Source organism: Microcebus murinus, chromosome 1 (assembly GCF_040939455.1).
Source record: "Microcebus murinus isolate Inina chromosome 1, M.murinus_Inina_mat1.0, whole genome shotgun sequence".
NCBI lineage: Eukaryota > Metazoa > Chordata > Mammalia > Primates > Cheirogaleidae > Microcebus > Microcebus murinus.
In genome coordinates, this window is record NC_134104.1 from 1,776,937 (window position 1) to 1,912,048 (window position 135,112).

Sequence of the window (135,112 nt, forward strand, 5' to 3'; positions counted from 1 at the left end):
TCCCTGTGCCCGACAGCAAAGCGCTCGCTCTCCGAGTGCCATCAACGGCCCCCTCACACTCACCCGCCCCGGAGAGCCCCCTGGGTTCTCCCCGTCTAAGCAGGGCTCTCAGCGTGTGCCGGGCACTTTCTGGAAGTGCAGCTCTCAGCCCAGCCAGGCCTGCTGAGCAGAGAGCCCCAGGGAGGGGGGGCAGCACCCTGGTGACACCCCCAGGGGACTCTGAGGCACCAGGAAGCTTGGGAGGACCCCACCCTGGGTGGGGTCAGAACCATCCCGCCATCTCCAGCCCGTCCTCAGCCCCTCCTCAAATCACGTGCACAGCCCTGCCTGTGTCCCCTGCCCACCCACCCCACCTGGAAGGGAAAGATGTCAGATTCCAAGATCTGGACCTAAGACCGAGTCTGTGGTCTGGCCCGTCAGCGGGGAGCACACGGTCCTTCCACCAGTTCAAGGGGGGCGAGAGAAGACGACCCCACGGAACAAAGTGCAAGGAGACGTGGGAGGGAAACACAGGAGCCATCCACGCACACCGCGAGCACCACACGCCTGCTGATCGTCCGGTCGCGGCCAGCCGTGTCCCTGACGCTCTGGCCCGCCCGCTGCCCCACCACCCCCAGCCCGCCACGTACCGCCTCGCTCCTTCGTCTGCTCCGAGATGAACTTCTCCAGCTTGGTCCTCAGAGGAATCTCGACACCGTACTGGCCGTGGGTCCCGTCATCCACGAGGATGAAGTGGGAGTGGTTGCTGTCCAGGCAGGTCAGGCTGCCCTGGCCCTCCTCGTCCAGGCTGTACTCGGCGGGGAAGCCGCCCTGGGAGGGGGGCGGACACAGACAGCGGGAAGTCGGCGTCTGCAACGCCAGCTGGCTCAATGACGCCCCCACCCCCACCCCAGACACTGCTCCCTAATCTCTGGACCCTGTGGCTGGTGCCCTATCTGGACAAAGGGTTATTGCAGATGTGATTAAGTTAAGAATCTCAACATGAGAAGGTCATCCAAACAGGCCCCAAATATCCTCACCGGTGTCCTTACAAGAGAGAAGTAGTGGGAGAGACACGGGAGAGGCCACGTGACCACGGGGGCAGAGACCAGAGTGACGCAGCCACGAGCCAAAGACGGAACTAGAGGCGGGAGGAGACATGGCCTCTCTGCAGCGACACCCCGATTTTGGCTGGATGACTTGATTTCAGAGTGCCGCCCTCCAGGAATGTGACTTAGGGTTTGCGATCATTTGTCACAGCAGCCACGGGTGTCGGGAAGGCTGCCATGACAGAGGCCTAAATGTGTGGCAGTGGCTTTGAAACTGGGGAGAAGACGGAAGAATCTGGAGGCACAAGATAGAAACGTCTCCGTGACCTGGAACAGACCGCGGCAGAAATGCAGGTGCAAAGCCGCTGCCGGCGAGGGCTCGGAAGGAAAGAGAGACCCGTTCCTGGAAGCGGGAGGAAGGAGGCAGAAAGCGGAGCTGGGCCACGGTCATGGCTCTGCGGAAAGCAGAACTGCAAACGGCGAACATGTAGCTCGGGGACTCCCAGGCAATGTGCTGACGTTGCGGCCTGGTGTTTTCCTTGCTGCTTACAGTAAAACGCAAAAGGAACGTGGTGAGTCGAGGGAAGGACTGGTGGCAAAAAGCAACCAGGACTTGACCACGTGGGAAACGTCGAGCCCATCCAGATTGCACGGGACGCTACGAGCCGAGAGGTTGCTGTCGGAAGAGCTTGCGGCAGAGACAGGGCCCAGGGCCCGTCTGCCAGCGGGGGAGGCACTGGGCGTGTGACTGGGGGCTCACGCGACCGTCTCAGCGAAGCCAGGAGCGGAGGTGGCATCGCCCAGGAGAGACCTGCGGAGGCCTTCCCGTCCACCTACAGGGTCACGGCCCTGCAACGTGCACGGGAGACCCACAGGCTTTTGCAAATGCTATGCCAACGGCAACCTGCAAACTTGGACTGAACAGGACAGAGACGGGACAACATGAAAGAAGGCTGTCAGACTCCCACAATTCTTCAAGCAGAAAGGAGACCAAGACCCTTCAAAGGACAGGAAGGGTCATCCCAGGGCAGAGCCGTGGGTGCAGAGGCGGAGGCCCACGCTGAGGCCGCAGGGAGGATTGCTCCCTGCTGTGTGACCGAACTGATTGTCCTGCTGCGTTCTGAAGTCACCTGGGACTGGCGACCCCCGTGTCCCTTCCTCACTGCCCCTCTGGGGCTGAGAACACCCGTGACTGTCCCATTCCGCCTGCTCCTCCTCTGTATGTTGGAAGCAGATAACTGGGGCTCTGGTGTCACAGGTGCACAGGTGAGAAATGTGTCCCAGGATGGATCCTACTACCCAGTGTCTCAGCGACCCTGAGCCAGATGGTTGAGACGAGCTTTGGGCCCCTGATCGGATGGTATTGACGTGAGATTTTGCAGTTTGCATTTACACTGCCACGGGTTGATCACCTGGGGCTCTGGGGATGCAGGGCGGATGAATACACTTCGCACGTGGGATGGATGTGGATCTTTGGGGACCACAGGGTGGATAATCGCCACCCAAAGACACCAAGTCCTGACCCCTGGAACTTGTAACTGCTACCTCATTCGGAAACGCATCTCTGCAGACGTAAGTCAAGGACCGTGATAGGAGGGGCTCACTCTAGATTATCTGAGCGGGCCCTGAATGCCATTGCAAGTGTCCTTACAGAAGACGCAGAGGAAGATGTGACACACATACAGAGCAGCCAGTGTGACACAGACGCAGAGTCTGGAGCAAGGCGGCCACTAGCCAAGGAATGCCGGCAGCACCAAGGACCCTCCCTGGAGCCTCTGGGGGGAGCACAGCCCCCCAACACTCGACCGTGGCCGCATGACATCTGGCCTCCAGAACCAGGAGTGGATAAATTCCTGTTGCTTTAAGCCACCAGGTGTGTGACCACGAGTCACAGCAGCCACAGGAAACCGGGCTGCTGGAGCAGACACGCGTGCTCCGTGGTCCACAGAGGACAGGACGGTGGGATAACGGGACGTCTTCCGAACTCGGCATGGGGAGTGAAGCGAAGAGCGGTCTTGCACGTCTCCAGCCTCAGCCCTCCACAGAATGGGCCCCAAAACAGGGCGCCGCCCAGGCCTGCCCCGCGGTGCGTCTGTGGTTCCAACGCAAGGGGAAGGCCAGGAGCCCAGTGTGCCCCGAGGAGCATTGGTAAGTGACAAAGGGCATCTCGGAGTCCCCGAGAGGCTCTGCCCCGCCTGGCCTGCACGGGGAAGAGGAAGAGCTCTGTTCGCAAGTCACCCGGGGGCAGCTCAAGGGAACTTCCCCGCAGGTCACGGGGCAGTCTTCCCCGAATGTCCCGACCGCCAGTTGAGTGTGCTTGTCATGCCAGACGCACGGATCCGGCCAGCTTTCCCAGCGCAACGTCTGTGTGTGCAGCTGCCGCGGCCAGTCACCCAGCGACAGGAGCGCGCAGGGGGTGGGTGCTGACCGCGTCGGCTCCAAGGAACTCCGGGCTGGAGGAGACCTCAGAGTGCAGGGACTCCGTGCCCGGGGCTGGGCTTGACCCATCTCAGGTGTCCCCTGGCTGTGTGATCGTGGCCAAGTGACTTCCTCCCACTAAGTCCATTTCCGGACACTTCCCAGAGCAGGGGTGAGCACGCACCCTCACCAGCGGGGGCTCGAGCCTGCGCGTCCTGCATTCTCCGGCCACCTCCCCCCCAGCCCGGCCCGCCCGGGGCCCGCCTCCGTGCTGGCCGCGCTCACCGTGGGGTGGACCAGCCCCTCCCGGCGGTGGATGGTGCCCCAGGTGGCCACTCCGATGGTGATGACCTCGCCCTCCTTGTAGCTGCTGCTCAGGCTGAAGTCGCGCACGGCCTCGCCCACCTGCTTCATGACGCCGGTGTGGGACCCCCCGGTGATGATCCAGGCCCCTGGGGGAGGGGTGCAGACAGGCGGAGGGGTGCTGAGCCGTCCCGACGTGCGCCCACCACACAGAAGCCTGGTGCTGGAGCCCTCTGGGCCCGATGAAAGTCGCCGCCAGACAGCAGGGTGCCCTCACCCGGGGCCCTGGGACTCATGGCCGCACTGGCACCCGCCCAAACCGGGCAGGAGAGGGAGCCCGCATGCAGGCCCCGCCCTCACCCTCACCCCTGCCTGCCATGCTGGGCTCAGGGCACCTCATCCCAGCCATGTCTCGGTGCTGTCACCCCTGCGCCTCTGCCTAACCCTGGGACCCACGTGCAGCAGACAGAGCCCATCCTTGTCCCCAGCCACCCGGCCCTGCACCCTGGGCGGGATCACACACCCGCCCACTGCCCCTCCTGCCACCCACCGGCCGGCCCGCCAGGTGGCCTGCTTTGGTAATCGACGCCACGGAGCAGCAGGTGGGGTCAGCTCCTCTGTCCTGCCCCGGGGTTAGGCTGGGGCCACCCCCTTGACACGCACGCCCAGAGTCACGTTCGCTTATCTGGGACGTCTGCTCACTGCACATGCCAACCCCACTTCACCCCGCTGCCCAGACTCGGGCCGTGCTGCTGCCACAAAAGTGACACGCTAAACACGTGGCGCTGGCCTTAGGCCGGGAGGTGGGTGGCCAGGACACTGATGCTGACAGCTACAGAGAGGCAATGTCAAGGCAGGTGCTAAAACCATAGCCTGTGATTACCTGGGGGCAGGTGAGACCCCAACAAATCCACGGAGTTAGGTGAAGAGGTCGCACAGGTCACGTGCGTGCTGGTGGGAGGCAGGGGTCAGCTGCACTCAAACGAGCCCCCCGAGACCAGGCGAGAAAAGGTTTGGTGGATTTATAAGCAGGGAAGGGGGAGGGAAGCGCCCAGGAAACCTGGGGCTTGCAGGTGGGAAGGGCTAGGGGCTCCTGGTCGCCAACCGGGAGGTAAGATTGCAGGTGCGTGGAGCTCCACCGGCCAGTTGGGGCTCAGATGGAGACGGTCTCATGGCAAAGACCGAGTCAAGGGCGTGGCCCTCGCACTGTCTATTACAGCCAGATCTGGGGGGTGGGGACTGGGCGACTCCAGCCTCTGCCGCACCCCACCTGGCTGCTCCCCTGGGTCAGCCCGGCCCTCGTGGTCTACGCATCAGCTGTCCCTCTGAGGGAACCCTGAGGGGCCTGGAGGACAGGTGGCCCACCTGCCCGTGGAGCCCGGGGCATGGCAGGGCACCAGGTCACGGCACCGAGGGCCTCACGCGGTCAGCGTGGACCTGGGCCCCTGCTTTGCTCTCGCTGGTGGTCGACCCCGGGAAGTCACGTGACTCCGGCGAGGCAGGTGCCCCAAGTGACAAGATGGAAGGGGTAGTCCCCTCCCTGACGCTGGCAGAGAGACCGATGGCGCCGCTCACTGACGCCACGCCACGCCAGCCCAGCCACGCTGGCCGCCCCGGCCGCTGTGCCACGCCACAGAGGGAGCTCCGGCCTCAAGGCGGAGGCTTGGCCGAGGAAGGCACCGGGGCAGGGAGGGCTCCGGCCCGGACTTGGCGACCCGCGAGGGCCTCCCTGGTCCAGACCGCCCTGACTCCCGGGTGCCGCCCGCCCCCTCCCTGTGTGCAGGCCTTGCGTCCTCACCCGTGGTCTGCGCCACCTTGACCAGGCCTCTCCGGAAGATGCTCTTCAGCCGCGGCTTCATGTTGAAGTTCTTGGCCCCGCCGGTCACCGAGATCAGGAGGTTGGGGACGTCAAGGCCCCAGTGCTGGGTCATGAGGTGGTAGATCACGCTGGAGGGCGTGTCCTGGGAGACGCGGACGTACTGCGGGGGGACCAAAGCCAGCTGGGGGGACCCGTGTCACGGGCAGCAGTGCCCACGTGCCCCGGGCCGAGCCCCCATGGAGCGGCGAGAGGGGACCGGCGCCCACCCTGGAGAGCAGCACGTCCCCAGCATCCCCTCCTGCCCCGGCCCCGCCACGCCCCGCCCCGCTCCCCTCCATGTGGGGCGCCCCAGACACGCTGCGCCTCACGGGTCCCCTTCCTGCCTCAGCCGGGCGTTGTGTCATCTCCTGCGGGTGTGCCCAGTGCTGGCGCGGCTGCACTTCTGTCCTCGTGTGCCCAGCACACCTGCCTCTCCTGCCCCTCTGTCCCAGCCCCTCTGCCCCAGGTCCCTCTCTCCTGTATCCCTCTGTCCCGTGTCTCTCTGTCCCGTGTCCCTCTGTCCTGTGTCCCTCTGTCCTGTGTCCCTCTGTCCCGTGTCCCTCTGTCCCGTGTCCCTCTCTCCTGTGTCCCTCTGCCCCAGGTCCCTCTGTCCCGTGTCCCTCTGCCCCAGGTCCCTCTCTCCTGTGTCCCTCTGTCCCATGTCCCTGTGTCCCATGTCCCTCTCTCCTGTGTCCCTCTGTCCCATGTCCCTCTGCCCCAGGTCCATCTGCCCCAGGTCCCTCTCTCCTGTGTCCCTCTGTCCCATGTCCCTCTGTCCCATGTCCCTGTGTCCCATGTCCCTGTGTCCCATGTCCCTCTGTCCCATGTCCCTCTGTCCCATGTCCCTCTGTCCCATGTCCCTCTGTCCCAGGTCCCTCTGCCCCAGGTCCCTCTCTCCTGTGTCCCTCTGTCCCAGGTCCCTCTGTTCCATGTCCCTCTCTCCCATGTCCTACCCTGTGCCCCTCTGTCCCAGGTCCCTCTTCGTGGGTCCCTCTCTTCCATGCTTCTCTGCCTTGTGCCCCTCTGCTCTATGGCCTGTGCCTGGCCCGTCCCAGGGGCTCAGCCTCCTCTGCCTCTCGTGGACTCTGCGCTCGCAGGGCCTGTTGTGGCCCTGGGCCCCTCTTGCTCTTCCAGACCCTCGTGAGCCCTCAGACACTTTTCCCGGTCAGTGGAGTCGGCTGCTGCAGAAGAGCCCCCGCCTAGCCTGGACCTAACTCCCGAGACCGGCTCACCGGAGAAAGGGGTCCCCGGGACAGAGTCTGGGAGTGGCTGTGGGGCTCCCACACGTGCAGCACTGGAATTAAAGACCGAACTGTCAGCCGTCAGAGCAGGCAGGCCCAGCACAGAAGTGAGTGGCGCCCCCAGCCACGGGGGTGCGGGGCCCCCGCCTGCCAGCCTGCCCTCAGCGTGCGCTGGGCTCTGTGCCCTGTATCTCCTCCAGCCCCCACTCTTGCCCCCGGAAATCCCGGCCGCATGTGTCCCCGCTTGGCCACGTGGCTCCAGCCACAATTCAGGGCAGAGCCATGGAAACCAACCTTTCCCACCTTCTGGCCCAGCCCTGTGAAGACGATGTCACCAAACGCGTCCGTCGGCATCTCCTGGACATGCTTCTTGGGGTCCCACTCCGTGCCCTGGAAGACGTGGGGCTTGGTGGCCTCCTCCAAGTGCTGCTCACGCGTGTATCCGCACTCACACACCACCTTCCTGCGGAGACACGGCAGGGGCCGTGGGGAGTGAGGTGCCTCTCCTGCTCCCTGCGGGGCGGCAGGGACACCACCCAGCAGTAACGGGCGGCCCTCCCCCCACGGGGAAGGCCACGGAGGCCTCGTGGGGGCCGGGGCCCCTCCCCCCCAGCAGTGACAAGAAGCCCCTCCCCAGGAGCAGCAATCGGGCTGACGGGGGAGCCGGGACTTCTGCCCGGTGGGGCTCCTCTCCCCGCCACAGACACGCCTCGGGGCCGCTGAAACACAAGATCCAGGTCTCCTAACGTAAAGCCTAAACTGTCAAGTTTTCAATACGAAATCACCAATTATACCGAGAACCTGGGCAGTCTCCACCAGGGCGAGAAAAGACAACCCACAGCCACCAACGCGGGGATGGCACAGGGGTTGGGATGACCTGACAAGGATTTTAAAGCAGCCGCGGCAGAAGTGCTTCGACAAGCAATTACAAACAGGCTCAAAAACAAAGGAAAAAATACACAGTTTTAGCAAAGAAAGAGAAGATAACACCAAACGGAAAATTTGGAACCGAAACACTCCGTGGATGGACGTGACAGCAGCGCAGGGCAGGGAGGGAAGAGCCCGCAAATAGGGAGCAGAACGTGGAAACGACCCAACAGGAACCACAGAGAGAAAACACACCAGACAGACAGAGCCCCTGGGACCTGCAGGACTGTCACCGAGGATTGAACCCTCACGTCACCAGGGTTGCAGAAGAAAAAGAGAGAGCGAGCCCGCAAAGACCTGGGGAGAGATGGTGGCCGAACCTCCCCACGTCTGACAGAGAAGAGCCAGACCTTCAGCGTCGAGCAGCCCTGCGAACGCCACCCAGGAGAAGCTCAAAAGCGCATGCACCACCACGCAGAACAGCCAGCCTTCCAAAAGCTAGACACAAAGGGGAGAATCGTAAAAGCAGCAAGACAGAAACGACACCTCAGGACAGAGAGAGAACATTCAAACAACACCACGGAGGCCAGAAGGAAGTGGCACACGGTCTCACAAATGCAGAAAGACAAAAACCGCCAATCCAGACTTCTGCATCCAGCAAAAACACCAGTGGGGGGAGGGGCAGTCAGAGCTGCTCAGCTGAAGGGCGACCAGGGACTCTGTCGCCAGCAGGCCTGTCCTGAAAGAGCAGCTAACGACAGAGTTCTCCAAACAGGAAGGAGATAAGGAAACGAGAGGAGTTCTGGAATACCAGGAAGGGAGAAAAATCATGGAAACGGTAAAAATATGGACAAATACAGCTCCCTTCCAGCCGACACCCAGCTGCCCCCCGTCCTCTGCTCTCTGAACCAGCACCTGCGAGGAGCGAGGAGTGAGATCTCACACCTGCAGGGCGTTCCCAAGCGGACAGGTCATGAAACTACCCTGCCCTGGTCCCAGCCCCGAACCAGCTCAGCCGCTGGCGGGAAAGATGCACAGAACCACACACGTCCAGCGCAACGGACCCCGGGAGAAAAGAGGACCACGGCGTGGTGGAGGGGAGGTCACTTCCCGGTGTGTGGTCAGGGAGGGCTCCCTGGCAGAGGCAGCACCTGCAATAGGCCTTGAAGGATGAGTAGGAGTTCCCCAGAAGAGGGCATGAAAGAAGAGAGAGCGTGGCCCATTTGTGGAACAGCACGAAACGCGTGTGGCCGAGGAGAGAGAGTGAACATGAGCCGACGCTCTGTTCGCACCTCAAGGACACCGGCTGCCGCGAGCACTGCGGGGAGGCTCCACGGGAACGTGGACAGACTGGCATCCACGCCTCGCCACGTGGCAGCCCCATGATGACCCCACCTGTCCCTGTCCCTGGTAAAGCAGGGTGAGGGGCGACCTGTCCCCACAAGAGGCCCGGGGTACAACGGAAACGCTGTGAGGACGAGGGGTGTCTCTCTCGGACGCCCTGCCGGGGCCCCAGGCAGCCCTGGTCCGATCAGCCCCCCACACGGGGTCGGGAGAGAGAAGTTAGTCCCGAGACTCGGATCGTGTCACTCACCCAGCGTCGGACAGTTTGGAGCTTTCCACGAAATACACACACTCTTTCTTCTTGATGTTTTCAGGAATCCAGGAACTGAGGTTTTGGTGCTGAGGGGAGAGAGGGCACGCCGAGACGCTCGGGCCGCCCGGCCGGCGGCGTTTGGAGGAGCCCATCCCGCCCGCTCGGGACACGCCCGCGCCCCGCCACAGGGCCCCAGCGCGCTCTGGAGGAGGGAGTTGGTCGGCCGAGCGCACACCGCGCGGAAGGGGAGGGCCCCTTGCCCACGCTCCCAGGCGCAGGCCCGGGAGGGAGGAACACGCCTACGAAATCATCCCCTCTCGGGCCGACTGGAGTGTGCACAGCACTCTACAGCTACGCGTCGGCCACCGTCTGGGGAAGAACGCGGTGTGGTGGGGACACAGGGGCTGAGAACCCGTGACCTGCTTTGGCACCGTCGGAGGCAGGGCAGGCGCCACCCCGCCCGCCCGGCAAGGGCCCGCAGGGTTCAGTGGGCTTCCCACGCGTTTGTGCGGACGGCCTTGGGGGAGGCCGGCCCAGGGCCCCCAGCCGGATGAAGGATGCAAAGTCGCTGTGAGAGGCACGAGGAGGGCTGACGGCTTTCCACACGCCTAACACAGGACTGCTGTGTCCACGCAGCGACTTCCCGGTGGGACCGAGCGTGGGAAATGGCCGTGCAGCCACAGAATGCCAGGGAGCCAGCCACGCAGCACTCTCCCAGGTCGCCCCTCCCAAAGGGCCAGCGGACCCTCGCCCCGCCCCCACGAGGTCCCCGACTGTGCCCCACAAGGGCCGGCTGACCTGGCCAATGGTGACCTGTATCGCCAGGGCCCCGAGGCAGGCACGCCCACCCAACCTACCTTGTCACTGCTGCCAAAGGGCCCCTGCCGCCTGTGGCCCTTGCCCAGGCTGCTGTTGCTCCTCCGCAGGTTGGAGACCCTCCCCAGGCCGGCTGTCCTCCTGGGCGGCGCCCCGAAGCCCTCCTCCTGCTCGGAGCCCGCTCTCCTCAGGGCGGGGGGCTCCATCCCAACTGGCCCACCCAGCTTCAGCCGGGCCCCCCTTGCCGGGTGAGGGGTCTGGGAACAGGGGGCGGCTGCTGACACAGAAGGGAAAAGGAGACCGATGTTCTGAGAGGCCCCGGTCACGTGCTTCCTCTTGCAGAGCCCCCTTCTGTTCCTCATTTGTCAGTCCCCACGGTTGCCCGGCCGCCCGAGCTCTGTCCCCCTGGGGCCCTGGGCAGACTGGAAGCACGCACACGCTGAGGGCCCCGGCGCCCGTTCACGAGGGTGACAACCCCAGGTCCTTGTGCAGGGCCGGAGGGAGAGCCCCACCCCTCCCGGCGATGCCCAGAGCGCCAGGGCCACGGCGGGGACAAATGGCTCACACGCTCGCGCGCATGGTGGTTTCGCAACTGTGCAGCTCGCCACATCTCCTCTTTCCAAACCTCTGCTTGCTGTTGCCATTTTCGAAAGAGAAAAAAGAACACCCCCCCTCCCCAGGCCCACACAGGATGTTTGGGAGAGTGTCACATGTCTCCACGCCAAGAGACAAGGCCGCTAATTGGGACAAATCTTATTTTCTCAGACCCCCCGTGGCTCTGCCGTGGTCCTCGTTGCTGAAGCCACAGAAAACCACTGATGATTTTCGTTGTTTTACAGATGAGAAAAGTAAACGTCTGTGAGCCCTGCGGGGTTTCCCCGAGCCCATGGCCATCGCTGTGCAGCCCCCACGACGTCGTCCGTGGGGCACCCCCACCCCACCACCCAAAGGGCGTGAAGGGGAGGGCTGGGTGGGGGAAAAGAACCATCCACGAGTCTCACCTCGTCCCTGCCCTGAAACCCTTCCCCGGCCACGCTGCACAGTCACCGACAGGCCTTGCTCTGCGGTCCCCTGATCACGGTCGTGACCAAGCCCGTCTGCAGGGCCGGGCACCTGGGCTGGGCCCCCGGCTGCCGACCTGGGCAGGTGCTCTGGGGCCACCCTCACCTCTACCACCTGCGCTCCTCCCCGCTCCCATGGCCACACCCATGCCCGGACCCCCATCCCTGCCGGGAGGGAAGGGACCAGAGGTCACTCGCAGGATGGTAGGGCGCCTGCCCAGCCCAGAGGTTCTCAGAGCGGAGGTCACGCCCTACCCCTGTGGCCGTCCCGGGGCCTCAAGTCCTCTGCTGCCACAGCCTGGCCCTGCGTCTGAGGGAGGGGACCAGCGAGTGCCCCAGCGCCGGCAGAGGGACAGGAGGTGCCCGAGGGTTGGCAGTCACACTGCCCACTGCAGGGGACCTGCCCGGCAGGCAAGGCCCCCAGGACAGGCCCCGCACGGGGACGGACGGTGTGACATTAGAAGTGAGGGGCCGAGCGTCGGAACACTTGGCAGAGGGCTCCGTCTATCTCAGGAGCACCAAAGAGTCCTGGTCCACGTTCCCACTTCCCAGACGCTGCCCCCCCCCCCAGCGCCGCAGCACGGCCAGTGGGTCCCACGCAGTTTGCTCAAGTCCCAGCTGCAAAGAGGCCCCCGGGCCCCACCTCCCTGCCAGCCCCCAGACCTGCCAAGATAGAGCCGGAGCCCCCATAACCATGTGATGCCCCTGTGTGGGGGTGACAGGCTCGGCCCTCCTCTCCCCTCCCCCCTGCCCAACAGCAGGGGCTACCTCAGTCTAGGCGGAGGATGGGTGACCTGGCGAAGAGCCACCCCACCACCTCTGGCGTCCCTCCAGCCAGAGTTACTCGCTCAACCCCTTTCTCCACAGCTCACCTGAAAGCAGTCTGGGCCACCCTGATTGACAGCTAACATGCTCCACAGCAACTGGCATGGCTGTGCGTGTGGAGAACACGCTGGAAGTCAGCGAACTTCCAGGAAGACAGGTGGGCTAGGCCGGCCAGAGCAGCAGCAAGGCCGGGGACGGGTGAGTTTCCGAATCTGAGCCCTGCACTGGTGGCTCTGGCAGGAGAGGGGTGCTCTGGGGCCCACGGACGCCAGGAGGGGCATTCCCGCCCCCTTCCCTGTCGGCCACAGGGCAGGGCTCCCCACCCCGCCTCCCCTCCCGGTGGCAGGGCTGGCAGGCTGAGAGACCCTCACCCAAGAAGAGACGCCAGGGCCAGACGAGTCAGTCTCTTGGGCACAGCTTTTTACAGCGGCCACAGGTGCCCAGGCCCCACTCACAGGACCCAGGTGCACGGGCCGGCGCCCCACCACCCCAGCCCAGAAGGTTCACCGGAGATAGAGTGGACTTCACACGTGCGCCCAGCCTGGCCCACGCCGACCCCACGGCGCCCCTCCCTACTCTCCTGGGTAAACCCCTACGCCCCCACACTCCCTAGGCTGCAGGGCTCCCCCTGCAGACCCAATAACCCCATAGCCAGAGGCAAGCGAGGGGCCCAAGGAAGTAAGGGGAGGAGCCAGAGCACAAGAATGGCAGAGTCCCTCATCTGACCCCTCGCCCCAGCCCGACATGGTCGCCCAAACCGCAGGGCGCCCCAGGACAGACGGCGCCCCAGCATGGGCCCGCACCCCAGCCCACGCTGCTGCACATGGTGGCTGGCGCCCTGCATCTGCTGAGCCCGTGAGCCTGCCCACACCCGCGCCCTGAACACCGCTGCACCCTCCCCGCCCGCGCCCCTGCACCGGCGCCGGAGCTCGCCGCCTGGCTCCCCACACCCTGCTCAGGCTCCCTTCCGCCGGCCTGCGCCCCGCACCTGCTGGGAGCTGCCCCGCGCCCCGCAGTCACTCACACCGCCGCGCAGCTCCGCTGCCCGCCCTGGCACTGCCGGCAGCAGGACTGGCCGCGCGTGTGCGTGTGCTGCGTGGCCGGCGCAGCCCGAGTCCCGCAGCAGCGTGCTCTGCGTCACCGGTGATAGCGCCGCCCGCACTGTGGCGTTCCTTGCTCCGGGCAACCAAGGACAGCAGCATAGGAGTGGGGAGGGAGCCGGGCGGTGATGCTCCTAACAGGGTCCCCAGAGACCTGGGACCCCGCACTGAGGGGATGTGTGTGTGCCCCAAGGTTGGTGGCAAGTGTCAAACACGGAACCGCCAGGCCAGGGTGCAGGGAGGGCAGGAGTCCAGGGTAGACCAGGGCCTGGGGGGTCCCTCCCCTACGGGACTTGGGACCACCCCTGCTCAAAGACCTCTGCCCCAAGGCCACCCTCTCCCAGCACTCTGGAGGGCACCCAGGGCCAGAGCCCACTCCCAGTGAGCGAGGCAGGACCCCAGCGGGGCAGGCTCAGGACTGTTCTCCTGACCTGTCACACCAGAGAGGGACAGGGGGAGCCAGAGAGATCAAACCCAGGGGCACCCACCACACAGGCTCTGGCCCACCGGTGTCTCAACTCCACCCTGGTGGCACTGCCCATTCTCTGGCTCGGGAAATGAAAGCAACTGCGTTCTGGCTCCTGAGAAGGTGACTGCAACTTTCCCAAACCGTCCAGACCGCCGGCCACCCTTCTTTCACTCCACAAAGCCGCTCTGCCCTCTCCTTCCCTCTGCCTGCCAGCAATGCCACCCTGGGCCCGGCTGCCTTCCGGGTGCAGGGGAATGATGGGGTCCTGTGGCCTTGATCCCGGGGTGTGGAGCTGCCCCGACTCCCGCCCCAGCAGCCACCCCCTCCGCTCCCCTCTGGCTGCGCTGGCCTGTCCCCTGCCTGAGCTCACACTTCTGGGAGGTCCCACAGATGGGCCAGCAGCAGTGCAGGGGCCACAGGCAGGAGGACGGCCACCATCCCCCAGCCCGCTGGGGAGGGGCCAAGCCCCTTGTGCAGGGAAGCACTTCATCGTTTTTTTGAGACGCTTGGATGTACGCAAACGTGAGTGGTCAGCACGTGGCCTCACAGGCCAGCAGCAGTGCCAGGGACGGTCTATGCAGCGGCTCTGCGCTGTTGCATGCACCCTGCAGGGGGTGGCATGGCCCCTGGCTGGGCCACTGTGGTGTTCTCAGACCCCGGCAGCCAGGGAGCTCCGCTGCAGGAGTTATGTTCCACAACTGCTGCATCCCCAGAGAGATTTGTCTCCCACCCTTGGTGACAGGCAGAGGAAGCAGAGACACCTCACACACACACACATACACACACGTGAGCAGAGGGCCGCCTGGTGCTGCCTCCCTGGGCGCCTCTGGCCCAAGAGCCTCTCGTTAACCAAAAGCACACCGCAGCGCGGCTAGTATTTCATAAGACAGTGAATGTGCAGAGCCGTCCAGGGCGGGCTGGGCGTCTGTTGCCAAGTACCCCAGGGCCGCCTCGGGGGGGGGGGGGTGTCATTTAAGGTGAGGCAGTTACTGCGCTGGCCGTCTCTGACGACCGTCTGAGCCCACACCGCCCAGAGCGGCTCCTGCCTTCCTCGAGAAGAACCACAGGCCTCGCAAGAAGGCCACGTCCCGTCTGCCAGGACGCGCTGCGGCGGCGATTACGGAACGTCCTTCCCATAAACACACAGGGGCGTTTGGCTGTAAAACACGCACAGAGCCAGCGCTGACCTGGGGTGAGAGTCGTTTCGAGTTGAGATAAGGGAAATGTGGAGCACAAACAGTTTTTCACGGCACGGGCATCGTGCCCGAGACAAAAAGCCCCCACTCCGGCAGCTGGGAGGAAACCGCAGCGGGAGGGGAGGGCTGCGGTCTGACCGCCCTGCGCCTGGGCGCGCTCCGGTCACAAGCAACATGCAGGAGGAGTCCAGGCTCGGAGGGAAGGGCAGGTCTGAGGGCGCAGTGGGGCCAGCGACCTTTCTGCACGGGCGGTGGGCTCTGCCGTGGGCTCTGCCGCCACCACGCGGCTCCAGTCCCACTGCTTACTCTGCTGTCGCAGCGGGAAAGCAGCCGTGGGCAGCGGGTTTGAGCCACACAGGTCCGTTTCCACGCAGTTTCCTTCGGCCTCTGCCACCCCTGAGACAGCACACCAGCCCCTCCTCCTCCTCAGTCTGCTCAACATGAAGATGAGGAAGACGAAGACCTTTCTGGTGATCCACCTGCACTTTATGAATAATAAATATATTCTCTCTTCCTTATGCCTTTCTTTTTTTTTTTTTTTTGAGTCAGGGTCTTGGTGTCACCCAGGTTGGAGTGAAGTGGCATCATCACAGCTCACTGCAGCCTTGAACTCCCAGCTCAAGCGATCCTCCTGCCTCAGCCTGTCGAGTAGCTGGGGCTACAGGTGCACACCATGCTCAGCTAATTTTTCTGCTTTTTGTAGAGACAGGAGCTTGCTCTTGCTCAGGGTGGTCTCGAAGTCCTGGCCTCTAGCAATCCTCCTGCCTCAGCCTCCCAGAGTGCTAGGATTACGGGCATGCGCCACCTCACCCAGTATTTCTTGATCATGCCTTCTTTTCTCTAGATTACTTTATTGTAAGAATACAGTGCGAAATACACATACGAAATATGTGTTTATATTACTGGTAAGGCTTCAATCAACAGTAGGCTATTAGTAGTTAAGTTTTGGGGAAGTCAAAAGTTATACTTAGATTTTCAACTGCGCGGGGAATAGGCACCCCGAACCCCTGCTTTGCTTAAGGGTCAACTGTCCATAAATGGATGGATGTGATGTGTGCCAATAAAACTTTATTTACAAAAACAGGCAGCAAGCCAGATTTGGCCAGCGGTCTGTAGTTTGCTGAGCCCCTGTCTACAGAAGTGGGCTTTGGTCCAGGGTAACATCCTTGTTTTCCTTCATCTCTGGAGACAACAGATAATCTGCATTCCAGAAACATCCTTTCAAAAGGGACTGCCCTGTTGCCCTGGAAACTTAGAAGCAAAGCGGTAGCAATGGATGCCACATGAGTGGAAAGACTGCAGCTACCACAGCCACCAGGAGCTCTCCACCTACTACGAACTGACTTGCACTTCTTTAACTGGTGTCACCTCCTGTAGTGACAATGATGAGAACAGAGCTGAAATGACCCCAAGGCCTGAAAGATCTTTCAGGACACTATGAATAAAACACAAATCAATGCAAGCTGCTCTTGCCTTCGCTGGTCCTGTTTGATGACTCGCTGTGCAGCCCTGAAACACAGCTGCAGCTCCAGCCCGGCTCTCCCGTCGGCGAAGGAGGGCAGCAGGTTTCCCCACGTGCCGAGCTCAACCTCTGTGCTGAGCTCGCCATGCCCGTCTGTACTCCTCACATCCCCATGTGGCAGGAAGTCATCTCATCCCCCCCGGTTATGAACTGAGTGTTTGTTTCCCCCCAAATCCACAAGTGCAAACCCTAATTCCCGATGTGATGGCATCAGGAGCCTTGGCAATGGGACCAGTGGCCTCGTAGGAGACCAGAGAGCTCAGGTGTCCCTGCGCCATGTGAGGACACAGCCAGAGGTGGACCGGATACCAGATCTGCTCGAAGCTCGATCTTGTACTTCCAGCCTTTAGAACAGGGAGAAATCAACATCATTGTTCCGGCCCCCCAGGCTGCGGTCTAGTCATTCCTCGGTATCCTCAGGGATGGGCCCCAGCACCCCCCACGGACACCAGAATCCTGGGATACTCAAGTCCCTATAGCAGGGGTCCTCGAACTACAGCCTGTGGGCCACATGCGGTCTGCCAAGGACATTTATCTAGCCTGCCGGGTGTTTTTGCCACCGCTGCCTGTCCTGCTTAGCAGCCGAATCGTCCCGGGCCCACAGTGCGCATGTGTGGAATGTGCCCGCACTCTCCAACGGCCCTCCCACGGTCTGAGGGACAGTGAACTGGCCCTGTTTGAAAAGTTTGAGGACCCCTGCCCTATAGTATGTGTACACAAAGCTACCCACATCCTCCTATACACTTTATTTTTTATTATTTTTTAATTAAATTATATCTTTTTATTTTTATATTTACCACCAGCGAGCAGTAAGCCTGTAGCGGACTCCCATACGCTTTAAAGCATCTCTACTTGTAACACCTAATTCAGCATAAATGCTCTGTAAATAGCTGCTGTATTGTTTAGGGAATAATGACAAGGAAAAATTTTTTTTAAAAAATACTTTTGATCCGCAGTTGGTCGAATCCACGAAGCAGAACCCACGGATGCGAAGGGCCGCCACATTTTGTTATAGTGGGCTGAATGGACGACGGCACCCGCCTTGGTGGGACCTGCAGCTCAGAGAGATTACACACTCGCCCAGGCCCCGCTGGGAACCGCCCTGGCCAAGACCTGGAGGCAGCTTCGGACCCGCGATTGCCCCGACAGTCGGTCTGTCCACAGCGTTTCCAGAAGCCTTGCTGAGGCCACGCCCTGTCCTGGAGCCGCGGCTCTGGGAGAAGGAGGAGCCCAGGCCTTGCCCGGGGTCTACAGTCCAGGAGGGGGGAAAACAGTCAACAAGCACACGACAAAGTGCACGGCTCAGGCTTCCGCACACCGCCGCGAACCCGGCCCAGCAGCCAGAGCCGCAGGGCACAGCTGCAGCGGGCAGGGCCCCCTGGGCAGGGGTGCGGATGAGGCCACAGCGTGAGCCACCAGGGAGAATCTAAGGAAGGGCCTGGTGAGAGCACGTGGGTGCGGAGCTGCCAGGCAACACAGGCGTGACTCAGCTGGGGTAGGATCCGCTCAGCAGGTACTGACTGTAGAGACCCTGAAAAATTAAAAAAAAAAAAAAAGGTGGACGCTGTCCTATTTGGGCCAGGGCCACAACCACAGCCCCAGGGCAGTCACACAGGAACCCCGAGAGAGGCCCAGGGCACACCCAGGGTGGTGCTGACGCTGACCTGTGACCGCTCACGGGGGACCTGGGCTGGAGTAGAGGAGGGTTTGTGCGACGAAAACGAGCGAGCACAGGGAAGGGCGTTAGCTGTCGGTAGGGAACGGCATGGCGCAGCGCCGAGGCCACCACCCCGCCAGGCACCTATTTCCCTCCTGGAGAGGACACTGCTGGGGTCTGCCTCTGGGTCACCCTGGAGCCCAGCTCCAGAGAGGCATGCGACAGGCCTGCAGGCAGGTGGCGCAAGGCCAGGCCACACCAACGGGGACAGCCTGTGACTCGGACCTGAGTGACTGGGAGGAGGCATCTTCCCGCCCACCTGAAGCAGTTCACCAGGAGAGAGCACAGCGTGGTGGCGCGGCTGCGCAGAGAGGGCTGCTTAGGGACCAGGCCCCACAGATGCCGCCCTGGGCTCCTGAGAAATGTGAGCCAACGTCTCTGGTTTGAGCAAGTTTGGGTTGCGGCTGCATTTCTGCTTGTGTCAGGGTTCATTCTCGGAAGCAAGCCCCTGAGGAGTGCTAGGAAATGAGGAATTTATTACAGGAATTCAATTTACACTACTGCGAGGGGATGAGGGAAGCAGAAACCCAGGAGGGGCTGGAGATGGGGCAGGTCCCTCGGCAGCGCCCCCTGGTGGGGAGACAGAGACCCTGACACGTCCAGCTCTGGATACAAACCCAACACAGCTGCTGGACACTTTTGCCTTTGCCAGTTTGCAGCAGGGGAGCACAACGAGGAAGACCCTGCCCACGTCTGCGCCCCCTCCCCATCTCTAACTGATCCGCCCTCCTGTGTGGAGGCCGCTCCTCCTCCACCCTCCACCCTCCACATCTCAGGCCAGTTTTTCCCAGGCTCAAGTCTAGCCTGGAGCCACGTGGGGCAGGGAGCTCTGGGGAAACACAGCTTAGCCACGGTGACATCTTCCCAAACCACCACGCCTCTACTTCCCACCCAAAGAATCCTCACTTTACAACATCCCTTGAAGTTGCCAGGACCTTCGACCAGCCCACCTGCCAAGCACCCTCTCGAGCAGCCGCCTAGACGTGCAGGGCTCCAGAAGCACCCACGGCTGGGACACCATGTGGCCAAGTGCTCCTGCCTCCCACCCAGTCTGTCCGGGGCTGCCGGCTCTTGGGACCGGTCACTGCTCCGAAGTGATTGCTCAGAGCAGCAAGATCCACACACCTTGAAGTGCCAGGGCCTCCACCAGCTCTGGTCAGACCCTTGGGGTCTCTTTCCTCAGCCCCATCCCCTACAAACCCTCCAGGTATAGCCCTCCTGCAGGCGGAATCACCCACAGGGCCCTGTCACCAGGCTAGGGCCAGACACCACCTGGCATGGCTCACCCTCCACCTGGACCGGCCCTTCATCTTGGCCATGCAGTCTAAGCAGAAGCAGGAGGGGCCACCAAGGCCAGCTGGCTCAAACCCAGGAGGAACAGGACTGGCAACTCCAAAGCCCTCTCCCCAGCAGTCACCAGGCTGCAGTGTCTCTCGCAACCAATGATGCCCCTCCACAGGCTCGCCCATCCTCCTCCGAACAAAAAAGGGGGAGCTTGCCAAGGCTTGGCTCCCTTCCATGCACCCAAGGTGGCCTTACTCACCCTCGTGCAGTCTCTCTGTGGGGACTTCAGCACCCTCTTGGCTCTCAGGGCCTGCTGCCAGCCACAGCCTGCTCTGTGGTTCCTGGCAGCTCCTGACGTGGCCCCCCACCAGGATGGCCAGAGGCCCCTGTGAGCTCACACAGCCTGAGCCTGCCAGAGCTTTCTACCACTCTCGCTGGGTCCAAGCTCCGGTATCTGCATTTCCCTTACCTCAGGCCTCGTTAGTACCGACTGTTCTCTGCCTGCTTGGTGGCAAAGAGGTCAGGTGTGCTACGCTGAGGCCTCTATTCTCCCAAGGCTTACACTAACCCAACAACCCCCACGCCACCCTGAGCACAGCACCTTCCTCCTCTCCCCACCACTGGGCCACTCTATTCCTGGAATGTTTCCTCCGTGTGACTGGCCCAGAGTGCACCTGCAGGCCACCACCAAACACCTGCTTTCAGTGACCACGGGCTTCAACATGAGAGCCATCCTCTTCAGGCCTAAAACCCGGGACCCTAATAGGTACTGAGGTGGTGGCAACTAAAGCCAGTGTCTGCTTGAGGGCTCTGACCGGCTCTGCCACACCGCTTGCGAGCTGACCTTCCTTCTCCAAAGCAACTTTGAAAGTTCTCTGTTGCCCAGGGAGGCTCAGCATCATTTCTCCAGGGCTACCTCACTCAGGTGTCAATGAGAGGCTCAGGCTAAGAACCTGACAGATAAACGCCCACTGCACCCCACAACTCAGCCAAGTACAAGTGGGACAAAACACAGCAGTGGAATGTTTTACTTCTCTGAGAACTCCCCGTATTGTCCATGATTCCCCCGTGAGGAAGGTGAAGCTGTGCTCTGCCACTGGATCACAACCCCCGTCATGCCACAGGTCCCTCCTCCAGGCAGGTCCTCTACTGGTCTCAGGGACACTGGCCTTCAGATGTTGCTGTGACATCCAAGGAGAGCAGCCTTGGACCTACGTTACAGAAAAAAGTTATTCTGACACTTGTGATGTAAGGCAGACTTTATTCAAGACTATCGCAATAGGGGAGAAAGACTGGGCTCAACTCCGACTATACCCAGGACAGGTGGGGATATATAGCCAAAGAGCAGTGTGAGCAGGTCAGTGGATAGAAAATTACTAAGAAGAGACACCAAGGATAAGGAGATTCCTTCTAAACTACCTTAACAGGTGCTAAATAAAAATTATAGGCTACTAAACTCCTATACTAGGATATTCAGACCAGACTGAAAAACAAGATGAAGTCACTCATGCTAAAGATCTGGCCTTCCCAGAAATCAGGAGAAAAACAACCAAATTTCCCAGACAGGTCAGTTTCAATTGGCATGATGATGAAGTTCCCCCTGCCCTTAATCCCTACAACAAAAAGTAACCTGAAGTAACCTTATGTTAACTAGTTGTTATATTTTGCTATTGTTCTGTTTCCGTGTTTCCACCTTACAAGGAAAGTAACTTTGAAAGGACCAGTTCACTTCTGGTTCTTTTTTTAAGCCATTTTCTGTTCATAAAACCAACCTGCTCTGTTCACTCTGTATGACTGAATGCAGTGCTGCCTGATGCTAGAATCACAAATAAAGCCTATTATGATCCTCCAAGTATGAAAGTTGCAGATACCAGTATGAAATCACTTTCATCAGACCCAGACAAAACAGAGCTGGGAAGGCCTAAAGGACAGGAGACTCATGCTTGTATGTCTACGAACTATTTTCAATTACTTTCTAAAAACCCTACAAGAAACCCTTTCACACGATCACGCATCTCTTGCTTTGACAAGGTTTGTCACTAGTCACCCTTCAGGACTGCAGCAACTGAGATAAGATGCTCTTGGAAGAACATTTGCTCAGTAATGGTGTCTCCCCCAATAAACTCACAACTCTGACTTTGAGCCTCTGAAACTAACTTTTTCTAAGCAGCTTATGTGAACTTCTCCCTTTTGGCTAAGAAAAGCGTGCCTTTACCCTTCCCTGCCTGGATGCACTGGTGGCTTGCCATTCAGTGCTTTCCAGATTATAATCTGCACTTCTTACACCCAAGTAAACTCAACATATTTGGAGATAATTTAGTGTCTTTCTTTAGGTTGGCAAAACTTAATGCGCGGGGATTCTTGGTAAAGGCAGGCCAAGATGGTCAGAAACCAAGGATAGGACGATGAGAACTTCATCCGCGTGCGAGGTGATCAGGCATCCAGTATCCAGGGTGGGGACTTAGCAGGAGTCTTTGCTGAGACTGGGCTGGGCAGTCCTAGCGGAAAAGAGAGTTTAGGGGAGCCTTGCTAAAGCTGGGTCGAGGAGGGGGTTGGGTCTCGGGCCCCTCTAGGTCTGCGGGCCCCACTGGCCGCCTCAATGCAGCTTAGGCCAGGTAATGATAATTTCCGCGGTCACCTGAGCCCTAAAAGGCTGCGACACTTGTGAGGTCTCTGCTGGGCCTGTCCATGCCCTGGGCACCTGCGGCTCTTCGGTAGACGCCGGAGGGAGGCAGAGGACGACGACCTCACGGCCCCGGGCTACCCCGGAGAGAATCGCTGTGAGGCGGGCAGAGACGCACCCCTCCTCGTCCTCGCTCGGCCCGCGCTCACGCTCCCACACCAACAACAGCAGCTCGCCGCGCGCCCCCCGCGTCGCGCCAGAATCGCGTCAGAGCCGGGTACCCAAGCCACGCATGCGCAGGACTAGGTCCGAGGGGCTGGGCGGGAGGAGCGGTGCCCAGGAGGCAGCCCCAGCGCGCTCGCGCAGCCCCGCTTCCGCGTCCTGGGCCAATGGGCTCATAGGATCCGCCCTTGACGACGCAGGCCCCGCCCCTGGAGACGCGCGCGGCGCGGCGGTCCCCAGTGAAGGGAGCAGGGAGGCGGGGCCCGGCCCGGGGTCCGCGCGGCGCGGCCGCCATGAAGCTGACGCGGAAGATGGTCTTGGCCCGGGCCAAGGCCTCGGAGCTGCACAGAGTGCGCAAACTCAACTGCTGGTGAGCGCGGGGTCGGGGGAGCGGGGCTGCAGGGCGGGGCCCCGGAGAGCGGGGCTCCGGGGTCAGGCTTGGGGAGTCCTGGGGGGCCCGGGGAGAACTGGGGGCCTTCGGGGCTCAGGGGATAACGGGGCGCCGGGGCCGGGCTTGAGGGGGTCCAGGGAGAACTGGGGGCCTTCGGGGCTCAGGGGATAACGGGGCGTCGGGGCCGGGCTTGAGGGGGTCCAGGGAGAACTGGGGGCCTTCGGGGCTCAGGGGATAACGGGGCGCCGGGGCCGGGCTTGAGGGGGTAACCCCGGGAGATGGGGTGCGCCCAGGGCCAGCCTCTGGGGGTGTCGCTGCGGGCCCGGGCCCCCCTGCGCGCTCGCCCAGCGCAGCCGCGGTTCCCGGAGACTCGCGGGGGCGTGGCGCCGGCGCCGGCGGCGGGAGGCCGGGGAAGGACGGCTGAGCCCCGGGTGCCCGCGGGGCGTTAGTGCCCAATCGCGTCCCAGCCCGCAGGCGACGGAAAGGGCCTGGGTGCTGCGCCCCTGCGGGCGGGCGGTCGCGCCCCGAGGAAGACAGCTTCCAGAGGAGGCGGCCTGGAGTCCAGGTGTCCCCTGGGGGTCCGGGCCGAGGGGCCGAGGCGCCCTGTGAACTGCCACAGCGCGGGTGGCAGTGGGCAGCAGGGGCGGACCCTTCCTCCAGCCAGACAGGAGGGTGTCGCGCTCTGTGTTGGTTAAAGTCTTTCTCTTTGCCCTGGCACAGCTGGTGTTTTGGCCACATTTCCCCTGAGTCATTTGCTTTGAATAATGTATGTCTTTGTCTGGCATCGGATGGCTATTACTTCGCTAGGCAGAGAGAAACAACAGTCCTCTTTCAGGCTTCTAAAGTTTGGTTCATAAGTTGCATGTTTGGCCTTTGAACTTGGCCTCCTATAAGGACTCCCTTGTGTGCATCAGTGGCGGAAATTAACCTTCTGCTGAGAATGAGTAAATCATTCTGTGTCCTACAAATGGAGCAGCCCCTACTGCTCCTCAGTTCGAAAAGTACCCTCCAAGCATCAAACATGCAGTTTTGTTGAAAATCGACCAAAAAACAGTTTTTGACATTTTTGCCAGTTATCTGGGCAACCTTCCAAGGTTTGTAGATAGCCATAATTAATGTCTGGAATTTTTGTCTTTGGTATACAAAATTAAGGTGTGTGTGTGTCTTTTCTTTTCCCCAGGGGTAGCCGTCTCACAGATGTAAGTATCGCATTAATCTTCTCCAAATGGCCCCAATCCCAAAAGTTGTGACTTCTTCCCCCAGAGAACTGTAAAACCTACAAAACGGCACCCGTCAGCTCCATCCCTGCCTTGGCAGTTTTTGTAATGCAGAGCCGCTCGTGAAAAAATTCTGTGGTGCCCAAGTGTATTTTGAAGTTCCCGTAAACATTCCCGTAAAGGAAGCGCTGTTTGTCACTTGCTGGTCTCGCTCACAGAGGAGGGCAGCAGAGTCCAAGTTCTGACCTGGAGGGGGATCCCAGGAGGGTCGGTCTGTCTGGTCTGTCTTCCTTAAGGACAGCGTCCTCACTTCTCGGTCAGATCCAGCCGCCTGTCCCTGCCGTCTCCATGGCATGCAGAGACCGAGCCTCCTGGGGTGAGGGGACTTGCACACCTGCATCTGTAAAGAGATTTTTCTTTTTCTTTCTTTCTCAATCCTAGAACAATATCCCCAACTTACACAGGGATTTTGTGCTGGTCTTTTACTTTTTAATATACTTTTGTTTTCATATACTTTAATATACTTTTTAATATACTTTTGTTTTATAACTTGAACTCTCCTTACAACAAAACTAAATGTGGCTGAGTCACTGCTAGGCTAGTCCAGAAAAGCCTGGACCCAGGGCACCTGGACATATTTTTCCTCGTGCTCTGGCTGAAATGTTGCGTATTTAGCAGCAAAAATACAAAAGCACACGTGAAGCCTTCTGACCGTCCTGTGAGCTCGGTGAGGTCAGGGGCCTTGCCTGGCACCGGCCCTGGCTCCCTGCCCAGTAGGGCAGGCTCCCACACAGTTGGGGAATGTGCCGTTCAGCAAGCTTACCGGTCACCAAGGCTTTCTGGACCAACCCCAGCACCTAGCCGCTCGGTCCCGCTGAGTTAGTAGTATGAACGCGGTCTGAGATCCAGTTTCAGGCCATTTCCCTTTTGGCCCAGCTCTGTAGGCACAAAGGGGACTTCTGTCTTTTCCCTATGCCTCAGGGACAGCAAGAAGAAAGGCTATCTGTCCCAGCATGGGGGCGTTGAGGTCCCCTGCCTGGTGTCCTCTGAGGGCACCTGAAGTGAGTGCCGTCACGGCTGGCATCGGGTAGCGGTGGTGCCGTTTAAATTTTACGTGGCGTGAGAGCCACGGTGGGCACACGCTTCTCCTTCAGTCTGAGGGACCGCCTGGCCGCAGAGTGGCGTGTGGCGCAGAGCCCAGCGTTCTCACAGACGTCACCTGAGCCCTGGCTGAGCAGGGCCGCTGCCCTCGGCCCCTGGCATAGCGATGACCATGGCTCAGGCACAGTTCTCTGCCGGCCTGACGGAAGTCTCGTCTCGACACTGGGGCCGAGCGGCCTTTCCAGTCACGTTTTCTTCCCTCCTAGATTTCCATCTGCCGGGAGATGCCCAGCCTGGAGGTGGTCACTCTCAGGTACCCAGCTCACGTCTCTCCCTTGGGGCCCAGTGCCATGCAGTGACCTACAGGCTCCCCGTACAATCCAGGAGGATAGTCAGGGCCTGGCCGCCGTGGCCCCTGGGCTCTGACCTCCTCCTCGGGGTCTCCCTGGGTGTCCCTGATCGTCCTCAGTCATCCCTGCAGCGGCCAGGGCCCGCCTGAGGCTGAGCAGAGGCCAGCTCTGGGGTGGAGAAGGCCCTGGAGAACTGCCGCGTGAGGCCTGGGGCAGCCCTCCCTGATGATGGCAGGGGCGTTGGTCCTAGTGCCCGCGGGCGGGAGCGGGCAAAGAGCAGGGCTGGGGCCGGCTGCGGGTCTGGGCTATGCCTCACACTGAGGCCTGCGCCTCGGCGGGCTCCTCGTGGAAATGACCTTAGTTTGCTCTCGGATAAATGGTGCCGGCTTCATACCGAGACGCTCAGTGAAATGACCTGTGTGAGATGCTGAGCCCAGCATGTGGCACCAAGAACCGCGTTAACGAGTGAGTGTGGAGTGTGGTGGTGTGTCTCCAAGGGGAGAACTGGGACCTGCAAGGTGCATGGCAGACAGCGCAGCCCTCCTGAGGGACGCTGCAGGTGGACGGGCTCAGCACAGTGTCCCTGGGCCTTGGGAGCCGCCATTGAGCTGTGAGTGGCCCCGCCTGGCTGTGGCAGGGATGGGTCCCCGCAGCCTGCTGGTTTGACCTGAGGGCTCTGCCGCCTGCTCCTGCGCTTTGCTGCTCCTTTGATGTGTGTACATTTCTGTAGAACAGAAATTAGACCCAGGTCCTTTGTTTCTTCTTCAGTGTGGGATGTTGGAAGTTCAGCGCTCGGTCCTCTGTGACATGGAGCTTGCTCATAATTTTTGCCATGTGTTCTGGCCACTGCCTGCTTCAGGACAAAGTGTCCCTTGGGAGGCCTTAGTTTCCTCACCATCAGTGAGAGACGGGCAAGTGGGCACAGGCCCCGAGAGGCCTTTCTCTGGCACTTGTGCCTGAGACGAGACCTGGGAAGCGTGAGCCCCGCCCGCCGCCAACCATGCGGGTCTCCACACAGCGTCAACAGTGTGTCCAGCCTGGAGCCCATGAGCCGGTGCCAGCGCCTGAGCGAGCTGTACCTGCGGAGGAACTGCATCCACAGCCTGGCCGAGCTCTTCTACCTGAAGGACCTGCCGCGCCTCCGGGTGCTGTGGCTGGCTGAGAACCCGTGCTGCGGCGCCAACCCGCACCGCTACCGCATGACCGTGCTACGCAACCTGCCTAACCTCCAGAAGCTGGACAATCAAGGTGGGTGTCCCACAGGCTCACACAGGCCCTGACGGGAGGTTCCCTGTCCCTCTGTCTTCCTCCTCTGCAAATTCCTGGTCTTTCAAGAACAGCTGTCCCCTATATAGAGTCTCCTGGAGCAGCTGTTCCCAGGTTTGTGCTTCTTCTTCCGGAAGCGTGGATGCAGTGGGCGCCTGTGCGCAGTGCCCAGCGTGGGCGCGGTGTTGGGCTCCCTTCTGTGAGCAGCCGCGGCTCGGTGCTGTTTCCCTCCTGTCTCCCTCCTGTCGTCCTCTGAAGAGCAGAGCTGCTGTGAGCACCATGCGCGCTGGGTCCAGCGAGGACTGCGTGTCTGGCCTCACGCTGCGTCACGCTGGCTCACAGGGACCAGGCGGGCTCAGCTCCACAGGCCGCAAACCTGGGGCACCAGTGCCATCGCACAGTGATGCATGTTGCCGGCACGTGCTGAGGCCGCTCTGATGTCCTTTCCCTGTCCTTCCCCAAGCTGTGACGGAGGAGGAGCTGTCCCGCGCCTTGCTGGAGGGAGAGGAGATCACCGCCCCGGGCAGACAGGGTGTGGGCAACGGCTGCCCTGAGCAGCCGTCCTACGTGCTGAGCTCCATCAGCTCCGCCTCTGAGACCGGCCAGGACCTGCTGAGCTGCTGCGAGGAGGAGGCAGAGTGAGGCTTGGGGGAGCGGGGCCTCCTCCAGAGGGTCAAAGGGGACTTCCTGTGGCCTGCGTCTCTGGGAGTGGGGCAGAGGGTTATCCAGGATGGCTGTTGCTTCTCCTCTGTGCTCCCCGGGAGCCACCCCAGTGCCCCTGCAGTAGTGACCTCAGCAGCATTTCCGTGTCCCGTCAGCTGCAGGTGTGCAGGGGAGAGGCTGCCAACCAGCTCCTGTAGCCTGGGGGAGGGGGGCAGGGAGGGCCTCAGTGGGGGCCACAGCCTGGAGGCCATTCCCAGTCCGGTGGTTGGTGGGGTGTGAGAGAGCCTGCGTGTCCCCTTGGTGTGGCCACTGTGCTGCCGAGGCCCTGAGGGGCGGGGGGCTGTGGAGCCGTCCCACACGGCGCCTGCAGCGCGGCCGGGCACTCTGGGGTAGGTGGAACAGAAACAGCGTGGGGCGTGTTGTAGAGACAGTTCTTTGGAGCAGCCCCGGGCTGAGTTTGTCCCTGCAGTGTGGGGGCCTTGGGACGTGACCTCCAAGGTGGGCAGCTGCTGTCCAACGCACGGGCTTCAGCCCCATGGGCAGCACTCGAGTGGCACCTCCACATTGACCCACGCAGCCCGTGTGCAGGAGCGCCAGTGCCCACGTTTCAGGGGCTCTCGTTGTGTCTCGGTGCCCCTGCCCCCGAGACCTGGGCAGGAGGTGTTACAGTTAGTGGGGACCCCAAGGTGCAAGGAGGTTGCCCCCAGGGATGGCAGTTAAGTAAGTGCCTGGCCACCATCCCACGTGCTCAGGCTGCCCGAGCTGCCCAGGTGCCATCTGGAACGTCCCCACCCACTGGAGTCGGCCTCCCTGCACGTCCCCACGTGCTGGAGTGGGGACGCCCATTCGTGTGACTCGGAGTCTCCTCCCTGAGGGCTGTGAGCTGCAGAGGTCATCTGCAAAGGTGACTGGTCCCCAGCTCCTCTGACCCTCGCTGCCTTGTTGTCCCCCCTCACCAGCTGCATCCAGAGCCAGCTCGGCCTGAAGGCCCCTTCCCGGGACCGGTTTCCTTCCTTCTCCCAGAGGGACGTTTCCAGCAGTCACAGGAATAGGGTGAGTGGCAAGACCACCCTGGCCAGGTCCTGCTTGCCCCCTCTGCCCGGGACTTTCCTTCGTGTCCTGTCCGTGGCTCCTGTGCAGCTGGCTACCTGGAGCCCGTCCCTGAGGCCGCTCCCTCCCCGGCGGGGCCGGCCCCGTGGTGCGCAGCAGCCCTGTGCTGCCGGGGCTTAGCGGCGCTCTCTGCCCCCAGAACGTCCTGACCGCCATCCTGCTGCTGCTGCGGGAGCTGGACGTGGAGGGGCTGGAGGCCGTGCAGCAGACGGCGGGCAGCCGGCTGCGGGCCCTGCAGGAGCAGGAGCTGCCCGAGCAGGTGGAGTGACTGTCGCCAGGGCCCAGAGCTGCCGGGCGTCCTCCCCCAGCACCTGGGAGCTGGAGGGCCACGGCCTTCGCCCCGAGCAGGGAAGCCGCCCGCGGTTTGCCGGGGCCGAGGGCAGGAGGGTGGCGGGTGCTGGCTGGCGGACCCGGCCCTGTGCCCGTGGCTGAGACGGAGCCTGGGCCCGGGCCAGCAGAGACACCTGCCCACACAGGACATCCAGGACTCTCCTGTGGTCGGGAGGCTCAGGGCTCTTCTCCACGGGAGGGCTTTTCGGGACAGCCTCCCTAATAAAGTATTTCTGAGTCCGAGCTGGACGAAGCCGTTCCCCAAGCGACAGGCGGCCTCGACATTCTTCCTAAACGTAAGCGCCGTTTCTCGCAGGATGGGGGACCTGGCCGTGAGCGGTTTGGGTTTGCCGACCAGGGAGACCCGAGAACAACAAGCGGCCCTGGGTCCTCCTCAGCAGGCTGCGGCCCCACTGCCAGGGGAAGGATGTTTCCACGGCAGCAAGGGGACGCTGCAGCAGTGGGGCGGTCCCCCTGAGCAGGGGCGTGGTCCAGAAGCTTCCCTCTGGGCAGAGGATGCCAGGATGCAGGTGGTGCCCCGGAAACCAAGGGTGTGCTCCCGTGGAACAAGGGAGTCAGCCTCGCGCCTTTATGGAGAAGACCCAGCTCTGGCTGTGCTAGAAGGTGGGGACCGGGGCAGGACAGTGGTGACTTCCTCAGCCCTTCCCCCCCGTGTGGGGTTGGGGCCTGGGTCTCCAACACGTCCACACACAAGCTGAGAGCACGTCAAGAGTGTGCACTGCACAGACCACGGAGCCAGTGACGGAGTGACGGCGTTTGGAAGGCCACTCGCTCTCCTACGCTGCTGTTTGAAGATGAAGCTACGCTCGTGGTACAGGCCGTTTTTAAAATGTTGGTAGCCCTTGGAGCTGCTCCCTGGGCGAGCCCTGGGTGAAAGCGAGTGACCCACCTGCAGGGGTATTTCAGGTCAGTGGCGTGATCTCAGCGGTGGGAACCAAGGAGTTACCACGCTGGGGACGCCTAGATGGAAGTTCGCAGGCCAGAGTCTGTGCCTCGTCAATAAAGCGCTGTCTGTGAGAACGAGTGGGGTTGCTGTGCATTGGGGGCTGCCCTCCGCTCCCCCGGCATGGGCCCCGCAGGCCTGCGCTGGCCTCCGTCCCACCCCACACCTTCCCGCCGTAGTCGGGGACTGTTGTGTTGGGCCCGCAGGTGAGCAGCCTGCCCTCGGCTCTCGCCTCCCCTCACTGCCGCCTCCACCCAAATCAGCGCCCCGGCCGCTTCTGCTCAGCGCCCTTCTGACCCCCCCGGGCTGCATCGCGGACACGCGCCTGCCCACCCTCCCCGGGGTCCCCATCGTTCTGGCTTTGGTGCCCCTCCACAGTCCCCACCCTGACTCCTCTCCACCGAACCCCAGAGTGGGCGTGGGCCCCCGTGTGTGCCTGTCAGCCCCGTCCACAGGGGAGAGAGGACTGGGGCCCAGGACACGGCCCTCGGCCAGAAACGCTGGCCCTGTGCGGCCAGAAGTGGGCCTGACACGCCTGTCCTCCCAGGAAGGGGGCTGGCCAGTCTGTTCCTCAGGCATCACCTAGGGGTGCTGCCCTGGCATCACCAGGGCCAGTGGCTGATGGGCAGCGGGGTGGTTCCTGCACCGAAACTGGCAGGACAAGCCAACAGGGAGAGAACTGACCTTACCCGAGTGGTGCAGACCGAACCCGGCCACAGCCTGCTCACTTGGCCACCCCTGGCTGTGCGACCAGGGCCAGCGGGAGCTGGTGTCCCCCACCGCAGCCTCTCGGTCCAGTTTCTGTGGGCGGCACCCCGGTGTCCCAACTGCCATCTCTGGCCTCAGTGCCCTGCAGCCTGCGTTTGCGGAGCAGACCCACCTGCTTCCCATCACGTGTGCCGGGCTGCAGGGTGCTGGGGTAGGATGGTGCTGGAGTTGCTGGGGTGCTGGGTGCTGGGATGGTATGGTGCTGGAGCTGCTGGGGTGCTGAGGATGGTGGGATGCTAGGTGTTGGGGTGCAGGGTGCTGGGGTAGGATGGTGCTGGAGCTGCTGGGGTGCTGGGTGCTGAGGATGGTGGGATGCTAGGTGTTGGGGTGCAGGGTGCTGGGATGGTATGGTGCTGGAGCTGCTGGGGTGCTGGAAGAGTGGGTGCTGCGACTGCCGGGTGCTGGGGTGTAGGGTACTAGGTGCACGGTGCTGGGGCACTGGGTACCAGGTACTGGGTGCTGGGATGCTGAGTGCTGGGCTAGTTGGCCTGAGCCAGCTTGGAGGAGGGTCTGAGTGTGGACAAGTCAGGGAGAAACGGGGACATGTGGCTCTATAGGTGGATGAGGTTCCTGCCCCCCATCTCTGCGACACTTGACACTAGCCAGGGCCTCCCCCAAGGTATGTGCACACTTCTGAGTCCCACCTGTCCAGCACACATACATACCTACACACACATGCATACATGTGTTCACATGCACACATACCTGCACACACATGCTCGCATGGGCCTCTGGGCCTCATGGACCTGTCTCTGCAGTCTCTTAGGACAGAGGCTCAGATCTTCGGCATCTTCTCCTTGGATGACTGGCCTGTCCCAGGAATGTCCTGCTCGTGGCAGGCAGGACAGACCAGAAGGCCCCAGACTTGGGAAGGAGGTCCCAGCCCCGACTTGCTCCCTAGAGCCGCCCAACTGGCCCACCCACAGACCCCTGACCCAGGGGCCCCCAGCATGGCCTATGGGCCCCTCAAGGCCAGGGTCTCCCCCAAGAAGCCTCCTGGGTCCCCAAACCACAACCTGAGGCTCCACTGGAAGCTGAGGGACAGGGGGCTGCCCTCGTCTGTAAGCGCCCAGCTCCTCAGCGGCAGGAAGGGAGCGTGGACTGCGCAGCACGCAGAGCCCATGAACGTCAACCAGGGAAGGGGTCCTGAGGGCAGTCTGACTTGGGGCTGCAGGGGGAGCCGAGGTCTTGCATTCCCAGTGGGTGCACACTGCCCGGTGGAACTCGGCCTGCTACCCCAGTGGGGACGTTCTTCCTGGCTGCCTTCCTGCCCGCTCCCCACCTGCCCTCCCCAAGGGTCTCCTGGGCAGCCGGCTCAGGTCAGCACCAGCACACGGCTCTGAGACCCCCGGGCCGTGTCTGGGAGCATCTGGGGCCAGACAGGGCCTGGGGACCAGGCTCAGAACCCCCGAGGTCTGGAGGACTGAGGCTGCAACCTCCTCCCCATGGGGCAGGGCCAGGGAGGGCTCAGGCCACCCTGGTGACCCTACAGAGGGTCACCCTCTGGCTAGTCCTGGAGAGTGGCCCAAAGGGCTCGTGTCCCTGGGGCCCAGCTAGCCCTGGGGGCAGAGGATGCCACAACCTGGGAGCTCCTGCCCGCCCTCCCACCCTGGTCCCGCAGCCATGCTTCCAGGGGCTATTGAGCTCCACGGTCAGGGTGTTTATTCTAGAAAAGGTGACAAACGCTGCTCAGCCACGGGGGCAGTGGTGGCAGGAGCAGGTCACAGTGAGGACTGGGGGACACGGCCCCTTCTCAGCGTGGAGACCTGGGCACTGGCAGCCCGTGGGCCAGTGAGGGTGGGGCCCCTGGTGTGGGGGAGGCTGAGGGCCCCACGGGGTCAGCGGGGGCAGCGGCGTCCGAGCACCGCCAGCCCCCGTCCCTGGGCAGGAAGGTGGGTGCCACAGGGGCTCTGTCCTGGAGGAGCAGCAGGCTGGCCTCACAGCAGGCGGTCCGGCAGGCCTGGCGGCGGCCTCAGTGCCAAGAACAGGCTGGCGTGGGGGACGGGGGAGGCCGGAGGCTTGGGGGCCGGGTGAGGGCACGCCCACGGCCTCAGAAGCCCTTCTCGATGCTCAGGGTGCGGCGGGTGACGTGCTCCAGCTCCCCGGACACGTAGTCGGCCAGGCTGATGCGGTAGTGCGCCAGCATCTTCAGCATGAGCCGCAGGCTCAGCCACCACTGCTCCCGCGGCATGCGGTGCCTGCGCATGGGGCCGGGGTCGGGGTCAGGCAGCTCCTGGGGCCACGTCCCAGCCTGCGCGCCCTCCCTCCCGGCACGTGGCACAGAGGAGGGGACGGGCGCACCCGCCCGCCGATGTGACCAGTCCCGCCTGCCCTGCCTCCAAAACGCACACTGCCCGGTGTCGGTGCCTAGGACTTGGCCCAGACCCCTGCCCTCCACACCCTGGCGCAGACTCTGGGTGTGGGGGACGGGGTGCCGCATGGGGTCGGGGTTTGCGTAGGACCTGGCCCCTGCCTCTGCCCCAGCCCCTCAGCCTCCAGCCCTCCAAGCGACTTTGGTGGGACTTACTCGAAGTCGGTGTCCTTCTTGAGCTCGGTGACGGGGCTGAAGGCCACGGCCTTCTTCTGCAGGCCGATCACACAGGCCGAGTCGGGGGAGTTGGCGAACACCCGCCCTGGGGACACAGGCACGTGCTGGCTCCCGAGCGGCCCCACCCCAGGGCCCCCGGAGGGCACAGCGGGGCCTGGGCCGCCCTCTCCCGACATACCCTTGCGGTAGACGTCCCGCAGCTTCTCCGACATCCAGAGCATGGCCTTAACGCCCAGCTTGGTGCCGTAGTTCCGGTCAAACGGGGTGGGCGCCCCGCCCTGCAAGCAGGCAACCGAGTTCCAGGGCTGGCCGGGGCCGCAGGCCGAGGGGAGGAGGCCCGGCCCCGACGCAGATGGGCAGACGGGCACCCATGCCAGCACTCGAGCCACAATTGCCATGCTGGGACCACGTGGCGAGCCTGGCGGGCAGCCTCTGGACACCCATCCCTGCCTGGAGGCCCCAGCCTGGAAGCCACCTCCAGAGGCCAACGGAGGCCACCTCAGCTGTCTTGTCACCGAGTGGGGTGGCCCCTGGGCCCCTGCATCTGGTGGGCCGTGGTCCCACTGCAGACCTCATGTCGGCCAACCCTGGCTGCCCCTCCCCAGCTCAGAAACCCCACGAGGCAGGCTGCCAGTGGCCACCAGGAGGCAGAGGTGGGGGATGGGGAGTTCGGCTCTGGGGGCCGAATGCCCTGGTCTAGGCCCCGCCCCTCCCTTTCCTAGAGGTGAGGCCTCAGTCATGCGCCATCCGGGTGTCTGAGAGCTGAATGGCCACGTGAGCAAGGCCTGGTGTGAACGGACGGTGCGTGAACTGGTGTGAACAGACGTGTGTGTGCCTGGTCAGCAAGGGCCGTCCTCCTGGGACCCCTGGCCGCGGGCACAGGTGCGGCAGGCACCAGGGACGCACCTGCCAGACCCCCACCTCCGCCCGTACCTGCTGCAGGTGGCCCAGCACGTTGGTCCTGCAGTCGAAGACGCCCTTGCCCTCCGAGGAGTACAGGTTGTACAGGAAGTCCGTGGTGTAGTGGTCGTGGCACTTCTCGTTCCTGGAGAGGGCACCGGGGCCTGGTTGGGGGGTCCTACAGGCCAGGCCCCCAGGAAAGAGGGACCCCCGCCCACCCTGTCGAGGGCCCGGCCTTTTCCTGCCCAGCGGCCCTGCCCCCAGCCCCGGGGACCCCCGCCCCCAGCCTCACCGGAGCACCAGGCCCCTCTGGATGTCCGTCTTCATCTTCTCTGTCATGTGCTCCACGTTGGTCTGGAGGGAGGACACAGGTGCTGGGGAGGCTGAGGGAGCCTGGGAGGGACAGCACGGCAGGGGCCCCGGCCCCGCCCCACCCGGGTCCCGTGCGTCTCAGGAGGGGCCGGCTCACCTTCAAGTCGTGGATGTTGAAAGGGTCCTCGAAGACGTAGGCGGCGTCCGCCCCCACGGCGATGCCCGCCACGGTGGCCAGGTAGCCGCAGTAGCCCCCCATGGTCTCCACGATGAACACGCGGCGCTTGGTCCCCGAGGCCGACTGCTTGATGCGGTCGCAGCTCTGGGGGCCGAAAGCGTCAGGGTCCTCCATGTGCCCCCAGCCCCGGCGGGTCACAGGACACTGCCACCCTGCAGGGACCCCATCTCCCCTGACAGCCTCGGGGTGACTGAGATCGGGAGGTGGCGGCTCTCACGCCCACGTGCAGACGGAGCTGGCGGCGCCAGACGGAGGCCCAACCGCCCACCCAGGCCACTCAGAATCAGGGGCCTCCCCTGGGGCGATCCTGCCCCCCAGGCACAATGGACCTGCCCGGAGACACTCAGTCGTCACGACAGGGCAGGGTGCCCGGCACCCGGGGGCAGAGGCAGGGGTGCCGAGGACGGGCCCTCCCCGCCGTGGGCCAGATGCACCGTGAGCGTCCACGGCCTTGTCTGTAACCCGGGCAGCCCTGCCACGTGGGGTCACGACCAGCCGCAGACAGGGCAGGGTGCCCAGCCCGGGGGCAGAGGCAGGGGTGCCACAGATGGGCCCTCCCCGCCGTGGGCCAGGTGCACCGTGAGCGTCCACGGCCTCATCCGTAACCCGGGCAGCCCTGCCACGTGGGGTCACGACCAGCTGCAGACAGGGCAGGGTTCGAGCGCGGCAGCACCTGCCCGTGGGCTGGCGCCTCCACAGGCAGAGTGGTCACCCGCAGAGCGGAAACTCAAAGGTGCCGAGATGGGCGAGCGTGGGACAGAGACAGTCTCCACGCGATGCACGAAGGGCCACGCATGTGCAGAACCACATGCAGCTGCCGTGGCAACAGGCCCCGCCTTCCCCATCGCAGCAGCGGAGACCAGAACAGGCCCCACCTGGCCCGGGGACGGCCACGCTGTGCCCCAGGGCCGCCCGTACCTCCATGGCGGCGTTGACAGCGGTGTCCGAGCCCAGGCTGAAGTCGGTGCCAGGCACGTTGTTGCTGATGGTGGCCGGGATGACGCACATGACGACGCACAGCTCCTCGTAGCGCCCGCGGGCCTCCACCAGCTGCAGCACGCCCTCGTAGGCCTGCGGGCACAGGCGCTGTGCTCTCCCCGCCGCCCGCGCCCACCGCCCGCGCCCGCCGCCCGCCGCCCGCGCCCGCCGCCCGCGGGCCTCCACCAGCTGCAGCATGCCCTCGTAGGCCTGCGGGCACAGGCGCTGTGCTCTCCCCGCCGCCCGCGCCCGCCGCCCGCGCCCACCGCCCGCGGGCCTCCACCAGCTGCAGCACGCCCTCGTAGGCCTGCGGGCACAGGCGCTGTGCTCTCCCCGCCGCCCGCGCCCACCGCCCGCGCCCACCGCCCGCGGGCCTCCACCAGCTGCAGCACGCCCTCGTAGGCCTGCGGGCACAGGCGCTGTGCTCTCCCCGCCGCCCGCGCCCACCGCCCGCGCCCGCCGCCCGCGCCCGCCGCCCGCGGGCCTCCACCAGCTGCAGCATGCCCTCGTAGGCCTGCGGGCACAGGCGCTGTGCTCTCCCCGCCGCCCGCGCCCGCCGCCCGCGCCCACCGCCCGCGGGCCTCCACCAGCTGCAGCACGCCCTCGTAGGCCTGCGGGCACAGGCGCTGTGCTCTCCCCGCCGCCCGCCGCCCGCGCCCACCGCCCGCGGGCCTCCACCAGCTGCAGCACGCCCTCGTAGGCCTGCGGGCACAGGCGCTGTGCTCTCCCCGCCGCCCGCGCCCGCCGCCCGCGCCCACCGCCCGCGGGCCTCCACCAGCTGCAGCACGCCCTCGTAGGCCTGCGGGCACAGGCGCTGTGCTCTCCCCGCCGCCCGCGCCCGCCCACGCCCACCGCCCGCGGGCCTCCACCAGCTGCAGCACGCCCTCGTAGGCCTGCGGGCACAGGCGCTGTGCTCTCCCCGCCGCCCGCCGCCCGCGCCCGCCGCCCCCGGGCCTCCACCAGCTGCAGCACGCCCTCGTAGGCCTGCGGACCACAGGCGCTGTGCTCTCCCCGCCGCCCGCCGCCCGCGCTGGGCCCCTCGGCCCGTGTCTAGGGACCCCTCCAGGGACACTGGACCCAACAAGGGCCAGGGGAGCCCCCACCTGCTCCCACCCCAGATCAGCCCGTGCAGTGGGCCCAGCCCGGAGACCCTACGGCACCGGGGCGCTGGCTGGCCAGCCACCGCGTCACTGAAGCAACGTCCTTCACGACTTGGAGCTCGGCCTCCTCCTCCTGCTCCTCCATCCCCTTCCTCCTCCCCTTCCTCCTCCTCCTGCTCCTCCATCCGCTTCCTCCTCCCCTTCCTCCTCCTCCTGCTCCTCCATCCCCTTCCTCCTCCCCTTCCTCCTCCTCCTGCTCCTCCATCCCCTTCCTCCTCCCCTTCCTCCTCCTCTTCCTCCTCCTCCTGCTCCTCCATCCCCTTCCTCCTCCCCTTCCTCCTCCTCTTCCTCCTCCTCCTGCTCCTCCATCCCCTTCCTCCTCCCCTTCCTTCTCCTCCTGCTCCTCCATCCCTTTCCTCCTCCCCTTCCTTCTCCTCCTGCTCCTCCATCCCCTTCCTCCTCCCCTTCCTTCTCCTCCTGCTCCTCCATCCCCTTCCTCCTCCCCTTCCTTCTCCTCCTGCTCCTCCATCCCTTTCCTCCTCCCCTTCCTCCTCCTCTTCCTCCTCCTCCTGCTCCTCCATCCCCTTCCTCCTCCCCTTCCTTCTCCTCCTGCTCCTCCATCCCCTTCCTCCTCCCCTTCCTCCTCCATCCCCTTCCTCCTCCCCTTTCTCCTCCTCCTCCTCCTCCCCCCTTCCTCCTCCTCTCCTTCCTCCTCCCCTCCTTCCTCCTCCTCTCCTTCCTCCTCCTCTTTGCCTCCTCCCCTCCCTCTCTCCCTCCTCTCCTCCTTCCTCCTCCCCTTCCTCCTCCTCCTTCCCAGCACCCAGGGTAATCTGAACCTCGTGAGGCTTTCAGGAGAAGGCACGACACACCCCAAGCCAAAACACTGCACTTGAAAACACGGATCCTCCTGGCCCCTGCCCGAGGCCAGCAGACAGGCGGTCTTTCGTGAACGGCCTCCTCAGTGGCCGCAGGGCAAGGGAGACCTCTTGGGCCTCTCTGCCCCGCTCAGCCCGCTCCCGGCGGGCAGCCCCTCACCTCGAACCCGCCGATGACCAGCAGGGCGTGGATGTTGTAGGTGCGGATGTTCTCCACGATGGCCTCCAGGTGGCCCTTGGGCAGTGTCCTGCAGGCAGAGACATGGCGGTGTGAACTCACAGCGCCCGAGGACACACGTCCAAATCGCAGCTGGTCACAGAAAAACATGCCACAGCCACGCCAGGGCTGCTAACCAGTCACCGACATGCCCCGGGTGCCACGCAGAGGGACATGGAGGCGCAGCCTGGCACCGCTAGCGTCCCGCTGGGCTGCCATGGCGACTCTGCACGTCGTGTCAGCACAGGAGGGGCTCGCCCCACCCCCGCAGCCTCGCAGGCTCGGGACAGGGCAGCGTCCCCAGATCACACGGGCTGACTGTGCCCTCCCCACGCCCAGCCCACGGGGTCTCAGGCCCACCCACCGGTCACCAGGCCCAGGATAAAAACCACCAGCCGGGCGGCACCCGGCCTCTGCCCCGGCTTCGCTGCCCGGAGCGCCCTCCCTGCGCAGGCGACCGGCAGGTCCCGCAGGAAGGTGTGAAGCCTGCTCTGGGCAGGCCACCTGCCGGAGGAGGGGCCGAGCCGGGGCCACGGGGCTGGTCCCCCCTTGCCACCCCTGGCCCCTCGGGCCTGGACACTGCACCAGACCCTCCCACCCCAGCCACCTGCGTGCCCCCAGCTCACCTCTTGGTTCCCAGCATGGAGCCGCCACGCCCCAGCCAGCCGGCCACATGGTGCCAGCCCACTTCCTGCACCTGTTGGGGGGAGGCACCGTGTCACCGATCCCTCCCAGGCGGGGACCGGCCTGGGCTTGCAGGCAGGGGCTGTGCCGGCGCTGCCATGTGGCCACAGGGACAGGTGGGTCCCTGGCCCAGGTGGGCACTGCCACACAGACCTTGCCCTTGGCCTCCCCTGCCAGGCAGCAGGTCCCTTCCAGGGGGCCACTCTGAGTCTGCACATCCTAAGCTCCAAGTCCTCGTGCGTTTGTGACAGCTGAGGGCTGTTCTACAAAGGAACCAGAAAACCGCAACCTACAGCCACCCCAGGCGCCCCGGTCAAAGCGCCTACCTGACCCTTGGCCAGGCCCTCGAAGCCGTCGTGCACGACGTACACCGTGTGGCCCTGGGAGATGCCCGTCCGCACCGCAGAGCGCACGGCCGCGTTCATGCCGGCTGCCGGGGCGCCCACGTTCAGGATGGCCAGGCAGAAGTTGGTCTGCAGGGGAAGAGGCGGAAGGAGCGTGAGACACGGGCTGCGGGAGGACCCTCCGGCCCGCACGTGAGTTCGGGAAAGGGCGCCAGGTTCTCCCGCCAGCTGCCCTGGGAATAGCAAACATCTGTCCTACTGATGCCAGAACGTTCCGCTGAAGACCAAGTGAGCCATGGTGCGAGCCTGGCACACAAAGGGCCGTGTCCCCAGGCAGAGGGAGTGGTCACTGTGGTCAAGCCAGGCTCGCGGGGCAGCTCGTGGGTGTGAGCCAGCGTCAGTGGCTGCTGCGAGGGTCAGCGGTCACCGTCCTAGGGGCCAGGAGTGGCACCACCACAGAGAGGAAGGGAGCTCTGGCTGTCCTGTTTCCGGGCAGCCACGTCAAGGAAGTACAAAGACACGGTGGCATTCCCCTTAGGGCCACAGTCACCCGTACCCAGCACATGCAAATTCCTGTGGCTTCAGCGTGGAATCGGTCTACATGCAACGCCACTGGCGGCATTTCCCCTTCACTTTCCACCCTGGGTCTTTGCAGCCTGCTGTGTGTCTGGCACGTCCAGCACCTCGCTCTGGAGCAGCCACGTGGCAGGTGCTCCGTGGCCACATGCGGCTGGTGGCGCCCCCAGGCCACGTGGCTCCATAGAGTCCTGGAGACCAGCCAGCCCTGCTGCCCCGGAGCCGGCCACGCCGCAGCCGGGCTCTGGGTGGTTCATGGAGACCACTCTGCCCTCCACGGAGGACGCTGCCCACCCCGCGGCAAGCTTTGGGGACAAGCAGGGACACCCAGTGACCACCGACCAGGTGACAAGCACCCAGGCTGGCTGTGCTGTCTCCCGCCAGGCCCCGAAGCTCTGACCCCAGTGCGGCTTCCACACCTTCTCAGTCGCCCCCGTGGTGTGGCCTGAGGGCCTCAGAGCCAGGAGCCCCCCCCCGGCCGTGACAGTCCTGTCCCCTGGCACTTTCTGCATTGCTGATTTTGGAGGGACCCGTGTCCTGAGGTTCTCAGCTTTTCGGGACAGTTCACGAACACCGGCCCCTGCTCTCCCGTGTCAACGCTGGGCCTGACTGTGGTCCCGCCAGCCGTTTGAAAAGCACCAGCCGACCCTGTGGCTGCGGCTCCTCGGACGGGGCCACGCGGGGCCTGGCCTCCCACCACGGCTCAGACCGCCGACGGGAGGGCGGGGTGGGTGGCAGGCCCTGCGGTCTGACAGAGCGCGAGTGCCGCGCCCAGCGCCTCACCTTCTCCTTGGACACCTTCTGGTGGGCGAGGAGCTTGTAAATGTTCCAGTTGTTCTCGAAGCTCCTGGAAAGCAAGCCGGTCATGTCACGCGCGGCCCCACGCCCTCAAAGCACGCAGCTGCCGCACGGCTCGGCGCAGGGCCCCAGAGCGGCACGGGGCACCCGGCCCTGGACCTCCGCAGGTCGCCTGGCACGTGGCCACAAGCTCAGCCGCGAAGGAGCTGGCACCGTGCAGCCAGCCGCCCACCATCACCACTCCCCACGTGACACGAGGCCACGTCACCCCATGCAGCAAAGCACGTGGCCCGGCAGTAGCGGGAGCACAGAGACAGGAAACCGGGTGTCAGATGCAGCCTGCCCCAGCCTGCCCGTGGGCACCAGTGGGAGGACGGTGTCCCACGCCACCCGAGGACTGAAGCCTAAACATCCGGCCTTCCTGTTCCCCCACCGCCCCCGTGGCCTCCTGCCACCCTCTCCATGCCCAAATCCTGTGCACGGGGCCTGGCCATGCTGTGCCGACACCTGGTCCTGCGGGTCCCCCATGCCCACTGGCAACTGGCGTCCCCCACAGCCCGCCCACTTCCCCTCACCCGCAGGGCCCGTCCCTCCCCTGAGACTCCTTCAAACAGTGCTCTGGAGCAGGCAGGGGACACAAAGCTCCACCACCACCTGCCACCTCTGCAGCACGCGCACACCCAGGTGCCGGGCCCCCGAGGCCCCCACAGCTCCCTGAGCAGGGCAGACGTCCCCCCAGGACAGGCACGAGCTGCGGGGCCTCACCTGCCGCGGAGCTGGATGGCCTCATCAAACTTCTTGTTGTCCATGGCTTTCTGCACCTCCTTCGTCTTGAAAGAGAGAAGCCGAGAGCTGGCAGGGGGGCCCGGCCTGCCTGGTGGCCCAAGGGCGTGGGTTGGGCCCACATCTGACCCTGCCCATATCCGGCACCTCTCACTGGGGGCAGTAGTCTCGGCCAATGCTAGCACCCAGGGCGGGCAGGGGCCAAGCAGGCCCCACCTGGTCCCAGCCACCAGGTCCTCCCTGGCAGGGGCACCCCAGGGCCTCACGCCACTCTGGGCCTCACACCCCGGTGGCCACGCGGGGCCTTAGGAACAGAGGGCAGGGCCTGCCTGGCCCCCAGACCCACGATCAAGCCCAGCCTGCCTGAGGAGGGGCCCGGCTAGAGGCCAGCATTCCCATGGCTGACCTCCCCATCCTTCTCTGCCCTCATGCTTGCCTCCCCTCCTATGGTCCCTGCTCCAGCATTCCACGCCCCTGCCGCCTGGGCCACGCCCCTGCCACCTGGGCCACGCCCCTGCCACCTGGGCCGCATCCCTGCCACCTGGGCCACGCCCCTGCCACCTGGGCCACGCCCCTGCCACCTGGACCGCGCCCCTGCCACCTGGGCCACATCCTTGCCACCTGGGCCACGCCCCTGCCACCTGCGTCCTCCTGCCCCCTCCCATCCCAGCTCCAAGCCGCTACCCACGAGCAGCCACATGACTTGCTGCCCTGGCTCCCTGCCTGCAGCTCAGACACCCCTCTCGGCCTGTCCCACGTCCCTCCCACCCATAAGCCCCTCAAGGGGCCCACTGTGCTGGGGAGCCCACCCCGGGAGACCACCCCGGCAGCGGTGCTGGGGGACCGGCTCACCATTTGCACGCACTCCATGAGGGGCAGCCGCACAGACTGGTTCCCCGAGAGGCTGACCACGCAGGCCGGCGTGTCGGGCGTGGCCTCCAGCAGCGCCATCACGGCCTCCACGCCCATCTTGCTGCTCTGCGGGGGAGGGGCGGTGAGGCCCGCGCAGCCCATCCCCCACACGGCCGCCGCCGCCAACCGCATGCCCAACAGCCCTTTGCACAGACCTCAGTCTTCACCACCCTCACACACGCGTGCACACGCACGCACGCCAGCCCAGAGCCACAGCCCGCCTACCAGGACTCGGTCGAAGGCCGAGGGGGTGCCCCCTCTCTGCACGTGGCCCAGCACAGTCACACGCGTGTCGTAGCCCAGCCTCTGCACCACCAGCTGCTCGGGAGAGTTGGGAGCGGGTTGGGAGCGGGTCGGGGGCTGCTGCCCCGCCGCGGCCCTGCGCAGGCCCCTCACCTGGCGCTAAGTCCCCTCACCACTGCCTCCCGGCGTTCAGGTGTCGGTCCCGGGACCCCAGGGCCAGCCCGGTCACCTTGCGCACAGTGTCTACGTGTCCACGTGTCCGCGTGTGTGTGTGTGTGTGTGTGTGTGCACGTGCATAGGGGTGTTTCCCGTGCCTACCCCTCTGCTCAGTCTCCACCCGCCCCTGCGGTTCTGGGGCCCCCGTGGGCAGAGGAATCGCAGGCCCCCGGGACAAGGTGGCCCCTCCAGCGGGGCTGAGCCCAGGGCAGGACCTACCCAGGTCCGGCCAGTGAGGCCCTGACACAGGAGTGTCCTCCCTGACCCGGCCCCGCCCACGTGCCCTGGGCACCCCCGGCCCACACCACACTCACGTCCTTCACGTAGCTGGACGAGATGGGCTTCCCGTTGCGGTCGATGGCACCCTCGGCAATGATGATGATGTTCAGTCGCGACCCTCGGCTCCGAGTCTGGCCAAAGACACACCACACGGCTCAGCTGCCAGGCCGGGGACACCTGCCCTGGACACGGCCACCAGGTGCTGGGGGAGGTGGTGGAGTGGAGGGCTGCCTGGAGGAGGCGGCGCTGCTGCAGATGAGGCCCCTCCAGTGCTGGGCTGAGCCCCGGGCAGGGCCTACCCAGGTCCAGCTCGTGGGGCCTGGAGACGCAGGAGTGTCTCCAGACACAGGACCCCCGGACTGGGCTACAGGTGGGCAGGAGAGCTGGCACCTCCTGTCTGATGCAACCTGCATGGCAGGTGAGGCGGAGGGTAACACCTCCATGTTACGGGGGAAACTGAGGCTCTCACGGGACAGGCCTCAGTGCCTTACACAGAGCAGGAAAGAGCCAGGTGTGCCCACCTAAGAGCCAGGTGTACCCACCCTGTGTCCAGGCTGCCTCCAGGAAGGCCCGAGCTGACTCACAGCAGGTGGCCAAGGCCAGGGCCAGGGCTAAGGCCAGCCAAGCCATCACCACCAGCCCGGCCCTGCCTGCTTATTGCAGCCTGGGCCCTGGGGTGAGCACAGGCCAGGGCCTCTGGGCAGCCCTGAGCCTTGCTGCATGGGGGAAGGTTCCAGACGCCAGGTCATGACCCTTGGCCCCGCCCACCCCTGGCAGGGCCACACAGCTACGGGAAAGTGGAGCTGCTGTCTTGTCTGGCTTCACACGGGACAGGGACGCTCCGCCAGCCCAGCCCCGCGGCTGCCCCCAGACAGGGCCAGAGCCACCAGGGGCCGCAGGGCCACTCTGCATCGTGGACGCCGTGGCACCCCGTCCCCCCAGAGCCCCGGCCTGGCTGAGGAGCCAACCTGTCCTGGTCGGGAGGTCTCACGGTCCACGGGGCAGGGCAGCAGCTTGTTCTGTGCCAAAGCCCCCCACTCTAGCCCAAGGCACCTCCTCTCTAGGCACCCCCATCTCTCCTGGGGAGGCCTCTCCTGCCCTCCCAGTGGCCCCACTGTCCACTCTGGCGTGGGCACTTGTGAACACTTACCTTCCCAGCTAAAAACCTGCCGCCAGGACCGCCTGCTGCCCCAGGAGAGCAAAGACCCTTCACGTGAGGGGCGAGCAGCCCAGCCCCCCGCCGGCCCCTGCCCTGCAGTCTGCTGGGCCACGGCCCGAGCCCTGGCCACTTGTCCTCACCAGGCCACCACTGGCTCAGGCTCTCGGCCAGCACCCCGGGAAGCCAGCTGCACTGTGCTCCCCACACGGACCCCCAGAGCCGAGCCCGGACGCAGGTCTGAGTGTCACCGTCTGCCCACCGGGGCAGGGCCACCGGCACCTCATGTGGCAGCCCTGCAGCCTCCCACCATGGCCGCGTGCTGCCCAGGTACACTGAGCACCGCTGCCACGCCTGGGGGTCAGCCACAGAATCCCGGGACGCTGGGCCCACAGCAGGCCTCAGACGGCCACTCACCTCCCCGAGCCTCTCGCACATGAAGTTCTCCCAGCCGTCCTCGGGCGGCGCCTCGGGGATGAACAGCCAGTCGGCGCCCGAGGCCAGCGCAGACACCAGTGCCAGGTACCTGCGGAGCCAGGGCCGCCTGCTAGGACCCCGCCCTGCGAGGAGGCCCGGCTCTGCCTGCCCCTTCCCGTCCCTCCCCGCCCCCACCTCCGGCCCAGCCCCCACACCCACGCAGTCCCACTGCCACGGCCGGGCAGGCGCTCACCCGCAGTGCCGGCCCATCACCTCCAGCACGAAGGTCCTCTGGTGGCTGCGGGACGGAACAGGGCAGTTCAGCGCCGAGGCTCACACGGGCCACCTGCTGCCCCGTGGCTGCACCCGCCCTGCCCCAGAGACACGGTGGCCAGAGGCGCCAACAGAGGATTGGGTCCCTCTTCTCACACCGGGCCTGCCCCATCTCCGGGCCTGTGCTGAGTGATCTGCCCCGAGGGTGAGGGCCACGCGTGGACCCCAGGCCTGGCCAACCGGGGACCCTGCAGGGTGAGCCACGGTGCAGCCACGACAGCGGCAGCCAGGCAGGCGGGGCCGACCCCTCCCCAGCCGGGAAGCTGAGAGACGGAGTGACCCGACCGCGCCACTGCCCCCAGCGCCCACGGCCTTCCGAGCGGCGTCCTGCGGCCGGGGCCCCGCGCTGGCCGGGCTGGCGGGGCCGCGCTCACCTCTGGGCGGTGGTGGTGATGGCGTCGATGACCTCCATGATGCGGTGCAGGGCCGAGTCCGTGCCGATGGTCATGTCGGTGCCGCAGAAGTCGTTGTCGATGGAGCCCACCAGCCCGGCGATGTTCAGGTGGGCGTAGGTCTCGGCTGTGGCCTCCGAGACCTTCCCTGGCAGGGCGGCGGGAGGGCCTGGCTGAGCCGCCACGCAGGCGCGAGGCCTGCTGCCACCACCCGGCCACTGGCCCGGGCCTCGGAGAGCGGCCACGGCCTCGTCTCGGGGCCCCCACACGGGTGGCAAGCTCCAAGAGGTCACTTCCCGAGCAGCAGCCTCGGGACTCCGTGTCTCACGTTACCCACATTCTAACGGCATTTCTGCAAACTGGCACAGTCTGTACCGCGTCCAGAATGTCTCAGGCGTCAGTTACACGCAGGACTCGTCTACACGGTGTGGGGCGAGCTGGGAGGGGGCTACGCACGGCCCCAGCACAGCCTGGCCCCCCGACCTGGTCCTGCGAGCTCAGGTGCGGCCGGCTCGCCCAGGACACGCCACGTCTCCCAGAGACTTGGGCTCGCCCCGGCGAGGGCCGCTCCCCCAGGCCAGTGGCCGGACAGCACCCCGTCCGCCCGGGGGACCCGGGCCCCGCCCCCAGCCCTGCGGGGACCCCGGGACCCCGCCCCCAGCCCTGCGGGGACCCCGGGGCCCCCGCCCCCAGCCCTGCGGGGACCCCGGGGCCCCCGCCCCCAGCCCTGCGGGGACCCCGGGGCCCCGCCCCCAGCCCTGCGGGGACCCAGGGCCCCCGCCCCCAGCCCTGCGGGGACCCAGGGCTCCCGCCCCCAGCCCTGCGGGCGCCGGGCGCCGGCCACAGACCCACCTTCGCCCACCAGCTCCTCCAGCAGGCTGCCCCACTCGCTGCGGAAGATGTTGGCGCCCGTGAGGCTGCCGTCCCCGCCGATGACGCACAGGTTGGTGATGCCGCGCTGCACCAGGTTGTAGGCCGCTGCCAGGCGTCCCTCCCGCGTCATGAAGGCTTTGCAGCGGGCGCTGCCGATCACGGTGCCGCCCTGCGTGGAGAACCAGGCTTGGCACGGCACGGCGGGGCAGGAGGCCCCGGGGCACCAGTGGGACCCCGTGCTGGCAGCGGGGGCCTGGCGCACCCCACAGGATCGGAGGGAGAAGTCCGCTGTCCCCAAAACTGGGGCAGGTGTCCCCACCTCCTGGGCCTTCCTCCTCCGATGCAGGGTGAGCAGGGGACATCCACCACCAGGCCGGGGCAGTTCCAGCAAGGGAACGGAGCGGGAAGGCTGGGGAAGCTGCGAAGCACCACGCACACGCACACGCGTGCACACGCACTCATACACACTCATGCATTCACACACACGCATGAACACACTCATATACATGCACACACATACTCATGCACACACACAGCCATGCTCACACCCATGTACACACACCCATGCACACACATGCAAACTAACACACACACACTCCCTGACACACTCCCACTCACACACATGTACTCACACGCCCACACGTTCACACACTCACGCCCACACACTTGCACACATGTGCCCACATGAGCACACATGCCCACACTAAAACACATGCACACACACGCCCACACATGCACTCACACACCCACACTATCACACACTCATGCCCACACACTTGCGCACATGTGCCCACATGAGCACACACACCCACACACATGCCCATGCATGCACACAAATGTGCCCCCCACTTACATGCACAAGCACGTGACCACACGTGCACATATTCACACACACACGCCCACAATGGCATGCACATGTGCCCCCACACACACTAAAACAAGCACAAGCGCCCACACACTCATGCACACACTAACACCCACACACGTGCCCACACCTTCACACACACTCGCACACTAACACACAGGTACTCCCACACTCACATACGCACACACACATGCACACACGCCCACACATGCACACACACGCGCCGTGCATCAACGCGGGGAGGGGCCAGGCCCCCAGGGCTGGGTGGTGGCAGCTCCGCGTGGTGTCCACGCACCCCAAGTCAGCTCCAGCCCGGCTCCCGAGGACCCCGACGCAGCACCCTCTCCAGCCCACGGCCCTCGAGGACGCTGCTCCTGGCCCGCCAGGCGGGGTCTGGGCCATCCTGGGACCTGCCTCCTTGCGAGCCCCGGAGACACCGCCCAGAGCAGAGCCAAAGCCCCTCCGTCCCCACCGCGGCCTCCCTCTACCCCCCACCACCCCGTCCCAGGCCTGCACCCTGTCCCTGTTCCTCGGCCTCCTGCCCCTGGGCGGCCCCATGACCCCATGGCAGCCACGTAACACGGTCGGCCTAGAGCTCAGCCCCCGAGGGACAGGGCACGTGTGTCTGTGCATCTGTGTCTGTGTGTGTGCGTGTGCTGTGTCTGTACACGTCTGTGTCCGCGTGTCTGCGTCTTTATGTGTGCGTGTGGTGTGTGTGTACATCTGTGTGCATCTGTCTCTGAGCGTGTGCGTGTCTGTGTGTCTGCCTGGTGTGTGTCCCGTGCCTGGGCCCACCCACCGGCCTGCCCACCCGCCCGCGTGCGCGCAGCGGCAAGGGGCCTCACCAGCTGGATGATGTTGGAGACGCTGAGCCAGGTGGCCTGCTTGATGTTCTCCCCTCCTTCCACGAGGCCCTCGTAGCCCTGCGAGCGGAGGGGCAGGCGTGAGACTGGCGGCCCCACGGCGCCCACGGCACCACGGTCTGGGAGCAGGAGGCTCAGCTGCGGCCAAAACCCCAGTGGCAGGAGGCAGGCGCGCGGGTGCTGACCTCGAGGCCCCGGCCGGGGCAGCCCACAGGGGCACCCCGCGCAGCCGTGCGCTTGGGCGTGACCCCACAGCCGGGCCCGGCAGGCGGCCTCTGAGCGCCAGCACCACGCCTGGGCCGGACGCAGCCAAGCAGCACCCAGCAGGCCCCAGAGCACACGGCCCGCCCGCCACGACGGCGCAGCCAGCTTAGACCGCCTGTTCCCAATGCCGTGGAAGTGACATGGCCGGGGCGTCCGTGCCGGCCCCGCCTCCCCGCGGTGCAGCCTGTGTCGCCGTGCTCTGTGCTGCATGACACTGCGGCGTGAGCACCCACGGGTCACCACCGGCCTCACCATGATGGACACCGGCGAGGTCTCGCTTTTGGGAGATTAGAAAGTGGGCTGCCAAGAACACACACGTGTGCTACAGGGACACGCACATGTTTCAGGGGGGCCCACACCGTGAGGACTCCGGGGCCCAGTGGACGTGAGCGTGGCGTCGCTGGCGCTGCCCACCGCTCCCCGGCATGCGGGTGGCGAGTCCCTCGCCCACTCCCATCCGCATGGTGCTGGGCAGCGCTGGCGGCGTCCTGGCCCTGTGGGTCAGTCCTTGTGGCGGCTCCCGCCTGAGTCTCCCTGATGACCCTGCCACTGGCCGTCCGGACAGCCATGGTGCCACGTGCCTACCTGCCGGACGGCCACCCTTTCCCCGCTGTCCCAGGGAGCTCGCATGCAGTCTGGACATGGGCGTGTGGGGTTCACGGAGGGTGGAGACACCGGAGGAGGGAAGGGCGGCCTCCGCCAGGCAGCCCCCAGGCCCCGGGGCACCCCCAGCTCAGCTCAGGCTCCTCCCTCCACCTCCTCCCCAGCTAGGCAGGAGGCCTGGGGTAGGCGGGGGCTGTACACACACTGCGCATGGTGAGGGGCTGGCTCAGGACACGGCAGGACACGGCCCGACACGCACACAGAGCCTCCCGCACCGGCGGGTTGCTGGGGCAGGTGCCCCCCCCCAGGAGAACACAGGCTCCCGCAGCTCCGCCTCAGGCCAGCCCCACCCCCCACCCCCGCCCCCGCCCGTCATTCCCGCCCAGCCAGGCGTGAGAAAAACAGGAAAAGGATTCAAAAACACAGCCTAGCAAGTGGCTACAAAACACACAGCCCTGTCTGCAAAACCCAGTGTCTCGGACAGAGCTGGTGCCTGGCTCTGCCCCGCCCCCGCCCCCGTCCCGCCTAGGGGAGGAGCAGGCGGGCGGGTCAGCCCAGCGTCCTGTCCCGAAGAACAGCTCGTTCCCAGCGAGGTCTGCGGGAATCCGTCTCACAGACACAACCCTCCTTCCTGCCCGGGGAACCTTCTAGCACAGAGCGCCCCTGCACAGCTCCCCCACCCTGCGTCACCTCTCCTCCCAGGCCCGCTCACCCCCTGGCGGCCCCAGCAGCCTCTGAACACGCTTCCCCACCCGCCGCCCTCCCGTGTTGTCCTGGGAGCCGGGGCCGGCTTGGTGCTCGGCAGAACGAGAGCAGCCCCCAGGGACCGAGGCCAGGGCTGGGCAAAGTGCTCGTGCCCGTTTGCACCCTGACATCCCCACGAGGAAGGGATCCGTGTCCCCACTGAAGGAGACCTGTACCCCAAAATGTGGCGCTTTGCCACGCCAACCTGAGAAGGCCCAGCGTCCCCCCCCCCACCCAGGGGAAGCTGTCCCTGAAGCTCCCTTATCTGCCTGGAGTCCTGACCCCGGTCCCCTCCCTGAGCTGCCATTAACTGAACTCCTATCGCCTAAGGAAGACTGGTGTCAGTCACCACGCCTGGATGGACTTTGCCACAAACTACTGTCTACCCTGCGGCCCAGCAGACTTTGTCCCAGGCCACTGTGTGTCCTTCAGGCCCACTGAACTCCCCTGAAAATCCTTTGCTACCCCAAGTCACCCACAGTCCCCTCCCCGCCATAGAAGGAGGCGGGAGTTACTCTGGTCCTCGGCAGGAGGATACATTGGCCTTTTCTCTTATGCACCTGCCTCTGTGGGCTGACTTTTCAGCGACCTGTAGGGCAAAAGGACGTTTTCCCTTGGCCCGTGCACCCGAACGTGTCACCCCAAAATACAGCTCTTTGACACAGTTTGTAGCTAAGGGCCACTAAGCAGTAGATGCGGGAGCTCCCTGCCATCCTCTGTGTGCCTAAAAGCAGGACAGAGAATTGCAAAGACAAAATGTCCTTCTACTCTCCCCCTCCCGCCTAAAGACGGGCGTAAATCCCTCCCCCCCCCCCCCCACGGCAGCAGAGACAGCCGGAGGGTCATTCACATTCCTCTGTGACCTGAGCTTCCCACATCCTCCCGCCCCCGGAGCCTCAGGCCTCTGCCTTCATCCCTGGCTGTGCACTCCACGCTGCCACCTCGCCTCCGGGCCCTACCACGCCCGCACACGTGAACAAACGTGCTGCTTTTTCCTGTCCCCCGCCCGTCACTGCAGGAATCTGTCCCAACCACCAACTCGGGAAGGTCGAGGAAAACCATCATTTCTCCTTTCACCACGTATTAGAAGAAACTGAGGGTGGAGCAGGTGGAGAGACTGCACTGCGGCCTCAGGCAGCAGGACTGGGACCCAGGCCCTGCGTGGAAGCCTCTGGTCCCCAGGGCCACGCCAGCTGCCTGCCTGCGGGACGCCAGGCCCAGCCCGCCCACGCCCGGTCACAGGGCGGAGGAGCCTGCACGAACGGCCGCCGCATGCATCCTCCACTCATGCATTCATGCGGACAGACACCCCTGCGGAGCCTGGGCTGGTGTGGACCCGCCAGAACCCTGACCCGGGCCCAGGAGAGGCCCAGGCAGAAGCCGGAGGGCAGGAGCCAGGGCTGCCACATTTTATGTAAAAAGTGAAAACAAAATAACAAAAGGCCGCCAGAAAACCACAAGGCAGCCCAAGGAACTCCCGGTCTGGATGTAAGTGTGCATGTGGGCATTTGTGCATGTGCATGTGTGCATTTGCGCATGTGCATGTGTGTACGCACATGTGTGTGTGCATGTGTGCGAGTGCATGTGCATGTCTGTGTACATGTAGGTGTGTGTGTGTATGTCTGTGTGTGCATGTGTGTGTCTATATCTGTGTACATGTGCATGTGTGCATGTGTGCATGTGCATGTCTGTGTGCATGTGTGTGGGTGTGCATGTCTCTGTGTGTGCATGTACATGTGCATGTGTGCGTGTGTGCATGTGCATGTCTGTGTGCATGTGTGTGGGTATGCATGTCTCTGTGTGTGTGTACATGTGCATGTGTGTGTGCATGTGCATGTGTGTGGGTATGCATGTCTCTGTGTGTACGTGTACATGTGCATGTGTGCACGGGTGTGAATGCCCTGGCTGGAGGGTCAACCCCAAATCTGCAACAGGGATTGGGGTGAGGCAAAGGGCGTCCCACAGGGCAGTAAAAGAACACACTAGAAGGAGGACACTCTGGCTCTGCCCCCAGGGTCATTCAAACACCGCGTGGGTGAGGAGGTGCGGGAGGGCTGGGGTCAGAGGACCACGGTGGGGCAGCCAGGTCCCTGGGCCCAGCACAGAGGCCTCAGTGGGGACAAGGACCAGGCGGAGGGCCTGGTGGGGTGCTGTGGGCAGGGCCTGGCCCCTTGCACTGTCGTGTCCTGACCAGCCTCGGGGTGACCCTCCCTCCCCAGACCCGGCCGCTGGGGTTGGACACTGGCCAAGGTCCCCACTCGCCCCCTCCCCCACCAGGCCCGGCGCAGAGTGGGCGGTTCCCGGGCAGCGGGTCTCACTCCCCGACCACGGGCACCCAGCAACTCGACTCGAGGGCCACCCAAAGGCTTTCAGGTGACCCCCGTAGAACAGACCAGAAGGCACACAGTCCCAACGGACTTACCTCATAGATGAGGAAGACTTTGGCGCCCACGTAAATGCCCATGCGTGTCACAGCCCTGACGGCAGCGTTCATACCTGGAGGGAGACGGGCACACCTGTCAGTGTAGGTGGGGTCCGGGGGGCCTCCACATCTCAGGGGGTGCAGGGGGGCCCTGGAGCCCCCTCCCTGTCTCAGGGGGTGCAGGAGAGCCCTGGAGCCCCCTCCCCATCTCAGGGGGTGCAGGGGGGTCCTGGAGCCCTCTCCCCATCTCAGAAGGTGAAGGGGGGCCCTGGAGTCCCCTCCACATCTCAGGGGGTACAGGGGGCCCTGGAAACCCCTCCCTGTCTCAGGGGGTGCAGGGGGACCCTGGAGCCCCCTCCCTATCTCAGAGGATGAAGGAGGGCCCTGGAGCCCCCTCTCCATCTCATGGGGTGCAGGGGGGCCCTGGAGCCCCCTCCCCACCTCAGAGGATGAAGGGGGGCCCTGGAGCCCCCTCCCCACCTCAGAGGATGCAGGGGAGCCCTGGAGCCCCCTCCCCACCTCAGAGGATGAAGGGGGCCCTGGAGCCCCCTCCCCACCTCAGAGGATGAAGGGGGCCCTGGAGCCCCCTCCCCACCTCAGAGGATGAAGGGGGCCCTGGAGCCCCCTCCCCACCTCAGGGGATGCAGGGGAGCCCTGGAGCCCCCTCCCCACGTCAGGGGATGAAGGGGGCCCTGGAGCCCCCTCCCCACCTCAGGGGATGCAGGGGAGCCCTGGAGCCCCCTCCCCACGTCAGGGGATGAAGGGGGCCCTGGAGCCCCCTCCCCACCTCAGGGGATGCAGGGGAGCCCTGGAGCCCCCTCCCCACCTCAGAGGATGAAGGGGGCCCTGGAGCCCCCTCCCCACCTCAGAGGATGAAGGGGGGCCCTGGAGCCCCCTCCCCACCTCAGAGGATGCAAGGGGCCCTGGAGCCCCCTCCCCGTCTCAGAGGGCTCTCGGCTGGGACATGTGAGGACCAGCCCTGGGTGACCACGTGGAGCCCCAGGGTGACCTCGCAGGTTCCCGGGTTCAGCTCCGAGCACTGGGAAAGGTGCCCCAGGGCTAAAGCAGGAGCACGCCGCAGGGAGCTGGGGGCAGGGGCATGCCAACGTCCCGGCTCCAGCCCACTCCCACCTGACCCCTCCACACCCCGGCGCCAGCCCTCGCCTGGGAGGATCTGAGGAAGTCGGGGCTCGGCCCCAGGTGGAAAGCAGGGCAGGTGGAGGGGGGAGAACCACAAACCATAGACGTCTGGGGGTGGGGGGCACCCAGGGAGCAGCTCTGGTACCGAGGAAGCACCCCCTGGCCCTGGGCCCTGCCTGGCACTGAGACAGGGCCACGAGGACAGGCCCCTTCCGGCCCAGCCCTCCAGGGACAGCCCTGCCCTCCCCAGGGCCTCCGGCAGGGCAGCTGCAGGGAACTGCCACCCTCCAGCCTGAAGGTGACACTGATGTCACCAGGCTTGTGTGGGTCACCTCCTCTTCCCTGTCCCCGGGACTGGGCTCCCAGGACTGTGGTCACAGAAAGGGCCTGTCCGTGGTGGCAGCCACCCTGCAGAGCAGGGTCCTGGAGGGAAACTGAGGCCACGGCAGGCAGGTGATGCTGACACTGGTTTGCCCGGACCCTACCCCAGAGCCCATGTCTCGGGACACAGCTGGGGTCTACCACAGGACGGGCAGGGAGGCCACCCCAACCCCAGAGAGGAAGGAAGACCCCACCCTCCGAGCTGGGCCTGGGGCTGGTCCCAGACAGACCTGGGCTGCTCCCGCCCTGGGGCCAGCCCGGCCTCGGCACACCCGTCCCGCCCTCTGTCCCTAAGCCTAGAGAAAGCTTTGCCAGGGAGGAGGCCACGTCCCCAGAACCTCTGCCCTCCTGTCCCCAAGCTCGGGAGGCTGCTGTCGGCGGGTCCCGCAAGGGTGGTGGTGCACGCTGTGAACAGACGTGACCTCACAGCGCCAGTCCCTCGAGAAGGGTCCCAACGGGCCAACCGGGCCTGAATTTAAAGCAGAGCCGAGCAGCCATGTGCTGACGAGGGGTCACAAGCATACTCCAAGTTCCCCAGAAACTCAAATCTTCTTAACTCTGGGACTCCAGAGCTCTCCCGAACCCACCAATCAGAGCTCAGCTGCACCGACCAATCAGAACCGAGCAAGTTCCAATCCCTCATCTGCATAAGTAGATTGGACTAAGAACCTGGGTGGGAACGTTCGCTGTAAAACCCGAGTCCGTCCTCCCGTTTGTTCTCGGAAGGCACCTTTGTTTTACTCCAAGGCTGCGGCTCTCCAGTTTGCAAACGTCCACTGGAATAGTCTTTCCTCCGAACTCCCTCTCGGGGAACTTTTGTTGGCCACACGGGGACCCCAAGGAGAAGACGAGTGACCCGGACCCTGGTCACCCCAGAGTCTCCCGGGGTCTGCAGCCAGGGCCTGGGGTGATGTCCCTCAAGCCTTGAGGAGGAGCCTGCAGGCAGAGCCTTCCCCGCGCCAGCACCTGCCCAGGGTCCACACAGCAGACGGGGCGTGGCCGCTACCCCCACGTTACAGCCCATAAGCGAGGTCCCAGCCCCGCAGGAAGGGCAGGGTCAGGGGTCGCCAGACCCCTCCCCAGGCCGAGCAAGCGGCCCTCCCCCCACCGGCAGCCTGGGCTCCCAGCAACAGGTGTCCAGGAGGAGGAGGGGCGCCCAGACAGGAGGGTGGGTGGCGCACGGGCCTCTGGGGACCTGGAGCCGCCCGCGCTCTCAGCTCACACGCCAGGCTCTGGCAAGCAAATCCCCATTTCTAAAGGAACAGCCTGTCTCACGTTCCCCAAGCAGATGGAAGTGGGGTGCCAGGGCTGAAGTTAGGGGGCGGGAGCCCAGCGAGCACGTGCTGCACACACGCCCAGACAGCCCAGAGCCCTGCGAGGAGCTCGGAGTCCTGCTGCCTCAAGTCGGGGCCCGAGGCTGTGCTTGCGGGCGCTCTCCGTGCTCCCCATCCTCCCCTGTGCTTGTGGCCGCTCTCCGTGCTCCCCATCCTCCCCTGTGCTTGCGGCCGCTCCCCGTGCTCCCCCATCCTCCCCTGTGCTTGTGGCCGCTCCCCGTGCTCCCCCATCCTCCCCTGTGCTTGTGGCCGCTCCCCGTGCTCCCCCATCCTCCCCTGTGCTTGTGGCCGCTCCCCGTGCTCCCCCATTCTCCCCTGTGCTTGTGGCCGCTCCCCGTGCTCCCCCATCCTCCCCTGTGTTTGTGGCCGCTCCCCGTGCTCCCCCATCCTCCCCTGTGCTTGATACCGCTCTCCGTGCTCCCCCATCCTCCCCTGTGCTTGTGGCTACTCTCCGTGCTCCCCCATCCTCCCCTGTGCTTGCGGCCGCTCTCCGTGCTCCCCCATCCTCCCCTGTGCTTGTGGCCGCTCCCCGTGCTCCCCCATCCTCCCCTGTGCTTGTGGCCGCTCTCCGTGCTCCCCCATCCTCCCCTGTGCTTGCGGCCGCTCTCCGTGCTCCCCCATCCTCCCCTGTGCTTGTGGCCGCTCTCCGTGCTCCCCATCCTCCCCTGTGCTTGTGGCTGCTCCCCGTGCTCCCCATCCTCCTGGAGTGGGGGCGGTGAGGGAGATCCGCTCAGCTAGAGCCAGGCAGCTAAGCCTCTCCCTCCCTCTCCCTCCCCACGGGCCCTGTCACCTCTGGCAGGAAGGAGGAGCAGCAGCTCAAGGACAGGGCAGGAGGGGGGACCCAGGCCCCACGTCCAACCCGGAGGTCTCCCTGGTGACCCCTGCTCTGGGCGGTCCCTGTGCTGCAGGGTAGGTGAGGTCACAGCCACCCGCCAGCCGGCCTGGGGGGCTCATCAGGGGCCCCGGGAAGGACAAAGGGATCTCAGGGTTAGGGTGCAACACCCCTGGCCTCCCAGGGACTTCAGGACGCTCTGAAAAATAAAACCTGCTCTGACACCCAGAGACAACAAGGCCACCAAGACCCAGCTTTGTGTCATGCCCCCCAAATCAGAGTGGCCGAGTCAGACAGAACCCCAGGTTTCATCACAGAGCAGGACTGTGCCGCGGCCCCGAAACCTACAGCCTGAAGGAGCAGTTTCCGTCAACCTCAAAAGGCCTTTGCGGCTGCCCTTTAATCTGCTTTCCTCCCGCCAAGTCACCCTGGGGGCAGCCACCGGCCCTGTGGGTCAGAGGAGCAGGCTGGAGAGAGCCCGGCTGCTGCCCGTCAGCTGAGGACAAACCCCTTCCTGGGGCCAGCAGTGCTGGTTCCAGGACATGGGGACGTAAGGAAACTGCTATCCAGGGGTGACACACGGGCTCCTAGGGGGACCCTCCTCACAGTCAGCTCGTGCAAGAAAGCAGTGGCGAGAGATGACCTCCGCAGCAGCAGCATGTAGTGACCAGCTGACCACGTAAGCATGGAGTCCGGCCTGGCCGGACACGGGCATACAAGTGTGCGGGGAAGGGGACAGGGAGTCCTCACCTGCAATACCAGGACACGGCCAGGTGGCGCGTCACGTAGGGATGGGGCAGGTGCGAGAAGAAATGTCCAGGAGAATCAAAAGTCCCCACGCCAGGGGCGAGACTGAAGGGTGGAGACAGGTGCGCTGGGCTGGTTTTTAAGTCTTGCAGTGTCATTGCACAAATTACTCTGATGAACCAGACATCCTCGAACCACGACCGCCTGCCCTCAACTCAACAACATGCACGCCCAGCCACAGGCAGGGGAAGGGCCGGAGCCACAAGGACGGGACTTCCGGGCTGGCTGGAGGAACCTACGAGGAGGCCTATCTTTTCCCCTCCCCACTTCTTACAGAAGGGGAAACTGAGGCCCGAGAGAAGTGCTTGCCTCAAGTCCCAGGGCTGGTCAACATCAGCCCCACCAGGACCAGGGCTGGGGCAAGTTCCATCCATGAGCCTGGCTGGTTTCCACACATCCCAACAAATGCACTTTCCATGGGGGGGGGGGGGGGGAAGTGCCCTTTAGGTCCCCAAGCCCTGCTGCTGTCAAGCCCAGCTGGCACAGGAGGGCACACGTGGGGCTGTGTGTCCGTCCCCCCAGGTCCTGACAAGGCAGTGGGGAGCCCAGAAGGGAAACAGGACACCCACTGTCTGGAGCTGGGCCACAGGGGCAGAGCTGGCCCAGGACTGCACCCACAGGCCGATTCAGAGTTGAAAGACAGAAAGGCTCTGGCTCTGCCCAGCATGCCAGCCCCGCCCCCTCGTACCAGGACAACTGGCCCCTGAGTCTTCCTCCCGCATCGGCGCCAGCCCTGGACCGGGCACGCTGTGGAGTCTCTTCCCTGGCAGAAAACCACCACCTCCCACACCTGCCAGGCAGACAGGGCACACTCGGGGGCCTCTGCTGCTGCCACTGCCGGGGCCCCGGGAAATGAGGACAGGGAAAGCCAGGAGCCCAGCTCGGGTGGCGCCAGCCCAAGGGTGCACTGATGGGCACACTCCTCACCATGGCCAGGAAGTGCCGCCCACTCCATGAGGCACCAGGGCCAGCTGGCAGTGGGGACCCCCAGCTTGGACAGGCTTGGGCCCCTGGAGACCCCTGCCTGCACTTGCAGCACCGGCCCGGGGCCAGGGTCCCAGAACCACCTGCCAGTCTGGCCCTTCGGTCACCCTGGTCAGGCCCGCTCTCTGTTTAGTGGGGGTGGCAGCAGGGACAAGTCGCCCCAGGGGCCTGCACCACTATCCGAGTGCACGTCGGCCAGCCTCCCAACCTCGGTGCCTGTCTCCACTCCGCAGATAAGGAACCTGGGTGGGGACCTCCTGTGCTTCCGGGAGCCACAAGGTGATCAGTGGGGTTCCAGCTTCACTGACCTGGCCGAGGAAGCACCCCTCTGTTCGGGAGGAGGGGCAGCCCTCCTGAGATGTCCCCCTGGGCCAGTCTCATGGAGGGTGCTTCCCGAGCCCACCCTCCCAGCCCAAGGCCCGGCTCTGGCTGCCAGCACAGGCCAGGCCCAGAGAGAGTCTCCTGCCCTCCCGGGCCTGCACCCTGATAAAGCCATTTCCTCCCCGTTGCTAGGTACATAGAGGAGGACGGTCAGGTGCCTGAGCCTGGGGGCAGGTGTGTGTCTGCATTTTCTTAGCTGTTTTCTGAACTCTAGAAGGAAATAGACTAGGACCAGCCACACAGCCTGAGGGTACCGGCTGGGCCACCCTGTTTTCTGGTCTCCTTAAGGCCTCTCCTGTCCTCTCTCCAGGGTCTGGGTGGGTGGTGTCATAAGCAACAGGTGCCACGCTGGCCACTGCAAGCCAGAGGCTCTGAAGACCATCAGTCAGGGCAGGACCAGGGCACCAGGAGGGGGCTGGGGGAGGACAGAGCCCCAGGCAGGACACCCCCCCCCAGCTCTGCCTGGGTCCCAGCCGCAAGACCCTCTGGGCAGGCCACCACCATCTGGGGCCTCCCCAGTACAGGCTGGTGAGAACGGGACTTTGCTGGGGAAAAAAACCCCAGACGTCTCGCCTTCCCTCCCTGCCCCCTTCCCCACCCAGACCTCAAAGCTAAAGCAACGGGAGGGCCCAGGTGTCGGAGCTGTACCACTAAGCCCTCCCAGCCGCGATGGGGTCCCGGAAGAGGCGGGCGGGCAGGGCAGGCCCTCCGGGCGCAGGTTGGGGAAGGTGGGGGTCCCCAGAAGGGCTCGGCGCACCAGGAAGGACAGGGCTCCCGGCCAGCGGGACCTGCCCAGCGCGCTCTGGGCGACCTCCGCTCAGCGTGGCCTGCAGGAAACAGGGGCCCTGACACGTGTCACCCCAGAGCCCGGGGCGGCAGAGAGCAGGCAGCAGGGCCGCCGTGCGCCGCGTCCCCGCCGCCCCGCCGCGCAGACACGCCCCCGCGGGCCGGGCCGGGCGGGACGAGCCGTGGAGGGCCGCACGTACGCCGGCGACCCGGGCGCGGGGGCGGAGTCGGGGACCCGACCGGAGGCGCAGCGCCGGGGCCGGGGAGTGGGGGCCCCGCGGCGGCACCCCAGGCGAGGGCTGGCGCGCACCCAGGGGGGTCGGCCGGGAAGACCACCCCCGCCCGCGCCCCCCGCCCGCCCCCGCGTCGCCTACCTTGCGCGTCGCCGCCGCTGGTGAGCACGCCGATGGCCTTGCCGGCCGCCGCCACCCGCAGCTTCTCCAGGTCCACGGTGGCCATGGCGGGGTCGGGACAGGCCGCGCGCCCTCCAGTCGCCACTCCGCGCCCGCCGTTCTGGCAGGTCCCCGCCCCGCGCCGTCCGCGCCACCGCGCCCGCCCCGCCCCGTCCGGCCCCGCCCCGGCCCGGCCCCCAGCTCAGCCGCCCGCGGTGGGGGCGGGGCCGCGGGGGAGGGGCCGCGGGCGGGGACTCGCGGAGGGGCCGGCCGCGTCCCTTTCGGAAGTGCGCGCGGAGACTCGGGCCCGGTTCCCGAGGAGCGCGCAGCACACTCGGGGCCTGCCCACCGGCCACCCGCGGGTCACCGTCCCCCGCTCACGGGGAAATCTGCGACCTCAGTCCCACCGTGGTCGTCTTTTTCGCTTAAGTTTCTAAACCTGTTGAGTTTATCAAATGCGTCACGTTCGCGTCATCGCTGCCCAGGTGCTGTTGAGTGACACCTGTGGCCAGACCGTTCCGTTAGAACGACGTGGCCCTGCGGCGACTGCAGCTCAGCGAGGCCGGCCGAGGCGTGGCCGCACACGCGACCCTGGGCCGGGCCCGTCGGCTCCGCCGCCCCAGCCTTGAGCGGCTCAGGTCGGCTTCCCGTGCGAGCGAGCGCACGCTGGAAACGCGGGCCCGCGCCGGTTTGCGGAAGTCAGCTCTGCCTCCCCGGCGCGGGCCGCCCAAAGCACGCGCGCCTGGCCGCTGCCCAGCGAAACCCAAGTTGACAGAGACCTTTGGCCTCCTTTCAAGTCTAGAGATCAGGCCCAGGGTGGAGACGCGCGGTGCGTGGGCAAGCGTGATCTGGGACGGGCAGCCGCCGACACGCGGGCGCTGCGTGCTGGGCTTTCCGCGCTGGCGTCCAGCGTCCTCTCTCTACCCTCGAGACGCTCCGCGCCCTTTGCTGGGAGAGACGACCCGGTCGCCCCTCAACCCGCACTGTCTCCCTTTTGTTCAAGCAGAGCGCCCCCCCCCAAAGCCTTGCCTGAATAAATTCCCTTTTCCGTCTCATGCTAATTTCTGTTGACTCAGGGATTGGGAACCCCAAAGTCGGTAACACACGGTCTGCTGGCTAAAAGGGACTCCGCGGAATGTGCAATTATAGACACAGGTCTAATTAACTTTATTTTCGAAGCAGTTCTTGGCAGTCGGCCAAGATTGCCCCTCCCTCCCATTCTGAGCCTGGTGATGCATCCCTGCATGGCTGATCCCCATCCCCGGGGCTGAAGTGGCGTAGCCCAGGGACACCAGGCGTGTTCACCGATTTATTCCTTCAGTGAATTTGCCAGGCCCTTGGGAAACTCGCCAACAGGCAGCATAGCATTTCGGGGGAGGAGTTCTAGCACGTAAGCCAAGAATAAAATCCTCAGCCCCCCACCAACTGAACGGACCCTCTCCTGGCCACCGGGACCCCAGAGAAACTCGAAAAGCTGGGTTCCCAGCCGTGAGTGGCGGAGAGGGCACATGCACCTCATTATAGCCCCTGCCTTCTGGGGTTTAGGCACAAGGGGCCAGCATGAATACTAGAATGGAGCTCACCAGACCGACGGATGAGCTCTGTGCAGTCCGTCTGTGCAGTCTCTGTGGCAATGGCATAGTAAATTATAAACAGCACCTGAGGCCACGCCAGGCAAGGGTTAAGTCACACTCCCCTGCACTTAAACACATAAATAATAAACCTGGGCAGGCGCAGTGGCTCACACCTGTAATCCCGGCGCTCTGGCCGGCCAAGGCAGGAGGATTGCTTGAGGCCAGGAGTTGGAGACCAGGCTGGGCAAAGTAGCAAGAACCCATCTCTATAGAAATTTCAGAAAACTAGCCAGGCATGGTGGCTCATCCCTGTAGTCCCAGCTACTCAAAAGGCTGAGATGGGAGGATTGCTTGAGCCAGGAGTTCGAGGTTGGAGTGAGCTATGAAGATGTCATTGTTCTCCAGCCCAGGCGACAGAGTGAGACCCTGTCTCCAAAAAAAGTAAATAAATAAACCGGGTTCCTACTGCGCGAGGTGTTCTTTTTCCTCCAGCAGCTGAACAGGCAGCACGGCCCGCCCACCGCCAGCGCCCACCCGCTGTTCCCGCGGCCGCAACTGCAGCCTGGGTGGGACAAGACGCGGGTTCGTACCTTTCTCCTTGTCAGAGACCACCGGCCGTGGACCGGCCCAGGCTGGCGTCACAGCGGCCGCACACCCGAGTGCCTTCGTGGCCCTGCTTCCCCTGTGACGTCAAGCCCCAACTGTGATACAGTTAAATGCTGAGCCTCCACCCCAAATGGAGCATGTTCGTGTGTTACACGCGTGTTCCTGCGGTGCACACTGCGTCACGGCCACCTTCAGGAATGCACGTAGCTCCCCCTGTGACCTGCTGAGCGCGTGCACTTGGCCACGCTGTGGTGGTGGCTGCAGGGCAGCGTGGATGTGCCTAGTGCCGCCGAGCAGTGCATTAAGTGACAACGGCTGAGGTGACAAATTTACGTTACGTGCATGTCACTAGCAACAATAAAAGAAAAAGCTGACCAAACAAAAAAAGGCTCAGCTATGAAAAGCGGAGTGGCAGACACCGCGGTCACCAGGCCTTGAAGAGGCCACTGTGGGGTGGGGACTCCCAAAGCAGAGAAGCGGGACAGCCTCTGACGGTGAGGTGACCTGTGTCCCTGCGAGCTGACGGCAGCAGAGAGCCGCTGGCGGGTGGCCAGGCACCCAACACTTAGAGGCCTACGGGACGGTGTGCCGGGGTCCTCACCGCAGGCAAGCGGGGCACACGCAGTGGGGACTCTGTCCGGCAGCCCTGGGTACCCAGGACCCCAGCCGCCTCGGTCCCTGCGCCCGTCCGAGGCATGAGCCGCGGCGTGTGACTCGTGGCCGTGGGCATGTTCTGTGTCACTGGCTCGGCAGCGGGTGGAACCGCGGCCCGTGGTGTGTTGGGCAGGAGTGTCGGACGCCGGCTCGGGTAGTTGGCATAGTGACACCCGTGCCATCCGAGTCAAGCAGAGAGGATGGAACCCCGACTCTCGAAGAGACTCGTGTCAAAGCATCGGCAGATGTTCTTGGTTTTTTCTTTTTTTTTTTTTTTTGAGACAGAGTCTCACTCTGTTGCCCGGGCTAGAGTGAGTGCCGTGGCGTCAGCCTAGCTCACAGCAACCTCAGACTCCTGGGCTCAAGCAATCCTCCTGCCTCAGCCTCCCGAGTAGCTGGGACTACAGGCATGCGCCACCATGCCTGGTCGATTTTTTCTATATATTTTTAGTTGGCCGATTAATTTCTTTCTATTTTTAGTAGAGACGGGGTCTCACTCTTGCTCAGGTTGGTGTCGAACTCCTGAGCTCGAGCAATCCGCCCGCCTCAGCCTCCCAGAGTGCTAGGATTACAGGCGTGAGCCACCGCGCCTGGCCTCAGTGGATGTTTTAAAACCGCCCCCAGCCCTCTGGGGGAAGGCGTGGGCGGGGCCACAGGGAATGATGTCGTGGCTGAGGTGCCCAGCACACTGTGGGGTGCGCAGGTCCTGCTCTTGGCTGTGGGGGGTGATCGTTCCTCGCGTCCTGCTTCTGCGCACGCTGAGGACCACCTCTGGGTCCCAGGAGGTCAGAGCCAGCCTCGGGGCTACGGAGCCTGTCCCCATGTCTCTGTCCCACTGCAGGGCAAGGAGGGGAGAGCAGAGCTTCATCCGCCAGCGCCAGCGGTTAGACAGACCCAGATGAGAGTCTGAGCCACACACAGCCGTGCCGGGGGCTCGAGGAGACAGCCCTGGGGCCGTCTGTGCCCTGGGGCGCTGCCTGTTTGGCACCAGGGATGACGTGGTGGGGACGGTGGCATCAGGGTGTGTCAGAAGCTGAGCAAGGAGAGTGCAAATGCCATGGACATCCTGCCCATCGGTGACCCTCCGCCCCACGGCCTCCCCCTCCCCAAGTGCACCTGGCTCCAGGTCCCTGGCAGGGCCCGGCCTTCCTCAGCCCGGTGTGGTGCTGGCGCCGTGGGGTGGCACCGTGGGCCCTGGGGGACCCAGCTTCCTCAGAGTCCCTCTACAGACAGGTGCACACAGACTGGGCCTCTCACGGGGGGCCTGGCGGCCCCTGCTGCACTCACGCCTTTGTCCTCAAACTCAGGGCCACTGCTCTGCGGGACTTGGGGCCCACCCTCCCTTCCTCCAGCATGGGGGCTCTGGGGTGGCGGGCTCAGTTAGAAACCGCAGGGCTCTGCCCTGGTGTGGGGTGGGAGGCGCAGAGGACCAGCCGAGACCATGGACACTTTGTGGACTGCACGCGTCACTGCGGCCCCTCCTGCTCGTTTGGCCTTCAAACAAGGGATAACAAAGGGCGGCAGGCTGAGGGGCCCCGAGGTGGGCTGGCGCCCTGTGGGCCGCACCCGTGCTGCACGCTCCCACGCACTGTGCTCCTGCAGGCAGCGGGCTTTGCCTGTGCATGGCTGACTTCCCACGGGGCGTGGAAGTTTGTATGGCGCCTCCCGCACCTGCGACGATGTCTGCCCACGAAACAGAGCCGGCGTTCGCCGACTGCGCGGTGAGCGCATGCAGGGACGGCCGCTGTTCCGGCAGCGCTGCCAGGCCACAGGCTGGGCCGTATAATCCAGGCTGCCTGACGAGGGACTGCACTTCGGGCGGCTGGAACAGACCTTTATTTTGTCACAGTTCCAGGGGCAGGAAGTCCAAGGTCGGGGCGAGGCAGGCATGGCTCCTTGGAGGCCTATGTCCTTGGCGTGTAGATGGCATGTCGTGGGCTTGTGCACCAGGGGCATGCAGGGTGTGTAAACAAAGCCCAGGGCAGCTCACCCGAGGGGGGGGGGTGGCCGTCATTCCACATGAGGATGGGTTTGCCTCTGTCTGGGTGTTTCTTTAGGATGGGGCTCCGACCCCCCCAGCTCCTTTCCTCTTCCAGAGGGGTCCTCAGGAAGCCCCCCTGTTTCCTGCAGTTACCCAATCTGAGGTCCTGTGTATGAGACCTGTCTTTCCCACAGGGCTGTCCCTCTGGGACCTCCTAAGGCCAGGAAACAGGCTCAGATATAGATGCTCAATAAAGGTTTGTTGAATGAATGAATGGACATGGGTACGACACTAGAGCTGAGATCTCCACGATGAGAAGCCAGACTCGTGAAGTCAGACTGGGGAAGGGAATCCCGAGGAGAGGGAACAGCCGTGCAAAGGCCCTGGGGCAGGAACGAGCCGGGCTGTCTTGGGAGCAGACGGAGGGTGGGTGCACAGTGAGGGGCTGAAGCTGGGGTGGGGGCAGAATGCACAGGGCCCCCAGGGCCACAGCAAGGACTTGGACCTCCCCCTGGGGCCGTGGGAAGCAGGGGACTGAACTCTGTGCCCCTCCCTGTACGACGCACACTCACAGGCTTTTCCGTTCCCTGCACAGGGAGTTCCAGCCCAGCCAGTGTGGCCTGCGCTCCGGCCCCGGGGCACAGACTTCCCCCCCAAAAAACACACCCCACTGTGGAGCATCACGCCAGCTCACAGAAGTGATTTAATTTCAGGGCACACGATGGCCCCGGAAGACAGGAGCCTCGTACAAAGCGAGTACGGACGACACTGGAGCTTTTCTGTCCTCCTTGGTCCCGACCGGCCCGGCGTCCAGGCGTGAGGAAGCGTGTCCCCCGCCGTCCCTCCCGGCCATCCTGCATCAGGACAGGAACGGGGGCGCCTCGGCCAGCGGGCGGGACATGCTCTGGATGGCCCACTGCAGGATGCCGTCGAAGGAGTGCTGCGGGACAGGGCACACGGCAGGGGACAGGTGGCCCACCCACCCACGCCCACACATCCACCCTGACCCTCTGATTCAAAGGTGGGGAAACTGAGGTCTGAGGCCAGCTTCCCGGCATGCCGGTCGAGAGGGACTGTCCCCTGCTCCTTCACGGCATCCGGCAAGCCCAGGGCACAGCCTCGGCGCTGCTCTGCCTCCTGGGTGTCCTCCCCCCGGGGCGAGGTAGGGCCGGAAGCTTCTCACCTGCCCGGGGCTCTGACCTCCAGCAGGACTCGGAGGTCGGGGGCCAAGATTCCGGTGGCGTGGGGTCGCCTGCCCCAAGGGGCTTGTGCATCGGCCCCTCGTTTATCTCACTGTACCCGGGGACCTGCCCTTCCCAGAGCCGCCACGGCGCCCTTATCCAGTGCCCGGGTCCCCTCCGCATCTCTCAGGACCGGGTTCTCTCTAGACATCTCCACTGTCGGGACGGGACGTGCCATGCAAGCCCTCCCCACACGGGGCAGGGCCCTGCTCCGGGGTCCGTCGGGACCCCCAAAGAGCCAGGCCAGACATTGAGGAGGACTCGTGTTGGCCACCGGTGTCTGGGAGGGGCTGGAGGAGTCCGTCCTCCTGTCCAAAGAAGACGGAGCCCCTAAAACCACATCTTCTTCCCATCCAGGCTGCCCGTTCATCTCAGGGTGGGGAGGCCTGAGTTGGGGGGCGTGTGCGAGATGCTCCAGGGACAGAGGTTCTGGGGCTCGCCCTCCCATCCCCCACCCCGCTGCCCTGGCATAGCCTGGTGTTTCCATCCAGTGTCCACACCTGCACCCAGGGCCCGGGCTCCCGGAGGAAGGGCTCATTGTGGGTGCAGCAGCTCTCAGGGGCACCTGCCTGCGTGGTGTGGGGGGCCGAGGGCCAGCTGAAAGCAGCAGCTGCGTGGGGACTCGGGGGGTGGAGGGGCAGGTGTGTCCCTGCCAGGGCGAGCCTCACCTCGCTCAGGAGCGACTCCAGGTCCTCCCTGTGCAGAACGGGCTCAGGACCGGCAGGGTCATCCTGGAACCGGGGAAAGGGAAGAGGTCAACCCCATTCCTGCAACCCCACCAGGGACGTGGAAGCAGGACCCCCCCAAAGCGACAGGGCACGGGGGCATGGGGACACTTGCCCCCGACTAAGAACAGAATTCTGACACCAGCTGCCTCTGGCAGTGGCCGGCTCGGGCAGGGTGGGGGCTGTGTGAGCCGGGGGCTGCCTGCCCACCCCAGAGGCTGCCTGCCCGGGGCCCTGCCCACCCCAGAGGCTGGCTGCCCGGGGCCCTGCCCACCCCAGAGGCTGCCTGCCCGGGGCCCTGCCCACCCCAGAGGCTGCCTGCCCGGGGCCCTGCCCACCCCAGAGGCTGGCTGCCCGGGGCCCTGCCCACCCCAGAGGCTGGCTGCCCGGGGCCCTGGCCTCCCCAGAGGCTGCCTGCCCGGGGGCCTGGCCTCCCCAGAGGCCGCCTGCCTGGGGCCCCAGGTGCCTCCACCTGCGCAGGTGGCCTTGTGGGGAAGCCCAGGACTCAGGGAACAGCAAGGAGGGGCCCTGTGACCCGAGCCCAGAGAGGAAAGTGCCCGGTGGAGGCCAGCCATTCCCCAGGGCGAGGGGCCAGGGCAGGGAGTGAGGCAGCCCCAGGCTCCCGGGCTGGGGGGAGACCACAGTGAGTCAAACCACGTGAAAGTGCCAGTTTATAGCTCAGAACAGCCGAATCTCAGGTGCGCCACACGCTGGGTCTGCTAAACATGGGCCCTGCAGGGCACAGTGGCCCTGGGTGGTGGAAGGACGTGCTGTCCCCGAGGGTGTGAGGGAGACCCCTCAGGACAGGGTCTGGGGACCACATGCCACCACCCTTGGGGATGGGGCAGGTGGGGGGGGCAAAGGGCAAAGCGAGGCTGCAGCTTTTTACTCTAAACTTCCATTGCAGATGTGCGGGATGAGGAGAGGCTTCTAGGAGGAAGGGACTGTGGCAGGTGTGGGCCACGCCGCTGTTCCCCACAAGCCCCGGGGGAGGGGGCTGGGTCCAAGGCTTGTCATGGTGCCTGGCCAGAGCCCACACACTGGGGACTGTCACCCACACAGTGTGCCCTGGGGAGAGTGGGCACTGCTGGGAGGCAGGAAGGGCCAGTGGGGGGGACTTACTGCCACCCTGGGGACCCTAGAGATTCTCGGGGGGCAGGGATGTGATCGGGAAGGCCCCCGCTACGGGCAGTCAGGGCAAGAGGCCACCACCCCGTCCAGGCTCCTGCACGGGGAGCCCTGGGCGCAAGGTTCAGCCCCAGGACAAGCCTGCCCCGCCCAGCTGCTGTGACGGGCCCAGGTACACATCTCCCTGCCCAGAGCGTGCCGGGCTGCAAGGGGCTACTGCTGAGGACCGGGGTAGCCCCAGCTCTCTGAGAGGGCCCCTCAGCTGCAACAGGGAGGTTTTGGGGTGCAGTTACTCAGGAGGGGGTGGCCCGTGGTCACCCTGTTTGCTCTTGCCCCTCACCCCGCCCAGGGGAGCCTGCACCCCTGCTCTCAGGCCAGCATTGATTGTGGGACAGCTGGCACCCAGCCAGCGATTTCATAATCTCTATGGCTTAGGGGGAGCTTCCTTTGTAAATAAGGTTACCACAAAAGAATCAGTTTAAAGGTTAAATATTCTATAAAAGCGATGAGCCGGTGGTCAGTGGGTAGGGTGCACACCGCAGCCTGGGTCTCCCCTGAGACGCGCCCCACCCCCACCCCGGCCCCCGCGGGGCTCCGCTGCCCTGTGACGGTTTGTGGCACTGACCTTGCTGGGCCCCGCGGCCGGGCGGGCGGGGCCGGGTGGGGGTGCGTCCTCCCTGGGGGTGGGGACCGGGTCTCCCGAGCAGGATCTGCAGAGCAGGCTGGTCCTGGGGCGAGGAACCCCCGTCTGGTCAGAAGGGGGCCACCAGGCCTCCCCGCCCCGCCGCCCACCCCGCCGCCCCCTCGCTCACCCAGGCCGGCCGCCGCCCGTCGGGAAGTGGCAGCGCCAGTGGAAGGCGGCGGCGCAGTGCGCGCACCGCAGCGCGTCGGTGCCGTCCCCGCACACGCCGCACCGCGCAGGAGCCGGACCCTGCGGGGAGGACAGCGGGGTGACCCGGAGTGAGGGCCCGGTGTCACCGAACCCCCGCCCTCCCACTCTCCCGGGACCATCCCCAGCTGGACGGCCGGTCCGCGCGCAGAGACCGCGGCGCGGGTGGGACGGTGGGTCCCGTGGTTCCAGAGTCCCGCCTGGGGCGGGCAGGGGCCACCCGCAAAAACCAGGTGCCGGGACCTCTCTCGCTGCCCCTAGGTGGGCCCGGACCCCCTTTGTGGCCACCCCAGAGGAGGAGGGCGGGGCTGGGAGGAATGAGGTGGGGATGGTGGGGCGTTCCGGGACATGCCATCCCCTCTCGCTGTGTCCTCTTGCCCCTGTTACAGGGAGGCCAGTGGAGATGGGAGGTCCGGAGCTGGGGTCCTCCCCCCCCAGGGTCCTCCCAGCAGCCCTCCCCACCTGCCCTCCTCTCCTCCTGATTCCAGTTCATCCACCGGCCCTGTAGGTCCTGAGCCCCCTGAACACAGCACCCCTGACCCCAGCGCCCCACTCACCTGCTGCCTCTCGGGGCCCACGCTCAGCAGCGGCCGCAGGGCCGAGGGCTCCGGCACGGGCGGGGGCGCTGCCATGGGCAGGGCTAGCGGGAGCTTGTAGGTGAGAACAGCGTCCACGCCGGCCGGGGGCTCCCTGGGCAGGCCCTGCGCCTCCTCACCTGCCGGCCTCAGCCCCGGGGGCACCTGGAACCCGAGGGGGAGCTCTCAGGGGGGCCCCAGGGGCCCTGCCCAGCGCCACCTGGGGGTCAGTGATTGCTGGGACCCCAGCTCGCGGGGCGGTGGGGCAGGGATGTCGTGCAAGGAATCCCACAGCGCCCGGCTCTGCCATGCCTGCCAGGCCTTCATCCTCCCTGGGCAGAGTGGGTGCGGGCCCTGGGCTGCCCGGGGAGACGCCAGGTATGTACGGGGCTGTGCATGGCAGCCCTCACGTTTCTGCCGCAGCAGAAAGCTTACGGCATTTTTGGAGAATATTATCAGTGGTCACAACTCGTCCCCTGTGCCCGCCGAGCCAAGAGGGCCCCAGTCAGGGCCCAGAAGTGGGGTCGCTAAGGGCAACTTCCCGGGCCTGCAGAGGGGCGGGCAGGCTCGGGTGTGGGGCGCAGCTGTGCGGCTGGGGCTGGCCCATCCCGCAGGACTCCGAGGGTGACAGGGCTGGGAAGGATGGCCGGGCCGGGGCATACCGGAGTCTCCGCGGGCAGTCCCAGGGGCTGGGGCTCCTGTGCGCGGGGCAGGCCCTGCTGGGCTCCTCCCTGCAGGCAGCCGGAACACCTCCAGGTCCCACTGGTCATGTCGTCAGCCGTCAGAGGCGTGCAGGACAGGGCAGAGGGCATGACAGGCTCCCAAACCCACAGGCGGGGACCCAAGGATGGGGAAACTGAGGCCCGGGCAGGGAAGTGGGCAGAGACACAGTGAAGGGAGAGCCAGGATGTGGGGTACGTACCCCGGGGAGCCTGGCCTGCACCATAGGTGTCCCCTTGCTGCACTTCTCTAGTGAGCCCCAAGAATGCCCCACGCCACACCCTCTCACCCACAGTGGCATGCTGGGGCCCCCCTGAGCTGGACAGTGCACCCCCAACCCAGCCATGTCTCCATGGGAACGGGAGACGGAGAAGGCAGGAGGGGAGAGGACGGAAGGAAGGCAGTCACCGGCAGGAGTGAGCAGTGACCTGCCCAGCCATGTGGCATCTGAGTGAGACGGGACCCGGCCAGGGTCACGCAGGGAGCAGGGGCTCGTCCAGGCCTGCCTCTGGCACTCTGGGCTCCACCCAGGTCTTCCCCCACAGCCTGCCCCAGGGAGCTGGCACCGGGACAGCCTCAGAGGGGAACCCACACGTTGGTAGACACACACCGGCCCTTGGGTACAGCCCGTGGTCTCCACGCTCCCCACCTCATCTCTGGTGGGGCAGGTCTCTGGGTGGGGCCCGGGGCTGGGGCGGCTGCCTGTGGGAGTCTGGGCTGGGAACCCGGAGTGAGCTGGGGCAGGGTGGCGTCTTTGCCTTGGACCTCTGTTCTGCCGTGCTGTCCTCAGGGGCCCTGCTGGCCAGGCTGGGTGGCAGGTGGCAGGTGGTGGGAGAGCCCCAGGCCCCACCCCACAGCCCAGTGACCTGCACCAAAGCCTGGTGGCCTCACAGCCACGCCTATGGACGGGAGAGGCTTCGGGTGGCTTCCCGTTCAGGCTCAGCGGGTGGAGGTGGCCATGAATCCGGGGTGGGGGTGGGGTTCCAAGGCGGACAGGCCACATGCAGGCTCACCTGGGGATCTCTTGGAGCGGCGGGGACAGGCAGGCCAGGTGGAAGGCCCGGGGGCAGCCGTCACAGCAGATGAGCTCCCCGCCGTCCCGGCACACGGCACACTCGTCCTCGTTCTTCTGGCGCAGGCAAGAGACGCCCTTGCAGACTCCCGGAGCCCCTCCTTCCCGAGGCCGCTCTGCCAGCAGCAGCTCCGGGGGCCTGGACTCCACGTGCCTGCCCTGCTCCGTGCTGGCCGGTGCCTGCCTTCTGCCCTAGCTGTCTGCTCCGGGTCCCTCTGAGACTCCCGTCCCCACGTCATACCTCCCATGGCCACCCCTCGAGGGAAGAATGGCCTTCAGAACACCCAGTCTCTTTCGGGCTGCTGTGCCCCAGCCCCCCAGACTGCACCCTCCCCCACGAGCATGGCCCTTCCTCCCGGGGCGGCGGGGAGACTGGCCCAGTGGTGTCCTCCAACCACCCCGGGGCCTCCGCCTGAGGCCTCCGCCTTGCGCCCTGCCAGATGCTGCCTGCTGCACCCTCGGGGGTCCTGCCTGCCACCTCCCGCAGAAGCCCCCAGCTGCCGGCGGGGCTGCCCCACACAGTGACGACCACCTTCCTTGTAACAACCCCCCTGCACCCTGTCTCTCCTGTGCCCAGAGCCCAGCAGGGCGCCGGGCGAGGGGCGGGACCCATGTGACTGTGGCGGACAGTTGGGCAGCGGTTCCCACTCACTGAGAAACGGTGCTGGGGACCCAGGTCCAGCCTGACGTGCCGGGTGGACCCTGACACCCCGGCTCAGAGCAGGCAAAGCCCACCGGCCCAGCTGGGGTGCCTGGCGCAACCCGGACCTGGAGCCTGGAGGGCCTCACTCTCTGACCTACCAACTGTGTACTTTTTTTTTTTTTTTTTTTTTGAGACAGAGTCTCACTTTGTTGCCCAGGTTAGAGTGAGTGCCGTCGCGTCAGCCTAGCTCACAGCAACCTCAAACTCCTGGGCTCAAGCGATCCTCCTGCCTCAGCCTCCTGAGTAGCTGGGACTACAGGCATGCGCCACCATGCCCGGCTAATTTTATATATATATTAGTTGGCCAATTAATTTCTTTCTATTTATAGTAGAGATGGGGTCTCGCTCTTGCTCAGGCTGGTTTCGAACTCCTGACCTGGAGCAATCCGCCCGCCTCAGCCTCCCAGAGTGCTAGGGTTACAAGCGTGAGCCACCGCGCCCGGCCCAACTGTGTATTTTTGGAAAAGAAAACCCCGTCCATGAAACCAAATGAGAAGAGGAGGAGGAGCTGACTGCCAGCAGGGGCTTGGGCCTCTGTGCTGAGCCCCCCAAGTGCCCAGGACAAGGCAAGGGCCGCAGAAGGACCCCCCGCCGGGGGGACTGTGTGGGGTGGGGGTCCTCTGGGGGTCTGGGCGTTACCTGGTGCAGCTGGGGCTCGCTGGGGAGTGCTGGAGGGGCGGGGGCCCTGCCCTGCTGGCCTACCCTGGGGTCACCTCCACCCTGCAGGGAAGAGGGTCACCAGTGTGGGGGCAGCCTGGGCAGGGAGGGGCCTGCATGGAACGATCCCAGCGCCCTGGCCTCCTGGCCCTGAGGCAAGGCTGCCGTTACTGGGTCTCCCAGGGGACAGCTGGGCGTTGCTTACAGGGACGGTCCCCTGGGCTCCCTTGGCTCGGACCAGAGGCTTCAGGCCGCCACTGCGGCCCTTGCTCTTCCCGCCGCCGCCAGGCTCCTCCAACTTGCTGGGAGTGTAGAACTCGCCGCCCACCTGGATGCACTTCTTGGAGGCCCCTGGGAAGAGAGGCCACTGGTCCCACTCATGCCCCAGCTGGGCTCGGCCCTGCCCCACGGCCTCAGTCTCCCCTGAGCTGTTCCTCCACCCCACCCGCCCGTAGGCCTGGGCCAGGTTGCCGAGCACAGCGAGGGATCCTCTGCCCAGGACTGCACTGGGGGAAACAGTGTCCCCCACGTGCACATCCACCCGGAACCTCAGCGTGTGAACTTATTTGGAAGTAGCGTCTTAGTGGATGTAATTTGTTAAGATGGGCTCATGCCGGACCCCAAGTCCGAGGACTGGGCTGCCAGCAGCCACAGGAGGCAGGAAGGACCCTTCCCCGGAGCCCCTGGGGGAGCCAGCCCTGCCAACACCTGAGTTTGGAATTTCTGTAGTTTTAAGTCACCCAGTCTGCACCAATTTGGGATAAGAATCTCAGGAAACTAACACAGGGGACTTGGGACCATCCCGGGAGGGGTGAGACCGAGGTCCGCACCAGCTCCCAGGCTGGCCCTGGCTGTCCTGAGTGTCCCCAGCCAGCATCCAGCACAGAGGGGACACCATGGCAGGGACAGGGGAGCAAATGGTGCAACGGCAAGGGGGCGAGGGGCACAGGGCGGCTGCGTGCGGGCAGCGGCCGGCCCACCCTGTAGGTAGGCGGCTGGCTCCCGGGGCTCTGTCTGGCCAGGTGGGAGGGGACTGGGCCCTATCACAGGAGGCACCTGGAGGGAGGAGCTGCAGGGGAGGGGGGGTGCAGCACCCCGGGGGCCAGGCAGCAAAGCAGAACTGTCTAAGCATGACCCTCCCTCACAGCATCTACCTGACTCGAACACCTGCTGGATGAGGATCCCCTCCACGGCCCCTCGGGCCCCCGGCACGTCCCCAGAGGACACGGCCACAGCTCTCTGGACCGAAGCTGACATGGTCTGGATCCCTGGGGGAGGGACAGAGGACACCCATCATCAAGGTCCCCTGCAGGGAGCAGGCGGTGCCTGGGCTGTGGGGTCCTCTCCCTCCAGGCGAGGCAGGCGGGGTGGGGGATGCAGCCGCACCACACGCAGACAGCCTCAGTGAGTGCAGAGACGGCCCCATGCATGCGCACGTGTGGAGTATATGTGCGTGTGTGTGCACACGCGGGTGTATGTGTGTATGTGTGTACATGTGCGCATGTATGCGTGTACATGTGAGCGCGCATATGCATGTACGTGCATGTGAGCATTTATGTGTGTACATGTGTGTACACGTGTGCACATGTGTGCGTGCGCGTGTGCACATGTATGTGTGGGCGCGTGTGTGCACATGTGTATGTGTGTGTGTGTGTGCTCGCGCATGTGTGGGAGGCAGTGTCAGCAGAGCTGATGCAGTGGGTAGGGATGACAGGGCCCTGGGTTGTGCTGGGAGGACACACAGTCCCCAGGCCTTGCCCTCGGGGCCAGCACCAGTGATTGCAGGAGGCCTCTGGGGTCCAGGGCCCTGGCAAGGGGGAGGGGACAGAGTCCAGGCTGCACCCAGATGAGGGACAAGGATGACTTTCTGGAGGAGGCAGTGTCTGGGCTGGTCCTGAAGGATGGGCGCTTGGACGGGCAGAGGTGGGTGCCCAGAGGGTGCAGGCCCCGGCTGCGGTGTGGGCAGGGCGTGGGGGCTGGCAAGACCCCCTTTGGACACAGGTGACCCTCTTTCCTGGGTCTGGCTGTGCAACTGAGGCTACTGGGATGAGCAGCCAGGCCCTTGCCGTCCTGGCTCGAAGGGCAGGCCCAGGGCTGGCCCTCCTCCCACCCTGACCCCGCCAAGGCTGGCGCCGGCTCACCGTTCCCCAGCGGGAGGCGCTGTGGCTCCACGTTGCTCTCCAGCTTCTTGGGGGGCTTGGCCTTCTGGTGGGAGCCTGAAGGGGGGAGCTGGGGCAGCCTGGCCTTCCTATCTCGGGGGCAAGTGCTGGGGGGCCAGCGGGCTGGGCAGGCACCCGGGTGGGGGTCAAGTGCGGGGTCTCCCTGGCCCTGGTGGGTTCCTTTGCTTTCCTGCGCTCTGCTTTTCTCATCAGTGAGAAAGAAGTAGAACCCACCTGCCTGTTTCCCGGACCCCAGGGAGCTCAGCCTTTGGGGCAGGAAGGACCGAGAGGCTGCAGGCTCGTCCAGGGGGTCCTCAGTGCCCAGAGGGGCCTCGGAGCCCCGGACAGGCCATGGCCAGGTGGGTGGGAGCGCAGGTGTGGGGGGTGTTGGACACCTGGGGGACATCGGTGACCCCGGCTGGCTCCTCCCACTGGGTACCTGGGCTGGAGGTGCCCCTTGGGGTGAGGGCCCCTGGCGGGACAGCTCGAGGCTCTTCCGGGGCCTTCCTCTTGGTGGGGGGTCTGGGCGGCAGCACTGAGGCCTTGGGGCCGGAAGGGGGCTTCCTGCCCTTCCTCGACTGGCTGAGGTCCACATCTGCAGATGGAGGGGCAGAGGCGGGTCCCAGCCTCAGAGCCCTTCCCTGGGGGGGGGGGTGGCCCCAGAACTGGGCACTCTGAGGGCACGGCCGGGCAGGCCTTGCCCTCTGTCTCTGGGAATCCAAGAGGTCCTGGGGGGTCTCCCAGGGGCTCCCCAACACCCGCCTCGGGTTACAGCCCAGCCCGGCTCCCCCACCTTTGGGGAAGCTGTCTAGGATGGGCTGCAGCCGGCCATATCTCTCGAGGTTGTAGTCCTTGAAGAGAACCCTCCAGAAGTCCAGGATGGCGGCGGAGTCCTGGGTGAGGAGCCAGGAGAGCAGGGCGTGGACGGCCTGGGGGCAGCCCTCCTTCTCCTTCAGCCGCAGCGTCTCCTGCGTTGGGGGCCCGGCCACGTTCCCGGCCACGTTCCCGGCCACATTCCCAGTCCCGCTGCCTCCCAGTTCCCACCCAGGCAAGAGGGTGGAGCCCACCCAGACAGGCTGCAGGGGCCCCTGTGCCCCTCCCCCACACTTGTGGGTGGGGGTCCTGGGGGTGGCGCAGGAGTGTCCTGGTTGGAGAGCGCAGGCACCCCCGGGGGACCCAGCAGTGAAGCAGAACTGTCTAAGGATGTCCCCGTGACCCATCCACGGGGACAGAGGGGATGGGGAGCGCTGGGCACCCCGTGCTGGGATGCGGGCCTGGACCAGGGGCCTCGTGGAAGGCCCCTCTGCAGGGGACCCCCAGGGCCCGCCCTCCCCTCCCCAAGCAGAGACGCTGGGGCGGGGTCCTCCTTCCGTCCTGGGGCCTGGGCCCCCCCAGCCCTTGCCCTCCCCCACAGTGTCTACCTGACTCAAACACCTGCTGCTGAGGGTCCCTCCACGGCCCCCACCCCCGCCAGGTCCCCAGAGGTGGGGGGTCCACGTGGAACTCTTTCTGGAGACCATCGTCCCCCTTGGCTGAGGGTGAGGTGTGGGGCTGGGGCAAGGGGCCGACTTGTCCTCAGGGACCGTCCCCTGGCTCTGGGGGGGAGGGGAGGCTGGGTGGAGCTCCTTTGGGGGTCGGCCCTGCTCGCGGGGAGAGGGAGTGGAGGGCCGGGCTCCACCTGGAACTTGTCCTCGGGGACCACGTCGTGGTCGGCCAGCGCGTGCAGCAGCGGGAAAGCGCTGTCCACGGCCACGGCGATCTCCGTGCGGTGCAGCCTCAGGAGGCGGCGCAGCTCGCCCGCCATCGCCGCGGGCGGGTGGGGGTACAGCCGGGGCTGGGGGCCCCCGGGGGTGGGGTGTGTGCAGCGCGCCCCTGCCGGCCTCGGCCCTTGCCCGGGCGCGCACCTGCGTGGACACCTGGGCGAGCACTTGGGGGGCACCGCCCAGGGACCCAACCCCACCCCTGCTCCGCAGCGCCCAGCACAGTCCGCTCTTATACCTGCCGACCACGGAAAGGGCAAAGGTCGCTCCGCCCGCCCGGGAGCCAATCGCGGAAGGACTAGGGACGCCCTGCCTGAGCAGGGAAAAGCCCCACGGCGGGGACGCCTCCTGCACCTGCCTCCCGCACCTGCCGTGGGCAGCGGCTTCACTTCCCTCTGTTGGAGAACCTTCGGACCGCCTGGCTGGCGCACCGGGGCTGCTGCCCTGGGGCCCGGGGAAGGAGACGGGCCCTGTGGGAGGGCTCTGAGGCCCCTCACTTCCCAAAATGTGGCCCTGCCTGCCCGCCTCGACCCGGGCCCTGCCCAAACAGGGCAAGGCCAGGACAGGTGCGCTGAGCCACAGGGAGGCTTGGGGTCTCAGGGCTCCAGCCGGGTCCCGCAGGTGCACGGGCTGCTCTGAGTGGCGGGACAAGAAACCTCCACGGGGGCAGCATTGGGGCGGGGGTCCCTGGGGACCTCCATGCTTGGCTGGGGGTCCCCACTCAGGGTCGGGGGACGCGGCTGTGGTCAGATGGAAGGGTCCCAGTCTGATGGAGGAGACAGGGCACAGCCAGTGTGCATGAGTGGCTTCAGCACTAGGCATTGCCTGGGTGGCTTCTGGTGTTGCCCCTGCCCCCCCCCCCCCCCCCCCCCCCCGCCAAAGCTGGCTGCATGGCGCCAGGCAGGTCCCCTCCCTCCATGAGCCTCTGTCCCCTCGGCATTAAGGAGCACGTTTTTCTGGGGACCCGGCTCCAATTCACCCTCTGCTTCCCCCAGGTGCTCTAGAAAATAAAGCTGCAAGGAAGGCCGCTGAGCCCATGGACGGAGACCCTGGGGGTGTGGGCCCCGGGAGCTCCTGTCCTTGTGCTGCTCACCGTCTGGGTAGGGGACACCCCGAGAGGCTTTCCTAGGACTGGTGACAGAGGCTGAGGGTGGGCATGGCTTGGAGGACATTCAGGAAGGCTCCCTGGATGGGTATGGGGTGGACAGGAGCAGAGGTTCCAGGTAGACTCAGCGGGGACAGTGTCCCAGCAAAGCATGGGCAGGCGCAGGGGCCTGGGGCCTGCAAGAACGCTGCCCCCATGGTGGCCCGGCAGGACACCGCCTGGGGGGTGGACAAGCCTCCGTGGGAAGGCCTGTCCCTGCCATCAAGCCAGCAGGGGGACCCTGTGTGCCAGCTGCAGAGAACCACCAGGGGACTTTTGGCAGAAGCGGTGGCCGGGCCTGTGGTCACCAGGAGGTCACCTGGCTCCCACGGGGAGTGTGGAGTGTGGACTCCGGTGCAGGAAGCAGCGCCGAGATGGGATGGGACGGGGGAGGGGAGGCAGGCAGGACAGATGGCAGAGTCGGTGAGGGCTGTCACCAAGCGGTCCCTCCTGGGAGGGCTGTGCTGGTGTACGGCGGGGCGCGGAGTCCAGGGTGGGAAGCGGGGTGCGGTCCTTCTCCTGACCTGGGGTCCACTTGGCTCCTCCTGCCTCCAGGCCTGGGGACCCCGAGATCTGCACATACTGACTTGCTCCAGAGCAGTCGTCTGGGTGCTTGGGAACAAGTCGTGGAGCGAGGTGGGCATGTGGGATCGGGGACGGAGGGGTGGCCGAGGTGGTCAGCCTAGGCAGGTGCTGGAACGAGGTGGGGGTGGTGGGGCAGGCGGGGGCATCTTGGAGAGCCAGGGCCCGTGTGAGAGGCATCAGGCAGTGCAGGTGTGAACATCTATGCTGCCCTCTCGTCTCGTCCCGGGGACTCTGAGCTGGGCGCAGGCCCCCTCGCTGCCCACCCGGGCGCAGTGAACGTCGTTCCAGTCCTGCCTGCACTGTGCCTCCCACAGACCCCAAGAGAGACGCCCCTTCCTCCCGCCCCCACCCATGCTGGGACTCAGTGATCCCCCTGAGAGGCACGTCCTCTCCCCCGGCCCGGGGTAAGCTGCCCGCTGATCTTTCCTGCTGTCTCCATGGCTGTAAGTTTGCATAAGCTGGAGTCACCCTGAACCCAGCACCGAATGTGACTCCTGCCCAGTCTTGGGAATGGTCCCTGGTACAGGGCCGGGGTCTCCGGAAGGCAGAGCTCACCAACACGTTCAGTGCAGCCCCTGGGCCAAAGCTCCAAAGTTCATGCATAACAGCTCCCGGGGTGCCACGGAACCGAAGCGCAGGGCTTTGGGGTGACCCGTACCTGCTGCCGCCTGGCAGCTCAGCTCCCCGCTCCCCTTCCAGCCAAGTCACCCCTGCAACCTGGTGGGTCCCCTCCCCGGTGGGTGAGTGGTTATCGAGGGGCGCCCCAGACAAGGGGCACCTGTCAGGGGAGAATCACAAGCTGCAGAGCAAGACCGAGTCTGCACCTCACTTCCCCCAAACATCCCGAAGCCCTTGCAAGCTGTGCCTGTGTTGTGGGCCTGGGGCCTGACCACCGTGGGCCTCGTCACCCAGCCTCTTGCTTGGAGGTCGAGGCAGAGGCTCCTGTAGAATTCTGGACTTTCCAGCACGCTGCGGGGCTTTCCGTCACGGGCCCTTGCCGGCAGGTGACCTGGATAGAGCGGCCACGGCTCGGTGGAGGTGGCCTTGTGACACAGCCCCTGGGGGCGACGGGGGCTGGGGCCTGGCCTGCCTGCAGCGGGGCCCGTGCCTTTTTGAGGCGAGCCTCCGAGAGGCACCCCCGGGCATGACAGCTCTAGGGCAGTAGCGGCTCCAGCCTGAGGCTTGGCGTCCCCACCTGGGGCGAGAGGTCAGGGCAGCCCTCCCTCCAGCGTCACCGTTAAACCGTCAGACACGTGGTCCTGCCTGCGATTCCATTGCTGTGTCTTCAGAGCCCTCCTGTCAGGTCAGGTCAGACTCACTGCTGTGCCCATTCTGCAGGTGAGAAGGCCGAGGCCCACACAGCAAGGACCTGACCAGAGTCAGGCAGCCATGGAAGGGCAGAGCCACGATTTGGACCTTGGTGGACGGAAGGACAGACGGGCTTTACATCTGCACTCTTGGTGTATGGGATGCCCCCAGGTGGCCTCAGGGGACCCGAGCACCGGCCAGTCCCCAGCCCCCTCGGCCTTGCCCAGCAGTCCGGCGTCAGGAAAGGCTGCGGGTCTCCTGATAACATGTCACCGGGATGCTAGCGTCCTCTGGGCCACCCACTGGCTGGGTGACCCTCTCCGGGCCTCAGTTTCCCCACTGTAGAGAGGAAATTGCTTCCACTTGCTGAGAGTGGAGATGTCATTGCAGACGGGGGTCTGGGTAGGGGCGGGAGCTCTGCACACTGCCAAGCTCGGCACCCCTGCTCTCCCCTCCTGCCCACCTGGCCCCCAAACGGCCCCACTGGCCAGGCCTCTGCCTGAGTCCCTCTTGGACGCTGCCGTGGGCGCTCCTCCTCATAAACGCTCCCCGAGGTCCCGGACAACGTGGGTCTTCTCAGGGAACCAGGGGCAGTGTCAACAGAGCTGCCCACCTGCCCTGCAGACTGGCCCCCAGCCCCCATGGGCCTGCCCGCTGCCTGCAGGGGGCGCCGCAGCGCCCCGAAGCCCACCTGCCGTGGTCTGAATGTTTGTGGCTCCCAGATTTAAGTGTTGAAATCCTCTGCCTTAAGGTGACAGTGTCAGGAGGTGGGGCCCCTGGGAGGTCACTAGGCTGTGAGGGCTCCGTCCTCTGCATGGGATCGGTGCCCTGGGAAAGAGGCCTTTCTGCCGGTGACCCAGCGGGCAGCCGCCCCAGACGCTGAGTCTGCGGGTGCCCTGACCTTGCACGCCGGCTGTGGACCTGTGCACGGTTTCTGTTGTTTATAATCCCCCAGTCTGCCCTCCCTGACTCGATCAAACGCCTTTGCTCACCCGGCCTCTCCTCCCTCGAGTCTGGTGCAGAAGGGACCGCAGTTCCTACGGAAGCAAAGGGTGACTTGGGGGCAGGCTCTGTACCTGCAGGGGTGCCAGGCCAGGTGCCCCGAGAGTTACCTGCAGCATTGGGCGTGGCAGGACGCCCACCTGGGACTGCCTGCCCCTCCGCCGGGGGCCACCTGCTTTCTGTTTTTATCCCAATGGGGTCAACAGCCCCTCCCTCACCAGGTACAAGTAGCAAAGAGCCTAAAATCGGGAGGGAGTAGTGATGGCAGGGTGCTGACCCCAACGGGGCACAGAATGGCCTTGGGGTCTGCAGCAAATGGGGTCTCCCATTTGGATCAGCATGTTCTCCTGTCAAGCTAACCTGCCAGCGGGCTGTGGCCAGGCTGCTGCTGTAGGCACCAGGGCGACCTTTCAACTTGGGAGATGCCCAGCTGCTCAGTTTTTTCGCCTGCACATCTTCCCTCATGCCTTTGGTGTCAAGTCTGAGGACTCTTTGCCCAGCCCTAGATCCTGAAGATTTTCTCCTGTTTTTTTTTTTTTTCTGAATGTCTTGTAATTTTACATTTACATTTAAATCTTTGTGATGCATTTTGAGTTAATCTTTATGCAAGGTGCGAGACCCAGGTTGAGGCTCTCTACACCCCCCCCCCCACGGATGTGCGGTTTGTTAAAGGCTGTCCTCCCTCCAGTAAATTCCTTTCACACCTTTGTCAAGACTTAGCTGGGCATTAACTCAAACAAGGACGCAAGACCGACACCTAAGAGCAAAAGCTATAAAACCCCGAGAAGGAAACAGAGGTAAATCTCCACGACCGTAGATTTGCTAGTGTTTTCTAAGACTCGACACCAAAAGCGTAAGCAACAAAGGAACAAATGAATAAACTGGACTTCAACAAAATCAAAGGTGTTTGTGCATTGAGGGGCACTGTCAGGAGAGTGAAAAGGCAGCCCAGGCACGGGAGGGAATGCGTGCAAACCGTGATTCTTTTTTTGGTTGTTTTTTTGTTATTTTTTTACATTTTCTTTCTTTCTTTCTTTTTCCTCCAGAAGCCTCTAAACATTTGGCACAAACCGTGATTCTGATAAAGGTCTAGTGTCCGGAAGCCACGGAGAACTCTCACAATTCCACGGCAAAAAGGCACTTCGAGCGAGCCGGGCAAAGTGCCTACACAGACATCTCTGCGAAGAGGACACACGGATGGCCAACAAGCACATACGACGACATCAGCATCATTAATCAGCAGGAAGATGTAACTTAAAACCAAAAGAGATACCGCTTCACACCCACGAGAATCGCTGTTATCAAAAAAACAGAAAATAGCAACAGCCGGTGAGAACCCCGCGCACGCCGATGGGAATGGGGACGGTGCAGCCCCCGTGGGCAACTGCCTGCCAGCTCCTCAGAACGTTAGGTAGACAATCGGCGATTTCCCTTCTGGGGATACACCCTAAAGAGCTGGAAGCAGGTGTTCAAGCAAAACCCTGTAGGCAAATGTTCACGGCAGCCGAGGAGAGGAGGCAGCCCCGGTGCCCATCAGCAGAAGAGCTGATGAACATGGCCCGGTCCAGCCACACGAGGGAGTATCGTTCCACAACGAAAAGAAACGGAGCACGACCGCGAACCTCAGAACATCACACCAGGGGAAATAAGACAGACGCCCATGACTCCATTTACATGGCACGCCCAGGACAGGCAGATCCGTAGAAACAGAAAACAGATGGGTGGTTCCCAGGGGTGGGCAGAAGGCAGAAATGAGGAGGGACTGTTTAATGGGTGTGGGGCTTCCATTTAGGGTGGACGAAAAAGTTCTAGAACTAGACAGTGGTGAAGGTTGCACCTTGTAACGTACAAATTACCACTGAATTTTAACTTTCAGATGGTTAAAATGGTAAATTTTATGTTACGTGAATTCATCACAATGCAAATTAATTAATTAAAAAGTCAGCTGGATGGAGTACTGTTCAGCTATAAGAAACAACGGTGATCTGGCACCTCTTGTATTTTCCTGGGTAGAGCTGGAACCCATTCTACTAAGTGAAGTATCCCAAGAATGGAAAAACCAGCACCACATGTACTCACCAGCAAACTGGTATTAACTGAGCAGCACCTAAGTGGACATACAGGAATAACATTTATCGGGTGTCGGGCAGGTTGGGGGGCAGGTGATGGGTATATACACACATAATGAGTGCGAAGTGCACCGTCTGGGGGATGGGCACGCTTGAAGCTCTGACTCGAGGGGGGAGGGGGCAATATATGTAACCTTAACATTTGTACCCCCACAATATGCTGAATAAAAAAAGTCATGTGGGCCTATCTGTGTGGGTCTATTTCTGGGTTCCTTGTCCTGTTCCATGGGTCTGTGTGTCTGTCCACCCACCAGTACCACACAGTCTAGATCACTGCAGCTATGTAATGAATCTGGAGACCCAGGAAACTGATTCCTCCCACTTTTTCAAAATTTTACACATTTGTTTTAGCTATTCTATTTCATTTGGATCTCCCATATAAGTTTTAGAATAATTTTTGTCTGTATCTGTTTTAAAAAAAAAAAAAGTCTTGCTGGGATTTTGATAGGAATTGCATTAAATCTGCATATCAGTTCAGGGAGACCTGATGTCTTTATGGTGTTGAGTCTTCTGAGTCATGAACATTTTATTAGATCGTTTTTTTTAAATCAATGTCTTATCATTTCAGCACACCAGTCCTGTAGGCATCTTGTGTTGAGCAAGTATAAACAGTTTTGTGTCTTCAATTTTGGTATCCACATGTTCATTGTTAGTACATATAAAAACAAATGTTTTTTGCACGTTCATGTTGTATCCCACAACCTTGCTGAACCATTTTTATCAGTTCTAAGACTGTTTTTTAATAAATCTTTGGGAGTGTCAACAAAGACAATTATGTCATTTATAAATAGGGACTGTTTGATTTCTTGCTTTCCAATCTGCATGCCTTTTATTTCCTTTTCTTGCCTTATTGCACTGGCCGGAACTTCCTGCACCATGTTGAATAAGAGTCACGGTGTGGGCATTCTTGCCTCATTCCCGATCGTAGGGGGAAACATCCAGTCTTTCCTTGTGAATTGTTTATTTTTTGTAGGTGCTCTTTAGCAAGTGAAGGAAATCTCTGTCTATTTCCATCTCTCTGGGAGTTTTTATTATGAATGGGTGCTGAATTTTGTCAAATTGCTCTTTTGGCATCAGTTGATTTAATCCTGTGATTTTTCTTTTTCACAAAGACAAAAGGTTTCCCACCTCCCCTCACTACCGGCGAGAACAAAAGTTAATTATTAAAGACAATTAGATTCATACAGACCTCAAGGTGATATCAGAGGCACCTACATTAGTAAACTAGCCTTTGTCTGCCATGTGTGTGCCTTTCCCCAAGTTGCCCTCCTAGACATTCAAAGTTCTTTTCCTTTGTCTTGGCCCTTGCCTAAAAATCTACTCTTCTTTTGGAAGATGCTTTATTAGCTGCAATTCCAAGTCACCTCTTGGAGAACTATTCCTTCTCTGGTGTCTCCCACATATATGTAACATATACATGCTAACAAAGTTCTATTTGTTTCTTTTGTTAATCTGGTTTTTGTTACAGGAGTCCTTTGCAACTAAAAATTTATGAGATGAGAGAAAAACATTATTTTTCTTCTCCTACAATGAGCAGAAGGTTTTAATTCGGATGGCGTTCAGTGCACCAGTTTTTCTTTTAGGATCAGTGCTTTTTGTGCATCCCCTAAAAAGTCTTTGCCTACACCCCCCCCCCCGTTCACACATGTACTCTCTTATGTTCTAAAAGTTCTAGAAATGATATCATTTACTTTTTTAAAAAATAAAGAGACCTCAAGGATGTGGAAACAATCCAAGTGCCTGTCAATTCACGAGTAGACTATTAAAATTTGGTATATGTATACAACATATACAATTCTTATAATTAATTACTCAATTATAAGAAATGACAGTGATCTAGCACCACTTGTATTTTCCCGGATTGAGCTTGAGCCCATTATCCGAAGTGGGGTAACATAAGATCTATCAGAAAAATAGGGTCCACTTGTACTCACCACCAAACTGGTACTGACTGATCAACGCTATGGTGCTCACATGGTAGTAATATTCTCTAGGGATGGGGTGTTGGGGGGGGTTAACTCACAACTATTGTGGGGGGAAGGGCATGTATCTAACCCCCCCCCCGTGAGGGAGAGGCAATGATATAAAACGTAACCAAAATGTTTATACTCTCACAATATCCTGGAAAAAAAATCATTGGATATTTGTTCCAAAATAAAAATGACGTGGTTTATGAACTAGTAAATTTAAACGTTATTATAAGTAGATTTGAAATATTAATAAAATAAAATTAAAAAATACACCTCATTTTTTAGAGCAGTTGTAGGTTCACAGCAAAACTGAGGGGGAGATACAGAGATTGCCCACGGACCCCAGCCCACGCGTGCACAGCCACCGCCATGATCTACAGGCTCCCCACAGCGGGACGTTTATTACAACCCGTGGACCTACAGTGGCACATCATGGTCACCCAAAGTCCGCAGTCTGCATCGGGGCTCACCCTTGGTGTTGCACATTCCGTGGGTTTAGACGAACGACAGTGACGTGTGTCCACCACTGCAGCGCCACGCAGAGCGGCGTCACTGCCCCACACGTCCCGTGCGCTGCGCCTATGCCCGCCGCCCTCCCTCCCCCGGCCCCCGGCAACCCCTGACCCTTTTACTGTCTCCATAGTCTTGCCTCTTCCGGAACCTCGAGTGGCTGGAATCCTGCAGTCCGTGGCCTGTTCGCACTGGCTTCTGCCACTTGATAAAATGTGTTTAAGGTTCCTCTGTGTCTTCCCGTGGCTGCGCGTCTTGTCAGTGCTGAGTGGTGTTCCGCCGTCTGGGGCGAGCAGTCTGCTCACCCATAGCCCCCTCGGGGCATCTCGGTTGTTTTTCGTTTGTTTGTTTGTTTGTTTTTTTTTTTGAGACAGAGTCTCGCTTTGTTGCCCAGGCTAGAGTGAGTGCCGTGGCATCAGCCTAGCTCCCAGCAACCTCAGACTCCTGGGCTCAAGCCATCCTCCTGCCTCAGCCTCCTGAGTAGCTGGGACTACAGGCGTGCACTACCACGCCCGGCTAATTTTATATATATACATATATATATATATCAGTTGGTCAATTAATTTCTTTCTACTTTTATGGTAGAGACGGGGTCTCGCTCTTGCTCAGGCTGGTTTTGAACTCCTGACCTTGAGCAATCCGCCCGCCTCAGCCTCCCAGAGTGCTGGGATTACAGGCGTGAGCCACCGCGCCTGGCCCTGGAGGGACTTTTTAAAGGACTTGTTCTCGTGTTCTCTGGGAAGACGGCAAACACAAGCCTTCATGCCAAGTGGGGCATCAGGCTGCGGTGAGTGGCAGCAGTTCCGACGCAGGGATGGGTTTGTCCCTGAGTGAGCTGCGCGGCGCAGGCAAATCCAGCTTGTGGGAGGAGGCAGGCGATCAGTGCACATTTCAGAGGCTCGGGAGGACGGGGAGCATTTGATATGTGGTCTGGAGGGAGCTGGATAATCAGTTGCAAAACTCATGTCAAACACCAAAAATAGGCTGGGTTCGGTGGCTCATGCCTATAATCCTATCACTCTGGGAGGCCGAGGTGGGAGGGTCACTCAAGGTCAGGAGTTCTAAACCAGCCTGAGCAGAAGTGAGACCCCGTCTCTACCAAAAACAGAAAGAAATTATTTGGCCAACTAAAAATATATACAAAAATTTACCCGGGCATGGTGGCGCATGCCTGTAGTCCCAGCTACTTGGGAGGCTGAGGCAAGAGGATCGATTGAGCCCAGGAGTTTAAAGTTGCTGTGAGCTAGGCTGACGCCACGGCACTCACTCTAGCCTGCGCAAACTGAGTGAGACTCTGTATCAAAAAAACAAACAAACAAAGAAACAAAAAAATAAAACACATTCCAATTGGAGTAAAGATATTAAATGATCTAAGTGACAAAAAGGTGAAAAAACAAGAAATAAAATTCTAAAGGAAAATAAAGGTGAGTGCTTATATTATCTCAGAGTGCAGAGGAACTTTTTTAAGTATGGTAGAAAAAAATGAAAACTATTACCAAAAAAAGTCTAATATTAAGCGAGGCACAGGGGCACGCACCCGGAGTCCCAGCGACTTGGGAGGCTGACGCGGGAGACTCGCTTGAGCCTGGGAGTTTGAGTGAGGTTGCAGCGAGCTGTGATGATGCCACCAAACTCTAGCCAAGGCGACAGAACAAGACTCTGTCTAAAAAAAAAAAAAAAAAATGGAACAGAGAAGACTGACTTACTGACTTCATTTTCGGTGAGAGATTCGCTCCGCAGCTCAGCGGTGTGAGGGGCTGGAACCCCACACCATTGCACGGCTTCTGCTCTGCAGCTTTTGAAGGGCGAGCCACGGAAATGTGTGGCCCAGGCACAGATGATAAGACTGGCGTTTCTCACAACGCAATCTGCACATCACAGTTTTAAATGCACCATAAAGGGAGTAATTCTTGCCCAAGGAGCTTGGGGGGAGCGGCCGGTTATTGCAAGGAGTGAGCAGACACGTCACCACAGCTTCCTCAGAGACCGCAACTCGGAGGGAGGCGCAGGGCCTGAGCGCGGTGTGTCCGAGGCCACGGGAGTGGCAGGCGGCTCTGGATCCGGCTCTGCTGGGAAGGCGGCAGTGCTTTGATGGGGTGTCGGACGCCCGCACCTGGGAGCAGGGTGATGCCGCAGTCACCTGTGTCAGCCGGGAGGGGGAGGTGTTTGGTCATGTCTATGGGTGGCACCATGACCTCGGTTTTGTCTGTGGGAAACACAATTTGGAAGCGGTCTTTTTTTTTTTTTTTTAAGATGGGGTCTCACTATATTGCCCAGTCTGGTCTTAAATCCCTGGGCTCAAGCGGTCCTCACACCAGAGCAACCCGAGTAGCAGGGACACCAGGCATGAGCCACCACCGCGCCTGTCCTAGAAGTGGTCTTTTCTTCTTCTCGGGCCTTGTCGTGGTCGTGAGTGGCTTGTCAGGGGAGCAGCAGGCAGGAGCTGCCTCTTCCTCTCCCCACACTGAGGCCCCCACTCCATCAGTGGCTCCAAGAGCTGCAGGTCTGGGTGCAGGGGGTGCAGAAGTGTCTGAGGACCCTCAGTCCCGGGTCACCGGTGGTCCTCTCGGGGTCAGGCCAACACAAGGACTCATGTCACTTCGAGCTCCCACGGCATTTGTCTTCACAAGAAGAGTGAACGTTTGTCATTCGTTTATTCATGCACCCAGCAAATGTCTGGGAGCATCACCACTGCACCCCACAGTCAGGGCACGTGACTCAATTTGGCCCCCGGAAGGTGAAGGGGCCACCAGGCTCCCTTCCCCCGCTGTGACCACGCCCTCCGTCTGCCCCGCAGGTGCCCTGCAGCTGGCCATGGTGGTCAGGAGGAGGGGCGGGACATAGGCCTGTGGGACATCGGCCTGTGTTGGTGAAGCCCTGAGACCCAGGGGTTGCTGGCAGCTGCAGCCCGGCCCCCGCCTGCCTGTCCCAGCCCCCTGCAGGGAGTGCTCGAGAGTCCTTGTGGGCTGTTCTGCCGGCTTCTGGGAGGCTTTAGGGCCTGGCCCCCACCCCACCCTCCCCATCCCCCACCGCCACCATGTGTGCGGGTCTCGGGCTTCCTGGGGCGTCTGGGGGTGAAGCCAGAGGTGCCCTGAGCCCAGCGCCAGGGGCCCGCATGGAAGGACGGTCAGCCTTGCTAGCCAAATAACAGAGAAATGAGCTCCCCGCTCCCACCCTGCGGTTCCGTCTTCACAGCAGCTGGGCAGGACAGAGAGGAGGTGTAAATCTGTCTCTCCACTCACCAGCTCCCCGCCTCCCGAATCTGTCTCGTAGCCTCAGGGGGTCCTGCGGGGACCCTGGGGTGCAGACCCCAGGCCCCAGCTTCCTGCCCAGAGCCCTGTCCCGGGGGTGAGACGACATCCCCGGCCAGGAGCCGACCGCATTTTGGTTTTTTTAAAATTTTTAAAAATTTTTCCAGCATATTATGGGGGTACCAATGTTAAGGTTACGTATATTGCCCTTGCCCCCCTCCCCCCTCGAGTCAGAGCTTCAAGCGTGCCCATCCCCCAGTCGGCGGGCATCGCACTCATTATGTGTGTATATACCCATCCCGTCCTCCCCCTCCCACCCGCCCGACACCCGATAAATGTGATTCCTATGTGTCCACTTAGGTGCTGATCGTTAGTACCAATTTGCAGGTGAGTACATGCGGTGCTTGTTTTTCCCTTCTTGGGATACCTCGCTTTATAGAATGGGTTCCAGCTCTCGCCAGGAAAATACAAGAGGCGCTGCATCACTGCTGTTTCTTAGAGCTGGACAGTACTCCATGGTGTACACAGACCACATTTTATTAATCCACTCATGTATTGATGGGCACTTGGGTCATTCCCACATCTTTGCAATTGTGAATTGAGGTGCTCCGACTGCATTTTGGAGACAACCACGTCTCCAGGGGCAGAGAAAACCGGGCAGAGGAACAACCTGTCGCCTGGCGGCTGCTGGGATAACTCCACCAATGACTCCACGGCTCTGCTCCAGCTGCTCGGCCCCACCTCTCGGCCCCACCTCTCGTCCCCACCTCTCGGCCCCACACAGGGCCCCTCACTTCTCTTTCTCTGCCGCGCCACCCAAACCCCCTTTCCCTTTATTTCCCTTTCCTCCCTCCGACTCTCTCTCTCTCTTTCCTTCTAAAAGGATACAATTATTTCTGCACTTTTACACCCCAGTCTCCCTGTGAGAGATTTTCCCCACCCCGCCCCGCAGAGCCTCGGGCTCATCTCAGGGTCTGATCCTGGTGGCCTTGGGGACCGACCTGGTCACCAAGAGCCCCAGCCACAGTGGGGTGCACAGGGACCATGAGGTGCCTTGTCCAACCACCCTGGGCGGAACCTTCCGGAAACTTCTCCCAGGGCCAGGAACACCTTGGCTTCCAGGATACCCGTCCCTGCAGTAAAAACTGTCCCTTCCTCAGAGGTGGAACAGGCCCCGGACCCCCCCTTTCCACTTCCGCTGGCAGGCGCCGGGACAGGGTGGTCCTGGGGTCGGGGACGGCCAGGGGCCTGCCCCCAGTCCCTGTGGCCGTTTCTCCTTAGAAAGCAAAGCCAAAGGGAGCGAGGGAAGACAGCTTGAATGATTTCACTGTCATCCTCAGTATTTTCTGCACTCCTCTTGTTTTCATTAAAAAGACAACTTTAGAATAGTTTTAGTCAGAGAACAGTTGAGAAGCCGGTGTAGACGTCCTGTAAGCCCGGGGACCTGCACCCTAATGCACTCGGCTACACCCTGGCTGCCCTCACGCCCCAGCGTGCTGCCTACTGCCACCTGCACCAGGAGCCAGGCCTCCCTTCCCCCGACGGCCCTCCCTGTCCCTGCTGCATCTGGAGCCCTCCGACCTCAATCCCCGCCGACCTCAGTCCCCGCTGCCTCGGCCCGCCGGGCTGTGGCAGGTTCTCAGACTTCCCTGTGTTTCCCTGAGTGGCCCGTGTTGAGCAGGCTGTCCACCCCCGCCCCCAGCTCCCCAGCCCCGCCCCTGAGCGCCCCGCCCACCCCACCGCACCCCCACTGCAAGGGCCCCGCCACCCCACCTCTCACCTCCCCCATCTGCCCTGAACCCCCATCCCCGCTGAGCTCCGCAGGCCCCGCCCCTGAGCGCCCCGCCCACCCCCCTGTCACGCGGCACTGGGGGGGCCCATCCTCTGCACCCCACGCTCCTGAGCCCTGAGCCCCACGCGCCCGAGGGCTCCTCATTCCCGCTGAGCCCCCACCGCCAAGCTCCGCAGGACCCCTGGGGCCGCACTCAGGCCCCTCTGAGGGTGTCCCCTGCCCCGCCGCTGACGCCCCCACCCCCGCATCTCCCCCAGACTTCTCCCCGCCCTAAGGCCCACCAGCTCCGGCCTCCCCCTTGGACCCCCGGTCCTTCCACCACCCCTTTTCTTCACCATCTCTGATTCCATGGCCCTCTCCTCCCCCGGCACCCTGAGCCTGGAGACCCTGGACGGCTGGCACCCCAACCCTGACCCGGACCCGGACCCAGACTCAGAGCCGGCGGGCCACCCGCCCAGCGAGACCTGTGAGTCCTTTCCTCCCCCCTGGGGGCCAGGGGCAGAGGGAGCCGGGCCTCTGCCTCCCTTGTGGGCAGGCACCATGGCAGGCCCGGCAAGGGAAGGGCCAGCCACGGGGGACCCCCAGCCCCTCAGGGTGGGCACTCCCTGCCCCTCCTCTTTGGGTTGGGACGCTGGGTGTCACTGTGGGGCCGCGCTGGGCCTGCCTGGCAGAGACTGAGGGCTGGCTCTCTCACTTCTGCGTGTCCTGCATGTGCGTGTCCTGCGTCCTGCGTGGCTTCCGTGGCCTGGCGGCTGCCCCAGTCCTAGACCCAGAGGCTGAGCCCAGCGTGGACGTGATCCTGGTGGGCTCCAGCCCGCCGTCCCCCGGGCGGGGCAGAGGTGAGTCCGTCTATTTACCTGGTCGCTTGGGGTGCTGGCCCGGGAGTTCCAGGCTTATAGAATATTCAAGCCAGTCAGAGGCCGGTGGGGGGTCGGGCAGGCGTCCTAGAGCCTCCCCCAGGCTCAGGTGTTTCACACACCAGGATCCGGTGCGGGAGGGAGGGTGGGGCCCTCGGGCTGCTGAGACTTCAGGAGACACATGCGCGATGCTCCCTTCTTGGCCCTATTTAAGTGAGGAGATAAGAGGAGGAAGGCAGGGGCTACTTCTTACCTCCTTTCCAGATCTCATTGCGTATGAAGTCCAGGTGAACCAGAGAAACATAGAAGGTGAGTGTTTGCACACCTGCCCGCCACCAGGCCTGCTCCGGCAGAGCCCAGCCGTCCTGGAGGAGGGCAGCGGACGCCACCGGTGCCCACTGTGTCCCCTCCCTGCCCTGAGCCCCCACAGCTGGGTTTAAAGTCAGCAGCTCAGCGTCAGCTCGTATGTTCGCAGAGTTGTGCAACCATATCACCGTCTCACTGTAGAGCATTTCGTCACCCCAGGAAGAAGACTGCTCATATCCATTAGCCGCCCCCCCCCCGTGCCCCCTCTCTCATTCCAGGGCAGCCGCCGATCTACTTTCTTTCCCCGTGGATTCGCCTGTCCTGGATGCCGGGCGATTCCGTGTGGATTTTAGGGTCAGCTCGTCCACCCCTTCCAAAAAAAAAAAAAAGCCAGCTGGAATGTCGGTGGATCTGTAGATGCATGAGGGGAGTCTGGCTATTTCAACATTATTAAGCCTTCTGATCCATGAACACGGGCCATCTTCCCATCTCCTTACGTCTTCTTTAATTTCCTTCAACCGCGTCTTGCAGTTCTCAGCGCACAGTCCTTGCCCTCCTCCTGTTGAATGAATGCCTTAGTCCTTGCTGTGTCTGGCAGCACCTTGACACACCTTGCACCTGGGTGTTCTCTCTAGACCTCTGCCTCTGCTGTGGAAGCTTCCAGGTCCACACGCAGCACCCGCTGTTTGAGGGGGGCATGTGTGCTCCGTGCAAGGTAAGCAGGGAAGCGGGGCGTGGCGTCCCCGCAGCCGAGGAGCAGGGAGGGCGCCGCCACACGGCGTCACTCTGCTCCTTCCCAAGGACAAGTTCCTGGACACCCTCTTCCTGTACGACGACGACGGGTACCAGTCCTACTGCTCCATTTGCTGCGCAGGAGAGACGCTGCTCATCTGCGAGAACCCCGACTGCACCCGGTGAGGCCGGGCGCCCTGGGGGGACGGGCCGTCCTCCTCACGGCTGCTCTGGAGCGTGGGGGGTCTTCCTCCCAAAAGGCGGTTTCCTCCCAAGCTCCCCAGTGCTTGATTTGGCGGAGAGCCTTGCCGTGGGTTTGGGGGCAGGGAGCGTCGAGATTTGCATCCGTGGTTTCTGTTTTCCGAGTTAGTGTCGCTGAGACGCGGCTGCTACCGTGTTTCCCCGAAAATAAGACAGGGTCTTATATTTATTTTTCCTCAAGAAGACACCCTAGGGCTTATTTTCAGGGGATGTGTTATTTTCCCCTCAAAGCCTCAGCTTGCAGCACGCACAGGATGGCCGGGACCCGACTGGGGCAGCCGACCTTGTGTGTGGGGCTGCCCGCACCTTTCCGGTCACCTCTGGGATAGTGACTGTCACGATGGGGCAGATGAGAAGGGCTGCTCGTCCTCTTTACTGCTCTGCGACGAAATGCATGGGTTGTGCAGACGCGCTGCATAGCCACGCCCATCGCTAGGTCTTATTTTTGGGGTGGGGCTTCTACTGCGCAAATGCTTAGAAATCCTGCTAGGGCTTATTTTATGGGTAGGTCTTGTTTTCAGGGAAACACGGTACATGAGGGTCATTGCATAGCAGAGTGAAGGAAAGCCCACCCCTCAGGGCTGGGCCAGGACGAGTTCGTCCCTCTGTCCCTGCTCACCACCCTCCGTGGGGGGCCCCCTTCCGTCCTCCGGGCCACCCTTGTGCCTACAGCTCCCCCGGCCTCCAACCGTCTCCCCCGCTGGCTGTGCTGGTCTTGCTGTCGTCCAGAACCTGTGTGTGCAGGGCCCAGAATTCGGGGGCTCAGGAGCCACTTTGAAATATATTGTTACCCAGAAACCCGAGTCGCTGCGTTCTGGCTCAGCTCCCGTCCTCTGGGTCGCCAGGAAGGACGTGTCCAGGTTGCCGGGGTCGGGGCCTTGTCCCCGCCCACCACGCATCATGGAGGCGGACGGGGACAGGGCCCATCCGTGTCCCCGACGCGCACTGGGTGACCTCCGTCGCTCACCGCAGAGCGAGAGCACGCCTCTGCCCCGAGGGCCGCCCCCGCCCCTGCCACGGGAGTGCCCGCCCGTCACTGCGGTTTTCCGTCTGCCTCTAGGTGCTACTGTTTCGAGTGTGTCGATAGCCTGGTCAGCCCCGGGACCTCGGAGAAAGTGCACGCCATGAGCAACTGGGTGTGCTTCCTGTGCCTGCCCTTCTCCCGCAGCGGGCTGCTGCAGCGCCGCAGGAAGTGGCGGGCCGGGCTGAAGGCCTTCTGCGACCGCGAGTCGGTGAGCCAGCGGCCGGGCGGCTTGGGCCTGGGAGTTTGCCTCCGGTGACCAGCTGCAAAACGCTCGTTCGCTCTGATGCCCGGTGAAGCCCCAGGCTCCTGAGCCGACACTTCCTCATTGTCCTCTTTAGCAGCAGATGCACCAGCCTGAGCAAGGGCGAGGCCCCGTCTCTACTGAAAATAGAAAGAAATTAATTGACCGACTAAAAATATATAGGAAAAATTAGCTGGGCATGGTGGAACATGCCTATAGTCCCAGCTACTCGGGAGGCTGAGGCAGGAGGATCGCTTGAGCCCAGGAGTTTGAGGTTGCTGTGAGCTAGGTTGACGCCATGGCACTCACTCTAGCCTGGGCAACAGAGTGAGACTCTGTCTCAAAAAAAAAAAAAAAAAAGCAGATGCGACCAGATGATCAGTTTTTGTAAAATCATCTTGGAGCGGCAGTTGATTTCCTACAAGCCTGGGAATGAGGCAGTGGTGGCGGGTAGGGGAGGGCCCGGAAGGGCTGGCGGGCGTCCTCAGCACCCCCCACAGTCCTGTGCTAGGGAGCACACGCTGGAGCGTCGATGCTGAACAACGGCCCCTGAGGGACAAGGCCAGGAGCCCGCAGGGCTTCGGGGAGCAGCAGCCGGGTCAGGGTCAGGGTCAGGCACCTCCCCCACATCCTCCGAGGCTGAGGCCCGTGGCCTTGCCGGGCTGTGGTCCCATCTGCTTCCACTGCGGCTGGGGCTCTGCCCAGGGCCCCCACTCAGGCAGCCGCCCCCTTCCCAGGCCTGGTGCCTGATCGTCCGGCCGTGTTTGCTGTCAGCCGGGCACCCCCAAGTGCGACCGGCCTCCTGGGGGGGCAGGGGACCTTGGGGTGCGCATCCTACAAAAGAACTGCGCCTCGCTGTCTGGCCTGGAGTCCTGGCAGGGAGGGATGGGAGGGCCAGGTGCATCTCATGGCCAAACAGGACCGACGGGGTGTGGATACTCCCGTGTCCTTTGTCCTCAGTGGGCTCCTCGGTGCTGGGCTCTGGGGCGTCGCTTTGCACGAAGGCCACTAGCGGCAGACAGCAGGGTCCCTCCCAGGGGTGTCCGGCAGCTTTCGGATGTTCCCAGCCCATGGAGGGTGGACGGGGCTGCTGGAGGGACAGGGATGTGGGAACGAGGGGCGAGGGCCGTCACTGTGCCCGGTCAGATTCTCCCGGGTGGAAGACTCGGACACCGAGAGTGACAGGAGTATCTCCTGTCGGGATGGCATCGTCCTCCTTTAAAGTTAGGACCTTCCCCACTCCCCGCTGTCTTTTTGCTGGACACGGCCAGGGCTCAGGTGGAGCTGGCCGTCATGGGGCACAGCACTAGTCAGGACGGGCCACCAGGCCTCAGCAGGTGAGCCTCAGGTGAGCCTCAGGTGAGCCTCAGGTGAGTCTCTGTTCATCCAGGGGAGAATGTGGCATCAGGAAGAATTTTAATTTTAGCTCAAGAGCCCTGTGACCAAGCAGCCGGCACAGCTTCTGTTTTGTTAAATGCACAGGACAGTCCCCTTGAGATGTACAAGACCGTGGCCGTGTGGAAGAGAGAGCCGGTGCGAGTGCTGTCCCTCTTCGGGGACATCAAAAGAGGTGAGTGTGGGGACGCCGAGAAGACTCACACAGGAAGGCGCCTGCACACACCTGGCCCTGGGCCGGCCTGGCCGCACCTGCGGGTGACTTGGGACTCCCACCCAGTGTCCCGGCCGGCAGACACAGGGACACCTGGCCCCCCGCCTCTGGCCAGTAGCATCAGGGCCGGTCCCCTCCCAGCACCCCGCCAAGTGCTGGCTGGCGTCCTCAGACCGGCCGTGTGGGACCTCGCGCCACCCCGCGGTGCAGGGCGGGAGCCTGAGACGCACAGCGCCAGGCCGCGGCCATGGCCCCTCCCAGGCTGGAGGCTCCCACCCGCTGGGCTCTGGCAGCTGGACCCCGCTGCCGTCCTTGGATTTCCTAACCCGGCGGGTGACATCACAGCCCAGAAATGCCTGGTTTCCCAGCAGATCGCTTGGCTTTCCTAAAACAATGCTCAGCGAGGCCAGTTTGTTTAGCTTCCCCCTCCCGCGTGTCCTTGGAGAGAGAGGCTGCTGTCAGTGGCCGGAAAGTGCCCCGATCTGTCCCTGGCCCTTCCGATTCCCTGGAGGGGCCGAGTCCGCAGCAGCCCTGTGTGCCCTCTCACCCCCGCGCAGAGCTGGCGAGCCTGGGGTTTTTGGAGAGCGGCTCTGGCCCCGGCCGGCTGAGGCACCTGGAGGACGTCACGGACGTGGTGAGGAGGGATGTGAGTACCTCGGGGACGGCGGCGTCCACAGGTGCCCGGGAGTGGGGGAGACGCCTCGCCGCGTGAGGGGCAGGAGAGGAGGGGGTGGCGGTGTGCAGGGGAGGGGCGGCCTGGACGCTGCCCAGCTCTGGGGCCTCTGGCCGGGCCAGTGGGGGCGCCCCAGTGCACAGGCTGCCGGGCCCTGCAGCGGGTGTCCGTGGGCCCTGCCCGGCCCAGAGCCCACGGCTGGGTGGTCGGCCAAGCGTCCCGCCCCACACCTGGACACCCCAGTGGGCTGGTTTGCACTGGTGATGGGGTGCTGCCCGGTGGGGGATCGAGCCCGACTCTGCCCTCTGGAACAAAGACTCCATACTCCAACCGAGCAGCTGCCCCCACACCCTGCAAGGGGGTGACGCAGGTCTGGGCCTGCGTCCCCTTCCTCGAGGCCAGAATCCCACCCCTGCGCCGGCTCCTCCTCCTCCCCGGCCAGTTGTGCACGCCCAGGGGTTAAGTCGTCTCCTGCGTGCATGACTTTGGGAGGCGCGGGGACCACGGGCCACGCTCACCCGCTCTGTCCCCCACAAAGCCCAGGCCCGGCCGCCGGGCACCTGCAGCCAGAGTCGGGCTTGTTCACTCGCCTCGTCGGGGAGAACGTGCGGGAGGGACCGCAGGAGTCGGGGCTCACCCTAGAACCCCCTGTCGTGAAGCGACTCCAGGAGGGTCCCAGGAAGCAGGGTCTGCAGGGCCGGGTGCTGGCAGAAGACGGGCGTCTGATTGATGCCTGAGTTACCTTGTTGATCTTTTTTTTTCTTTTTTAGACAGAGTCTCACTCTGTCACCCGGGCTAGAGTGCCATGGCATCAGCCTAGCTCACAGCAACCTCAAACTCCTGGGCTCAGGCGATCCTCCTGCCTCAGCCTCCCAAGTAGCTGGGATGACAGGCATGCGCCACCGTGCCTGGCTAATTTTTTCTATGCATTTTTAGTTGGCCAATTAATTTCTTTTTATTTTTAGTAGAGACGGGGTCTCGAATTTCTCAGGGTGGTTTCGAACTCCTGACCTTGATGGATCCTTCGGCCTCGGCCTCCCAGAGTGCTAGGATTACAGGCGTGAGCCACCTCGCCTGGCCACCTTGTTAATTTTTACTTAAGGAGAATGACACAGGGCTGGAGTCACCGCTGTTAACGCAGTCAGTGTCCCCCGTGTCACCCCAGAGAGGAGGTCTGGGGTCACGTCTGTGGTTGGGAGCGTCCCCCACGGTCTGTGTTCAGGCAGGGTCTTGGCGACTGTGTTTGGTCTCCCTCTAGCTCAGCCGAGGGGTGGCTGGTCCCTGATGTCATGTTGGGTCATTTATGTCCATCCGGGAATGTCCTGCCCGCACTGCAGCTCCCGCTGCCAGTGAGGCTGCTACACCCTGTATGCTCCCCGACAACACAGTCACCTGCGTACTGGGGGGCCGGCGTGGGGCCCCATCCGTGGGCTCCACGTGTGTCCCCGGGGGCCAGTGGTGAGCGAGGGTGGCCCTGGGGCCCTGAGGGCTGGGCAGGGTGCTCCACCTGGGCAGGTAACTCCAGGTGAGCTGCCCCTGGTCTCCCTGCAAAGATAAAAACGTCCCCGGCATGCCCGTGTCCGCAGGTGGAGGACTGGGGCCCGTTCGATCTCGTGTACGGCGCGACGCCTCCCCTGGGCCACACCTGCTACCGTCCCCCCGGTGAGACGCTCGGAGGAAAGGGCTGCGCCGGGCTCCGGTTACGCGCAGTGTGTCCCCAGCCGTCCCCTCTTCTCTCCCTGCCCCACGCCACTCGAGCCCCCTCGGGCAGAGCAGACACTGCCGTTGTTTGCATTTTCAAAGACAGCTTTGTTGAGGCGCCGCTGGCACTGTAAGCTGTCCACATTCGAAGTGTGTGACGGGGTGAGTTTGGATGTAAATACTCACCATGTGCCCATCTCAGAGGCCCGTCGCCCCGAAGACTTCCCTGCACCCCCCAGTCCCCCCACGCCCCACTGCCGGGCGCTTGGCGCAGGGGCCTCGGTGGCCGGCTCGGTGCTCTAGGTCCTGCCCGGCAGGCGCTGTTGGTGCCGCAGCTGCGCCCGCCAGGCTCCTCCCCTCCCCGCTGTGTGGGCAGGCGGGTGTGCACGCCCCGTGGCCCTGGCGCGGGGAGCCCTGCACCCTTGAGGGCTCCGTCGCTCTGGGGGCAGATGGGGTGCGGGCAGGTGCACCCCCAGGTCCTCAGCCCTGCCCTCCTGCCCAGGCTGGTTCCTGTTCCAGTTCTGCCGGCTCCTGCAGTACGCGAGGCCCCCGCCGGGCAGCCCGAGGCCCTTCTTCTGGATGTTCGTGGACAACCTGGTGCTGAGCCAGGAAGATGTGGCCGCGGCCGCTCGGTTCCTGGAGGTGCGTGGGGCCGGGCGAGGCCAGGCGGGGCCGTCCAGCCCACGCTCGAGAGCTCTTGCGGTGGTGGTGGGGGGGAGGATGGGCTCCGCTTATACCTCAGGCTCGGGCTCCCCAAGGCCTCTGGCTGCCCACAAGGGCGGCTGTTCAACTGAGGCACAGATCATGGCCTCTTGGGACACAGGCCCCCCAAGGACGGCCTCGGAGGAGGAACCTGCTGCACACCACTCCTGTGCTCTCAGAACACGGCCACGGGGGTCCCTCCTCCTCCCCCGCCCTCCCTGTCTACACACATGCACACACATGTGCACACACACAGTACACACGTGCACGTTCAGTCACCCATCACACACTTGTGCTCACAGCACGCACACCTGCACGTGTGAACATACACACCCCACACACACCTGCAGCTGAGAACACGCACTCCCACACATATCTGCACGTGTGAACATGCACTCCCACACACACCTGCACGTGTGAACACGCACACCCCACACATACCTGCATGTGTGAACATGCACACCCCACACACACCTGCACGTGTGAACACCCACCCCACACACACCTGCAGGTGAGAACACGCACACCCACACACCCCTGCTGCGGTGCAGCCTCGCTCTGCTTTCCATGCATCAAATCCCGACCATCAGAGCAGCCGCTTTTGGGCTCAGCGGCCCGTCCCAGGGCTGACTCCGGCCGGGTGCTCCAGGCGAGTCCGTGGGTGGCAGAGTCTCGGCCCCAGGGAGGAAGCTCTTCACCCTCTCAGGTCCCAGAGAGGGTCCCAGCCAGCGGCCCCGGCCCACTGGGCGCAGGGAGGGAGAGGACCTGAGGGTGGCACCGTTGCTGGGGTCCGGGGGTCCCAGCTGGAGTGTGGGGGTTCCGGTGAGTGGCTGGAGAGTGAGCCACGTGGCGGGAGGGGCGCGGTATCGGGGCTGGGCTTGCGTGGAGCGGATTCGGCTGCTCGGGTGTGGCAGGAGAAGGGCCGGGCACCAAAGCACCAACTCTGAGGGGCTCTAGGCCCACCGGGGCATCGCCAGCACCGGGCCTGCTGTTCCCTCCTGCAGGGAGGCACGGCGTCTCCCTCACGTCCACAGGCTCAAACTTTCTTAAAATTTTATTTTATTTATTTATTTATTTTGAGACAGACTCTCGCTTTGTTGCCCAGGCTAGAGTGAGTGCCATGGTGTCAGCCTAGCTCACAGCAACCTCAAACTCCTGGGTTCAAGCGATCCTTCTGCCTCAGCCTCCCAAGTAGTTGGGACTACAGGCATGCGCCACCATGCCCGGCTGATTTTTTCTATATATATTATTGGCCAATTAATTTCTTTCTATTTATAGTAGAGACGGGGTCTCGCTCTTGCTCAGGCTAGTTTTGAACTCCTGACCTGGAGCAATCCCCCTGCCTCGGCCTCCCAGAGTGCTAGGATTACAGGCGTGAGCCACCGCGCCAGGCCAACGGTCCTAAACTTTTAAAGAATGTTTTAAATGAGCCGTGCGGAGTCTCCTGGCCTCCCGGTGCCGCCCTCCACCTGCCGGGATCTTTCCAGCAATCCGCAAACCTGAGCGTTCAACTGCTTGGCGCCCGCTGGTTTGCCATTTAATTCACCTTGGAAATCCTTCCGGCACAATGTGCTTTTCTCATTTTTTTTTTTTTTCTTGTAATTTGTTGAGTGTTTTATTTTGTGCAGAGTCTCACTTTGTAGGGACGTGGAAATGTCTCTGTCCCTTCCCTTGTCTCTGGGTGGTGGGAGCCTCCAGGGTGGTGTCCGGTCCCGGCAGTGACAGTGACGTCAGGCTGGTGGTCCTGACCCCGGGGTGCCAGCGGTCCCCCCCCCCCAGGCCGAGACGGGCTCTGAGGTCGGTGTGGGTCACAACGTGGTACATCTCACCATGGCGGGAGGTTGCCACGGAGTATTAATTACTTTTTAGAGCATTTTTATCAAGAATGGCTGTTGGATTTTGTCAAATGTTCTTTTCAGTATCTATGGAGATATTAGAGCATTTTGCTCTCTAGATCTATTATTAAGATATCATTTTGTAGTAGATTTCCTAGTGATAAACCATCCCTGCATTCCTGGAAGAAGTCCCCCAGTGGTGGGGTATCATGTCTTTAACGTACTGCTGGGTTTTGTGGAAAAGCGTTTCGTAGGACGTCCCTGGGCAAGTGCGAAGGGCCGGCACGAAGCTGTCCTGGTGTGAGAACTGTGTCAGGTTTCGGCGTCAGTGCTACATTTGCTTCCTAGAAATGCTTGGAAGGTTGGCAGATCTCTCCCGTGAAACTGTCGGGATCGGCAGTTGTTGTTGTAAAGTTATTTGGCGGTGAAAGAAACGGAGAGAGAGAGAGTGGGGCCAAACAACGTAGCTTTTCTGATGCTCCATGGCGAGGTTCGCAGGTCCCAAGGAGGGGGGCCCGAGAAGTTGTGCCCATTTGGAGGGGGTTTGGGACTTTATACTGTTTGGAGCGGGCTAGGGACTTTTGTCGGGAAGAGCTTGGATTTTTCCGCTGTGACCTTCAGCGGTTATTGAGAAATAGGAGGGGCTTGCAGAATTTGCGGAATCCAAGAACCAAAACTTTCTTATCTGGATGAATGACTAGGTGTGGTTGTTCTCAGCGCGGCCTGGCAGCTGTCCTTGGCAGGTCTGGTCTCGTGAGCCTTTTCCTTCTTGATCTAGGGAGGGGAGGGGGGCCGCCACCAGCCTTACCATTGTATTATTTTAAAGTCATAGTGGCTCTTCTACAGAAACCGACCTAGTAAGATTTTCTGTCTTTTCTGGGGTTAGTTTTCGTCAATTAAGCTTTCCTAGAATGTAATCCACACAAAGCTTTAGAAACTTTTTTCATAATTCTCTTACTTCTGTTTTGGTGGTTATTTCTGCTTACTAGGGAAACTGGACATTTTTAAGACTCAGACATGATGCCACGTGATGGGGGTGGGGGGGTCAGGTTTTGGGAGTGGCACTATTTATCAAAACCCTATTGATAAGTAATCGTGGGGCCGACCGAAAAGCACGGTTTCCAAACCCGGCAGCAGCTGTCAGCCAGTGAGGGTGGGCGCCGTGCCGTGGTTCTGGGCTGCACGGCTCGGGTGGGTCTCTCCCTCTCCTCCCCCTGCCAGGTGTCTGTGTGCAGGGGTGATGTGTAGGGGAGGTGGCATCCAGGGGCCACCTAATGGCAGGTTCGGGGACCGGTGGCCTCTGTCCTCAGCCCCCTGCCCAGCAGTGGACGGTTCCGTGCCTGGCCCCCCTCGTCCTTTCCTTCTGGGGCGTCCAGAGGGCCGGGGACCCGGGGTGGAGGCAGCGCCTGGCCCCTGACCATCAGAGCGGCTGAGGTGTCCCACTTTGGGAAGCCCCGTTCTGCCAGGAGGGCCTCATCTCTGCCTGGGACACACTCCCCTCGCCTCCAGCCAGGGGCTTCTGCGTCCTTAGCGGGACGCACCCCCACCCCGGAGGGGCCCACCCCCGACGCAGGGCGGGGCCGTCTCCGGGCCGCTGGGCCCGTGGGGTGGAGAGTCTGCCAGGTGAAGGGTGTAGGGCAGCACGTCAGGGTCTCCTCTCCTGAGGTGACTCATAAGAAAAAGGCGCGTGACCTGTGGTCACTGCAGCTGAGGGTAGCAGGTGTGGTCGGCCTGGAAGGTCTGCCGGCCGTCCCCGGGCCAGACGGGGCTGATGGCCGAGGGCCCCGAGGGTGGCAGCTGCCGTCCCGGCCCGTGGCCCACAGCCGGCCCTCCCCCCGCAGACGGAGCCAGTGACCGTCCCAGATGTCCGTGGCGGGACCCTCCAGGACGCCGTGCGGGTGTGGAGCAACGTCCCGGCCGTGCGGAGGTATGTCCCGGCACACGGGGGCCCTGCGAGGCTGGGAGGGACACCGACCAGACCCGGGGGTCCCCAGGACGTGGGGACACAGCAGGGCACAGCGGGGTGGCCAAGATCCCTACAGACACCGCAGCTCGGGGAGGCCCCTTCTGCCCCGGCCCCTCGCTGGCCCTGCCCGGGAGCTTCCGGGGTCTCCTCTCGGGACTCTGCAGTGTCCCTCGTCCTGGACACTGGACACGTGTCACACAGGCTCACGCGTGCTCACTCACGTGCGCACGCCCCACAGTGCACGCCGGGGCTGCACCAACCTTCTTCCGGTCCCTGAAGCCCACCGTGCCCAGCCGCCCGCACCCTGCCGTGCCGGCATGTGCCCACCGGGCGTGCTCTCGGGAACCGGCCGTCCCCAGGCCTTGAGCCCTGAGCACACGGGCCTGTCCCCTCGCTCCTGCACCCCCCGGGCAGCGCCGTCACGTGCACTCGTGAGCAAAGGCAGAGCGCGCTTTCTGGGACTGCCAAGTCGTGTCTCCTGAGATTGACTTTCTGGAAGCTTCTGCCCACTCGTCTCCCCAGTTCCAGCATTTTCCCGGTGTGCGGCGTGGCCGGGTCCTCCAGCCTGGCACCTGCAAAGGTGGCCGCCCGCCGGGTGCGCTCCCCTGGACCCCCACGATTTGCGTGTGGGTGGGGCCGAGGCAAAGTGCTTTTCCAGAGCCGCTGCTTTCCCGCAATCTTGAAGCCTCCCACGCCGGCCCCTCCCCTCAGCAGCCCCGGACCCCGGCAGGCTCCTCGGGCAGCCGCTCTGCCGAGAAATACTAATGATGGCACAACGTAGGCGTCGTTACGTGGCGGTGCAGCCCAACCCAGGCACAGGGAGCTGCTCCCTAACAGGCACCCCTCCTCTCTGGCTGTCACCCTAGAGCTGCCACACCTGGTTGCACCTGCCCGGTTTGGCTGGGACCGACAGCTCCTTCCTCCTGGGCTCTGGGCCCTGGGCACAGCCCCTTTCTGAGCAGGGCCCCCAGGCCCCAGGGGCTCCTGCCCACTGTCCCCCAGAGCTCCCCACTGGGTGCTGGGTGCACCCAGACCGCACCCCTGGGGTCGCCTGGCTCCCGGTAGGAAGCTGGCAGCGGCTCCTTCCCACGGTTTCCCTTCCAGGCACGTGTGCGTCTTACAGGAAAGTGACAGACACACTCACTGAAAGTGGAAATCATTTTGCCCAGATAACCGGCAGGCAGCCACCGTCACGGGGGGCAGTCAGGGACAGCCCCTCGCTGCCCAGGGTGGGGTGCAGGGGCAGTGCTGGGGAGGGGGCACTGCGTGTCTGGCACCTCACTCGTGGCCTGCACCCCAAAGCAAATGGGGAGATGTTCCCGGAGTCCAGTGGGCGCCTGGGAGCACGGGACGGTGTCCGGCACCCCACCTCGAAGCCAGTCCCCCACCAGGGCTGGGGCTCGCAGCCCCTGGAGCTCTGGACGGCCTCAGCCTGGGGCTCTTTGTTACGTTGGGGTTTCCTGGGGATGCTGGTGACACTGGAGGAGGGTTTGGCCAGCCTTCCATGTCTCGCACCCCATGCTGAACGTGGCCCAGGGTCCGGTCCTGGAGACCCTGCCTGCCACCCCCAGCCTGCTTTCCACAGCACCATCCCTCCTGGGGGGTATGGGGGCCGCTGTCCCCTGCTGTCCCCTGCTGCCCAGGAACTGCCTGTCCTTCCGCCTGGGCTCCTGGGTGGTGGACCTTGGACCCCCGGGGATGGATGAGGCCAGCGGCTCCCTGCACCCCACACGGGAGCCCCCCGGGTGGGCCCCGAGGTGGGTAAGGGGCTTTCTTTGTCCCTGGCAGCAAGCACTCGGCCCCCATCTCCGAAGAGGAACTGTCCCTGCTGGCTCAGGACAGGCAGAGGGCACGGCCGCACCCCCGGACGCCGGCCAGGCTGGTGAAGAACTGCTTTCTCCCCCTGAGAGAATATTTTAAGTATTTTTCAGCAGAGCTCACTTCCTCTTTGTAAATGAGTCACCGCGCCGTGGAAAAGACAGACTGACTTTTCCTAGAACTTTCCTTGCATTGTCTGCTTTTTCCTCCTCGGATCATTATTTTATTTGCTTGCTTAACTTTCGGTGTCTTGTGGTCACTCCAGACCCATCTCCTGTTCAGTTCTGAGCCGCCGGGTCCCCCCACCACGCTGGCCCGTGGGCTGGGCAAGGCGCCGTGTGGCTCGTGACAGGACCCCGTGTTCTGTGCCTGTTGGTCTTCCCGAAAGCACTTCTGTGCTCCAGTGGAGCAGTTAACAATATATTCCTTATACGATGGCGATTGGCCCTGACCTGGTGTTTTGGTAGGTGGGCTCGTCTTTCCTTCCAGGCCACAGGACTCACGGGTGTGGGGACAGTGACGACCGGGGACACTTTACAAGGACTTGTGGCACAAGTCCCCTGCACATGTGTGGCTGGGCCCTTCACCACCATCACTCCTGTCTTAGCCCCGTGAAACACCCGGACCTTTGCGAAGTCCAGACACGAAACCCGGCCAGCCACGGCCAGCTGCACAGCCGGCACAGAGGCCTAGGCAGGTCCACTTGCAGAGTACGGAGCCCTGTGACCCTCCTAACCCCGACAGAATGGCTCGTGGGAAGCAGGGTCCTCCCGGCCCCCTGCAGTGGGGTTGCGTGAGCACGAGTCTGGCAGGGAGCACCACCACCCGCAGGCTTCAGATCGTTGTAGGGTGTCCCCCAGGGAGGTGCCCACCCAGCCAGACAGCCCCGCAGGGACCCAGACTCCACCTGCCCTGGGCTCTGCCTCCAGGGACCTGTGGGGTCAGTGCTGGGACCTTCAGTGGCAGGTAAAATGCCTGTTGGAGCAAGACTGGGTTAAAGTTGGACCTTTTGAAGAATGTTTGAAAAATACCTTGAAGTAGAATAGGAATCTCCACTTGGGTTAATATGAGCAGACACCTGTCTTTAGAAAACAGGGCTGCACTGTGACAACACTGACAACACAGGTCTCACGTCCAGGGGCTGACGCAGCAAGCTCCGTAATGACACCGGGCTTACAAAAGCCACAGAAAACCTGGAGCAGGACGCAGAGATACAGCATCCAGGGCGGATGGGACCGTCCTGGGCAGGCCAGCCGCGGGCAAAGGCTCCACGAGGCGGGCTGAGCCTGCTGCCTCCACCCCAGGGGGGACCAGACTGCTCAGCGGACCCCAGGGCCTCGCAGGATGGGCTTCCTGCCACCCCAGCTGTGCCTGCATCTCCTCGTCTCTCTCCAGCGTAGGGACGGAATTGTCCACGCCACCCGGAGAGTCTCCAAGTACCAAAATTCTGCCCACAGCACCCCCTTAGTGATCCTCTGCGGTCAGCTTAATAACGACCCCCACCCCCAAAGGCGCCCATGCCCTAGTCCCTGGAGCCCGTGAATGTTGTCTTATAGGGCGAGAAAAGGACTTTGCTGCCGTGGTTAAATGGAGAGGGGAGGTGACACTCTGGATTATAATCCCGTATACGGGGGCCCTGTCGTCACAAAGGGCCTCAGAAGAGGGAGGCAGAGCCAGGCGACCACACAGAGAGGCCAGGTGGCCCGGGGAGGCAGAGGCTGGGGAGAGAGATGCCGCCACAGGCCCAGGGCCACCCGGGCCACGGGAGCTGGAGGTGGCCGGTAGGACCCTGCCCTGGAGCCTCCGAGCAAGCACAGACTCCCAGCTGCCGGCCCCCAGGACAGAGTGCTGTTGCATCAGCACCGAGTTTGTGGTGATCGGTGACAGCTCGCAGGAAGGCAGGAACCCACGTGGCCCTGCGTCAACACGCGCATACGGCAGGGGTCCCGTGAGACTATAATTCTGTATTTTCCCTATGGCTGTTCTACGACTGGACATGTCCGCGCACAAACCCTCGCCGTCGAGTCACAGTCGCCTGCAGTGTTCAGCACAGTCACGGCTTGCCGGCTCGGAGCAATGGGCACGTGGTCGGCCAGGGCGCCTGCGTGCAGGTGAGCACGTCTCCTGTCGCTCAGTGATGCGGGAGTAAGAGAACAGATCTGCTTCCGCAGACCAGGAGTCTAGCTGCGAGCACCCACCGAGCCTGAGGGCAAAGCCACGAGCCCAAGAGGCTGGTGGCCTCCAGGCGTGCCAAGACAGAGTCCCAGGGCATGCGAGACGCCCCGTCTCTGAAACCTCTGAGCGGGGCGCACTGGGTCTCTGAGTGTCCGCGTCTCACGCCGAGAGCTTTGCACCTCCAGTTTGCACAGATGCGACCCCCGCCTGGTCCCGGTCGGCCCTACACGTCCTTCCGGGTGGGCCTCTCTCTGGACATGCCCGGGACGCAGGCACAGCCCGAGAAACAGTCGTCCTCGAGGGGGAAAAGCTCAAACTGTCCCCCGACTGCAGGAACCTCCCGCAGGGTTTTCTAGGAATGTTTCCTCACTTGCCGGGCTGTGGGTATTCACTGCCAACGGACACAAGACAAACTCTGTAATTTTAAAGAAGTTTATTCTGAGACGAGTCTGAGGACCACGGCCCAGAGCCACGCCCAAGAAGCCTCGAGCAAGTGGACTCACCGTGGCTGGGTCACAGTTTGCTTTTATACATTTCAGGGAGACAGGGGCTACAGATAGAGTCATAAATCAATACGTGGGAGGTGTGCATTGGTTTGGCCCGAAAAGGTGGGCCATCTCGAGGCGGGGGCTTGCAGGTCTTAGGTGGGCTTAGGGACTCTTTAGTCGACAGTTGGCTGATGGAGCTGGGCTTTGTCCGAAGACCAGGAGTCAGCGGAAAGGGGTGCTTGAGCCAAGATAAGGGTCTTCTGTCCTTCCTGTGACTCTACCAGAGTCAGGGCGGGAGGTAAGCCACGCCGTAAACACCTGTTGACTCACCAGGCCCCCTAAGAAAGGAATTTCTTTGGGCAAAGATCAAAGTCACCCCATCTCTACTAAAAATAGAAAGAAATTAATTGGCCAACTAAAAATACATAGAAAAAAAAAAAAACTAGCCGGGCATAGTGGCGCGTGCCTGCAGTCCCAGCTACTCGGGAGGCTGAGGCAGGAGGATGGATTGAGCCCAGGAGTGTGAGGTTGCTGTGAGCTAAGCTGATGCCACGGCACTCTAGCCCGGGCAATGGAGTGAGACTCTGTCTCAAAAAAAAAAAAAAGATAAAAGTTCAGTCCTTATAACTTGTCATAACCACGCATTCGCTTACACTCAGGATCACCCGTCACTGCTCTGTGAGGAGGGCGTCAAAACTGTCCCCCCCACGGGTGGGAAACGCAGGCGCAGAGGCCTAGGTACGAAGCTCACCTGGTGTTCCACTGCTCCCAGGGCAGGGCCGGGATTTGAACCCCACGCTGCACTCACCACTGTCCTGAGGCTCCCGGGCTGGTCTTGGTGGCCCCTCCTCATGGCCGCCCTTCTCCACAACTGCCGCAGTCCCCAGAATGTCCCCTCTGGCCCGGTGGTGTTCGTTCGTTGCCACTTCTCCGCTTAGAGGCCCCGGAGGCCCCCCTCTCGGGTGAACTGACAGCAGCACTTGGCTCATGGGACCAGGCCCCCAGCCCCACCCATAGCACCAGCCAGCTCCGCCTGACGCTGAGGGCCGGGGCTCCTCCCTTCCCCACTCCAGCCTTGTCCCCATTCTTCCAACAGGTCCCAGCCTGTATCTGGGACCCGCCCCTCCTGGAGGCCCAACCCTGCAGATGGAGGGAGTGTGGGCTGGCTCTCCCGGGCAGAGCTTGTGACCCAGATGTCAGCACCCGTCAGCCCAGCGCAGGCCCAGAGGTGGGGGCCGACTGGCTCTCCAGCCAGAGAGCAGAGGTGACACGGTCCTCTGCCAGCTGCTGCCAGCCCAGGGTGGGGAGAGGAACCTTGGCCACCAACATCCTGCACCCCTCCGGCCATGAGCCTGCCCCCCCCCCCCCCCCCGTGCGCCAGGTGGAACAGCAAGTGTGCGTGCGTGCCTGACAGCAAGTGTGCGTGCGTGCCTGGACGGCTTCTGGCTCTGGGGCGGATTCCCAGCTAGAAGGGAAACTGCCCCTCCCAATCTCCCAGCCTGGCTGGTACCTGGGTGGAGGTAGCTCCCCACCCCGCCCCAGTCCCTGCCTGCTCACTGACTTCCTGTAGGCTCTGTCTGCCCAACTGGAACGCTAACTTCCCCGGGCCAGAGGCTCCGTTTCCTCCAAAGCTCTTGTCCTTGGTGGTCACTAGATCTTGGCTGAGAGAATGACAGTCTGAGGGTGCCTGGGGTCAGGGGGCCCGGTGCCCCAGCCTCCTCCTGCTCCCCAAGGCCAGGCCTGCTCTCCCTCTGCTGGGTGGCAGGCCGTGGGGTACGGCTGCCTGCTCCGTGGCGCCCAGAGCCCCCAAGCAGGGAAGGGGGTGCCCAGAGGAGGCTGGCCACCTGCCACCTCAGTGCTCTCCACCGGCCTCACCCCAGCCCTTCCTGGACGTCCCCTGCTGGCCCCACCCCCCACCCCATCTTCCTAGCAGGTGGGGGGGCACTGACTCAGCAGAGCAGGGCGGAGGGCAGGGTGGGGTCCGGGAGGGACAGGGCAGTGCAGCCTTCCCCAGAACGGTCAGTCGGGCAGAAGGAGCAAAGCTACCTGCTTCCAAGCTGCAGCTCCTCAGCGCCTGTCACATGCAAATATGCTCTGCCCAGCGGCCCTTCGCCGGGGCAGGTCGGGGGAGCACAGCTAGGTGGGGGTGGGCCAGGGCTGAGGAGGGGGCGGTGCCTGCTGACACCTGCCCTCCGGCCTGGGCCCTAGACTCATCCTCTGGGAAGAAAGTACGGGAGGGGCGCAGCCGGCAGGCGCTGGGACATTCTGCGGGGGGCGCCCGGACAGCACTCTGCCTCCACCGCCCCGACGCCCCGGCCTCCCGCGGCACCCGTGGGCACCCTCCGGTCCCGTACCCGCCCCGCCCCCGACTTCCGGGGCACCTGCAGCGCCCAGGCCCGCGTCCAGGCGGACAAGCAGTCCCGCTCGCCCGCGTCGCCGGACGTGCACACGGACCGACTGGGAAGGACTGCAGCCTCCCAGCCTTCCGCTCTGCCAGCCCCGCCCCCGGGGGCGGTCGCGTGGGCAGGGCTGAGGACCTCAGAGGCGGGAGCCCAGCTCCTTACAGCCCGTCTCCGCGCGCCGGGTCTCCCTGCCCCAGGCCACTGCGCCCCCCGCGGTCTCTGCGCTCCGAGGTCTCCCGCGGTCCCCGCGCCCCCACGATGTGGCTGAGGTGAGCCGGCTCGCGGACGGACCGTGCGGGTGTGGGGAAGGCGGGGGCCGCCGCAGTCCGGGGCGGGGTGTCCGGGCGGAGGGAGCCGAGCGCTCCGCGGGGTCGGTGTCCCGGCCCGGGCGCGCGTGTCCCGGCTCCGGTCGGCTGCGACGTGGGGCTCGCCGGGCTCGCCCGAGGGAAGAGCGGCGCGGGGCCGGCTGGCGGGGGACCGCAGGCGCGGGGACGGCAGGGCTGGCGCGGGGCGGCGGGGCGCGGGCGGCATTGCGGGGGTGTGTGGGGGGGCGGGTCCTGTCCGGGCGGGGGAGCAGCGCCGCTCGCTCGGGCACAGCCTGGCTCCTTCCCCGCCAGCGGCTGATTTCTCAGAAGGCGGGAGAAGGAGGGACGTGCCTGCCGCTACCTGAGGCCGGTGCACGCCCTCCCCTGGCGCGCCCTCCCCTGCACGCGGGATTCCCTGTGGGGCGGTGGGGCTGGGGAGGGCAGCCGGAGGGGGCAAGACAGCTTTGCTCCGGCTTTTGTCACACCCTCTTCAGTGCACATGGCAGGGCCAGCAGCCTGTGTCCCCCTCCCATGGTGAATTGGTGGGGACCCCAGCCCCAGGCGTCCCGCCCGTACAGCCCAAAAGTCTGCCCACATCGGGTCACACGGCCTGGTGTCCACCCCCATTTAGGAATATCTGTCGTTAAGATCAACCCCTCCAGAGACAAAAAATTAAGTCCAGGAATGTCACAGCTGGCCACAGCCTGGAGCAGTTGACCCTGTCTCTGCCAGACCTGGGCGGGGCTGGGGGGCGGCTGACTCGGCAGCCGCGGAGGGCAAACCGCTCTCCCCGAGCCCCCAGAACGTGCCCCTCAGCCCCCAGCAGTCCCCCAGGAGACAGGGCTGGCCTCGAGAGAGCCCACTGGGCGCCGTGGGAGAGGAATGGGGGCCACAGAGGGGTTCCCGCCGCTGTGTAGTGGGGAAGGCAGCTCCGGAGTGTCAAGCCTGGAGGCAGGGAGGCCCTCTGAGGGCACCACAGCTGTCCCGCAAGCAAGAATGGTGGCCCCAACCGGGAGAGGGGGAGACCAGGACCACCTGCAGGTGCGGGGAGTTCCTGGTGGCCCAGGGCCTGCTTAGGCGCACCTGCAGTGTGTGGCTTAGCCTGGGACAGGCATCTGTGCAGACTCGGGGCAGCTGTCCCGGGCAGGGCAGTATCTCTATGGCTCCAGGCTTATGGTCGCCGCCAGCCGGGAGGTTCCCATGAGACAAGTCCTTGCACCTAGGACACCCCGGAAGTTTCCCAGGCAGTGGCCTGAGAGAGGAGGGAGGGGGGGTCTCCCAGACATTGTAGGTGCAGGGACATCAGAGAAGTAGGTGCCCCTGGGCCCTGCTCCAAGGGGCTCCCACCTCATGGGGGTGCTGGCCTCAGAAACAGACGGTTTTGGGGGCTGTGACCAAAGTGGCCCAGCCCCCACAGAACAAAAAACGAGGGGCCCTGCCCAGTGGGAGGTGACCTGGGGACCTGCAGGGGGAGCATGCAGGGTGCCAAGGAGCTAGGACTCGCTGGCCCGGGGCTGCTACAGGGTCTGAAACAGAAGGAGTCCACCTGGTTTGGTGGCAGAATGATCCTGTCCCTCCACAGGGCTGTTCTGAAACTCAGCGACCCTGCTATGGGGCACGTCAGACATTCTCTGTCTCCCCAGCAATTCAAACGCAGCTCCTGCCATACGTACCCTGGAAGCTTTCTTCCCTCCGACGTCATGCAACTTCTCGGCATCCATCCCCATGGAAGCTGGGCCACTTTTGTGGCCTTGGTGGTGGCTCTTGCCACACTTTATCATCACATTGTCCTTGTTTTGGGGGGCTGGCAGGTTACCAGGGGCTTTTTGCCCCCCGGGACTTGCTGTGCTGGGCAGAAGGGTGGTGTTCCTGGCTCCGCTCCCCGAATTTTGTGGCGAACAGTCAGGGTTCAGGAACAGTGGCGGACAGGCTGGCTTCGGGTGGTGCATTCACACCTCTGCGGCGGGCGTGGCCACCTCCTGCCCCTGGCAGCCGGCCTGCTACTGTTGGGAACCACAGCCCATCTCACCTGCCTTTCTGGTTGTGTCTTCCAGTCCCAGGCTCTTCCTGCTGCTCAGCAGCCTGCAAGCGGGAGGTAAGTTCAGATGGCGCTTCCCCCACCCCTGCCCCCACCCCCACCCCTCCAGCCACGTGCTCAGCATCCTCACCACGGCCCACGGCCCTGCTCGCTTACCTAGGGCTGCGCCCGAGGGCCGGGTCGATGTGCAGCGTGGAAGTCTGGAAGGGGAAACGCTTTTCCAGACTCCAGTTCTGCTGGATTTTGTTTGGTGTGGGTGGAGTGTGCCCCTCTGAGCCAGGGGCTTCCTGGCTCTCCTGGCCTCCATGCCCCAGGCGGCCTTTCGGAGCCCTAAAAGGCACCAGCTCCAAGGACACAGCGCCGCGGCCAGCCGAGGCCTTGCCCAGCCTCCCAGCCCAGAGGACACTGGGGCAGGGGACATGGCCACTTTGCCGGTGGGCATTTAAGCGGTTGCACAAACGATAAAACCACCCCGTACGGGTCACATGACCTTCTTGATGGATGTGAGCAGCATTATCATAACGTTCTTGTTGGGAGGTCGTTTTCCTTTCAGTGTCTGAATTTTCAGAGTATAACTGCACTCCCACGTGTATCGTACCGATAGATTCCTTTTCTGTTTAAATGGGCCAAACCTGGTGTTTGTACCAACCAGAAAAGCCAAGAACCGGGAAGTCTGCCCGACAGAGTCACTTCGCGGGCGAGGCGTCGGTCTCAGGAAATAAATTTTGTGCTTTTTGGATAGTTGCATATATTCAAGAGAAAGAAGTCAGGGCCATGGTGGGCAGCAACGTGGAGCTCGGCTGCGTGAGCCCAGAAGAAGGCAGTTTTGATTTGAACGACCTGTTCGTCTACTGGCAAATCAGCGAGCGGAACACCGTGGTGACCTACTACCTCCCCCAGAACAGCTCCACCACCCACGTGGACAGCCACTACCGCAGCCGGGCCTGGCTGTCGCTGGACAGCATGAGGCGCGGTGACTTCTCCCTGCACCTGTTCAACGTCACGCCCCAGGACGGGCAGAAGTTTCACTGCCTGGTGTTCAGGAAATCCTTAGAGATGAAACAGGTTCTGCAAACCGTGGTCACGCTGCACGTGGCAGGTAAGACGGTCCGGGTGGAGAGGACCGACCCCATCCCAGCCCACGGCCCGGAAGAAGCGGTAGTAAAACCCCCTTTCTGGCACACTGACCTGTTTCTTCCTATAAAGAGAGCCGCGCTCTCCAGTCGTGGCTTTTATCTAATCTCGGGTGAAGCTGAGCGGTTGGAGAACCCTTCAGCTCATAAGGAAGTTTTCGCAGCCCAAGACTCCTGGTTTCGCAGAATCCCTCATCTGCTCCCCCGCTCTACTCGAGCTAGATTTTGCAAGTGGAATTGGGAGGGAGTGCTGCAAAGCGCCAGTTGAGATCAGAATTTAAGAAATAAACGAAAGGCAGCCAAGGAGCTCAGGGCAGTTCGGTGGGAGATGGGCCGCGTCCACTGCCGGTGAACTGCCAGCTCCCCATGTCACCCGAGAGAAGTGCCAGGTCCCAGTGAGGGAGGGCCCGGGTGGCCGACCTCCTGGCGTGGGGGCCGGTAGGGACCAGGCACCGCCCGCCAGGCAGGCTCAGCTGCACTTGGCTTCGGGGCCAGCTGGGGGGTGACCCTGGACAGAACAGGGCAGAGCCGGCAGCTCAGACCTCGGCCCTGGGCCTGTCCCTCCCCCAGGGTCAAGGACACTCCCGGCCGCCTCCCCTCTGAGCGGGTCTTGGCGCCGTGCGCCCTGCCTAGCCTGGCATTCCTCACCCCCTCCCTTCCCCTGCAGCGAACTACAGCATGCCCGTGGTGAGCACCCCCAGTGGCCCCCTGCAGGACGAGCTCACCTTCACGTGCACGTCCACCAATGGCTACCCGAGACCCAACGTGTACTGGATCAACAAGACGGACAACAGCCTGCTGGACGCGGCCCTGCAGAACAGCACCGTCTCCTTAAACGACAGGGGCCTGTACGACGTGGTCAGTGTCCTGAGAATTGGGTGGACCCCCAACGTGAACGTGGGGTGCTGCATAGAGAACGTGCTCCTGCACCAGAACCTGACGGTCAGCAGCCAGGCAGGTGAGGCCCGGCTGCACGCGGCCCCGGCCCGGGGGGCAGGGCTGGGCGTGGCGAGGGAGGACCTGTCGGGCCGAACGCAGAGTCCCTGCAAGGTGAGCCTGCAGCGGCATCAGAAGGTGAGGTTGGAAGGGAGAGAAGGTGACAGTCAGGCACACGTCACGAGATGGGAGCCCCCGCGGAGCCTGGGCACATTGCTCCACCTAACACCACCCGTGGAGTCTGTTTTGTTGGACCCATTTTACGGTCGAGGGCTGAGGCTCTGAAAGGCAGGGCTGGGCCCTCGGGGTGGGAGCCCGCACGTGGGCAGTCCCCGCCACGCTCTCTGCCTCTGGGCGTGAGATCCCAGACGAGGGGACCCGGCTGGGTGTGGCTGCTGGCCCAGGCGCTCCCTGTGGAGGGGGGCAGGCGGACACCCTCACACAGGCCACGGCTCTCCCCCTCCGTGTCCCAGCTGCAGGAGGGGACCCACTGCGTAATCTCTGGGGCCGGAGCGGGCGGGGTGCAGGCTGCTTGCTCAGGAACGGCTGGGAATCCCAGACAATGGCAAGCATTGCCCAGGCGCCAGGCCTCTGAGCCTGCACGGGTGGGTGCCTGTGAAGCCCGCCCTGACTGCCAGGACCCCCACAGGGCCAGACACCCTCCTTCCTGAAATGAGGGTGCAGCTCTGAGTTCACAGTCCCTGAGCCTGACCCAGGGCAAGGGCTACCCCAAATGCAGTCTGGGACGGCTGCCTTCCAGCCTGCACTGCCCAGGAGAGCCGGAAGGTTCTCCCAGGGGCTGGCCCCCGGCATTAGGACAGTGTTTAAAGCTTCCAGATCACTCCGAGACACACTCAAGGTTGAGCTACTGGCCAGGTAGCTTCTCCAGGTGTGCTTGGAGCCACAGCGGCCCCTTTACAAGTCCCCGGGGGACCATGTTGCTTGTCTGCCCGCGAGAGCCTCCCTCTGAGAGGCCGAGTTCGTGCCTCACGGGTGGGAGTCAGGCGGCAAGCGGTGGCGGGTCCTCAAGTTACATGTAGAACTGCCACTCGACCCAGCAGTCCACGCCTGGGGACACACCTGAAATATTCAAAACAGAGACTCAGACGAACACCTAGGCGCGAATGTTCACAGCAGCCAAAGGGTGGAACAAGCCAGGTGGCCCTGGTGGGTGGGCGGGAGACAGGGTCCAGCCGCACACTGGACGCTGTGGAGTGTTAGCCCTAAAAAGGCACGAGGAGTCGGCTCTCACACGCCAGGACTGGGTGGGCCATGAGGATGTCAGGCTCAGGCACGGAAGCCAGGCAGAAAATGCCGCGTGTTCTATGGCTCCACTCACGCGAAGTGTCCGGACCAGTGAGTCCACAGAGCCAGGGGCAGCGTCCAGGCTCCCGGGGGCAGAGAGGAGTGGCGTGATGCCACCGGGCACAGGCTCCCTTCTGGGTGAGGGCAGAGGTCAGGAATGAGAGTGGTCACGATGGCATCACCCTGTGAATGTACTAAATGCCTCTAAACTGTTCAACTTAAAATGGGTAATTTTATGTTTCATGACTTTCATCTGGACTTAAAAAAAAATCTGGGAAGAACCCATGCTTCTCGTCACAGCCCTCCCGTGGGGACCCTGGGCTGGGGCTGGGATCGCACCTGTTCTGGGTGGGCACACCTATCCCAGGCGGGCACACCCGCCCCAGGCGGGCACACAAGTCCCAGGCGGGCACACCTGTCCCGGGCGGGCACACCTGTCCCAGGCGGGCACACAAGTCCCGGGCGGGCACACCTGTCCCAGGCGGGCACACAAGTCCCGGGCGGGCACACCTGTCCCAGGTGTGCGCAGCTGCAGCCCCGACAAGGGGCCGCCCTGTAGGAGGAAACTCTCTTCTTCGGGAAAGACGCTGCCCTGCACACTCTCCTCTTAAGGATGAAGAAGAAGATCCTTTCCCTCCAAGACCCCGTAAGTCTTGGGTTATTTTCCTCTTTCTTCTAGAAGCTTTCACGGGGACCCAAGACAAGATCATAGAGAAGTCAGGCCTTACCCCCCAGGAGCAAACCACCATTTTCTACGTCGTGGCCGGCTGCGTGGCGGTGGCGGTGGCGGTGGTGGCCGCAGGCTGGATGTGCTGGAAGAAGAGGTGCCCCCAGGGACACTACGCAGGTGGGAAGCGGCGCCAACGCTGATTTTGTTGGCGTGAGCGTTTGCCGTTTTACATTTCCCCGACTGCTGCTGATTTTGCGTGGTTTGGTTTTGGCGGCGCTAACGTTCACGGGCAGCAGCCACCCGCGCACTCTCAGGAATGGCCACGCCCGGCCTCCCTCGGGCTGCTTCCTGACCACAGACCCCCAGGCTCGGCCGCGACGGCGGGCTCTGGATTTGGAGTGGATTTGGTGGGAGCCACCTGGGGCGGGCCGGGTCCCCCGGGGGCGGCGAGAGTCTGGCCAGCGAGGGGCAGGTCCAGGCGTCTGTGTCTTAACCACGGACCACACAGCGGCAGAACGTGCGGTGGAGGGGGGCGAGCCACGGACACGGCCGCAGTGGTGGCCCGGGTGGCGCGGTGGGGCTCTTCCTGGCCACCCCAGGAGGCAAGGGCCAGGGGCAGCGGTGCAGTGAGCGCGGGGCCACGGGCCAGGGACCAGCTCGCAGCAGGAGCTTCCCGTGACGGAGTCTTCTCCCTGCCCCCGTGTGCCGCCCTGGGGTCTCCAGTGTGTGGCCAACACCAGTCACCCCCAAAACTCTTCCCACTGCCTGTCCGACCAGGCTTCAGAAGGACCCCCGAGCCAGGACACGGAGCTCATACGCTTATCCCTTAAAAAGCATTTTCTTCATCTGGGCGCGGTGGCTCGCACCTGTAATCCCAGCACTCTGGGAGGTAGAGGTGGGAGGATGGCTCGAGGTCAGGAGTTCGAGACCAGCCTGAGCAAGAGGGAGACCCGTCTCTGCTAAAAAATAGAAACAATTAGCCAGGCGTGGTGCCACCTATAGTACCAGCTACTCGGGAGGCTGAGGCAGGAGGATCCCTTGAGCTCAGGATTTGAGGTTTGAGGTTGCTGTGAGCAAGGCTGACGCCACGGCACTCTAGCCCCGGCAACGGAGTGAGACTCTGTCTCAAAAAAAAAAAAAAAAGGATTTTCCAAAACAAGGCCTGGGGCCTGGGGAGCCCCTCATCTGGGAGTCCCTTCCCGGTCCGAGCCGGGAGCCTAGGGAGACACGCAGGCAGAGGGTCTCAGGGCTGCCGAGAGCTCAGGGCCACCCGGGTCTTTCGAGAGCCCCGCCCCCCACCGCGCCCTGACCTCTCCGTTTGTCCCGCAGGTGCCCAGGCTGCAAGGCCGGAGCCGGAGCTGGCGGGTGAGTCTGCCCGGACGCCACGGGGCCCGGGCCGGCCGGGCCACTGCCCGTCTCAGACCTGCGCAGACCCTTCCGACGGCCTCGGCTTCCCCTCACGGCGGTCACCAGACGCACGGTGAAGCCCTCCGCGGTGCGCACGGCGTGTCCGCCCGCGTCCGGGCACGAGGCCACCCCACGTGTGCGCTCGCCGGCACTGTGGGGATTGTCCCTTTGTTGTCACCACGTTCATCTCCCTGCCTCCAAGGTGACGAGGAGGACCTTCTCATGTCCTCTCTCTCCCCGCTTTCCTTCCGAGACCGCGCGTGACGGGCAGGCGCCACCAAGGACGCGGACAGGGCCGCCGGGACGTGCCAGCCGGGGACGCCAGGCGGCAGTTTGAGAACGGACTCGCCCTGCTGTTGGCGCAGGTGCCACCGGCGAGGACAGGAGCCTCCCCGCCCAGAGGGGAGACCACAGCCGGACCCTGGGAGAACGAACGCGCCAGTCCCGGAGCGAGGCCCTTCCCTGCACGGCGGCGGCAGCGCCGAGACCATTGCTCCTGGGGGCGCCGGCCCCACCCTTGCTGCCAGCTCCGACGGGAAGGGCTCGGGGGTGGCCCGTCCCCGCCAGGAGCCCCCGAAGCTGGTGTGACTTGGCGCCAGGCTCGTCTAGACACCACGAGGGACGAAGTTGGAGTTGGAAGGCGGCGGGTCCGGTTTGAGGAGGAGGAGAGCGGCGCCCACTGCCCCCCAGGGCCTGCGTGTGGGGGGCGCCCGGGTGTCTGCAGCGAGAACAGAAACGAGGAACCAACGAGGCCCAGAGGGCAGGCCGCGGGTCCCGGCACTTGCCGCAAGACATCGTCTTTCTATAAGAAAGCCCCACGTGGGCTTTTAGATGAGCCCGACGAGGGACACACCCACAGTTTTAACGTGAAAGCATTAGAAGGCGTGTGCCCTCTGTGAGAGAGCAGCCGCTGTCGCCACCGGTCATGAATTGGCATCTGCAGCAACGGAGCACGAGGAGCTGCTTGGGGCGCCGGAGCTGGGGTGGGGACTGGGGGTTTGTTCTGAGCCAAATATGTGGGGCCGTGGCCCGGGCAGCCACGCCCAAGGGTCCTCGAGCAAGTGGACTCGCCGTGGCTGGGTCACAGTCTGGTTTTATGCATTTAGGGAAACGGGGGCTACAGCCACAGCCACAAATCAATGCGTGGAAGACGTACGTTGGTTTGGCCCCAAAAAGGCAGGACCGTTCGAAGCAGTGCAATACGGGTGATAGGTGGGTTTAAAGATTCTTCGAGTTGTAGTTGGCTAAAGAAATGAGGCTTTGTCTAAAGGCTTGGAATGTTTTAAGTTAAGGAAGTCTGTTAATCAGAGACCAGCCATCGAACAGACTCGAGTGATCTGTTAAGTAAACTGATGACATGCAGGTGTGGTCTGAGCTTGTCTTGCATGGCCTTACCTTGAAAATGAGTCACAAAGGACATCTCCAAGAAGGGCGGGGCATGACGAGGTCCGACCTCCCTTCTCGGGGCCAGCAGCTCAGCTTTAGGGTGTTTCTGGGGTCCCCTTGGCCAAGAGGGGGTCCATTCAGTCAGCTGGGGGGCTTACGTTTTGTTTAGGGGCCGCCCATCAGCGGGGCTGGGCTTCGCTTCTGGGGGCAGGAGTCTGGGCTTCGGGAATGTCTTTCCGGGAGTCTCAGTCTCAGGTTTGGAAAAGGGCTGGGCTGGCACGTTACGTAGATGGCAAGGGACCTCCCACTCTCCTGGGACAAAGGCGGGTGCCACACTTTGGTGTTGCCCCGAGTGACTGCCCCCACACCTGGGGGAGGAGGAAGCCCGGCCAGTCTGCAGAGGAACGCTGGCAGTTCCCCAGCCCTGGGCCAGGCCGCACAGGCACAGTAGGGCTGGAAAGTGACCTAGAGTAATAATTATCATGTCGCTAACTGTCCATGAGAGTGGTTCTGTGGTGATGCCTGAACCAGCAGGAGGCCAGGCAGGGACCCGTTCACCCTCGTGTCTCGCTCTGGCTCTGTGAGCCCGTCGCGCTCATGGTTCCACGCTTGCCCGGCTGTCGGTGCGTCTGGTCATTTTCCGCCAAGAGCACACCGAGAACCGCAAACAGACAACTAAGACCCCACAGTTACTCTGACAAGGAGAACATTTCGGAGATTGCACCTGAACCCGAGGAGCTGGGTCCTCCTCCCCCTCCTGCCCTCTGCCCTCTGGTTGGGAGGGGGTGAGAGGGAGAGAGAGGGAGGGAGAGGAGGATGGGTGTCCCGTCCCCCCCCCCCGTTCCCTCATCCACTTGCCCGAGTCTGTTCATCTCTGTGGCTGGTGGGTGTCCCCTTCCATCCTCTGTCCTGGCAGCTGGCGCATGGGGGCCAGCAGCCTGAAGTCCCAGCTCACGGACCCTAACAACACTGTTGGCAGCTTGGGCCTACAAGCGGGACCCCACAGCTGCCCAGCCAGAGTGACCCCAGCCCACTCACTCCACAGGGGCGAGATCGTCCGGCTGCGACTCCCTTGGCCCCGCACACTGCGGGGATTGCCAGGACAGCCCAACTCGCGTTGGATAGGCCCGGCCTGGGAGCCGTGAGCAAAGTGCCTCCCGTAGCCCTGACCCTGAGACCCGGGACCCCAGGCTGGGAAACAGCAGACGCGCAGTTTTGCAGCCGGTCGTGAGCTGGCTGGAGCTTACACATGGCCGGTGCAGGAGGGAGGAGTAGTTACCACGGGGACTGAGCACACAAGCCAGGGTGGCCAGGTCTGCTGTCACGGAGAATTGCACCAGCCCACTGTCGCTCCTGTGGGAAAGTCCTACTGTGGGAAAGCTCCGTGAGAGCCCTCTGTCCAAAGTTTCCTCGGGACAAACTGGCCAAGGGCATCTTCCTTCATAAACAGCCCTTTATCTGCAAAATCCACGCATGAACTTTTGGTGTCTTTTTTTAATGACTGTTGGGTGACTGCTTTCCAAAGGCCCCCACCTTGGACACCAACACTCCATGGCAGCCCTGCGCTGTTTCCCCCAGGGAACCCCCGGAGTGTGCGTTATTTTCTCCAGAAACAGCCCGCAGCTCCTGAACATGCGGCTTTTATGATTGTAATCACAGCAACCTCTGATCAGGGAATTTCCAACCGTTGGTTTAAAAGAAAGTTTTCTTAACGGTCTCTATTTTTAACACTCTCAGCTGAAGCTCCTGAGTTTGCCTGTGTGAGGTCCAAGGTCCAGAAGTCTCCTTCTCATGAAACTGCTTTGCTGAAGCACTGGGTGCTGCTCTGGGTGGCTTTCATTCATTCATTCACTCATTCATTCATTCCACATTCCTTCATTTTCCCGCCCAACATCCACTCGACCAACATCCACTTGCTCATGCAGTCGTCACGTCTAGTCGGTCCCCCTATTCGGGGGCGAGGAGGTGGCAGGTGATGGGATGGCCTGGCTGATAAACTATCAACACGGAGAAAAAAGAGGAATAAACTCACAGCACATAATTGCCCCTTTGAAGGGAAAGATCACGGCGCAACCGTTCCTTGTTTGATTGACGGCCTGCGAAGTTTGTTTTCACAGCCTCGAAGATCCCTGAAAGACAGTAGGGGTGCCATCTCCCAGCCTCAGTTCCCACCAGAACCACATTCCAAAGACCTTGACAAGCGGCGAACTTTTCTCTCTTTACCCGCTTGTGCTTGGGCTGACACTTTTCTTTCTCTTATGTGGAGCCCTTCCCACCTTTGGGGAGTAAAATAAACTTCCTTTCTTTAAAATTGTTCTGTGGCTGGGTGCCGTGGCTCACGCCTGTGATCCCAGCACTCTGGGAGGCCGAGGCGGGAGGATCACTTGAGCTCAGGAGTTCGAGACCAGCCTGAGCGAGAGCGAGACCCCCCGTCTCTATTTAATAAAAAAGAAAAAAGAAATTTAAATAAATAAATAAATAAAATTGTTCTGATCTTGGTGTTGAGAATGCTTTCTCATCCCGCACGGAGAGTTCCCACCCACCGGCAAGATGTCCTCCGGGTGCTGGAGGCAGGCACCCAGGGAAGGCAGGTGGACAAGAGTGTGGCGTGGCCGGGGCTCCGGAAGAAATTCAAACAGGCGAGGGGTGGAGGGGGGCCGGCCTTTGGGTTTGGTGGGGGTTTCTGAGGAGGTGACACTTGTCCAAACCTATTCTCTGTGTCCATCATTCATTCATTCCCTCACCCCCCGGACGCTGAGAACATGTGGACCGGGCACTCACAGTCTCCGCCGTGGGGAGTCAGGAGAGACAGACTCACGTCACCAGTCCTCTCCCCAAGGAGTGGGCCAGTTGCGATGGGGAAACCAGAATGTTCTCCCACAGTGGTTGGGGGGGGCCTGCTGAGGAGGCCTTGGCAGAGGCGGGGGGAGCAGGGCCTGTCTGGGCTGAAGCCTCACCCCGGTAAGCAGGAGCCTGGGGCTCCATCGGCCCATTTCTGAAGATGAAGGACAGTGGGTGTCTCTTCAGGCCGATAGATCACTTTTAAAAATTACAAACACAGAGTCAGGCGCAGTGGTGTGCACCTGTAGCACCCGTTACTCGGGAGGCTAAAGCAGGAAGGTCACTTGAGCCCTGGAGTTTGAGGCCAGCCTGGACAACATAGCAAGACCCCATCTCTAAAGATAAAATCAAATAAATAAATCCCTTGGTATCCAAGGGGGATCCGTTTCAGGACCCCTGTGGACGCCACACTCAGCTGATGCTCAAGTCCCTGATATGGAACGGGATAGTATTTGCACAGAGCCTATGCACATCCTTTAAGTCAGGGGTCCCCAACCTTTTTGGCACCAGGGACCGGTTTCACGAGACACAATTTTCTCCACAGACCTGGGGCAGGGTGGGGGATGGTGTGGGGATGATTCAAGCACACCACACTTATTGTGCACTCTGCTTCTATTATTATTACGCTGTAAGATGCAATGAGATATCATACGACTGCCATAATGCAGAATTGGATGCCGCCGCCGCTCTGACGGGAGGCAAGTGACGGGGAGTGGCCGTGACACTCGCCCGCTCACCTGCTGTGCGGCCCGGTTCCCAACAGGCCACAGACAGCCTGGGTCCGAGGCCGGGGGTGGGGACTGCAGCTTGAGCCATCTCCCAACACGACGGAACCGCGCAGGGAGCCGGGCGCGACCGGCTCCGTTTTGCTTCTGACCCCGGTGGTCGCATCCTTCACGTCAAACTCTTCTGTTTAGCTCTGTACGCAGGCCGGCCCTTTGTGCGGGACATCTAGCTTAGAGTTCGAGTTCAGGAAAAAGTAACGGTCCCTTTTCCAAAGCCCGCTCCCCGGGGAGGTGGGGGAAGCGCGCGCACCCGCGGCAGCGTCACGTCGGACGTCTGTGTGCCCCGACGTGTGTCGTCCAGAGTCGGCTGACCACAGGCAGAGCAGTTCCGCAGCCTCTCAGACCCCCGCTGGCGCCCAGACGTCTGTGGCTGCCGGCCGCCCCGCGACCTCAGCCCGCCGCTGCCGCCTGCCCTGCAGCTGAGGAGGAGGTGACATTCGCGCCAACCCGGGCGGCTGTTCATGGCCGTCGGGCCGTCTGCTCTCAGCTGCCGGCTCCCCGGATAAACTCGCTCCCCTGCACCAGCGCTTGGCCTCCCAGCTGGTTTTATCGGCTGTCGGGTGGCAAGGGGGCAAGAGCTCGAACTCAGCTACAAATTGTCATCACACTGTACTTGTATTCTTGTTATTGTTTGGTATTTTTTTTTCCCCAGTTTTTTCCATCTGAGGTTGGTGGAATCTGCAGGTGCAGACTCAGGGATGCGGCCCCGTGCGCTGGGTTGACGAGGACGTCCGCCCATCAGTGGACGGCGCACGCCCCTTCTCTCTGTTCCTGCATCCGTCCGAGGTGTCGTCTTGCCCGAGTCTGCAGCCACCCCTGCCATGTGGCTGGAGCGGTGTGTCCCGCCATGGGCGCCGCTGGCCCCTTCGCCCGGCGACCGTCAGCTGTGGGTCACTGTGGGCTCCTCGGGCCACTGGCGTTGTGTCCCGGGAGGGCACTGGCTGGGGTGCCCGGGGCAGTGGGTCTCGGGTCCCCTGTGCCCTCCATGCGCAGAGCGGGGGTGCCCACCTCCCCCGACGCCACCACACCCAGCTGTTGGGAAGGCACAAAATCTCAGGTCCTCGGAGCTCGGAGCCTGCCCAGGCTGCTCGGGAATGGCGGGCGGTGGCTGGGGCCGCTCTCAGTCAACGGCCCGTTCTCTTGTGGAGGGTGCGGAGGGGGGTGGCCTGAGCCCCTCACTCAGGCTGAGCAGGAGCTTGGGGGACCCCCTTCTGGACCCCTCCGTGGGGCCTGCTCAGTGGCTCCGACCCCCCACCCCACCCCCCAGAGCTGCACTCCACAGCGAGGAAACAAGGTAGACTGTTCTCTTCTGACCTGGAGGCGTGAGAAAGCGGGTTCCAGAACGACACGCCCGGGGTGGCCCCATTAAGAACGGCCCTGTCTGTGGGGCTCGGAGGCTCTGAGCGTGTGTGAGCAGGAGGAGAGGCAGGTGGCGCCGTGCAGGTGGGTGACTCTGCACACGGACACCTCTGCAGGTGGACATCCAGCAGCTGTCCTCTCCTGAGGACCCAGGACCTCCTTCCTCACCTTCTGTCTCCACTGCGACCTCACCACCTGCCCTTGCCTGGCCTGCAGGTCAGCCTCCTGAGGTTGGGCCTCCACCCTGCCTCACCAGCCTTCCGGCGGTGGGCCTTCCTCCCCTCTGGTACCCACCCAGCTCCCGCAAGCCCCAGCCCCTTCCAAGCTCTGGACCCCAGGGAACCCCCCCCAGCCCGAGCCCTTCCTCCTTCGGGGCCGGGGTCCAGTGTGTAGGGTCCCATGGCCCCTGCCAGGGTCAGCCCTTGCCGCTGCGGGGCCCCGCGAGTCTCCCGCCTGGCATCCTTCCCGGGCCACAGAGGCAAGACACTGAGGGGCGTGTGGCGTCACCGGGGCCTGCAGCCGTGAAGGTGAGCACTCACACGCTCCGTGGTCCACTCTAACGCCCCAGGAACAGACGTGTGTGCCGGGAGGGAGAGGCAGGGAGATGGGCGGGCAGGGAGGGCCCAGCACAGCTGCTCCAGGCGGGGAGAAGGGACACAGAGAGTCACCAACCAGATGGACACAGACGTGGATGGTCCCCACTGCGGCCGGGGCTGGAAAGTGACAACCTAAAATGTCCCCGGACTTTGCCGAGTGTACCCTGGAGCTCAAAACGGCCGGGCGAGAGCCTCTGCCAGACCCAGTTGTGTCCCTGGACACTAACTGTGTCCGCATCCTCTACCCCCAGGGGGTCCGAGTCGGCCAGTCGTGCCAGGGTGGTGGCTGGACCAGGTACGCTGGTCGTCCCTGACACCTGAGCCGGGCTGGGGGGAGCAAGTGACCGAGAGGACAAACGCATAGTCAGTGGCAGTTCCTGAGGCCGTGGCTCCCCGCTGGCCCCCGAGGCGTCCTCCCCCGGCGGCCCCCAGGCGACCAGCTGTCTGGCCTTGGAAAACCCCTCGCGAGCAGCCCGGCGTGGGGCAGGTGCGCTGCTCTCCTGGGGCAGAAAATAGCGCGTGGCCGGGCCGCCTCCGCGCTCGGGCAGCCGCCTGGAACCGCGGCTGGCGAGACCTCGCCGCAGATCCGGGGTGCGGGGGCCCGGCGTGGGAACGGCCGGATGTTTTGGCAGCGGTCGGTCCCTTGCGGAGCAGGACGCTGGGCTTCCGTGGGTGTCTCCGTAGGGCCTGCAGCTGCCGGGAGGGCAAGGTCCCCCATGCCAGCCACCCGCAGGCGGCTCTGAGCCCAGCCCGCCGCGTGTGACTTCCAGAGTCCCTGCCACCGCTGCTGCTGCTGCTGCCAACACTGGCCGGCCTCGGGTAGAGGGGGCAGCCCAGCAGCGTGAGAGGAAGTCGGGTGGGGAGGGCTGGGGACGGGTTTGGAAACAGCTGCAGCTGGCTGGGCCCTGCTCGGCCTCCCCCGGCCTGCAGAGGGGCCGGGGCTGGGCAGCTGTGCTGGGCAGAGTCTCCGAGCGCAAAGCCCAGGGCCACCGGCTGCAAGTTCCACCACCCTGCCTGGGGGAGGCTGGGGTGCAGGGACGGACCCATCGGCCACATTCCTGCAGGGGACACAGACCTGCCCACGTTAGGAAAGTGACCCCCGTCCCGCTGAGCCAGCACCTGAGCGACAGGACGTGCCTGTCACCGCCGTTTCCTGAGCTCACCGGCGCGTGTCTCCTCCACGGGGCCACACACATGTGGCCTCAGCAAACCTGAGCAAACCTGTGCACATAGCCACCACTCCCTTTTGGCTTCAAAACTGCCGTGCCCCGTGGGATTAAGCCCTTTGCCCCAGGAGCACTCGGACTTATTTATTTTCTTAAATCATGAATAACTAGAACAGAGCAAGCACTTGGGCCAGCAGCCAGGAGACTGACTCTGTATCCAGAGGTTTCCATTTCACAATCGCTGAAACACTCATGCTGAAAGATAATCTCAAAACAGAGACAACATCATGGCTCTTTGTGTACAGATACAAAGTGAATGCATGTTTAAGATTTTATGTAACTCATTTTCGGTGAGAACACCAATAAGATGTAACAGCCAGTTCAAAGTAGATGGAGGGGAGAAAGCACAAAGCTACAGGGAGTAGAGGAATGTGGGATTGATCTAGGAATAGACAGGACTGGCTTTCCCAAACACAGAGCAGATGGAACGGACTGAACCTCAGACTGGGGGCTTAAAACAGCAGAAATCGGTTCTGTCACAGTCTGGAGGCCGGAGTCCAAGCTCCAGGTGTTGGCAGGGCTGGCTCTTTCTGGGGGTCCTGGGGGAGGATTGGTCCCTGGCTTCTGACTCTTTGGTGACCGCCGGCAGCAGCCCTGGTGCCCTGGTCACGTGGCTGTGTCGCTCCAAGCTCTAACTCCATCTTTGTGTGACTTTCACCCCCATCTCTCTCTCTCTTTTTTTTTTTTTTTTTTTTTGAGACAGAGTCTCACTTTTATTGCCCAGGCTAGAGTGAGTGCCATGGCGTCAGCCTAGCCCACAGCAACCTCAAACTCCTGGGCTCAAGCAATCCTCCTGCCTCAGCCTCCCGAGTAGCTGGGACTACAGGCATGCACCACCATGCCCGGCTAACTTTTTGTATATATATTTTTAGTTTGCCAATTAATTTCATTCTGTTTTTAGTAGCAATGGGGTCTCACTAAGGCTGGTTTCGAACTCCTGACCTCGAGCAATCCGCCTGCCTCGGCCTCCCAGTGTGCTAGGATTACAGGCGTGAGCCACCGCGCCCAGCCTCACTCCCATCTCTCAAAGCTCCTCTGCCTTCTCCTTCAAGGACACCAGGAGAACCCAGGATGGCCTCATCGCAAGATCCTTGATTTAATTACATCTGCAAAGACCCTACTTCCAGGTCATGTTCACGGGTCCCGGAGCTTAGGGCTTGGATGTATCTTTTGGGGGCTGCTATTCAACCCACTACGCACAGCTATAAACAGGAATTATTAATGCTTGCATTGCCAACCATTATCTGTAATTACAGGTTGTCGAGTAGCTCGAGGGCAATGAGAGCTGAGAGTCGAGAGCCCAGCAGCGATCACTGTTCCCGCTGGAAATGCCCAGTTATCTTTGAACCCTCGCTGCTTATTCCAAATTTCCTTACACTCGGGTCTCAGAAGTCACTGGGAGGCTCCTGGCCTGTGTCTTTTTTGCCCACTGGTCACTGGAGGCTGCAGGTTCGGGGGGTCCAAGGCCTGTGGACACAGGGGGACGTGTCTGGAGCGTCCTGGAGCCGCAGGCCTGCAGCGGGGGCTGGGAGGGCCCAGGGCGCCCTGCGCGGGGCCGGAGCTTTGGGCAGCGGCAGCAGCGCCGAGAGTCAGCGGTCACCGGCTCTGCCCCCTCTCCCCCCGGCCTCCCGCCCTCCCTGTTCCCTGCTTCTCTCCTCCAGCGCCTGAGCCTGCAGCCCTCGGTCCCACCTGAGAGCCCAAACCACCGCCACTGCCCTAACGTCTCCCCGGCCCGCACCCAGGCCCCCCAGCTCCGTCGGCCCTGCTCAGAGAGGCCTCACGACCCCGCACTCTGCACCGCCCAGGGCTCTGTCCAGCCTGAGGTCCCAGTGTCCGTAGCCACCACCGTCACCCCTGCAGGTGCTCCGCACACAATGCCTGCGGATGGGTGAAGGCCCCGCCGCACGTGGGGCGGGGCCTTCACCCATCCCCCCCCCCTCCCGGCCTCATGTCCCAGTCCTTAGGGACCCCGGGTCGGGTGGTGTCTGGGCTGGGACAGAGCCCAGCAGGCCTCCCTCTCTCGCTTCACTGATGGTGAATAAACGAGGAAGAGGAGGAGGAGGAGGAGGAAGAGGAGGAAGAGGAGGAAGAGCAGGGAAAGGGCAGCCCGCTCACTTCCCAGAGGTCCATGGGGAACGTGGGGTCCGCAAGGAAGACCCAGGTGCCTGGAGGCGGCAGGTGCGGGGCAGGCTGGGCACCGTCTGGGAAGGGGGTCGGGTTGGGAAGGAGGTCTGGGAAAGGGGTCAGGTGGCTCCCAGGGAACAAGGTTGGGTGGGGGTGGCCGGTGCCGGCAGAGTAGGCCAGCGACCCTCACGCGGTGACAGTTGGGTGCCAGCAGGATGCGGGGTTGGCTCAGCTGGTCCCCGGGGCCCTCTGTCCTGCGGGACCCGGGAGGCCAATCCCGGCCTTTACAGCTGCTCTGTGAGGGCGCGGGTGGGCGCCAGGCCTCTCCCTTCCGCTACCTCGGGGGCGCAGGTGCAGCCCTGAGGCCTCGGGGGCTGTGCCTGCGGTCCTGGCTCTTCCCTGGAGGCCCAGCCTGCCCCGTGCGGGCGGCCCATCTGCGGAAGCCGGCCGGGTGCCTTGCTGCCGACGCCCGTGCTCGGTGGGCGGCGTGGGCCTTGTGGCCCACCTGAAGGCTGGCAGGCATCGCCCGTGGCTCCCGGGGAGGCCTGTTAACTCGGCCCCCCGGAGACCCTGGGCAGAAGGGGGCTGGAGCCTCTGAGGAAGTCCTGGTGACTCTCGGGAGACCAGACAGGTTTTCCTTTCTCTAAACACACGGGGACTCAGAAAGTCCCCACACCGGGGCCACTGGGATTTGCTTTGCAGAGAAGAGCACATTCCTGGTTTGCACTTGGCTGCAGCAGGCGTGGAGGCCCCTGCATGTCCACGGCTCCCAGCACAGCAAACAGTAGCTCCCGCCCAGCCCCCAGCGACACGCCCAGCCCCCAGCGACAAGGTCTTGGCTACTCCAGCCTCCCTTCCCCGTGCAGCAACTGGGCGCCTACTACGTGCTCGGTGCCGGGGTCCAGGGCCGAGGAGAGGAGTCTCTGTCCTTGGGTCACTCCCAGTGCCCTGTGCAGGGTTCCAGGAGGGAAGCGGGGTGCGCCCCACAGACGGGAGGGAGCCCACGCTCTGGGGCCGCCCCGAGGGCCCCGAGTCTCTATTTCATGCACTGTCATGGGAGGGCACGAGGGCCTGGGAGAAGGACATGATGTCCCTGCGCCCCCCCACCCCCACCCCCGGGAGAGATGGGAGCAGCCACTGGAGAGGTCAGAGGAGGAGCAGGAGGGAGGCAGCGGCCAGATTCGGAGCTGGGGGGAGGCCCCGCTCTGAGGCCCGGCGCTGGAGTGCGGGGGCTGCTCTCAGCCCTGGCAGCCCGTGCCACGGTGGGGAGGCCACCGAGCTGGGCGCAGGTGGAGGGGGGACCCGCCACACCTGGGGGAGAGAGGCAGCCAGTCAGAAAGGAGTGGGCTGCCCACGAGAGCGCAGAGGCCCGCGGGGACCACGCTGGTACACGGAGCGGGAGGGGCCTGCCCGGCCTCCCACTCGGCTGCTGTATTCCTTAGGCGCTTCCTCCTCTTCCTCCGCATTTCCAAAAGTTTCGAAGACCCCACCTGTTTTGGCCCCAGCTTGGCCAGAGCGCAGAGAGGGCCCGGGTGGCCCGGGGGACAGGACGCTCTGGGTGGATGTGGGCTCGGCCCCAGCCCTGCCAGGGGGCTTCACGCCCAGACCCCGCCTTGCAGGCTCCACGGTGGGGCCGTGGGTGACACCCCTGGCCCGGGGGCAGGTGTCTCCGCTCGGGCTGCTGTGACAATCCCACAGGCCGGGCGGCTCGCACGGCGGAGAGTTATTTCTCACGGCTCTGGGGGAATGGAAGTCCGAGGTCAGGGCGCCGGGGGATCCAGTGTCTGCCGAGGTTCACCTCCCGGCTCGCAGACGGCTCTGCGTGTCCCACCTCTGGCGTGTCCCCTTACAGGGCACCTGTCCCGTTCAGGAGGGCTGAACCCGGCCCCGTCGCTCTGGGCTTGGGTTCCCCGTGGAACTCTGGGGACTCTGGGGTGCAGACGCTCACAGCACTGGGGGCTGTTCCAGTAGCAAGAGGGAGTCGCGTCTCGAAGTCTCTCTTCATCCCGGGGTTCGGCCCCGGTGCCGTCTCGGTGAGTCCCAGCGGGACCTTGCGCGGCGTCTCAGAAATATGTCAACCTCTTTTTTTTTTCTTCCTTCCTTCCTTCCTTCCTTCCTTCCTTCCTTCCTTCCTTCCTTCCTTCCTTCCTTCCTTCCTTCCTTCCTTCCTTCCTTCCTTCTTTCCTTCCTTCCTTCCTTCCTCCCCCCCTCTTTCTTTCTCTCCTTCTCTCCCTTCCTCCCTCCCTCTCTTTCTCTCTCTCTCTCTCTTTCTTAGATGGTGTCTTACGTGGCCCAGGCTGGTCTCGAACTCCCCGGCTCAAGTGACCCTCCCGTCTCGGCTGGGACCGCAGCTGCCCCTCCGGCCTGGCTGGAGCCTCCCCTCATAGCAGGGCACACTTGGAAACGCAGTTATGTTACCGGGGCTTCGACTGAAATCCTATATCCGAGGGTGTGCGTAGGACGCCTGGCTTCGAGGTTCCCAGCCCTACAGGGAGTGGATGAAAGCTGTCACTTCTTGGCACACCCAGGAACTGTGAGACTGCGAGTAAAACCTAAAGCCTGCCGTGCTCTGGCTTCCCAGCCTCGAGGGGTTTTTAAATCTGAGATTCCTAGGTGATTAATGTAGGGAGAAAACGTTGTCTTTCTACAAAAAGCTGTAACACACCTGCTAGTGGATTATAGCTCTGCCCGTTGTTTTCCGGTTTTTGTTATAGGCGAGACGTCACATTCTGCTAGATCCCTCCAACCCAACTTGCTTCCGTGGAATTACTAAAAGCGGAACGCCCCTGTCCCTTAAGCCTTATGCTCTGAAACCGGATACTTCTTAAGGAGCAGGTCTCCTGCCTGGCGTACGGGCCACACGAGAGAGAGCCCGCCGGCCCACCCGGTGCTGTGACGAGAGGCGGGCAGGTTGTGGGGCAGGTGAGAGGCTGGCACTGCTGCAGACGGCTCTTCCCGGGACGCGGGAGGGAGACGCGACGCACACGGAGACTCCCGCCCCGCCCACCTTCTGCACGTGGCAGGACGGGGCTCCTGATTCACTCAGCTGGTTGCCTTGAGCCTGGGTCGTGACTCAGAACCATGATGCAAACCGGGACTGTCATATTACTCTCGGTTTTACTTTGTATTCTCCCTTTTTAAACCTTGAACCTTGTTGCTTGTTAAGTTTTTGCAGAAGTACAACTCCTAACAGAGTGACGCTGGCCGCGCACTCTGAGAGGACAGCGAAAGACTGCAGAGCAGACAGGGTGGAACTCAGCAGTGGGGTCCAGGCGGATTTAGCCTGAGGGCCCCTCCCTGCCTCTTTTGGGGACCCCAGGTCCAGACTAGACGGACAGCCACTGAGCTCTGTCGGCAGCCCCCGGCCAGTGGACTTCCGGGACAATGGGAAAGGGGGTCCCAGATGGGATGACAGTGTCAGGGCCAATGGCCTTGAGCTGGCGGTGAGATGCCGAGACGAAGGTGTCCCCGGCAGTTCCCCCCGGCGGGGACAGGGACAGTGCCACTGTAGGAGTCTCTGACTCCAGGTGGTGAATTATGAGAAAACCAAATTCTGGGCAATTTGAGAAGAAACACCAAGTTCTCTTGATTAAACTACTAAATGGATTAAGAATTGTGTAACTGGTCCTTAGTTTCTTTCTCTGACATTTCTGTAACGCTGGGAGCCGAACATACAGCTCCGAGCCAACTGGCGCCTGAGCCGTGGACACAGGCGCTCAGGGTGACAGGCGCTCTGAGCTGGAGGGCCGCAGGGGGTCGATCGCCAGGTGCTGCCGAGACAGGTGCTCACCTGAGCTTGCCACCGGGTTAAGGGGACTTTGGTCCCAGGACGGAGGGAGCAGCTGCACCTGCTGCGCCCGCATGGCCACCCGGACACCGAGGCTCAGCTCCCCCTGGGTCGGGGAGGACGCCCCACCGGCTCCCGACTGACACACGGGTTGGCGGTGCGCGACGAGCCCACGCAGGCTCCCGGGGCCTAGCCGAGGCGCGTCCTGCTCCTGGCGGGGCAGGAGCAGCGGTGCTCGGTGTCGCCATGAGCAGGGCAGGGGCTGACTCAGAGGAGCGTCCCTCAAAGTCCCCTCCCCCCAGGAAGCCTCAGACGGCTGCAGCCGGGCCTCGCGCAGGCAAAGAGGAACCGCTCTGGGACCGAGAAGAGGAAACCCGGCCGTCGGCCCCTCGTGCCCAGCGTCATTGAGGTGGCGTGTCCCCATGTCACAGCTGTGGGAGTTAACGCTGATGCAACACGGACCGCGGAGAAGGCACGCACATGCCGCTGGCCCCACGCTGGCCCTCACCCGGCGGAAGGGGCACCTCAATGGGCCAGCCCAGGGGGCCCCTACGTGACCTCCAACAAGGCCCCCAAATATTCAGTCCCTCAGAGCAGGATCTTTGCCCTCAACACGGCCGGCGCTCTTTGTCCTGGGGGTGCCCTGTGGATGGGATGAAGACCACGGGGGCCGGCGCGGTGGCTCACGCCTGTAATCCCAGCACTCTGGGTGGCCGAGGCAGGAGGATCGCTCAAGGTCAGGAGTTGGAAACCAGCCTGAGCAAGAGTGACACCCCATCTCTACTAAAAAAAATAAGAAAGAAATGATCTGGACAACTAAAAAAAAATATATATATATATAAAATTAGCCGGGCATGGTGGCAAATGCCTGTAGTCCCAGCTACTCGGGAGGCTGAGGCAGGAGGATCACTGGAGCCCAGGAGTTTGAGGTTGCTGTGAGCTGTGATGAGGCCACACGGCACTCTAGCCTGGGCAACAGAGTGAGACTCTGTCTCAAAAAAAAAAAGACCACCGGACTTAGGGGCGCTGAGTCTGAGGCAGTGGGAGGAGAGGAGGTGAGGGCATTGCCTGAGCAGGAGCCTGAAATAAGGGCAGACGTTAACTGCCTAATTGGGGACAGATATCAGTGATCTGGGAGTACAGCAAAGCATGCTCCAACCTCAGAGCCTGAGGGGTCTCATGCCTGAAAAGCCGTGGAGCAGCCTGACATGGAAGCTCCTCATGGCTGTAGAGGTGGATTGCGTGTGCCAGCCCGGGAGAGGGGGCTCAAGGCTCCCATAGTGTTTGAACACCGGGCCAAGCTTCTTCTCTCCCTTTCTCTCAACAAGGCCTCCTCCGTTAATGTAAAACCAGTCTCCCAGTGGGAAGCATGTGGTTTCCTTGTTCTTTGATCAAATAGGGCTGCAGCTACTGAAGTTAGAGATTGATGTCCATGTACATCATAGCTTGAGCTTGGGATAAAATTAGTTAGTTTACCTTGGGACACGTTGTGCCTGCTGAAGAATTACGTGGTTTTCACTTCTAGAAAGGAGAAGGTGGTTAGCTAGGACACCTTGTGATTTTGGGAGGAGCCCTGAGACTTCTGCTCATAGTATCCCGTGATTTTTTCACACGAGATCATTGTGGTTTGCAGCGTGGCAAAGAGAATAAAAAGCAAGTGCTGGGGTTCAGGTGCCGCCACCTTAGCACTGGAGTGCTGGTGGTCCTTTGACCTCACCGCTCTCTTAAATATTATTCCTGTGTCTGTGTCTGTCATCTCTTGCAACGGATTCTGCCCGGGGACCCTATCTTTATAGGGGATGTCGTGAACCCCAGATACCTGGTGCATTTAGGACGCCTAGCAGCACACCTGGCTCCATCCATTAGGTGCCAGGTGCCAGTGTCATCTGTCCCCCAGTTGCAACCACCAAATATGTCTCCAGACGCTGGCAAGGGTCCCCTGCAGGGCACAATCGCCCCTGGCTGAAAACCACTGCTGTAGGACTGAGATTTGCCCACCCGTTGCCACCAAGTGGCTGCAGAGGCACGTCTCAAACGGGGCTGAGCTTGTCTGAGTCAGTGACTCGGTGGCAAAAGCGCAGTGGCAAATGAGTCAGTGACAAAAGTGCAATTGGCTGAAATTCCTCATCATGCCTTCATTCCCAGTGGGGAGGAGACGCCCGCCCAGTGACATGCTCAGATCCCACGGGGGAGCCCCAAACCCTTCTCACTGTTGATCACACTTTACACACCCAGAGCTCAGTTTTTTGCACGAGATTTCAGGGCGGTGAGCACGGGTGTGGACGAGACCTCTTCCCGTTAGTGGAAATGTGGGCTCTAGAATTTCATCACAGAAGTTGGATCTTTCCTGCACCGATTCTTAGAAAATTTACTCTTTTGGTTCTTCGTGTTGTACAAATCTTTTATGAAATGACACTGAAGATCCCAGACCCTAAACGAGGTGTCCGTGCCACTCCCCGTGATGAGTTGATCAGAGTGTGAGGCAAAGTCTTATTTCTGTCCGGCCGGCAGGACCGGCAGTTTCGTGAAAGCCAATTCACGGATTCTTCTTGGCAGAGACATTTTATTTTATTTTTATAATTTCAGAAAATTCTTCAGCGCGATAGATTACATACGAAAAATACATAGATTACATACGAAAAATTAAGCGATTGTTCAGCTCAGCCAAGTGCTCACTGCGAGGCTACTTCAGGTGGTAAACACTTCCTATGGGGCAAATCTGTTCTAGATGACCAAAACCAAACGTTTGAAAGGAAGACAGCTGCTGTATCCGGCAGGACACTATCATAGCGTGATACAGGGTGACAAGGGGACTTCAGGGCTTATCTAGTAAGATACTTATTGTGACAAGAAAGGAGCCAAGACATAAAGAGGGCTTGTGAGCAGCACCTGCCGTTCCAGGAGGAGGAGGGATGGAAGCCGTAGCCGTAGAGATGAGGGCCTGGGGTGGCCAGGGACTTGGGATAAGCAGGTACACAGAGGAGGGGACGGCAAAGCTGGACACGTATTCCACGCGGATGCCCCTTCACCACTACACAAGGGATCGTGCCGCTGCTTGACATGTGGGACGAGAACTTCTAAGAGACAGCAACATGGTCGTCCCCAAGGTCTAATCCCCGAGGATTCCAGAATGCTCCAGCGGTCCTCCTGGTCACAGCCGCCCCGCGCCTGGTACTGGAACCAGGTTTGGCTACCGGCACCTCCCCCTCTGCCTGCGCCTGCCGGCCACGGCGCTTCGCCCTGGCACTGCCGCCCAGGAGGTGGCTCGGGCAGGACCGGAAGGTGCTGATCCTGCTGGTGAGCCCCTGGTACGGCGAAGCCCTCGGTCACCGCGCGCTTGCTGTCTCCGCAGAGATCTTTTATAGCAAGAATGAAAGTTGGTTCAATGCTCACTGTTGGACTCGATTAAACATAAGTACATACGGGCAGCACCTGCTCAGCACCGTGGGTCCCGGGAGACCAGAGCCCTCCCGGCCCTGTGGATCTCGCGCCCCGGACGGGGTCCCGGCTCTGGCGGCCGCTCCGGAATGTGCTGGAGCCTCGGTCACGGCTGAGAAGGACGCCACGCCAGCAGCATGCTCGCGGTTTTAGTATTTGTTTCACTCAGGCCGTTGTGGGTTTGTTTTGTTTTCTTTCGGGAAGCAGCAGGAATGGTAACAATTAAGCAATCTCAACACACAGTGCATTCCGAGGGAATCTGCATCCAAAACAGACTTGCAGCTTGGGCTCCTTGGTGGCCCGCTCCACTCCCACCCTCCCCGCCCAGCATCTGCTCTCAGTGCTGATCGAACCAGACGCGGCCTCGTGGAGCAGCCTGACATGGAAGCTCCTCATGGCTGTAGAGGTGGATTGCGTGTGCCAGCCCGGGAGAGGGGGCTCAAGGCTCCCATAGTGTTTGAACACCGGGCCAAGCCCCTTCCCTCCCTTTCTCTCAACAAGGCCTCCTCTGTTAATGTAAAACCAGTCTCCCAGTGGGAAGCCTCTCCAGTTTAGAGGGACAGCCTGCCCCGTGCAGAGGCTCCCGCCGGCACGGCCTAGGCTGCCAGGCGCCCCATGGTTTCGGGGCCGCCTGCCCGGCCCTGCGTCTTCCCTCCTGCGTGGTCGAGTCGGGCCCCCCATGCAGCGGGAGTCTCCGTGCCAATGCCGCGTGAGCGTCTCAGGGAAACTCTGACCAGAGCTTTAGTTTCCAGTCGCTTCTGCAGCAAACAGCCACCATCCAACCGCCTGAACAACACAGCGTGTCCCCTGGCTGTCCTGGGGCTCAGAAGCGAAAGCAGGCTCTGGGGACCGAGTCCTGTCCCCACCCTCGCACCACCAGCCTGCAGGGGGGCGTCCGTCCCTGTCCCCGCCTCCTGCTCCCAGGACCCACCGCTGTCCCTTCCCAAAGTGACTTGCCAAGTGCCCAGGGGCACCTGGTGCTCGGCCGTAGTGCCACCCCAGTGCCCGCCGCAGACTGGCCTGCACGTGTCCCCAGTGGGTTGGCTCCGCTGCGGCCCGGGCCAGGTGCCCAGGGTGCCCAGGGGACAAGAGAGGGGTGTGCCGAGGGCCGGAGATGCTCCAAGTCACAGCAAGGACAGCAGGCCGTGGCCCTGGACCCACAGAGGTGAGCTGGTTGCAGCTCCCCCGACAGACAGCGAGGGCAAGACCCGGCGGGAGGAGGTACGAGGACAGCGGGGGCACGAGGACGGCAGGGGCGCGGGGCGCGGGTGGGCGGCTCTGGCGCTGCAGCTGTGGGGGCGGCCCCTGCGTGGCCGTGCTGTCAGAGACAAGGTCCCGTCTTACATGTGCGGCTGACAAAGCTCAGCCCGCCCCACTCCAGCCCCGAGGGCCGGACCCGTGGGCTTTCCGCCCCACGACCTCCCTGTCCTCCCAGGTGCCCGGCCAGGTCGCGCCTGCTCGGGGAGCGGATCCGCGCGCAGCCGTTTGTGCTGAGCCAGCACCTGGCAGGTGTGCATCGGTCTGGCCTGAAAAGGTGGGACATCGCAAGGCGGGGGCTTACAAGTCATAGGCGGGTTTAGGGACTCTTGACCTGACAATTGGCTATAAAAGAGCTGGGCATTGTCCGTAAGACCTGGAGTCCCTGTAAAGGGGTGCTTGAGTTAAGATAAGGGTCTTCTGTCCCTCCTGTGACGCTCTGCCGTGGTCAGGTGGGGAGGGGAAGAAAACCGCGTCCTGTCGGGTTAACGGGACCTGCTTAGTGAGATTTCACCATTTGCGGGCGTGACTCGCCAGGCCCCCTTAGACAGGAATCTGGGCAGAAGGAAAAGACCAGAGTTTCGTCCTCAGCTGAACAAATGGCCTTAATCGAACATTTCATCTGATCCATCGCCACAATCTGCGGGAAGCTCCCTGCCAGACACGAAGCAAAACAAAACCGGGAAAATCTCCAGGGGAACGCCATGGTCAAGCTCTCGAAAAAGCTTGTCATGTGAAAGCGCGAAGCCGGACCCCCCACCTCACGCCACGTACAAAAATTAACGTGACGTGGACCAAAGACTTGAATGTGAGAGTTGAAGCTGTGAGACTCTCAGGGAGAACTTCGTGACGTTGGATCTGGCCGTGATTTCCCGATAGGATGCCAACAGCCCGAGCAACAAAACAAAAACAGAAAACTGGACATTAAGATTAAAACCCGGTGTGCACGGAGGACGCCCCCAACAGAGAGAGTGAAAGGCCACCGCGGCAGGGAGAGGACATCTGCAAGTCAGGCATGTGGTGGGGGGGACACTCAGACTACGACTTTGAAAATGGCCAAAGGACTTGGACAGGACTTGGACGGAAATGTCTCCAGAGAGGAAATAAAGATGAGCAATAGGCTCACAGAAAAAGATGCCCCACCTCGGGAGTCATCAGGGAAATGCAAATGGAAACCACAGCGAGAAACCACTTCACACCTATTAGCACGGCAATTATTAAAACAGAGCCGAGTGTTGGAGGGATGTGGAGACTCCAGAACCTTCCTGCACTGCCAGCGGGAGGAGTGTGACACGGTGCGGCTGCCGCGGAAGAC

At 62.9% G+C, this 135,112-nt stretch overlaps 6 protein-coding genes and 1 long non-coding RNA gene across 10 annotated transcripts in view; 3 read left to right on the top strand and 4 right to left on the bottom strand.

Moving 5' to 3' along the window:
- Positions 1-10,697, bottom strand: part of TRPM2 (transient receptor potential cation channel subfamily M member 2) — a 60,100-nt gene extending 49,403 nt beyond the window's left edge. Inside the window, exons 1-6 of one of the 2 annotated variants that reach the window (XM_075999063.1) lie at positions 10,170-10,651; positions 9,310-9,398; positions 7,143-7,311; positions 5,548-5,728; positions 3,732-3,898; positions 630-810 (exon numbers count right to left, since the gene is read on the bottom strand). In XM_075999063.1, the coding sequence (XP_075855178.1) occupies positions 630-810; positions 3,732-3,898; positions 5,548-5,728; positions 7,143-7,311; positions 9,310-9,398; positions 10,170-10,490 (1,108 nt within the window). In that variant the 5' untranslated portion in view covers positions 10,491-10,651. Of the gene's footprint in view, positions 1-629; positions 811-3,731; positions 3,899-5,547; positions 5,729-7,142; positions 7,312-9,309; positions 9,399-10,169 lie in introns of both variants that reach the window. The other variant, XM_075999089.1, reaches the window with a different exon arrangement.
- A 9,850-nt stretch (positions 10,698-20,547) lies between these two features.
- LOC142865824 (uncharacterized) lies at positions 20,548-22,264 on the bottom strand. The gene is made up of 2 exons (XR_012915930.1): positions 21,941-22,264; positions 20,548-21,800 (listed from the first exon to the last, which is right to left on the bottom strand). It is a non-coding gene; the product is annotated as an uncharacterized LOC142865824 (long non-coding RNA).
- Positions 22,265-22,352: 88 nt separating this feature from the next.
- On the top strand, positions 22,353-28,818 carry CFAP410 (cilia and flagella associated protein 410). 2 transcript variants are annotated; one of them, XM_075999143.1, is made up of 7 exons: positions 22,353-22,517; positions 23,719-23,737; positions 25,123-25,169; positions 26,225-26,454; positions 26,936-27,110; positions 28,095-28,188; positions 28,385-28,818. In XM_075999143.1, the coding sequence occupies exons 1-7, from the start codon at positions 22,441-22,443 to the stop codon at positions 28,511-28,513; spliced, it is 771 nt and encodes a 256-aa protein (XP_075855258.1). In that variant the 5' UTR covers positions 22,353-22,440; the 3' UTR covers positions 28,514-28,818. The 2 variants fall into 2 exon arrangements, with proteins under 2 accessions (XP_075855258.1, XP_075855288.1); XM_075999173.1 differs by lacking the exons at positions 23,719-23,737; positions 25,123-25,169.
- Positions 28,819-31,952: 3,134 nt separating this feature from the next.
- PFKL (phosphofructokinase, liver type) lies at positions 31,953-58,424 on the bottom strand. Its single transcript, XM_075999227.1, has 22 exons — positions 58,262-58,424; positions 51,243-51,316; positions 47,192-47,269; positions 45,461-45,650; positions 44,591-44,756; positions 44,137-44,181; positions 43,884-43,992; positions 42,346-42,441; positions 41,798-41,890; positions 41,513-41,638; positions 40,643-40,707; positions 39,863-39,926; positions 38,486-38,632; positions 38,102-38,172; positions 37,419-37,506; positions 35,224-35,376; positions 34,225-34,389; positions 34,048-34,109; positions 33,789-33,900; positions 33,034-33,133; positions 32,835-32,940; positions 31,953-32,505 (listed from the first exon to the last, which is right to left on the bottom strand). Exons 1-22 carry the CDS (start codon positions 58,344-58,346, stop codon positions 32,358-32,360), a joined length of 2,343 nt encoding a protein of 780 aa, XP_075855342.1. The 5' UTR covers positions 58,347-58,424; the 3' UTR covers positions 31,953-32,357.
- A 5,529-nt stretch (positions 58,425-63,953) lies between these two features.
- AIRE (autoimmune regulator) lies at positions 63,954-74,767 on the bottom strand. Its single transcript, XM_076000456.1, has 14 exons — positions 74,642-74,767; positions 73,757-73,931; positions 73,403-73,558; positions 72,946-73,020; positions 71,959-72,072; positions 71,010-71,155; positions 70,787-70,867; positions 69,386-69,501; positions 68,315-68,414; positions 67,635-67,817; positions 67,001-67,119; positions 66,814-66,916; positions 65,004-65,066; positions 63,954-64,034 (listed from the first exon to the last, which is right to left on the bottom strand). Exons 1-14 carry the CDS (start codon positions 74,765-74,767, stop codon positions 63,954-63,956), a joined length of 1,638 nt encoding a protein of 545 aa, XP_075856571.1.
- Positions 74,768-75,228: 461 nt separating this feature from the next.
- On the top strand, positions 75,229-102,320 carry DNMT3L (DNA methyltransferase 3 like). Its single transcript, XM_076004655.1, has 17 exons — positions 75,229-75,289; positions 75,719-75,823; positions 77,457-77,613; positions 87,575-87,760; positions 88,690-88,880; positions 89,176-89,253; positions 89,536-89,580; positions 89,856-89,931; positions 90,109-90,292; positions 90,379-90,491; positions 91,631-91,802; positions 93,318-93,405; positions 94,002-94,090; positions 95,704-95,779; positions 96,321-96,460; positions 100,197-100,282; positions 102,110-102,320. The coding sequence occupies exons 1-17, from the start codon at positions 75,229-75,231 to the stop codon at positions 102,273-102,275; spliced, it is 2,013 nt and encodes a 670-aa protein (XP_075860770.1). The 3' UTR covers positions 102,276-102,320.
- Positions 102,321-107,312: 4,992 nt separating this feature from the next.
- Positions 107,313-116,360, top strand: ICOSLG (inducible T cell costimulator ligand). 2 transcript variants are annotated; one of them, XM_075999301.1, is made up of 6 exons: positions 107,313-107,473; positions 109,564-109,604; positions 110,290-110,646; positions 111,348-111,638; positions 113,601-113,801; positions 114,921-115,008. In XM_075999301.1, the coding sequence occupies exons 1-5, from the start codon at positions 107,463-107,465 to the stop codon at positions 113,789-113,791; spliced, it is 891 nt and encodes a 296-aa protein (XP_075855416.1). In that variant the 5' UTR covers positions 107,313-107,462; the 3' UTR covers positions 113,792-113,801; positions 114,921-115,008. The 2 variants fall into 2 exon arrangements, with proteins under 2 accessions (XP_075855416.1, XP_075855383.1); XM_075999268.1 differs by having other exon boundaries at positions 107,315-107,473; positions 113,601-113,768; positions 114,921-116,360.
- Positions 116,361-135,112: the final 18,752 nt, after the last annotated feature.

Bases quoted from the DNA above. Each gene is read 5' to 3' on its own strand.
- CFAP410 (XM_075999143.1), top strand. From the start codon at position 22,441: ATGAAGCTGACGCGGAAGATGGTCTTGGCCCGGGCCAAGGCCTCGGAG. The intron at 25,170-26,224 runs GTACCCAGCTCA...GTCTCCACACAG, and splicing joins CTGGAGGTGGTCACTCTCAG to CGTCAACAGTGTGTCCAGCC. The intron at 27,111-28,094 runs GTGAGGCTTGGG...CCCCCTCACCAG, and splicing joins TGCTGCGAGGAGGAGGCAGA to CTGCATCCAGAGCCAGCTCG.
- PFKL (XM_075999227.1), bottom strand. From the start codon at position 58,346: ATGGCCACCGTGGACCTGGAGAAGCTGCGGGTGGCGGCGGCCGGCAAG. The intron at 44,182-44,590 runs GTGAGCGCGGCC...TCCGTCCCGCAG, and splicing joins ATCACCACCACCGCCCAGAG to CCACCAGAGGACCTTCGTGC. The intron at 42,442-43,883 runs GTGAGTGGCCGT...GTCTTTGGCCAG, and splicing joins TGTGCGAGAGGCTCGGGGAG to ACTCGGAGCCGAGGGTCGCG.
- DNMT3L (XM_076004655.1), top strand. From the start codon at position 75,229: ATGTGGCCCTGCCTGCCCGCCTCGACCCGGGCCCTGCCCAAACAGGGC. The intron at 87,761-88,689 runs GTAAAAACTGTC...CCCCGCCCTAAG, and splicing joins CCAGGATACCCGTCCCTGCA to GCCCACCAGCTCCGGCCTCC. The intron at 91,803-93,317 runs GTGAGCCAGCGG...TTAAATGCACAG, and splicing joins CCTTCTGCGACCGCGAGTCG to GACAGTCCCCTTGAGATGTA.
- AIRE (XM_076000456.1), bottom strand. From the start codon at position 74,767: ATGGCGGGCGAGCTGCGCCGCCTCCTGAGGCTGCACCGCACGGAGATC. The intron at 69,502-70,786 runs GTAACGCCCAGA...TGCCTGCGCCAG, and splicing joins GCGAGCCCCAGCTGCACCAG to AAGAACGAGGACGAGTGTGC. The intron at 67,818-68,314 runs GTATGCCCCGGC...CTCGGGTTCCAG, and splicing joins GACTGCCCGCGGAGACTCCG to GTGCCCCCGGGGCTGAGGCC.
- ICOSLG (XM_075999268.1), top strand. The intron at 110,647-111,347 runs GTAAGACGGTCC...CTTCCCCTGCAG, and splicing joins GGTCACGCTGCACGTGGCAG to CGAACTACAGCATGCCCGTG. The intron at 111,639-113,600 runs GTGAGGCCCGGC...TCTTTCTTCTAG, and splicing joins GACGGTCAGCAGCCAGGCAG to AAGCTTTCACGGGGACCCAA.